The 144,179-nt window shown below is 39.9% G+C and overlaps 2 protein-coding genes across 2 annotated transcripts; both read right to left on the bottom strand.

Moving 5' to 3' along the window:
- Positions 1-85,099: 85,099 nt before the first annotated feature.
- RAB11FIP2 (RAB11 family interacting protein 2) lies at positions 85,100-122,779 on the bottom strand. Its single transcript, XM_065894502.1, has 5 exons — positions 122,130-122,779; positions 116,341-116,783; positions 115,161-115,629; positions 91,871-91,916; positions 85,100-86,097 (listed from the first exon to the last, which is right to left on the bottom strand). The coding sequence occupies exons 1-5, from the start codon at positions 122,480-122,482 to the stop codon at positions 85,867-85,869; spliced, it is 1,542 nt and encodes a 513-aa protein (XP_065750574.1). The 5' UTR covers positions 122,483-122,779; the 3' UTR covers positions 85,100-85,866.
- On the bottom strand, positions 122,597-123,922 carry LOC136135967 (WAS/WASL-interacting protein family member 1-like). Its single transcript, XM_065893879.1, has 3 exons — positions 123,873-123,922; positions 123,340-123,451; positions 122,597-123,229 (listed from the first exon to the last, which is right to left on the bottom strand). The coding sequence occupies exons 1-3, from the start codon at positions 123,920-123,922 to the stop codon at positions 122,597-122,599; spliced, it is 795 nt and encodes a 264-aa protein (XP_065749951.1).
- Between the last annotated feature and the right edge of the window lie 20,257 nt (positions 123,923-144,179).

Raw genomic sequence — 144,179 nt, 5'->3', positions numbered from 1 at the left:
TAAAAAAAAAAAAAAGTTCTGATGAACCCAAGGGCAGGACAGGAATAAAGATGCAGACGTAGAGAATGGACTTGAGGACATGGGGAGGGGGAAGGGTAAGCTGGGACGAAGTGAGAGAGTGGCATTGACATATATACACTACCAAATGTAAAATAGATAGCTAGTGGGAAGCAGCCACATAGCACAGGGAGATCAGCTCGGTGCTTTGTGACCACCTAGAGGGGTGGGATAGGGAGGGTGGGAGGGAGATGCAAGAGGGAGGGGATATGGGGATATATCTATACATATAGCTAATTCACAACCAACACAACAAGGTAAAGCAATTATACTCCAATAAAGATGTTAAAAAAGAAAAAAAGAATCTGCCTGCCAAGGCAGGGGATATGGGTTCTATCCTTGGTACGGGAAGATCCCACATGCCATGGAGCGACTAAGCCCGTGTGCCACAACTACTGACCCTGCACTCTAGAGCTCGCAAACCACAACTACTGAGCCCGAGTGCCCCAGCTACTGAAGCCCGTGAGCCTAGAGCCCGTGCCCCGCAACAAGAGAAGCCACTGCAATGAGAAGCTGGCACACTGCAAAGAAGAGTAATCCCCACTCGCCGCAGCTAGAGAAAGCCCACGTGCAGCAGCAAAGACCCAACACAGCCAGAGATAAATAAATTTATTTTAAAAAGAAAAAGAAAAATACTGATGTCCAGATAGGACCTGAAATCAATTAGACCAGACTCTCCAGAGATGAGAGTCTCTAAAAAAAAATTAGTGAAAATAACTTTTTGTTTTATTATTTGTAGTCTTAGAAAATAACTAATTCTGTTCCTATAAATGTTTTATATTTATAAGTAAAGTTGAAGAAAGAATTATGCCCCAGCTTTCTCTCTAACAGCTAATCCCAAATTCATGACCAAATTCCCAGACAAAACCTCTCACCTTTATATTATTTGGTCCTTTGTATAGGTATCTATCGCTATGTAACAAATTGCTACAACCATTGTGACTTAAAACAACATGCATTTATTATTTCACAGTTTCTATGGCTCAGCCATCTGGGTCCTGTGCTCAGGATCTCAAAATAATGTGATCAAAATGTTGGCTAAGGTGTTTTCCTTTGTGGGCCTCAGAGACTTCCTCGAAGCTCATGAGTTGTTGGCAGAATCAGGTTCCATGCTACTGTAAGACTGATGTCCTCATTTCTTGCTAGCTCTCAGCTTCTAGAAACCACTGCAGTGTCTTGCCATATGGCCCCCTCACAAGACTGCCTACAGTATGGCAGCCAACCTCTTCATGGCCAGGAGGAGAATGTCTTCTAAGCCTTTCACCTGATTAAGTCAGGCCCACACAAGACAATCTTGCTTCTCATTAAGTTAAAATCAGCCATTTTGGAACTTTCATTACATCTGGTAATTCCCTTCACCTTTGCCATATTCTATGGACTAGAAGCAAATTACAGGTCCAACCAAACTCAGTGGGAAAGGATTTTAGAGGGGCTGGCTCACCAGGGGTCATTTTAGCCACATCATTTTTTAAAACCATTATAATTTTTGCATAGTTTCTTAATATTATGATGGCTCAAACTAGACAGTATCATCATCATCATCATCTTCATCCTCATCCAAATCATTCTCTGAGCAGCGGAGAAAGTACTGTAAAGATAGATGAGCCCCTCTTCCCCTGCCCCTGGTCTAGTTCCTAGCCCATTGTCGTGGGTTTATGGTCAACAGCTGTACATTTCTGGCTCATTTTCAGCCTGTTCCCAATTATGACCACCACCTCCCCCCAGTCTTCTGAAAGTTTATATTTAAGATCCATGCACAAGAATCAAAATTGTTTCCTCCAACTAAGAAGAACTTGCTTGCCTGATGATACCCTAACAGATGCCCACATCCAATCGATGTTAGAAATCAGTCTAAGTTAAATAACACAGATCCTAAAATGATATTATCTCCTAAAATAACAAAAAGCTGATGGTGACTACTAGGCAAAGAAGATATTAGTAATTTGATGTGGGAAGGCCCTGGATAAAGATTAGGAAAGATCTCAATGGACAGATTTTAGACACTAGGTAGTAAGAAGGATATTCTTCCTGGTTTCTTTTCGGCCCAAATTTCTGTTTTCCCACAAAATACAAAACAAAGGGGGGAAATATGAGATACTGATTATTTCATACTTTAGTAGCAGTCATGAAATAGATTGCAACCCCTTCTCTGTCCAGTAAATGAGCAGGCAGAGTGAAAACAAAAACAGAGCCGTGTGGTAGAGATATTAGATAGAATGCTAAAAAAATTAACACCCAGGGGAATTTTTTTTATAAGTTTCTACTTTTCTGAGATTCAACATTGATATGTTTTTCTCATTTAGGTTCACTAAGTTATGTTTATTATTAATTCAAATTCACAATATTGAAGGGGAGATATTTCCCATATGGTTGACATGTTGCTCTGGAGGTTCATAAATTTGGAGGAGTTTTGATTAACACTGACAGAAAATCCTTTGAAAACATATGGCTGTATATACATCATGTCATTTCTAATAAGATGACACATCCTTCTTCACTTTTCCCTAATAAGATGAGTTCAGTTGTATTTAAGAAACATGATAATACTTTGTTGACTTTTCTTTACGGGGAGAAAAATTGAGTAAAAATAAACTATTTTGTTGTTGCAGCAGACGCTGAAAGCATAGCAGATAGTTTGTGGGAATTAAAAAAAAAGAGTGCTATCTCTAAATACTTTTTATAGATGCAATTAATATGTTGTAAACTGGAGTGATTTTTGACACTCCCCTGCCAATTTCCTTCTTGGTGACTCTGGTCGTGCATTCCACCTAGCTGACTGGGGATTCACCTCCTTCTCACCAGGTTTTAGAACTGCTCTCTGCTGTCCTCACTGATCACAGCTTTCACACCATTTTGGCTCCAAAAACATTCTCGTCCTTGGTAGCTTACATTTTCAGATGAACAATTATCTTTGTTTCTTGAACTGATTTGTTTCCACTTCTTCTGAAACCCATTGCAACAGATTCATTTTTGAGAGTTCGGACATTAGCTGTTGGAAGTATATTTTAAAATACAACAAATATGGAAAGCAAATTGGCAAATTGTATCAAGAATCTTAAAAAAAAGTCTAAGCTGTTTGACCAAGTAATTCCCCTTTTGGAAACCCACCATAAGGAAGTAATTTAATATGTGAAGAAAAATTTATTATCAAGGATGTTTATAATAGTATTATTTATTATAATAAAAAATTCAAGAAAAACTTACATGACCAAAAAGTGGAAGATGGTTCAGTAAATATGGATTATCCACTACAAATCATTTACAGGCTGCAGGATAATAGTAGAAAATTAAAACTAACTTACTAAAGCATATGCAACCCAGTACCTAGTGAAATGTACACAATTAGTTTTTATAAAAGGATAAAAATTCAGCAGCAGCAATTAAACAAGAAAACAATTCATGTCATAAACTACTAAAGTGGTGGCTAAAGAAGGAAATAAATGATTTTGCTGTGCCAGTACTAACCACACCCCCACACAGTTCTGAAGAAAGTAAGCGAGTTAGTGAAATGCTGAGATGTCTCATTAATACTTTTCAATTTGGAGAGAAGACTGAGGAAGTGAGTAGGTGACCTGGAGAAGACCCTAGGAAAACTCATTTCTTATTGCATCCCCTACATATCACATGGATGTCAGCAGAGGCAGGACAGGGTGCCAAGGCCTACCATTTCCACAGTGTCAATTTGGGAAACAAGCTAGTGTATAAGATCCTTAGCAGGACCTCAGAAGAAAGAGCAGAGCTAAGTTCCCTCTAATGAGCTTCCTGCATCTCCTTTTTCCACTCTATACTGTTAAGGTGAGGGAAAAAAAGAAACAGATAAGAATACCCTCAAACTCAGAGAACACAGAGAGGCCCCAGAAAAGCTAGGAACATTATAAAGGAGAAATTACCACACCATACTGTGGCATAAAGAAGGTCTGGGCAACCATGCAAATGTCCTTTAGGAAGGAGAGGGTACAAATTTTCTGCTATAAGATGAATAAAGTCTGAGGATCTAATGTAAAACATGGTGACTATAGTTGATAACACTGTATTATATGATTGAAATGTACTAAGAGAGTAGAAATTAAATGTTATCACCAAAAAAGGGATAAGTATGTGAAGTGATGGATGTATTAATTTGCTCAATGGTGGGAATCTTTTTACACTGAAAGAGAAAGAAAGAAAGAAAGAAAGAAAGAAAGAAAGAAAGAAGGAAAGAAAGAAAGAAAGAAAGAAAGAAAGAAAGAAAGAAAGAAAGAAAGAAAGAAAAAGGAAGGAAGGAAGGAAGAAAGAAAGAAAAAAAAAGAAAGAAGGGAGGGAGGGAGGGAAAGAGGGAGGAAGGAAGGAAGGAAGGAAGGAAGGAAGCAAGGGAGGGAGGAAGGGGAGAAGAGAGAGAAGGAATGAAACAACAAAACATAGATGAGAAATCCAGTCTGGATGAAAACAGTTTAAAAAACAGAAGAAATCATTCCAAGAGATTGTTTCATGCTATAGAAAAACTTACAAAGTCAATAAAACAAAACAGCAAGATGAGAATAATAAAATAACAGAGTGAGAAGAAAAAGATTAGTGCAATAATTAAAACATTGAGAACTAAAACAATAACACTACAATAAATTAAAATTAGCAAGGAAAAGAATAGATGTAAATAAAAATTAAATTGCTAGAATGGAGAAACTCTTGAGATCACCATAGTGAACACAGAAGTAAAAGCAGAGAGTAAAGCAATTTAAAAGAAGATGGAAGATGAGGGTAATCCAACATAAGGATAATTGGTTTCCCTGAAGTGACACTCCAGAAGAACAGGAAAAGTTCTTTTGAGATATAATAGTGAAAACCAAAAATTCTTGAAAGGAAGAACCATATCTACACACTATGTTTCAGAAGAAAATTGACAGAGGAGTCCATGTGGAGATGTGTCTTGGTTCAAATAGTAAACTCAAGAGGAAAGATTTTTTTAAATATATTTTTTATTGAGATATAGTTGACTTGGAAGATTATATTAGTTTCAGGTGTACAACATAGTGATTTGATATTTTTATAAATTACAAAATGATCATCATGATAAGTCTAGTTACCATCTGTCACCATACACAGTTATTATAATATTATAGATTATATTCCCTAAGGAATAAAGAATTCTTCAGGCTATAAGGGAGTAAACACAAGCCACCAGCAAAGGGAAATTATGAGGTTGGTCTTGGACATGCTATAGATTTTCAATGTCAGAAGGTGATGGGGAATTTTTACAAGATTCTAAGGAAAACAGAATGATTTTCTAAAACATGAAGCCAAGACAATTTATTGTTTAAATATAAAGGTCACAGGCAGATATTCTCAAACATGAAAAAATATGGTGAAATATAGCATCCATAACCCATTTTTAAAACAATTTCTAACAGAGGGAATCAGCCAACCAAGAGATGAATCAAATACAGAATTTAAGCATAGAAAAGTTGTGGTTTAAAAGGTTGGTGACAAATCATGAATCCAACTAAATATGGTCTAAGATCTAAAGTGAGAATTTAATTGCAGAACAGGATGTATACATTATTAACCTGGAAAAAGTCTGCAAAGCCATATAACCAATGAAATTGGGGGGTGGGTTTTGGGGAGAGAGATGGTAAGAAATATAAAAGAAATAATTTTATCTTTTTAGCAGATGAATAAAATGTGTAATTAAAAACTTAATGACTCCAACATCTTAATTTTTTTTATAATATTTATTTTAAAATGTAGAGTAGGGGCTTCCCTGGTGGCACAGTGGTTTAGAATCCGCCTGCCAATGCAGGAGACACAGGTTCAAGCCCTGGTCCAGGAAGATCTCACATGCCACAGAGCAACTAAGCCCGTGCGCCACAACCACTGAGCCCACGTGCCACAACTACTGAAGCCCGCGTGCCTAGAGCCCATGCTCTGCAACAAGAGAAACCATGGCAATGAGAAGCCCGTGCACCAGTACGAAGAGTAGCCCCCGCTCGCCGCAACTAGAGAAAAGCCCGTGCACAGCAATGAAGACCCAATGCAGCCAAAAAAAATTTAGAGTGATCATTTAGGAGACAAATCTTTATGGTAGAGAAACATTAATCTGTGGTTTAAGATTTCTTTATGCTTATTCAGTTTCTTTTTTTCTGTTAAAAATAAATAACACTTATCTATAGTGTGCTAAATCCAGCATGGTACCCTGCATTGGATTGTGAAATGTAAAAAAGGACAGTAGTGGAAAGCCTGGTAAAATCCAAATAAAATTTGGAGTTTAGATAATAGTAATGTACTGATGTCTATTTCTTAGATGTGACAAACCTACCATGGTAATATAAAGTGTTAATAGTAGGAGAGTTTGGGTGAGGGTGTGCTACCTTTGCAACTTTTCAGTAAATTTAAAATAATTGTTGGGCTTCCCTGGTGGCACAGTGGTTGAGAGTCCGCCTGCCGACGCAGGGGACGCGGGTTCGTGTCCCGGTCCGGGACCGGAGCCTGTGCTCCGCAACGAGAGAGGCCACAACAGTGAGAGGCCCGCGTACCACAAAAAATAAAAATAAAAATAAAATAAAAGAATTGCAATATAAAATGTTTCTTTAAAAATATTATGCATCATATCCATATACCCTTTTATCTACATCTTTATGAAAACTGAAGTCTAGGATAAGGTTTATAAAAATTCAACACTGGCTATTTCTAGGTCGGTGGCTTCACGGTGATTTCTTGCTTTTGTTTTGTATACTTTCTGTATTGTTTGAAATTAACACAGATGAATATCATTTTTATTACAAATGCTATTAATATTCCAAAGTTTTTAAAAGAAACAAACAAAATAGTGTTATAGATGAATATTAACATAGGGAATGTTTATGATAAAATAGGTCATGAAAAAGGCAGAAGACAAAAAATAAATATAATAGTAATAATTTTATTTCAAAAAATATATTTATGAAAAAAACGACCAGAAAGAACTACATTAAATTATTGCTACTGATTGATTTCGGATTAGTAAATTTTAATTTTTTCTTTATACATTTTCAACTTTTACAGTGGTTTAAACAATGAGTATACACTCATAATAACTGAAAAAATAAACGTTACAGTTTTACTGTTGTCCAGGGAAGTTGGAACTGGCAGCTGGCAAGTCAACTGGAAAAGTTAATTAAAGCAGTGAATCATAAAATGTGATACATACATACCTTAAAGATTTAATTTTAACCTAAAACATATGGGTGCTCATTCAGTTGCCACTCTTTTGATGTTCTGCCAACGCCCTTTCTTTGTGTTGGGGTCTGCTGATCAGAGTTCCAAGGCGTCTTTCTTTCAAAACCACCCATAATGCATCACCCAGAAGCTCCAGTTTTGGTTTCCTTAAGGCAGAATGAGACCTTTAAGACACTCACAAAGCAATTTTTCTACATTTTTGCTCTTCCCCCAGTCTTTTCTGTGTGTTTTGCATACACCTTATTGGATAGCAATTTATTATAGCAACTCGCCATCATCAAATCTTTCATCGCTTTACACAATAGTTGTGTAAATAATAAGCATATAATATTTGCATATTACAGTTGCCAGCACAACTAGCATAAATAGGTTTGGGGACACACATGGCTGACCTTTGGTCATCACAACTGGTGGGAAGTATGGGGGCTTAATAGAGAGTAGTCTAAGCTGCAAGAACTCAATGTGCAGCGGGCGTTTTTGGGGAGGTTTTACTGAGGAAAGCAGGACCCATACCTTGTCTGACAAATTGATGAAGCTGAGGAAGGTTATGAGAGTTCCTATAGATAAACATAAAAATGGCAGACTCTAATACAAGTCTTGCTACCTTAAGTGTAGCAGGAAGAGGCTGGCATCAGATGTTTTCTTGATCTGCTATTCTCTCCACTTCTTACACTGGATAGCTAGGATACCCTCTTATGGTCCCTTCAACACGAGGTCCTGATGAAGGACAAATAGGTCATTTGGGCCTTTTCTAGTTGGCCCACTCTGTAAGCTGGTAATGGTATTCCATGGTACAGATGAGGAAACTGAGGCACTTAAAAGTGCCCAAGACTATGGTTACTCATTGACAGATCCAGGATTCACACCTAGATCTGTGTTCTGACTCTAAAGGTACTGCTGTTAACACTCTACCACAGTGACCTTCTTCAGTGGTACAGACAGTCCCCGACTTAACAATAGTTCAACACAATTTTTTGACTTTATCATGGTGCTAAAGCTATACACAGTCAGTAGGAACCAGACTTCAAATGTTGAATCTCTTCTAGTGATGTGCAGAGTGGTACCCTGTTGTGTTGCTCGGCAACAGCAGCGAGCCACAGCTCCCAGTCAGCCGGGCCATCACGAGGGTAAACAACTGATACGCTTACTACCATTCTGCAACCGTACAACCATTTCTGCTTTTCCCTTTCAGTATAGTGCTCCATAAATTACATGAAATGTTCAATACTTTATTAGAAAATACGTTAGATGATTTTGCCCAAGTGTAGGCTAATGTAAATGCCGTGAGCACATTTAAGGTAGGCTGGGCTAGTGTGTGATGTTTCGTAGGTTAGGTGTATCAAATGCACTTTTGACTTACAATATTTTCAATTTAAGATGGGTTCATCGGGAAGTAACCCCACCGTAAGTCAAGGAAGATCCATATAGGGTTAATGATTAAATAAAGACATGAAATCACACAAAGAAGGACATTTTAAAATTGTCACTTACATTGTCAGTGTAGAAAAGCTTTGTTCTTATAGTAGCTGATAACATCTTAATTTTCTGAGTCTTAAAATCATCAGTGATATAGAAATAATGTGAGTGCTATGCCATATACCTCTGTCCTATATATTTAGAATAATTCATCTCCATCTTTCTATTTGGGGCCCATCCTACAGGAATCCTATTCTCTTTAGGACCGTCCATATCCCAGATATCCTTAATTTCACAACCACTGTCTGGAGTTCCAACTTACCTTCTCAGCCTGAAGATGTGCATGGGAGTACCTGATCCCTTCATTAAGCACTTCATCAACTATCCACGGTTTTCCTAGATTGGCGGGTCTGATCTCTTCTGCATCACAAGTTACATCTCTTTACCCTCTTACCAGCTTATGTCAATTTTCATAGACTTCTTTCTCAGTATCATTTCTCCATATTATTCCTCCTTTTTACAGCTAAGCTGCTCCAAGGAGTGACCGAAATTTGATCTCCATTCCCACACTTTGTCTTCTGTCATTTCCAGCATTAAAGATCACCAATGACCACCATTTTTCCAAATCCAACACTTTTCTGTTCTCATATTTCTTGACCTCTCAGGAGCAGGCAGTCGACATGTTTGTCCACTCCTTCCTTCTTCAAAGACTTTCTTCTCCAGAACTCCAAGACACCATATTTTCCAGGCTCTCCTTCCACCTCACTAAACTCCTTTGTCTCCTCTCCTGGACTCTCTTCTGTTCAACCTCTAGATGTTTCTACATCCTAAACTGATCTCATCTAGCCACTGGCTTCAAATACTGTCTCTATAATGATTACTCCTACATTGATTTTTTCTGCCCCGTCCTTTCCACTGAGCTCTAGATGGATACGTCCATCATCCTAGTGGGTATCTCCACTCGAGTGTATAACAGCATCTCAAATGGAACATATACCAAATGAACTCTTGATTACTCCCAATTAGAATCTACTCACTATCCCACATCTTGCCCAGTGGGTAAGTGACTTCACAATTCACCAATTGGTCACGTTAAAAATTTAGATGACATCCTTGATTTCTCTCTTTTCCTCACCCCCAGTCACATTAGTTCATCAGCAAAGTCTATCAGCTCCACCTCTAAAATGTCAAACGAATTCCTGCCTCTCCCCATAGCCAGAGCTCTCTCTCTTGTTCAGGTCAATATCATTCTCTCCTGGCCTGGTGTGGTGCAGAACCTAAAGGTAAGACCCTATATTATGAACCGCCTTGACATATGGTGAAACCAGAGAGCCTCACATGGCATAACCACAGGTTTTCCCTCCCAGCTCTGCTCCTGCAGATAAGTTCTATCCAGACAGCTCTCCTTATCCAGGGGACAAGGTTCCTGCTTTTCCCCAGGTAGCGGGTTTCAGTCCCCTGCCAATCCTCGGAATTATTCAAACAAGCCAGTTACATCCTCCTGCAGAAACCCAGGATCACCTCACCCTCCTAGTACTACAGGGCCTGCCTTCCACAGCCCCTGGCTGTTTACTCTGCTCCCCAGTACAAGTCCTGCATGATGTGGCCTGCATGATGTCCTCCTATCCCAGGCTGTAAGTATATGTAACTAATAAACTTCCATCTCATGTGTCCAGCGTTCAGTGTCATCCTTATACTCTAGGATGGGAATTTCTTCCTCACCACTGGTGTAGGAAAAAAGGTGATTAAAACATTCAACTGTCACTGAAATCTCATTTCAGATGATTTCTTCTCGGAGGGGTCTCTCTTGACCACCCTCATTCCCAGCATTCTCTCTCATTTCCTACATGGCACTGGTCACTGTGTGAATTATTTATTTACTTAGCACATGTTTCATCTCTGGCACATTCCACTAGACTGTGAGCGCCACTTCCAACATCAGAAATCTATCAATCAGATCCGCTTTAAGTGTATACTGTGGGAAGAGACTTCTGCCACCAATCCAGCCTTCATCTGAGCACAAGCCATCACCACCTCTCACCTGGATTATTGCATTCACATCCTCATCACTCTCTCTGCTTCCACTCTTGCCCCGTTTCCCTCATAGTATCCAGAGGGACCCTTTAAAGATGTGAGTTAGCTCATGTCACTTCCCTGCTCTACAGCTCTGCCCCACTGCCTCTGGGCTGCCACCTCACTCAGAGTCAGTACCTGAGTCCTTATCATCACATACAAGTTCTGCTCAGTTCAGCCCCGGTGCCCACTTTGCCCTTCTCTCCTGATATCTCCCCTTCATCACTGTGCTCCCAGCACCACGGTCTTTTTGGTATTTAGAGTTTTGTACTTCGCTTGTCTGGTTCTCCCACCTAGAAAGCCCTTCCCCCAGATACTTATATAGTGGCTCCCCACTTCTGCTCAAATGTTACCACATCAGAGAAGCCTATGGTTCCTACACTCTTCACTCCCCATCCTGTTACCCTACTTTAACCTTCTTACTTTTATCACTCATATTTTTGCTGATTTGTTTATACTTTGTCTACTCAGCTAGACTGCAGGGAGGAATAGAGGCTCTCTTTGACTCAATACTGTGTCCCCAGAGTCTAGGACTTCAATTAGGGGCTTAAAATATATTTGTTTCATTAATAAGTTTGTGTCTTGCTTACCATTGTATCCCTAGAGCCTTAAACAACATGTGGCATACAGTAATAATAATAACACTGAAATAATTTTTAAATAATAAGGAGAGCTAAAACTTATCTAGCATTGGCTATGTGACAGACACTGTTCTCAGCTCTCAATATATGCTATTACTTAGTCCTCACAACTATAGGGCAGGTACTACTATTATCCCTGTTCACAGATTAGGAAAATTAAGCTTAGAGAGTAGAAGTAAGTTGCTCCAAGTTACATATACAGTAAGTAGAGAAGTCAGGATGCAAAACTAGGTGGTATAATTTCAGAGCATGTGATATTAACCACTTAAATAAATAAATGACTTATAAAACGGTCATCAGTAACCTCTCCTTGTGACATCATCCTCAGGCCGATCAGTGCATGAGGATAAGATACTTGTAGACTGCTCTATTTACTAGTAGACAGCAGTGGATAACAGTAGGAGAAAGCATTAACCAATATTATATTCTATTAAAGTACTACCTAAAACATCAATAAATATTATACTAGGACTTGGGAAATCTTTTAAAATAAAGATTATATATTTTAATTACTTTCTTAACTCTCAGAAGGGTTAAAAGCCACTGATTTTCAAAAAGGAAACTTCTATATCCTAATTTATGCGTATCTATCAACTGTCAGTAAGAATGTAAAAGGTCACCTCAGCCTGCACCAAAAGGTGTTTCATAAGTTAAATGGTGATAAAGAATTAGATCAGCCCAAAAGCCAACCTAGAATGGAAATGGATATGCACTTTCAACAAGCCATTCCTCACAGGATATAAATTATAACCACTTCAAGATATAGTAGGTGTTCACTCAAGTTTCTCTCTGGGTTTTCATAGCCCTTAGACCATTACGTTTGAAGTAAAAGTTAATAAAAGTCCAGAAACAAATTTGAAAAGTATTGGTACCAAGAGATTAATTCAAGGGTTTTTAAAGAAAGTACCCTCCACCTTGAATAGCTTTGCAATGAAAGAGGAGCGTCTTTCCACATATGGTCTCAGGAATGCCCTAATGCAGAGTCAGTCACAGCACTTGTGGCCTTACCACCTCCTCCCACAGGAGAGAAAGAAACCCTGCGCTCTGTTATCGGCTCTTGGCAGCAGGTAAAATCAGCTTAAAAGTCCCTTATGCCACCAAGAAGGCTCCGTGACCTGCAGTCCATCTGGAAAATCTATCTTTCAAACACAATCAGGCCCACAAAGGTAAGAGTCAGGAGGCAATGCTTTTGACCTTAAAGACCTGAAGGATATATCAGTGGGTTTTGTCCACAGAGACCTAATATAGTGACGAGTTAAGACGATTGCCAAGATCACTCCAGCCAAAAGCAGCCCTCCTCCTTGAATTCTGACCAACAACACTCTTGCCCCCAAAAACAAAACCCAAAACTTATGAAGAAAAAAAATACTGACCAGCATGATTGACGTGATGTATATTGGTTGACTTCACTAGAAACTCTAGGGGAAAACAGCCTCAGGGATTCCTGGGCCAGGGACCTAAAGATTACTAGAATGGCAGTGCTGAGTATTTAGGATGAAGCCCAGTGGAGGTGGCTGAGGCCTCACAGGGACGGTCACCGCCAGTAAGGTTGACATTAAAATTGGACCAGTCTGGAAGAGTCACATTATAGCTTAGAGCCAAGCAGGTAACCCCAATAACAAATGAATCTTCCGTGAGAGGCAAAACCCAGCAATTTTCACTTCATTCTTTTCCGATATATAACAAATATTCCAGCCTGATGTGACATTTAAACCTCGCAACACAATATTATGGAAACATGAATGAAGCACAGCAAGGAATTTTCGAAGGGGCTGCCGGGACGTTGACTTTGGAGTTTTCGAGTCAAGTTGGTTTACAGTTAGCTAATTACAGAAAGAAACCCCAATCGCTATTCCTTGAACCCAAAACTTGGCTCTACTCAAGTTTGAGGGAATTCATTGGCGCTCTCAAGGTGCACAGTGGGCAATCAGTAAAGGTCTATGGAATTTTGCCCACATTTAAGAACTTAGTTTGGGGGGGTGACTCTAAATTTAAAATCTGGGTGACATTCTGAAATTATCACATACGAGCTCAGAATTTCGATTCTGCTCTAATGAGCACTGTGAATGCCAGTGAGAGGGGGCCTAGCTCACCTGCCCTTTCCACTGATCCCAAGACCTCCAGTTCCCACCAGGTCTCAGTGCGACGGGGGCCTCGCACTGCCACGTGGACCCTAAGATGGGAGCCACCACCGAGGAAAGCCCAGCCGAGTGGACGTTTCTGCTGTACCATGCCGCATCTCCTTGGCCCACTGTTTCTATTGCAGCTGAGTGGACCCTCATACCCTGTTGCAGGGTCCCATGTCAGGTGTGCCCTAGGAGGCCACCCAGACACAAGCAGGCACAATCCAGAAGTAGGGGCGCTCCTGATGTCCCTGGGAGCAACCCTCAACCAGTGGGAGACCGGGATCTGTGGATGTGTCCTAGCCGCCCCTGTCCTCCACTGTGGAAAATTCTGTAGAAATTCTGAATTCTATATGGTTCTTCAGAGGGACCCCAGCAAGACTGAGGCCTGGTTGCCCCCAGCAGGACATAGTCAGCTCTTTACTGCAGTACCTGCGGGCTCTCCTCCTTTCTCCGTCTCTTTCCCTCTTCCTCACTTCCACTTCTGGGGTCCACTTCCAGATAAATTAGTTGAACCTCGGTCCTTGTCTCAGACTCGCCTTTCAAGGGAACCCAAATAGGATGTCAGCCAAAAGAGATGAAGCAGGAAAACACACCTACACACACACGAACACACACACACACACACGCATGCACACACACACAATCCCCTGCACCCAGCAGTACTTATCCCTCAACATTTCTGTCCTTTGAGCCAGTGAGTCCCCTTCTCTTTTTCTGTTTTACACAAGGCAGTTGGCATTAGGTTCTTCATCACTTGAAACTACCCAAGTCCTGAATAGGACAAGCACTTGGACTTCGAAAACAGGTGATTACACTTTCCTACTGGCGCTTCATCGGCAACATCTTTGTGTGTCTACCACTTAGTGAGATGCCTGGCGCCCAGTAAGGCTCAAAGATCATGCATTAGATTAATGAATCTCTCGTATATGCTTTTACTTCCATTGTTAAGAAGAGGTAAAAAGAGAGCTTGGCATTTTTATGTGTCATATAGTGAGAGATCACGTTTAGCTGGCACACACTGGTATGGCCATGCTGTAACCAGCCACCCCCCCTCGCCGAGTCCCCAAATAGCCCCCAGCACCTCCAGTCACCCTAGCACCCCCCAGAAATCCCTGGACCTCCCCATGATCCAGCAAGCGAAATGTTAACACCTGGCACAGCGTCTGCTCTGATTGGTCAGTTCCGGCCTTGCCAATTGTATAATATTTGGAATATTACCCTTGCGTAAGGCCTGATTTTTTCACTCCCTGTGCTCTTTTAAAATTAATCCTCATAAAGCTTGAAAGTAATGCAGCACAAACTCCTTAACACAAAAGAAATGATTTTCCTCCAGACCTACCATACTGCTAAAAATACAGAGGAAACAGCTTTCTTGATAGTCTCCACATGAATATTAATACTAGTACAATATGCCTGCAGATGTAGTCGTTGGCTTTTCATCTGACCACGTGATTCACTGAGAAATCAACTGTTCTGCAAAACTTCCTTCCTTCCTTAATACAGCTCCTCCCGTGAACGGCAATGGTGATTCTGTCGGATTTTCTTTGCCCCACAGCTGGTGCCATTCAAGGGATTTTTTTGGCACAAGAGGAAGTCCCATCTGTGTCCCAAGTCCAAAGTGATCAAGAAGTTTTAGAGTTCATTTTCTTCATGCCTTTTCCTTCCTTCATCTTCTTGAATTTTCAGAGGTGAGGTAGTTCTTCAACTCTAAAAGCCAAGTCTAATTATGGCCTCTTTGGAGGCAACACAGTATATTTTCTCTGTACAGTAGAAAGAAATGTCTCCGATGGGTTCAAAGTGGAGTGATCATACTAATTGGACCCCGGGTGGGATTCTACAGTAGGTGAGCCCAGGGATGGAAGGGAGCATGTGGAGGACCCTTCCCAGTGTGCCGCTAGGAAGCCTCCAGAAAATCTAGAGGAAGACCAAAAGACCATCTTGAATCTACCCTTCCATGGACAAGATACAGGAAAACGCAGAACAGGAATGGCTGTGTTTTAGACATTTCAGCTAAGGACAGAGCTGGGTCCAACCGTCAAGTGCAGATGAAGCTATTGAGAAAAAAATTCTGCAAGAGATTTTGCAGAACGTAGGGAAATGGGAGAGGAAGAAAACAGGAAGTCAGGGGCTTACCTGGTGGCACAGTGGTTGAGAGTCTGCCTGCTGATGCAGGGGACACAGGTTCGTGCCCCGGTCTGGGAAGATCCCACGTGCCGCAGAGCGGCTGGGCCCATGAGCCATGGCCGCTGAGCCTGCACGTCCGGAGCCTGTGCTCCACAACGGCAGAAGCCACAGCAGTGAGAGGCCCGCGTACTGCAAAAAAAAAAAAAAGAAAACAGGAAGTCAGGGTGGTGTTGAAATGGATCTCAATTTCAGATGAGATTACCCATCACACACTCACCGGCTCTGTTTCTTCTCTATGTACCAAAGGATATTCCTCTTTGAAAGACTCTTTTCTTCCTAGGACCGTCTATGTGTTTCCTGGGGCTGCTGTAACAAACAACCATAAACTTGGTGGTTTAAAACAGCAGAAATTTATTCTTCCCTGGTTCTGGAGGCCAGAAGTCCAAAATTGGTATCAATGGGCCAAAATCGAGATGTCGGTATGGTTACATTGCTACCCACCTGGGTCCTTGGACTGTTTCATCAATAGAAGTTGATGAGAGGTCAGATGAGAAATTCTGGCAAGCCTTTACTGGGGCTCTTGCTGCAGCACAAGGGAGAGAGAACAAGTGACAGGTGCCCTTGCCAGCTCCTGGGGGGCGGGGGTGGGGAGCTGGTCCCTTAAGTGGGGCGAGGGTAGGCACCGACCAGTGAGTCGGGCCAGAGGGGCAGCTTAGGTGGAGTGCCCACCCCCTTGGTGGTGCCGTGCGCAGGGATCATGCACAGCACCCTGCTTTTGCTCCCGATACCTCAGAAGTGGCAGCTGGTTTGGGGCCTTTTTGTAATTTTTGTAGCCCAACTGCACGTGTGTGCCGTTATTTTTAGCCCCTTTATAGTGTTTTTTGTATTTTGTTGCTGGAGATGTTTGCCCAGGTGCAAGCTCGGCAGAAAAAGGTCCCAGGTCCCAGGTCCCAGCCTGTCTCAACACTTCCTTCAGAAGCTCAGGGAAAGGAAGAGTCCAGCCTTTGCCTCGTCCAGCTCCTGGCTGCCAGCACTCCTTTGCTTGTGACCACATCCCTCCAAGCTCTGCCTCTAAGGTCACATTGCCTTTTCCTCTTCCGTCTAAAGTCTCCCTCTGCCTCCCTTATAAGGATACTTGGAGTTGCATTTAGGTCTCACTCAGATAATCCAGGATAATATCCTCATTTCAAGAGCCTTAATTTAATCACATCTGCAATGTTTTTGCCCTATGAGGTAATGGTCACAGATTCCAGGGATTAAGACATAGACAATTTTGGGAGGGTTCAGCCGATCACAGATGGGATGGTAGAAGGCCTGTGTTTCCCACCTGTGACCTCAGCCCTAACCATTCTAGTCCGTGCCAGTGGCATTTGACTGCAAGTACGAAGACTTTTCCCCTTGGGTGTTTTCTCCGGCCAGAGGACCAGGAGGTTAATGTTTCAGAGAGTAGCCTTCAGGCAAATCCAGATGCGGAGTTAGAGGATAAATACCAGACTTCCTCTCTCCTCGGGTGGGGCAACTCAGAGATAGTCTACACTGTCTGTCACTGTTGCGGGTGAGATGGAGAGCTAGCTGCCCCCGGGCAGCCTGCTTATTGGTCGTGCACCTTCACTAGCTTCTTCTCTCCCTGTGCCACTTCCCTTCCCCTGGCCATGCTTCCTAGGATGGCCTCTCTCATAAACCCCGTGCACTCACATCCTTGTCTCAGGATCTGCTTCTGGAGGGAACCACCCTAAGATAGATCTCCTGTCCTTACCTGGTGATTCAACACCATTTCCAGGCACCTGGGCTGTGCGCTCACGAAAGGCAGGACTTCGACTTCAACAACCTTTCCCTTCTCTTGCCCAGGCCTGCTGAAATGAATGGCAGAAAGAATAAAAACCATCTTCACAAGTCCCAAGTCTGAGAACCGTGGGGTCCAGGGCTTGGGAGTCATGTGACTGGGTCCCTGAGAGGCAGACCAACCTAGAACCAGGTGAGAATCAAACTCTTTTCTAGTAATATCCTGAAAGGGGAATTGTCATATTAAGAATTCAGGGCGTTCTCCCCCGGTTCCTTTCACGCTGGAGGATTTCACTGTTCCCTCTGAATGTAGACCATGGTAGTGTTAATCTCATATAAATAGAAAACAGCCCCGAAATGTATAATAATTGCGCACAGCACTCCTTTTGTCAACTTTTTGATTTAGTGCCACTGCTGCAGAGCCGGGTTTTATTGTATTATGATACGACGGTAATCTTTCCGAGGCTTCCACTTTATTTTGTTACATTTATCTAGCGTGCCAGATTCACACTCCCACAGTAACCATATGGGGAAAAGCCACAAAAGCTGTTAAGTACATTTAATTACTGTTTTGATGAGCTCATATTTTAATTATGTTTATTGATTCTGTGTATATTGAAATAGTTTGAGCATTTCCAGAAGAAAAAAACGGAATCAATACGCAGCAATTACTGAACATTTCATGATTGTGCGTGTAATTAAAACTTTCATAAACTATTTTTGAAGACCATTTCCCCTCTAATCCTATAGTGGTGATTAACTAGGTTTCTGACTGTGTTTAGGTAAGCTTTGGTTTTTCTTCTATGTAGAAGGAAAATAGGGTTCAGTGAGAAATATGTTTACAGTCAAATATTTCTGACTTAAAACGTCTCCCTTCCAAAACAGCAGAACGCACATATTGTACCTTCCACGATTTGCTAAAACACCGCTAACAATGATAAAACACAAATTTAAACTTCCTAACAATTCAATGTTGCCAGATCAAAGATTACTCCGACTGTCAGCCATACATATGCTGTTGCTAAGTGACAGATTAAAACAAAGAAAAACCCCCGCAATCCTTCCATGCCTGCCTCTATCCTTTTCTCATGCTCGTAGACATTTTTACAGATCTTAAGAAATTTGTACTTGAAAAACTAAAACTGCACAAACCCCACATTTTCTTCGGAGAATGAAATTAGTGTCATTTTCATTTTATACATTTTATTACTCTCAGTCTGTCCGTGAGAAAATGACGCAAAATAGGGAGTTGTCTCTTTAAAAGGTGATGACAGATTGTCTATCCAGGAACAAATATTTCTAGCTCCGTTTCTAATTCACCTGGGACCACAGCACCATGCCTCCAGCCACCTGCATCAGCATCGCCTGGAGCCTTCGGAATGTCACAGATTCCTTGGCCTCACTGAAGGCTACCGAATCAGTCTCTAAAGTAAGCCTCAGGAATCTGAATTTTAAATACCCTTTCCAGCTAAGGTTTATGAGTCTTTGACCAAAGAGGCTTCTACTGACCTTAACTTTCTCATTCTAAAGTGGACCCTTAACAATGTCCTCCAAAAACAACCCTGGTATTGAGCTACCTGATGACAGATCATTCACTAAGACAGCGGAGTAGGGCAACTTCATCCCCCAAAGGGGCTCAGCCTACTTTGGCCCCCTCTCTCCCAGCGCGGGGCTGCCTGCCAGCAAACACATAGAACGTCTGTCCCCTAGGAACTCACCTCAGAAAAGAATTGTCTAGGATCCAACCTCACCAAAAGCCTGAGCGAGGTAAGTCTATTTCTTTCCTGGGCTGCCGTAAAAAATTCCATTCTTCTCACACAGGTTTGGAGGCTAGAACTCTGAAATCAAGGTGTCAGCAGCGCTGATTCCTTCTGGAGGTGCTGAGGGAGAGTCTGTTCCACGCAGCCCTCCTAGTTACTGGGGGCTGTTGGCCGTCATTGGCTTATAAGATGCCTTACTCTCATCTCTACTTCCAGCAACACGTGGTGCTCTCCTTGTGTGTCTCTGCGTCCAAACTGACCTCTTCTTATAAGGACACCAGCCATTGGTAGGGCCCACCCTACTCCTGACCGTATCCTCATGTGATTACATCTGCAAAGACCCTGTTTCCAAATAACATCACGTTCACAAGTACCAAGGTCAGGATAGGAACATATGTTTTGGAGGGGCTACTACTCACCCCACGGCAAAGAGTGATGCTTACCAAGGGTTGTTTGAAGACTGTGCCTTCTGTTCAATCCTCTCAAGTCTCCCTTGTACCCCATTTTGTCTTTAGATCCAGCCAGCCCATCAAAAAGCCTCAAGCCCAGATCCTATTGCTTTGGGGCCATGCAGAAAGGCTTTCCTGAAATGTATTTTGGTCAGCTCCTACTGGCCCTTGCTGAGGGTGCTGGAGTAGAGGAGTGCTACTTCTAGTGTGGCTTGTAGATGGAGCCAGTCCCCGTACTGCAGGGTCACTGGTGCCCAGAGATGGGGTTGGGGTCTGGTCTCTCTGGCAGCTGGTCGAGAAATACTGTCTGCATTACTCTGGTTCCCAGCGATGCTCCTTGGAAGAATTTTCTTTTACTGTTTAGTTCTGGTTAAGTCCTTCCCAGTTGAGGAACTGGGATGTTTATTCCTCTTCAACAGCTGACCACGTGTCCCTTTCCTACCTGACTTTAGGAATCGTAATTAGTGTAATAAGGCAAGCCAGGCAGGGAATTAAGTGGACAGTCTGAGCCTGTGGCAACAGCGTTGAGGGGTAAGAAGGGTGGCGGGTGGAGACTGTATCGAACTAAAAAGCACATAATTCACCTCCAGACAGTCATAGTCTAAATTTTCTAAATATTCGCGATGGAAATTTTCAAACATAGACAAAAACAGAGAGGTATAAAAAACCCTCATATACCCATCATTCAGATTCAAAAATTATCAACATTTTGCTAGTCTTGTTTACCTACCCCATTTAGGTTTTTTTGTGTGTGTTTTTGTTTTTATTTGCGGTACACGGGCCTCTCACTGTTGTGGCCTCTCCCGTTGTGGAGCACAGGCTCCGGACACGCAGGCTCAGCGGCCATGGCTCACGGGCCCAGCCGCTCCGCGGCATGTGGGATCTTCCCGGACCGGGGCACGAACCCGTGTCCCCTGCATCGGCAGGCGGACTCTCAACCTCTGCGCCACCAGGGAAGCCCCCATTTAGTTTTTTATTTTTGCTTGTGTATTTTAAAGTAAATCTCAGATATCTTGTGGTTTTACTGGTATGTATACCATTACCATACCTAACCAAAAGAACAAAAATGCCTTAATATCCTCTAATACTTAATGCATATTCAAAATTTCCAAATCCAAAACCAAAGCTGGTTTTACCGTTGGACTACACAAAGTCCACACATTGCATTTGGTAGTTCCAGCTCTTAAATCCCTTTTGTTCTGTGTTAGTGTCTCCTCCGACTGCTTTCTGAAACAGGCTAAAATGTAACTTCAGTTGGATTTGTCTCAGGGGCTGCCGTTTTGCAATCTCCAATGCAGTCTCTTTGGGGCCAGATATTCGCCTTCCATTTTTCTCCTGGGTTTGACTTCCTGTTTTAAGTTCTACTTTCCCTGGTTCTGATTTTTAAATCTGACTCTTAGGTTACCAGTTCATGATACGTGCTTTTGCCATAAGCCCTCAAATGCTTGACAGGATGATTTGGGATATAAAGAAGCTGAATTACATTCATAAATAAGATAAACTCAACATTTTCTTTCCAAGTGTGTTTGAGATAACAAAGTTCCCAGTAAGTTGAATCTCACTGCTTAAAATTTAGAGATAGTAAGCAGATTCTGGAATTTGGCACCTGCCCAAGAATTCAGCAGTGTGTCTGATATAAAATTCTACTGAAAGCAACAGAGTTAGGATAAAGAGCTAAGATCTCACTGGCTTTTTAATGGCACTTTTCGAAGATCTTCATATAGTACTAGACAGAAAAAAGAAAAGAATGAAATCAAAACAAAACAAAAGCAAAGTAAGACTTGTCAGCAAAACATCTGTGGTATTTCTTATTTTGAGAACTGGGAAACTTCCAGGCCTACTTAGAATACCTTTGCTAAAAGGTTTCCTTATAAAAAGATTTATTACCTTCTCTCTCTCAGGATTCATACGTAACATGTATATGTAGGGCAACGGCTTATGATTCGCTCATAAGGGAAGAACAATTAACACGTGCATTATTTTGACAGCATGTGTTCGTTGGGCTCCTGCTGTGTGTTCAGCATTATCCCGGTCTTGGGGGCTTTGAAAAAGTATGAGGCAGTTTCTGAAATGCTTTCTCCAAGGATGCTATGCTTTTCCCTTTCTGAATGGAGGACCAACCACTGTGATATAAAAAACAAAAAAAGCTCTGGATCCAAACAGTCCTGAGTTTGAATCTCCATCATTTATGGGCTGTGTGACTTTAGGTAATTCATTTCGATTCTCTAAGCCTCAGTTTACCTATCTATAGAAAGAGGATAAAAATGATACCCACTCTCAGAGTTGATAAGATAGGACATTTGTGATGTGTCTATGGTGTGGCCACCTGTAGCCCTCAACTCGGGAGCCAATTTGATACTTCTGGACTAATTCGATCAACCTCACCCTCTCACCAATCTGGGTGAAAATTCAGGAGCATAGCTTGAAAAAGAATGAGGGGGGGTGGGGTCCCAGCCCTAAGGAGTCCAAGCAGATGACCAAGTCAGGGACTCTGGGAGCAAAATGGAAGCTGAGGCAGCGGACAGGGTCCAGGGTCAGAACCAGGACGAGATGCATGATTAGCGCCCCAGCCCTGGGTGCTGGCCTCTACTTTCCTGGCCTCCTGGCTCTTCCCCTCCCCCAATCTCAGATGGGGCCATCGGAGACTAACCAGAGCTGCCTCACCCAGTAAACAATGCTCACTCAGGACTGAGGCTGTTGACAGCCACTGACTTTGCCACTTGACTCCAGCTCTTTAAAAGTCCGATTTCATAAGAGAGTGTTGTGATCCCGGTGGCATCTGGGAGGTGCGGCTGCCTGTGTGTAACCAGGCCCAGACCAGCTCAGTGTGCGTGGCAGCAATTCTGGTCCAAATGTTTTGAAAGTTTGCCCGATGCCATCAGTCTAAAGAGTAAAAGGCAACAACACTGAAAGGCTTGAGGGTCCAGACAGAGGGAGGCGATGACAGGGAGCTCAACCAAGAAATTGAATATGGGCTGAATAACTGTTCTGCGCTCAGAGACTCGACATTTCCCCCCTCCCCCCACATACACCTTAAGTTGCTGCAGATCACTGTGTATCCTGACACGGCAAATGCAGTATAGACAACGAACCATACTGGGCAGCTCTCCTTCTGTGACCTGGCTCCGAGAATCCTCTTTCTGGTAATGGCTAACACACTTATGTTCAGACACATAGAGCCTCCTTCAGAAATGATGAAAGCCATGAGAAACAGAATTCAGGGCAGCGCTGGCCCATGACTCTGGGTGGACGAGGGTGCCTGAATTTGGACCTGTAACAGAATTAATATTTGAGACAGAAGAGAACCAGGGACCTCTGTATGGCTCAGCCATCCTACGCCCTTTCTGAAGTCATTTTCATCCCACAGGTGGTCCAACTGGCGCCAAATTTGGTCAAAGAGCTGGCCCAATTTCTCCCCAATACACAAATGGCCAACATCCTTCGTATAACTGTGTTCTGCTCTACAGGGTTCAAGGACCGTGTTCCTCTCATTACCAAGTGTTTTTCTATAATAAACACAGCAGCAGTCATTTACTGAGCATATAATATATGTCAAGCCCAGTACTAAGAGCCTTATATCATTGCATTTAAGTTTAATGACAGGATTATATTAATTATACTATATTATATCCAAGCAAAAATTGTTATTATCAACGTATTACAGATGAGAAAACCAAGTTTATGGAGGCTAAGTAAAGGGCACACAGATAGGAAGAGGAGGAGTTTGGATTTCGAAGGACACTGTCAGTTTCCTTGAAGCCCAAGCACATTCATTCTCTTGCTACCCACGTGACGCTTGGCTTCACCACCTTGGAATTTCCCAAAGTGGGCATGTGTACGTCCACTAACATGACATACTAGGAAGACCGCAACTTCACTAGGCCATGGAAGAACTCGGTCCCCAGTTAAGTTCCACAAGTTAGATGTGTTCTCAGAATAAGACCCCTCGAGTTTACCTGCCTGGCCTCCTGATCCAGCACCTTGCCACTACTGCTATTGGACATTGTCACTGCTGACTGGGTGTCACCTGCCTGTGCCAATGACTACCCCTAACACCGGCATGATGGCCTTGGGGAGAGTGCCCTGCCCTCCCCTCTCCCTTCTACCCCAAGTATGAACCAGGCTGTATTAATTTCTAAGGGCTGCTGATAATAAAGTACCAAAGACTGGGTAGTTCAGGCAACAGAATTTTATATTTTTACAACCCCAGAGCTTAGAAGTCTGAAATCAAGGTATCGCAGGGTTGTTTTCTCCTGAGGCCTCTCTCCTTGGCTTGCGGATGTCTTGTTTTCTTGTGTCTTCACTCCGTATCACCTTCCACGGTCTTCCTCTGTGCATGTCTGTCTCCCAATCTCCTCTTCTTATAAGGACACCAGTCATAGTGGATTAGGGTTCACCCTAATGACCTCATTTTAACTTACCTCTTTAAAAACGCTATTTTCAAATAAGGTCATATTCTGAGATGCGTGTGCGGGGGGGGGGGCGGTGGTTAGGACCTCATTGTAACAATTTTGGCTGAATTTTGCAATTCAGCCCCTAACACAGGCCCTCCCTTTAATTTCTGCAATAGAACTGCTACCGTTTCACAACTTTTAATATGACTTCACTGATAGTTTGGAGAAAACAATAGCAAGCACAGCTATAACCTCTCCTGCACAGGGGCGTCCTCAAATCTCACAAGCCTATACCAAATCCCCTGGCTACTTGAAGGACACTAGCTTACTTAACTCCTGCCCTGTTACTTGGCAACAGCTTCTCTCTTAAGCCATTGAGAAGGAAATCACATCTGCATCTTCATCCAGACCCAACCAGGACAGCCCAGAGGGAGAAAGATGTTTCTCCATCTCTTTGGTCTGAGGCCACTTCTCCCGCCCTCCCTTCCTCTCCCAGGAGCAGCCTCTTTCAGGGTGACTGAGAGTGTGAATATTCATTACCTGATGGAAAAAACACACACTTCTTTTCTTGCTGCTCCAAGTTGGACAGTTTTATCAGAACATTGTCCGTACATTGCCCAGTCTAGACTACTGACTCTTAAAAACACAGTGTGTTGGACACTATGGCAGAGGCTGCTGGCTGTTCCCCAAAGATTTCCCTTTCTCCTTCCTTAGTGCAGAGACATGTACCATTTCCCTTCCACCTAGGTAAGACAACAGGGCTGATCGTCACCTGTGGAATGTGAGTGGAAGTAACAAATCCCTTTGGGGCCACAGCGGTTAAGGAGTAGGCGTGTCTTCTCCATCATTTTTCCCCCATTGACGGGCCGGATGCGAGGTACTCCAGGGCCCTAGAAAAGGGCAGAGTCACAAGATGGAAGGAGTCTGGTTCCCTGAATCATCATGTAGAATGTCAACTGCCAAACTGGCAGCTGGTAAATTGCATGATTGCTATATAAGTAAGAAACTGACCTATGTTGACTTAGGCTACTGGAATTCAGGGTTGTGTTAGCTAGCAGATATTCTTTACTTTAATGCACATAACTACCCAGAGGACAACCCAGATGGAACTTCATCAGGTCGGGTTCAGTTTCTTTTCTTGATCCTCCTATCATCATGATGACCAGCCCACATACCCTCCATGTAGTCTTGCATGACTGCAGCCATGATAGCCTGTGAGCTTGCCCAGGATACACATATGTCTCCAAGAACAAGCAGTAAGTTAAAGGTACACCCATTCTGTGAAAAGAAACATGTCTCAGAGAGATTTTGATGTATCAGTTGTAGTCAATATTTAATGTCTACCTCCAAGGAAAATTAACCTGCTTATACATTTAAATAACTACTCTGTTTTACTCTCATTTTTGCCCATCAATCCTTCAAAAATCTTGCTGGACTGAATGTTTGTGTCCTCCTTCCAAATTCCTATACTGAAGTCCTAACTCCCAATGTGATGGTATTTGGAGACGGGTCTTTGGAAGGTAATTAGGTTTAGATGAGGTCATGAGGGTGGGGCCCCATGATGAAATTTGTGTCCTTCTGAGAAGAAGAAGAGGTCAGAACTCTCTCTCTCCACCATGTGAAGACACAGGAAAAGGTGGCCACCTGCAAGCCAGGAAGGGGGCTCTCAACAGGAACTGAATCAGCTGGCACCTTGAACGTGGACGTCCCAGCCTCCAGACAGTCTGGATTATGAGAAATAAATGTCTGTTATGACTATGAGAAATAACTATCTGTTGTTTAAGTCATCCAGTCTATGGCATTTTGTTATAGCAAACTGAGCTAAGACAAATCATAAGATGAAATCTCGGCAGAACTCTGATTCATTCTGTTCTTGGTGATGTTCTCATCATGGCAGGCTTCTCTCTTCACCAGCTTTGTGAGTGTATTAGTTTTCTATGGCTTCTGTAAGCAATTATCACAGACTTGGTGGCTTAAACAACAAAAATTTATTTTCTTACAGTTCTGGTGGTCAGAGTCTTACAAGAATCTCACTGGGATAAAAGGTGTTGGCAGGCCTCTGTTCCTCCTGGAGGCTCTGGGGAGAATCTGCTTCCTTGCCTTTTCCACTTTCTGGAGGCCTCCTGCATTCCTTGGCTTGCATCTTCCTCCTCCATATTCAAAGCCAGCAATGTTGGGTCAAGTCTTTCTCAAACTGCCTCTCTAGTTCTCTGGAGCATGGAAAATTCTCTGCTTTAAGGTTAATGAGAAAACTATCAAGACAATTAAAAACAAATATTTGGGGGGAAAAAAAGGACTCACAGGGTTAGATTAGGCCCAACTGGATAATCCAAAATTATCTCCTCATCTCAAGGTCCTTGACTTCAATCCTATCTGCAAAGTCCCTTTTGCCATATGATGTATCATATTCAGGGGTTTTGACGATGAGGATGGGAACTCTTTTGGGGTGTAACTGTCATTTTGCCCATCATGGGAGGTTCTACATGCTCGCACACCTTCCTAAATCAGTTTGTAAAACATAACGAAACAAAGCAGAAAACTCCTGCATCTGTTTTTCCTGCATCCGTACTTCTTCCCTTGAGTCAGTATTTGTGCCTCAATATTTCACAGAACCTCTAGTCTCATTTCCGTGTTTGTGGCAAATGGAGACAGAATCCATGTACATCTAATACTCCAGCTGTTCCCCTGTGTAGGTGCAGAAAGAATCGGGCTGGGGTTTCAGGAAGCACGGCCTGGTGAACAGAAAGGAGACCCCGGAAGTGAGCTTTGGGTTGGTAAGGATTGATCGTTGTGTCTCCTCATTTGTAAGACAGGGAGGAGAAAGGGTTCATTCAACGCTTCCAAGGCCTCCTTCACTTTTCCCTTTTTCCAGAGTCTGTGGCTGTGTGTTTCTGCTCTGTTCTCTCCTACCCCTCCTTCGAGTTGCCTGCTGCTATGGAAACGCGCCCTCAGGGTCCTGCCTCTATCATCCTATTCTCATCTCTCATTTTTCAATTCTTTCTTAAACTCACCTCCTGCCATCTATTTCAATATTGTCCTCTGGATTCATTCCTTGCATTTTTGTTCTCAGAATCACCCCTAGGATTTAGACATTCACTCATTTCAGGTGCCTGGCTCATTTGAGACATGATCCCCCTATAATTGTAACATGGCTGGGCTTGCGCTTTCTGTATGATTAATCAAGTTATGACCTCGGCAACACAGGCCTGTTTCAAACTTTTATAAGATGCCTGGGAGTTCCAATGCTATTTAAGGGAAGATGTAAGTAGGAATTGTTCATTTAAAAGTCCTCCCAGGTGTTGAAAAGCAGTCACCTGGTAACACCAAGGTACAGTAGTAATATTTTTTCTAGAAAGACCCTATTTCTACTTGCAGATTTACAGATTTCATACTTTGCAAGGCTGGATGGAAGTCTTCCTAGGCCCCTCAATCAACACTTATCTTTCAAACAGCCTTCTGGACCTGGGTCAGGGGAAAATTAATTTCATAATAGAACCACAGCTTTCTTCTTAGGAATTTGAGATGTTTGTTCATTGCCAAGAGCACAGGGCTATAAAAGATAGTCCCTCGTGTAACAGATATTACTTCATAAATGTGAGATCAGGGTAATCCTTTAGAATTGGGGGAGACTTTTCCAAAGTGGTGGAGCTAAAGGCCACAGTGGTATCTGTGTCTTTGGGTGGTTGCCCCGGGCAGTGTCATAGCTTTGATTGAGAGCCAATCATGTGCTCAAGCTGGTCAAAGTCTTGAGCACCTGGCCGAGAAGTCCTGTGGCCTTTCCCCTGAAATGTCCCCATGTCTTCACCTCTACCATCCCACCTGATCTCCTTGACTTGCGGCTTCAATTGCTCCGGCAAATTAAATCAACATACCACCTGCTACCAGAGTGATCTCCTCCAAACACTCATGCGATAAAATTGGTTTAAAGTCTGTCGTTTGTCCATATCCTGCTAGACAATATCAAAACTCCTGAACACGGCCCCTCACTTCTACCCATCTGGTCTCCCCTGCTCGCAACACCCATCTTAAGCCCCAGCTATAACTCTAGGCTTAAGCAGTAAGAGAAACTTACCTGAGATACTCTTCCCTCTTTTCTACCTTCCATACTCTGGTTGTCCTTCAAGACTAAGTTCAGTTTTTTCCTCCCCAACACGTTGATTTTTGGAGGATCAAGGAAGATGTAGAAGGTTGCACATCAATGTTTGCTTTAACATCCCAGGAGCAGGATGGGCAGGAGGCTGGGAAAAGAGAGAGAAGTAAACCAAAAAAAGGTTACTGTTTATATATTTTTAAAAATATAATATATATTTCCGGGCATGTTTCTCTTCAATAAGAGATGAGTGGAAGTATGGCCACCAAAATAGGAATATCTCAGGGTGGCGGGAGTGCAGGCGATTCTCGCTGTCCACCCTCCTCTTTTTCTGAACTGTTCCCCTTGATTTCAATGAGTGTGCATTGGTGGTGCTCAGAGTCACAATGTTGACCAAAGCATAGAGGCATTTCCTCTGTGTTCTAGATGCTTTACATCTAGTACCCCATTGGAGCCTCACAAATGATACAGGATGACATCAGTACTACTGTTGCCCTCAGTTTGCAATGGGGGGCAGAGCCCCAGCAAAGATCATTAACTTGCCTGAGTCACATGGCTCGTATGTGGCAACACCAGTCTTGATCCAGGTTTAACCATGAGGCAAAACTGCTTTGCTAATTTAAAAAAGACATTAATGCCATCTTCACGCTGGGAAAGTGAAGGTCCTCCTTTCTGGGTGTTCTTTTCATGATCTGCCCTGCAATCCACCTGCCAGTCACCTCTGTGTTGCCAGAGGGCATCTTCATCGCACCTTCGTCCTCCCATCCCGGTCCTGGGCACAGAACCGGCTCCTAGGGAAAGTTTACTTGAGGAAGATTGCTAACCCTTACTCTCTCTTTCCAACAAAATGATGAAGCCAGAGAAAGAGTTTGAAACACAGTATCTCTTGGTTTATAAATGCTCGTGTGGATATAGAGAAGAAAAAAGAAACACCCTGATCTCTAATATGTACCTTATTTAAGTTATTACTGGGTTTTAAATTGCATGTGAAGACTGAATTCAAAGACTAGAAGAAGCTATTAAGCCTTTAATATAGAGCGGAAGTTGTTGTTTTTAAAAATGCACCTTCTGTGTAATATACACCCTAAATTAGACCTGCCAGAGAAATGGACTATTTTACAGCTATCATTCATGCAGACTTCAAGGGAAAGCTGACTGACTGAAGTTCCTGCTTGCTCAAGGGTCATATTTCACACTGCAAACTTTTAAACATGCTTTTGCAAGTCATAATTAATGTTAAAACGAGCCTTAAATAATCACAATTTTTATGGTGGTGAATTAGGGAAACCCATGAGTAGCTTCACCACAAGCATTAGGTAGAACCATATTTTGTGTTAGTCACTGAATAATGTGCCCATTAGAAAGATGCTTGGGACAAACTGCACTTTATTTGCACCCTCATCATTTCATGAGCTGCAGCAAACTGCAAGAGTCAGGTCAACTTGCAGGTCGAGCTGCTTGGGAAGGTCTTTTAACACCGTGCTGGGACCTTTAACGATGGGTGTTTTTAAAGGGCTTGTGTGATCAGGTGATGTTCTCTCAAGATAATCTCCTTTTTTAATTAATTCAAAGTTAACTGATAAGGGACCATAACTGTACCTCAAAATCCCTTCAATTTTGTGTGTGTGTTATTTATTTTTATTAATTTAATTTAATTCATTTATTTTATACAGCATGTTCTTATTAGTTATCTATTTTATACATATTACTGTATATATGTCAGTCCCAATCTCCCAATTCATCCCACCACCCCACCACCCCCCACTTTCCCACCTTGGTGTCCATACATTTATTCTCTACATCTGTGTCTCTATTTCTGCCTTGCAAACTGGTTCATCTGTACCATTTTTCTAGATTCCACATATATGCGTTAATATACAATATTTGTTTTTCTCTTTCTGACTTACTTCACTCTGTATGACAGTCTCCAAGTCCATCCACATCTCTACAAATGACCCAGTTTCATTCCTTTTTATGGCTAATATTCCATTGTATATATGTACCACATCTTCTTTATCCACTCATCTGTTGATGGGCATTTAGGTTGCTTCCATGGCCTACCAGGCTATTGCAAATAGTGCTGCAATGAACACTGGGGTGCATGTGTCTTTTTGAATTATGGTTTTCTCTGGGTATATGCCCAGTAGTGGGATTGCTGGGTCATATGGTAATTCTATTTTTAGTTTTTAAAGAACCTCCATACTGTTCTCCATAGTGGCTGTATCAATTTACATTCCCACCAACAGAGCAAGAGGGTTCCCTTTTCTCCACACCCTCTCCAGCATTTCTTGTTTGTAGATTTTCTGGTGATGCCAATTCCAACTGGTGTGAGGTGATGCCTCATTGTGGTTTTGATTTTCATTTCTCTAACAATTAGTGATGTTGAGCAGCTTTTCATGTGCCTCTTGGTCATCTGTATGTCTTCTTTGGAGAAATGTCTATTTAGGTCTTCTGCCCACTTTTTGATTGGGTTGTTTGTTTTTATAATATTGAGCTGCATGAGCTATTTATATATTTTGGAGATTAATTTTTTGTCCATTGATTCGTTTGCAAATATTTTCTGCCATTCTGAGGGTTGTCTTTTCGTCTTGTTTATAATTTCCTTTGCCATGCAAGATCTTTTAAGTTTCATTAGGTCCCACTTGTTTATTTTTGTTTTTATTTCCATTACTCTTGGAGGTGGCTCAAAAAAGATCTTGCTGTGATTTATGTCAAAGAGTGTTCTTCCTATGTTTTCCTCTAAGAGTTTTATAGTGTCCAGTCTTACATTTAGGTCTTTAATCCATTCTGAGTTTATTTTTGTGTATAGTGTTAGGGAGTGTTCTAATTTCATTCTTTTACATGTAGCTGTCCAGTTTTCCGAGCACCACTTATTGAAGAGACTGTCTTTTCTCCATTGTACATCCTTGCCTCCTTTATCATAGATTAGTTGACCACAAGTGCGTGGGTTTATCTCTGGGCTTTCTATCCTGTTCCATTGATCTATCTTTCTGTTTTTGTGCCAGTACCATACTGTCTTGACAGCTTCGTAGTATAGTGTGAAGTCAGGGAGTCTGATTCCTCCAGCTCCGTTTTTTCCCTCAAGATGGTTTTGGCTATTCGGGGTCTTTTGTGTCTCCATACAAATTTTAAGACTTTTTGTTCTAGTTCTATGAAAAATGTCATTGGTAATTTGATAGGGATTGCATTGAATGTGTAGATTGCTTTGGGTAGTATAGTCATTTTCATAATATTGATTCTTCCAATCCAAGAACATGGTATATCTCTCCATCTGTTTGTGTCATCTTTGATTTCTTTCTTAATTTCTCTTTCTGATCTTTCATTGTTAGTGTATAAGAATGCAAGAGATTTTCTGTGCATTAATTTTGTATCCTGAAACTTTACCAGATTCATTGATTAGCTCTAGTAGTTTTCTGGTGGCATCTTTAGGATTCTTTATGCATAGTATCATGTCATCTGCAAACAGTGAGAGTTTTACTTCTTCTTTTCCAGTTTGTATTCCTTTTATTTCTTTTTCTTCTCTGACTGCTGTGGCTAGGACCTCCAAATCCATGTTGAATAATAGTGGCGAGAGTGGACATCCTTGTCTTTTTCCTGATCTTAGAGGAAATGCTTTCAGTTTTTCACCATTGAGAATGATGTTTGCTGTAGGTTTGTCATATATGGCCTTTATTATGTTGAGGTAGGTTCCCTCTATATATATAATTTTGACAAAATTCAACACCCGTTTATGATTAAAAACTCTCCAGAAAGTGGGTGTTGAATTTTGTCAAAAGCTTTTTCTGCCTCTATTGAGATGATCATGGTGGGGGGGTTTCTTCAGTTTGTTAATATGGTGTATCACACTGATTGATTTGCATATATTGAAGAATCCTTGTATCCCTGGGATAAATCCCACTTGATCATGGTGTATGATCCTTTTAATGTGTTGTTGGATTCTGTTTGCTAGTGTTTTGTTGAGGATTTTTGCACCTATCTTCATGAGTGATATTGGTCTGCAATTTTCTTTTTTTGTAGTATCTTTGTCTGGTTTTCGTATCAGGGTGATGGTGACCTCGTAGAACGAGTTTGGTAGTGTTCTTTCCTCTGCAATTTTTTGGAAGAGCTTGAGAAGGATGGGTGTTAGCTTTTCTCTAAATGTTTGTTAGAATTCACCTGTGAAGCCATCTGGTCCTGGACTTCTGTTTGTTGGAAGATTTTTAATCACAGTTTCAATTTCATTATTTGTGATTGGTCTGTTCATATTTTCTATTTCCTCCTGGTTCAGTCTTGGAAGGTTATACCTTTCTAAGAATTTGTCCATTTCTTCCAGGTTGTCCATTTTATTGGCATAGAGCTGCTTGTAGTAGTCTCTTATGATGCTTTGTATTTCTGCAGTGTCTGTGGTAACTTCTCCATTTTCATTTCTAATTTTATTGATTTGAGTCCTCTCCCTCTTTTACTTGATGAGTCTGGCTAAAGGTTTATCAATTTTCTTTATCTTCTCAGAGAACCAGATTTTAGTTTTATTGATCTTTGCTATTGTTTTCTTTGTTTCTATTTCATTTATTTCTTTACGATTTCTTTCCTTCTACTAACTTTGGGTTTTGTTTGTTCTTTCTCTAGTTCCTTTAGTTGTGAGATTAGATTGTTTATTTGAGATTTTTCTTGTTTCTTGAGGTAGGATTGTATTGCTGTAAACTTCCCTTTTAAAACTGTTTTTGCTGCATCTCATAGATTTTGGATTGTCGTGTTTTCATTGTCTCTAGGTACTTTTTGATTTCCTCTTTGATTTCTTCAGTGATCTCTTGGTTATTTAGTAACGCATTGTTTAGCCTCCATGTGTTTGTGCTTTTTATGTTTTTTTCCCTGTAATTGATTTGTAATTTCATAGCGGTTTGGTCAGAAAGATGCCTGATATGATTTCGATTTTTAAATTTACCGAGGCTTGATTTGTGACCCAAAATGTGATTGATTCTGGAGAATGTTCTGTGTGCATTTGAGAAGAAAGTGTAATCTGCTGTTTTTGGATGGAATGTCCTATGAATATCAATTAAATTAAATTAAATATCAGTTAAATTAAATATCAATTAAATCTATCTGGTCTATTGTATTATTTAAAGCTTTCGTTTCCATATTAATTTTCTGTTTGGATGATCTGTCCATTGGTGTAAGCGAGATGTTAAAGTCTCCCACTATTATTGTGTTACTGTCAATGTCCTCTTTTATAGCTGTTAGCAGTTGCCTTATGTATTGAGGTGCATATATATTTATAATTGTTATATCTTCTTCTTGGATTGATCCCTTGATCATTATGTAGTGTCCTTCCTTGTCTCTTGTAACATTCTTTATTTTAAAGTCTATTCTGTCTGAGTATTGCTACTCCAGCTTTCTTTTGATTTCCATTTGCATGGAATATCTTTTTCCATCCCCTCACTTTCAGTCTCTATATATCCCTAGGTCTGAAGTGAGTCTCTTGTAGACAGCATGTATATGGGTCTTGTTTTTGTATGCATTCAGCGAGCCTGGGTCTTTTGGTTGGAGCATTTAATCCATTCATATTTAAAGTAATTATTGCTATGTATGTTCCTATTGCCATTTTCTTAATTGTTTTGGATTTGTTTTTGTAAGTCCTTTCTTTTCTTGTGTTTCCCACTTAGAGAAGTTCCTTTAGCATTTGTTGTAGAGCTGGTTTGGTAGTGCTGAATTCTCTTAGCTTTTGTTTTTCTGTAAAGCTTTTGATTTCTCCATCAAATCTGAATGAGATCCTTGCTGGGCAGAGTAATCTTGGTTGTAGGTTCTTCCCTTTCATGACTTTAAATATATCGTGTCACTCCCTTCTGGCTTGTAGAGTTTCTGCTGAGAAATCAGCTGTTAACCTTATGAAAGTCCCTTCACTTTTGCCATATAATGTGCACTCATCACAGGAGTGAAATCCCATCATATCACAAGTCCCGCCCACATTCAAGGGGAGGGGATTATGCAGGACATGTATACACGGGAGGCAAGAGTCTTAGGGGACATGTTGAAATTCTGCCTCCCAGTCACCCAGTAGGAAGTGGCATTTCTGTGACATGAAGGCCCATACACTTGACATCAAGGCCTGGGTTCAGAAACACTCTGGAATATCTAAAAGATGAAAGAATGGTTATGAAAGCACACTGCAGGCTGCAAAAGGCTAGGAGAATGGAAGTTAGTATTACTGTTTCTCATCCATCAGGGTCCCCTCTTTTTCCTCCATCTATGCTATAAAGACCTTACTGATCTCTGGAGCTTAGCTCACCTGATCCCTGCCTTCTCTGAACGTTGTTTCCCTTCCTTAGTTACCTTCATGCGAACAAGTTTACTTTTTCCTTTGTTGATTTTTTCTCATTTGTCCATTTAGTAGGCTAGATAATGCCTCCAGAGATATGAGGTCCTAAACCCTGGAATCTGTAAATGTTACAGATTTGGAAAGGGGGTGTTTGCAGATATGAGTAATTTAAGGATTTTGAGAAGGGGAGATTATCCTGGATTATCCAGGTGGGCCCTAAATGTAATCACAAGTGTCCCGTAAGTGAGAGGCAAAAGATTTGACACCCAGAAAAGGAGAAAACTATGTAAAAACACAACAGAGAGAGATGTAAAGATGCTGGCCCTGAAGACTGGAGTGATGTGACCATAAGCCAAGATATGCTGGCAGCCACTGGAAGCTGGAAGAGGAAAGGAACTCATTCTCCCTTTGAGTCTCCAGAGGAAACATAGCACGGCTGACACTCTGGTTTCAGCCACTGATATTGATTTTGGATGTCTGGCCTCCAGAACTGTAAGAGAATACATTTCTGCTGTTCCAAGCTGCCAAGTTTGTAGTAATTTGTTATAGCAGCTACAGGAAACACAGTCTGTAGGAGCCTTGAGAGATTTCCTGGAATGTTGTGTAGTCATTAAAAATATTCAATGAGACTTTGTAACCACATGAAAAACATTCATGCTGCAATGTTCTCAAAAAGCAGGGTTAAAAATAAAAGTTGCTGGTGTAGTAAGCACAGCTATGTAAAAATGCAGAGAAAAGAGACTGGAAAGAACAGGGAGTAGTACTAGAGCTGATGATGTTTCCTCTTTCTACGTTTTGTTTTCAAAATCTAGTGAGCCCTATTGCTTTTGTGCTGGGAAACTTTGTAATTTTTTAAGACAGGGTGCCTCTGGTAGCTTCTGAAGTGCTGTCTACTGCTTGGTTACCATGCTGGGCAATAACAAAGATGCCAAGGTCGAGACTCTCCACTGTGGACTGAGTTAGAGTGAGACAGGGACTGTGTCTGCCTCGTTCACTGCTGTACCCTCTGTACAGGGATGGTGCACGTTTGTTGACTGACAATGAACAGTTGGACAAGTGTCCAGGGCCCTGTGCACAGCACTAACTTCCTTTAAACAACAGAGGTGAGCAGAAGGATGCCTTGAACAGAGCTGGCTTGCATACAGAAGGCACTCAGCATTGGATGCATTAAACCACAAGGCAGGAAGTTATCCTGGGCAGGGCATGAATGCACTGCAAACATGCAATGGGACATGACTGGGATACTGGCCACATCCTCCAGATTAGGAAGGTTAGTGTCTTAGTCCATTCAGGCTGCTGTAACATAAGACCATAGAGTGGGTAGCTTATAAAAACAGAAGTTTATTTCTCACAGTTCTGGGGGCTGGAAGTCCAAGTCAAGGCATGGCCAGATTTGGTGTCTGGTGAGAGCCCACTTCCTGGTTCATAGAGGGTCTTCTAACTGTGTCCTCGTGTGGCAGAAGGGGTGAAGGAGCTCTCTGGGGTCCCTTTTATAAGGACACTAATCCCACTCATGAGGGGTCCACCCTTATGACCTAATAATCATCCCCAAAGCTCCACCACCAAATACCATCACACTGGGGGTTAGGATTCAACACATACATTTTGGGGGGACAAAAACATTTAGCTCATCACAGTCAGAAAAGAAAAAAATTTGGTGGGGGGCAGAGAGGATCCTTTCCTGATGCTTAAAATTCACCCCAGCCCTGGAGGGTACGTGTGTGTGAAAACATAAAGGTACTTCCTCCTTCCTTCAGCTCTCTCTGAAAATCAAAGATTAGGTGCTCCCACAGTGACTGGGGAGTAAACTGAAGGACTGGAATTAATGAAAGAATAAATGGCCAAAATTCTGAGTTTTACAGAACACGTGAGCGTAATGAACATGTCTGTTCTCCTACTATATCCCTAGCATTTATCATAAGGCTCAGTACTTGGAAGACACTTGGCAAATATTTGTTGAATGAATGAAAGAAAACCCAGGAAGTCCCCTGAGCAGTGATGGGAAAGAGGATTCTCCTCCATCCCCTTCCCCACTCACCAGGGGACAGGCGCCAGCACACCTGGGAGAGCCCAGAAGCACAAGAAGTCAGACAGGGGAGAGCCAGAGCCTAGCAGCAGAGGGCTGAGCCCTACACTCCCCCTCAGCCTCTCCTCCTCGGGAAGGAAAGTGCCCAGGGATCCTGGGAAACCCTTGAAACTTTGGCTCCTGGATTTCCTCACTGAAGGAGTGAAATGGGGAAATTAATAGTGACCTCCATTCCCCAAGATTATGGGGATTAACTCAACAAGACTTGCAAAGTGCTTTTAAAATTCAATTTTCAGGGGCTTCCCTGGTGGCGCAGTGGTTGAGAGTCCGCCTGCCGATGCAGGGGACACGGGTTCGTGCCCCGGTCTGGGAAGATCCCACATGCCGCGGAGCAGCTGTGCCCGTGAGCCATGGCCGCTGAGCCTGCGCGTCCGGAGCCTGTCCTCCGCAACGGGAGAGGCCACGACAGTGAGAGGCCCGCGTAACGCATAAAAAAAAAAAAAAAAAATTCAATTTTCAGGGTTGAGGAGGCAGGCTGCTGCGATAGAGGAGATGGGCTTTCCTGCTCGTGGGGTCGCATCTGGGGCCTTTGTCAGGAAGGAAAGTAATTTCAAGATAGTGATCAGCAAAGGTCAGACCAAGGACATCAGAGATCGAGGCAAGGGAAGGAAGGGGGCAGTCAAGGGACAGCGAGAGGAAGGCAAGGACCTTGTTTTGAGCAGTCCCCAAACAATCTCTACAATGGTGAGAGGGAGGCAGGGTACCCAGGTCCTAATCCAGTCAGCGACCTTGAACCTCAGCTTCCCACCTGGGGGAAATGAAAGTGGTTGGATTCAACATGGCTAAGGGCCCTTTCCGATTTGTCAATTGATGACATTTCTAGCTTCTGGGGTGCACATTTTCCAAGAATAAAGGGGAACAGAGTTTTGAGCCACACCACACCCTACATTGATAACCTCATCTTTGATTGGATAATTTGAGTTTTCCAGAACTAGAATTTGGAAACATGAACAATTTTGGAAGCAAATGGTCGTTGAAAACACAGACCTAGAACTTACGATGTTAAGCCCCTTCAAATTCATTATCCTTTTCTTTTTGTTTAAACAAAACCAAGAAAACCCCAACAGAAGGGGAACCAATAACTTTAACTCCCTCTTTTTGAATCACAAGCTTGAAAACTACCTGGCTGATGAAGCTCTGTTGAAGTTTCCAACATTCTCCCTTGGATAGCGTCACGTGGTGGAAGGACGTGGCTTTGGAGCTCCCTCCGTGGCCATGAATGAACTGCGTTGCATGAGCAGGTCACCAAACCTTCCTGACTCACTGTTGTCACCTCTGACGTGTTGGAGTATGAGGTGGATTAGAACTAAGTTAGGCAAAAGTGTCTCACTCTGTATTGGCCCAGGGTAACTCCTCAATCCATTAATATTATTATTTTGGAATTGTAATTAACAATTAAACATTTGAAGTATGTGATGCTCTAAGTATTACAAATGTAAAAGAGAGAAATTCCTTTGTAGATACTTCCAACTCTTCTAACTACTAAGACAACAAAGGCATTAAAACAAAACAAAACCCCTGAATGTCCACACAGTGTTCTCATCACCCAAAGAGCACAAGTTGCAAAAGAACACTTTTTTCCCCAACATCAGTAGAGTTTAACTCAAAGCATGGTAGCATCTTCAGAAAGCCCACAGCATGGGAGAAAAGTGCCATCAGCCTGCAAGTGCCTAGATGTCACCCCCAGAGTGCCAAAATCTGTGATACGATACCATGATGTGTTGGTGCAAAAGGGCAAAATGCTTTTCGTTGTTTTTGCAATGTGCTGTGTGTGTGTTTCTTTTGCCCCCAGTTCACATACCATCGGCAGAGCTGAATAACTATTCATATCACCTGGAGGTCACTTTTCCTCCCAAGAAACTCAGAGCAGGTTACTGAAGGGAAAGGGAAATAAGGGTGCTCCCGACGATGGGAGAAATCAGAGAGGATACACAGTTTCACTCGGCATGGCCCTCGGAGGGGTCTCGGCTCGGAGGGCAACCTGATAGCGAAGCTAGAATCTCCGTCTATCGATGTACTAAATTGATGGCAATGAAAAGAATCCTCCCCAGACACAAAAGTACACTTGTTTTCAGATTAACGTATCCTGAATGTAAGCTTTTCAGCCCCTTCTCTGAAGGAGTTAATGCGTGCTTGCTTCAGGCACAGGCAGAGGCTTGGTAGTGTATTTTTTAAAGTATTTGCTTGCAGGAGTGACCTGACCACTTGCTCGTTAATACACAGAAGGACTGTTCTTTCCTAACATCTCAGGATACAAATTCATGAGGACACTAAGTAGTTTGTTTAAACTGGTGGCGACAGAGAGACAAGCCATGGTGCACGCTGGATAGAGGTGACATGCTTCCCCCTGGCAAAGTCTAAAGTTGTCTCTACTTGGCCCCCATTTCCTCCTTCCACTTGCTACAGAGGATCTCAGTTACCTGCTGTTAAGTATCTTGGCCTTATCTTTGTGTAACCAATGCCCATTTCTCTTTTCAAAAATGACTAACAGGAATCCAGGGTATTGTGTTGAATTTTAATGGGTTATTTTGTTCCTGGTGTGTTGGTTTCCAAAAATTCTGAGAGTGGTTTCCTCTCTCCTGGTCCTTTAAAAATAAGACTAGGAATCCTCATCTCTGATGATGTTGAGAGTCGACGTCTTTCTAACAGCTGGGAAAGCTCAGTGGTATAAGGTTTTGGAGAAAAAAAATCATATGGGGACCTATATTTTAGGATCTTTGAAATTACAATACAGAATTTGCTTGAAGTCTAAAGTGAGAGAGGCCAGGGAGTATAGACATCGCGCCCTGGATGTGTGCAGTTGTGGGACCCTCTCTCTCAAAAAATGATTAGATCGACTTCTCACAAGTAACAAGATGAATAATCCCATACTCTTTATTAAAGCCATCTCTCAGCGTTTGAACATGGGAGGAGTACAGGTGTACTTTATGGAAATGTGTAAGACTGAGGGGTTTTCTTTTCTTTTTTCTCCCTCCCTTTTTTCTTTCCTTCCTCCCTTCCTTCCTCCCTCCTTCCCTCTCTCCCTTCCTTCCTTCTTTCCTTCCCTCTCTTCCTTTCCTCCTTCCGTCATTTCCTTTTTATTTTTATTTTTTTGAGAAGATAAATCCAGAATTTTGTCTTTAGAGTTCAGTAATTCCCTAGATGTCATGTCATGGAAAAGATTCTGTACCCGATGACGTTGGCTTAGGTTGAACTTGTAAGTCATGCTGCAGTTTCCATGGATACCTCTCACCTTTGCCAAGATCACTAGGAGGGATTGTGCTTTTTACAGCGCACGTGTGGTACACTTTCCCCTAAACGGAATTTGGTCTCAACCTGAGTATAAACTCCTTCAATTTTTTTTTAACATCTTTATTGGAGTATAATTGCTTTACAATGGTGTGTTAGTTTCTGCTGTATAACAGAGTGAATCAGCTAGACGTATACATATATCCCCATATCCCCTCCCTCTTGCATCTCCCTCCCTCCCTCCTTATCCCACCCCTCTAGGTGGTCACAAAGCACCGAGCTCGTCTCCCTGTGCTATGCGGCTGCTTCCCACTAGCTATCTGTTTTATGTTTGGTAGTGTATATATGTCCATGCCACTCTCTCACTTCGTCCCAGCTTCCCCTTCCCCCTCCCCGTGTCCTCAAGTCCATTCTCTACGTCTGCGTCTTTATTCCTGTCCTGCCCCTAGGTTCTTCAGAACCATTGGTCTTTTTTTTTAGATTCCATATATATGTGTTAGCATACGGTATTTGTTTCTCTCTTTCTGACTTACTTCACTCTGTATGGCAGACTCTGGGTCCATCCGCCTCACTACAAATAACTCAATTTCGTTTCTTTTTATGGCTGAGTAATATTTCATTGTATATATGTGCCACATCTTCTTTATCCATTCATGTGTCGATTTGACATTTAGGTTGCTTCCGTGTCCGGGCTATTGTAAATAGAGCTGCAATGAACATTGTGGTACATGACTCTTTTTGAATTATGGTTTTCTCAGGGTATATGCCTGGTAGTGGGATTTCCGGGTCGTATGGTAGTTCTATCTTTAGTTTTTTATAAACTCCTTCAATTTTTAGAGAAGCTATAATGTCCTGGTTTTGAAAGCTGGGAGCAGTAGAATTAGCTCTTCTACATACAACAATTGGAGGCTTTTTGCACAGTTGGGATATACCATATACCTAATGGTCTTCTATAACGTCATTTTAACACATGTATAATTTTTCTTGTTGCTCAAAATCTTGTTTGGATAGCTAATAATTTGGACAAATGCAAGCCTGTTTCAAGAAACACATCTTTCATTCATTAACAGATAATTCATAGTAGTATTCAACTCCCAGGTCCTATTTATCATTCTTCCTCTTTCTCATGAAGCTATAATGAGTTAGCACCCATCACACACAAGTAACGAAGAAAAGGCTGCTTACCTGGGTTGTCATAGCAACCAGTGTTCTCTCCCTGCCCCAGTCCAAGAACCATGTCACGCCCCATGCCAGCTATATATTCCCAAGTCGAAAGTATATCTAGTCTATCTTCTGGCCAAAAGTTCTCATTTTGGTTCCATCTATTCCTAGAATATTAAGTAGAAAGACTTCTGCTTGCCTTTCAAAGCCTTCGTACATGCTCACAAACCACCTTCCCATCATCTTCCCCTCCTCTTCCACTCTGAAACTGGATGCTTTGTGTTGTCTTGAACACTGTGTACTTTCTATCTGCGAATTCTGTTGACATTGTCCTTTCCATCAGAAGCCCCCTCCCCCCTCCCAGCTCCCGCCTGCTGAAATCTTCCTATTCGTTACCAAATCCCACTGGTCCACGGAGACTTCCTAATTCCCCTCACAGATGTGACCTTTGCCTACTTAGCCAATAGAGACCTTCCTTGATCACCCTTATTACAGCCATTTATTCACTGGAGATCCCACTCCTACTTGACTGTACATTTGCAAAGGCAAAGTCAATGTCATCTCTGCAGCCAACAACACTTTGCATTTAGGAGGCCCTCACTCTCTGTTTGTTGTAATGAACTAAAGGACTCGGTGCTTCCTTTGAACCCATCGTAGATATTTGCATACGAAAGGACCCTAAGCTGGCCCAACTCTTGATGCTCCAACTGGATAGAATCACCTGGGGCTTTTGTGACCGAGGATTGGGCAAAGTTTTCTTAGACACGGATATCTCAGCCATGATATCAAATGCATGATCCATAAAAGAAACAAGAGATAAACTGGACTTAACAAAAATTAAGAATTTTGCTCTTCAAAACACCCTTGTAAGAAAATAAAATGATATGCCTCAGACTGGAATAAAATATGTGCACATCACATATTTGACAAAGGACTCGTATCCAAAATATATAAAAACTATTCTAAATTCAACAGTAAGAAAACCAACCACCCAATTAGAAAATGGGTAAGACTTGTACAGATGTTTCACCAAACAGGACATATAAATGGCAAATGAGCACATGGAACGGTGTTCAACATCATTAGCCATTAAGGTTACATACATAAAAGTAGAGGCATAATGAGACACCACTCCACACCTATTAGAATTGCTAAAATAAAACAAACAAACAAACACTGTTGATACCAAGTGCTGATGAGGATGTAAAGCAACTAGACCACATCTCATACGCTGCTGGTGGGGATGTAACATGGTACAGGCTTGCTAGAAAACAGCTTGGCATACACCCTTTCAGTCACACTCCTGGGCATTTATTCAAGAGAAATGAAAATGTATGTTCACGCAAAAACCTCTACACGAATGTTCATGTAAGTTTATAGTAATAACCCTAACCTGGAAACAACCCAAATATCCTTGAACAGATGAATGGATAAACAAACTGTGGTACATCCATACCAAGGAATATTACTCAGTAGTAAAAGGGATCAAATGATTGATCGATGCAAACAACCTGGATGGATTATGCTGAGTGTGAAAAGCCATTCTTAAAGAGTTACACACTGTATGATTCCATTTACATAACATTCCCAATGTTGTAAAACTGCAGTAATAGAGAACAGGTCATTGGTTGCCAGGGGTTAGAGCTGGAGAAAGGGTGCAGCGATCAAGGGAGTTTTTTTGTGGTGAAGGAACAGCTCTGTACCCTGATTGTAGTGAGAGTTTCTAGAATCTAAAATTTCATAAATCAACACACAATATTCATGTAAATACTGTTGAAATCCAAGTTAAGATTTTTACCTGAATTAATAATATCGCACCATGTCGGGTCCCGGCTTTGACAATATACTGCATTTATATCCCATATTATCACTTATGTTATCAGCAGAGAATCTGGGTGAAGAACACGCAAGAATTCTCACTACAACTTTTCCAAAATCTTGTGAGTTTTTACTTCAAAATAGAAAGTTATATTAGAAATAGCGCATAAATACGTATAAAATTACAATTATGTTGAGGGCTGCAAAGGAAAGGTACATGATGTGATGGAAACGTGCGCTAGCGGGATTGACCTTGTTGTGAAGGTCAAGAAAGGCTTGAAAATGAGCTTAGATCTATAGGAAGGGTAGAGGTTCATGAGGTGAAAAGAGCTAGGAGGTTGTATCCAACTGCCTTGACTTCGGAAAAACTCAATAAGGTAGGAAGATAGTTCTTTTCGTGAACCTCCAAGGCTGAAACACATAAACATACAGAAAAGCAGTGATGGCTCATCTAAGGTGGGTTGGGAAAGAAGGCTTCTGGGGCTTAGAAAACCCCTAAGCTTCTGGGAAAATTAGAAGGGCAGCGGGAGGGGTAGAGGGGGTGGGCGCATACCCCAAGAGTTCAAGTTAGGAGCCCTCAGAGCGAGACCCCAAATCACTGCAGGGATGCTGAGGTAGGTGCCAGCCCCAGCCATTACCGGCGAAGGGCTTGCCCATTTACAGGTGTCTGTGGCAGGTGTACCGAGGGGAACTGTACGAGTGTGTGCCTGTGAGCTTCTTCTACAAAATGTTGTAGGGTATTCGAGAAGAAAGAGTAAAAGACTTCTTCATATGCCTCCCCTTTCAGCCTGGACCATCCAGTAAGGCACTTGACCTCTTTGGATTACAGCCTTCTCATCCATAAAGTGAACTAGACCAAATGACCTCTCCGTTGACTTAGCCTCTGCATTTGGTGATTCTAGTTTCTGATTTTTGACCTCTGTATTCAAATGATACTTTCATTTTTGCCTGACAGCTCACCCTTATGAATACTTAGCTAAATACGGAGGGAAATTGTCATGTCTATATTGTGGAAAGACACTTCCTTTTAAAGTCATCCTTTTGCTTGAGAGAGTTCGGTGGTGATCTGGAAGTTCAGCTACAAGGCACAGACTGCATCTCTGGATCTCTGGAAATGATCTTGTTGGGTCAAATACAAAGAACCGTTCACTCACTAAGTTCCAATGAAAACGAGAAACGGGATGTGTTACGACATAGCCTTCCAACCAAGGGAGGATTTACATTTTCTCTTAATAGTAATTTGACTGAGCTAATATTTATACATTTAATAAAATTTTCAACATTTTAGTTAAAATGCTATTTTTATGTAGTCCTCCAAATCAGGAAGATTTAAATGATATTCATTAGTGATATCATGTTCAGTGGCTGAAGCCATAACATTAGAGAGAGCCCAACTGATGGGCAGAAATATATTTGCTTAACAAAAACAAGAGAGAATAAGACAAAGGCAGATGTGACTAGGAAGAGATTTCTTTTGGAAGGCTGACATTTTTCTACTAATCCTCCTTCAAAGAAAATTATTACTTACCTTTCCACCTAGTCTGATAAAATAATCACAAATATTTTGAATGACTGCATTGAAAGGTGGAGTTAGAACATTTAGTGCTCACAATGGTCAGGTCTAGGGATGCAGAATGGTTATGTATGGTTTCATTTTAACTCTCAACCAACCAAAACATAGGTGTTTATCTTTAAGCCTGTGGAGCAGAAGCATCTAATTGATCCCACTTGGGAGACAGACAGTGAATAATGGGCCATTATATTTTGACAGACACACAATTGCCTTGAACTTGTCAGGATTTCAGGTGTGGGGATCCAGCTACCTGGGGCAGTGGCTGGAATGTGATGGTTTCTGAGCTCCTGATCACGCATCTGCCCGCTGCAGCCCTTGTAGGGCCCAGCTCCATTTCACAGGAATAACTCACCTATTCATGAACAATGAGGTTCAAATTGTACTTTCCTTTAACACAACATTAACTCTCAAAGAGCTGGAAATTCGGCACTCGGATCCATGAGCTTAGATTGCAAATCAGTCACTGAGAACATTATATGAGCAGTAATCCCATTAAATATATCATCTTGCAAATATCTAAATCCAGTTAATTAACTTGTATTGCAAAAGAGCTCGGAGATATAGTTTTCAGAGAGCAACCATACATTTTAGGGCCCTAATTATACTTAAAGCAAATTCCAGGCTCTACTTTTTATACAAAATAGGTGGAAAAATGGCTTCTAAGGAAAAAATGGATTGATGGAGGGCTCCATTTATGAGATTTGAACAGAAATGATATCCAAACATCTAAAAAATTAACTGCTCTCTTGCATAAAGTTTTTATTTGCATTGTAGGGAGATTTTTTAATAAAAGGATTAAACAAAGTCTGCCATTTTAATTAAAATGCATAGCAATACAATGTCATCTTTACAATGGTCATAGAGAATAACTAGATCCTGGATTTAGCGATCCTTCAGAGTTCAGAATAATATGACTTTAGTGTGATACCAAAACCCTCAAGATGTATAAACTTTAAAATAATCATAGCAAGGACTTAAAAATAAATAATAATAATTTCACCTAATGAAAATCCCTTTACTGAGTTAGAAATGTATGACAAAAATGCTGAATATATTTTTAGTGGTCAATAATTATCTGGAATGTGTTTATATGTAGTTATACCACTGTCCGAGATGTATATATAAACGTATATTTGCATATGTGTATTTTGTGTAAATTTTGCATAAAGAGAGAGAAAGTGTATGTGTGTGTCCTCTGATGACACCCACTCCCCTTCATGCTTGCTTTGTACCAGCCCCAAACCACTCACCACAGTAGATTTTGAGTAGTATTTGTCAGTACAATAAATCCTCCCAATATATGCTTTTCATTATGTGTCATGAAAAATCCACACCTTCAAAGTGTGAAATTCAGGACTGACTTATTTTGAAATAGTTTAAATTGTGGTTTCTCTAGACTATTGTTCAATACAAACATATATATGTTTGCTATCCTAAGAAGAATAGCGATGAAGTATAAGGATACTTTTAATATAAATAGTGCTTTTCTTCCCAATATCTTAAATTCTCATCCTACGCATTAAATCCATTTATATGTATGAAGAATATATGAAATAAAATGTTTTTTAGAATCTCAGCTTCATCTGAAGGCTGGGGGTAGACACAGTTTTTAAAAGATGTCAACAGGATCGGATTTATTTTTTTAATTTATTTTTTTATTTATTTTTGGCTGTGTTGGGTCTTCGTTGCTGCATGCAGGCTTTCTCTAAGTTGCAGCGAGCGGGGGCTACTCTTCGTTGCGGTGCGCAGGCTTCTCATTGTGGTGGCTTCTCTTGTTGCGGAGCATGGGCTCTAGGCGCGCAGGCTTCAGTAGTTGTGGCACGCAGGCTCAGTAGTTGTGGCACACGGGCTCTAGAGCGCAGGCTCAGTTGTAGCCCACGGGCTGAGTTGCTCCGCGGCATGTGGGATCTGCCTGGACCAGGGTTCGAACCCCTGTCCCCTGCATTGGCAGGCGGATTCTTAACCACTGCGCCACCAGGGAAGCCCAGGACCGGATTTATTCATGCTAAAATCCATGACCCCATTTGGGGTTCAGTATCCTGAATAAAGTCCCCTAGGTAGTCAAAGATTCTTCCTAACAATATCATTCTCGCTATCCAAACGTCACCAACATAAAGCATGCTATCTTATTGGGAAAATGTGTCTTACCGGGTGCTTATTCCAAAACAGTTTTGAGGAGCTTGTGGTATTCAAAACAGACTTAGAAAATAAAGACTTTAGTTCACCAACCAGCCTTCTTTAGGCATTTTGCAACTGGAATCTACAGAAAGTCACTTAGCCCTTAACCTCAGAATAGGTTTCTTCATCAAAAGGCTATCAGGTACTTCTGATAGATTGATAATTTCTGGGGAAAGTAGACTCACTTTAAGAAAACTTTTCTAAACTACCACTTCACAACCATCCTCTTAAGTGTTTGCTACACATTTTCCAAGTACTGTTTAGCAGGGTATGTGAATTATCATGTATTCCAAATAGCTCTGTGAAGTAGGTACTATAATGAATCCCCGTTTTACAGCTGAGGCAATCTACTCTTAGAAATTTGTAATCTATTCAAGGCCAAAGATCTAGCAAGTTAACAGGCTGAGATTCAAATCCAGATCCATCAAACACCAAAGCCTATGCGTTCCGCCTCTGAGCTGCGTCCTTCTGAGGACAGACACACTGCCCTAACCCTTAACTCTGCAGTACCCAGTTTTGCTTTTGTAAACACACATGAGAATTAAGAATACTAAAGCACTGTTGCTTAGTCATTTGTTACCCAGTGGTGCAGAGGTGGTTAGATCAATACGTTCCACAGTAAACAAGGTGTCCGTTGGCTGAGCTTGGGTGGAACTTTGGGACATGAGAGTGGAAATGCCACGTATGATATGGGTGATGGCTGTTTGAACATCCCCTCACTGATAACGTTTTCTTACAGCAACACATGTATCACTTGTCTGAACACATTTTACACGTCAGGTGGGAAGGACACTCTTGGGTTCCATGATTTGAGGATGTAAGCTGTGTGCATCTAGTGAAAGGGTTAAGTGCCTTCCAGGCCTCCCCGCTTTCCCCGTCTCCTGGATCATGTTGTCTAAAGGCAAGGCTCCCAGCCCCACAGCAAACCGAAGACATATCCTAATGACAGTATAATTAGAAGTATCATTGTGGTAATGATTCTTTTCATCTGGAGCACAGGCTGCACAGAAAAGGCCTCCCATTCAGCTCATTCCCCCGTCCATCCCTTTGCCTTTCCCTAGGTCAGTAGCACAGGGTTAATACCAGGTGTTTGACAAGTCCTCAGACTTGGGGCTCATCAAATTAATTAAAGAGAAACACATCCAAATTCTAGTGAATTATTTTACTTTAAAAAAATGCCTCCCATTCATCTGGCTTGGTGGGTTTGATTAATGAAGATGACAAAGAAACTCTTGTTTCTGCAATCCACAGCCACTTGGTTCGGGTTCAGTGGGCCCAGGGAGAGGCATCCAGGCCTAAATCTGGTCTTTCTTTCCTACTTAAAAATCCAAAGAGTTGAGAAGTTTCTGATTTTATCAGACCCGCCAAGGCAGGAAAGGAAAGACAAAAACATCTTGATTCACTAACTTGACGTAGCTAGAATTTATTTGCTTAACTTAAATACCCCTTAGAAGACTTTTCTTTGTTTTTGTCACACATAGAATAATCCAAAACATTAGGAAAGCATTAGATTAATCAGTATATTTTAATATCCCTAAAACTAACAAACCCTAGAAGGATGCCCTTCAGAGAAACCCTCGCAGTACCTAGCCCCAGGCCTCCATCTCAGGGCTTTCCCACTGTGTCCCCATCCCCCTGGGAAAATCCCCACTGGTGGTAAATATAATGAACAAGGATATGTCAGGGTGTGAATTTAGGAGAGAAAAATAGAGGGTTTGATTCTTAATGGGAGTGATTTGTTTTAATCAAATAAATTTTAATTCTTATGGATAATTAGGCATCCAAAGTACATCTTGGATAGAGTTGTTTGCTACATTAGCAAGATATGTCTGCATAATTAACTAAGTAAAGCATTTGAAGATAAATTTGAGCATTTAGATTAAATTTAGATTAAAATGCATATGTTCCTGCCAGGTTAAAAATAAAATCCAACAGACAGCTGTACTAATAAACTTAATATATTAACTAAAGAATAGATATTTAAGATGTGGCTTTTAATAACATTAACCAAATTCATCATGAGATTTCGGTTTTAAAGCCCATAAGCTGTAAATACCTTCTTCAATTCTCCAAAACCCTAAAATGCCAGATTTTCCAATCCAGTATCTACCCATTTGGTATTGAGACATTAAATGACGTTTTATGATTATCTTTAAAATAATTATTTAGGCATTTGAATATCATTTTTAATTTCATCATTTATTTGAACCTAAAATTTAAAAGACATTTTCTTTCACCAAGTTACTCTTAAAATTTTGAATTTATTTCTGGGAACTTAAATGTAGTGCTGATTAAAGCTGTTTAATGAAAGACATCTTTTCCCTTCTATTTTTAGGCTGAATGCAAATCCAGTCTTGTCAATGCCATCTTAACCAGCTTTGACTAACAATGAAAATTCTTTTGTATCTGAGAAATGAATTCACACCTGTGATGTTCAAAAGTTTCCAAATTTAAAGTTTTCATATTTAGTCAGTCAATCCACATTCAGGTGATTCTCTTGTTTATCTGAAAAGAACAGAAACTCAACAAATAGATTAAATGGAGTCACTTAGGACAATGTGTCCTATGGGGTTTTAAGAAATACTAACTCTGTAGGATGTTAACAGGTATTATGGGGAAAAATATAAAATAGTTTTGCTTTAACCCATTATTATAAACATTTTAAAAATACAGAAAAGTTAGAATAGACGGCTTACAAAACTTCCTCCAGGTGAGCAAAGCTTAGCGGCTTCCTTCACTACAGGCCTTCTCAGGGCCTTTAATATTCCAATATACACAAGCAGTTTTCAAGAGGAGAACAAAAATATACATCATAGTCCAAATTTATTTGCAGCATCTTGCACATTTGATGTCCCACTTAGTACCCGTGAGAAATGCTGGTTTATGGCAAGTGTAGAGGTTTTAGGATTTCCATTTAGAACTCTACCTGAAAAAGCAGAGAACTTGGTGCCAAACAAGGTTATAAAAAGAAAGATGCTCTGGAGAAATCATGGTTTGAAAAAGTGATCAACATTTGAAAGGTTCACAGTGTAATGTTTACAAAAGAGTTGGGAAGCAGATTATCTTGCAGTTGATTTAAATAAGCTACCATGTTCTAATTTGCTAAACTCTCCTTTCTCAAATGGACTCAGGTTGTTCTAAAAACCAGGCAAGGATTTGAAACTGGCAAGAAAATAATCCAAATGAATAAAGGTCTTGTTTCTCCTTAATCCTACCACTACCTCATAAAGTCCCTAAAAAGAGTGAAATGTGGCAAAGTTAGATTTTTTTTCAATTTAATGTGGACACTGAAAGTAGGATTGTTGATGGTTTAGCTTTAGCAAAGGTTATTCTGAAATCTTCCTATGATTCTGGCTTTACAGTATGGGATCAAATCAATGCAAAATGTCAAGTCCTGTGTTGCGTTTCCCTACTTCCTTTAAATGTTAAGTTGGATTTTGGAATGCATGAGTATTCACATGTTAATGGTGAAATCAATTCATTTGTGAGCATGTTGAAGACACAATAAGAAAACTGTTATCTGAAGACAGTTGTAAACCTTTAAAAATTTATTATTACTTTATTTCACTTCTTGTTGTAATCCTAACAAGCGCAAACTCAACCCCCTTAACCAGCCTCATAGAAAAATTATTAATATCAAAAAAACCAAATCTTATCTATCACTCTTATTTCCATACCAAAATAGTTTTTTTTTGTTTTGTTTTGTTTTTTTCCCAGCGTCTTCTTTTACCACCTAGGGAACAAAATCCCAACTATGGATTCAAAATGACAGATTTTGTGGGTTTTACTTTTCAGAGATGATGTCATTTGTGGGGAATTGTTGGGTAAACCATACACCCTTTTCAGAAACCTGCAATTACCTCTCTGAATAAAGAGATCAATGTCATGTTTGTAGAAATAATGGCTAATGATATGTCTCCCAAAAGGAAGTGGCGTTATTAATTACCTCACTGTGAACACACAGTTTATAGACAGCTCTGAGGGCCACTCGCCCAATTAAGTATAATGACTAAAGCTTCAGTTAGTCCATCTGTACAGCCTTCTAGGTTAACAAGCCTGCAGCTTAACCAGGCTTGTAAGACTGATATGCAGTGAGGAGAGCTCAGAGGCTGTACCTGGGCTGCCTGGGAGATTTGGTATTAACTCACAGCAGGAGGGGGAAACTTGCCCTTCTTATTTTTAATCACCCATCTTTGTTTTCATGTGAGCTGTGTTGATACTGATCACCCCTCCCCACTTTATATGCCAAGGTGCACTAATTCATAGTATACACTTATATGTATTTAAATATGTATAATTTTTTTTAATTTTAATATTCTATTTACATACTTATAAATAAATTATGTACATGTAAATATAGAAATTTAAAATATTATATTCATATATTTATATGTAGACTATAAAATTATATATAATATAGAGTAATTTATATATAATTATATCTTAAATTTATATATAAATTATAAAGGTAATTGTATAACAACATACTTACATTTTATAAAAATATATATAAAAACATAGAACATAAAATATATAAAACTATTATATATTTTATATAAGTACAATACATATAAGATAGTATATATAAACATTAAAACATAGTACATAAAAATATATTAATACCCATTCACACATGAAGGTGGCAAGAACAACACATTATAACCAAGGCAGCCAAGGATAGAAGCTAGAATTTACCTTGGTCAAGAATAAAGGCATGAAATTTTTAAAATAGTGTATTACAAAATATGTATATATACACACATACATATTTGTAAACACATATTTATTACTATTAAATGCCCTTATTCTTCCAAGCAGTAAAGTAGGCTGATTATGGAGCCCTTACCATAAATCCATGTTTTAAAATTAGTTAATTCTTTTAAAGGAATAACTGTTCCTTTCCGTGACAGCCTCAATATAATTTATTGCAACGGCCCTACATTGTTCACTCTCTTGTTTTTTTCTAATTGGCTACGGGAGCTGCGTGTTGAGATCTTAGGAATGATAGGCAACCCTTAGGGATGGGTTTTCAGGTACCAAAGGGTGGGGACACCTGGGCCCGGCACCTCGGCCTCATTCCCAGGCTTCCAGTGACCTCAGGCGAGTCCCAGAATCACACTGTGACAAGGGCTGCAGCTGGACCCTAGGCCCACGTTTGGACTCTCAAGTACAGAGGATTGCTGGGCTGCCCTGGGCGCCCCAGCCCCCGGACTTACAACTTCCACAATGAATCAGTCCCTCCCCACCTGGAGAGAATAACGCCTCCTCACCAAGGGCTTGGGTGGATTGGAGATTCCTCTTTATAAGTCTCTTTGAAACCCTGCAGTGAAAAGCAGGGGGCCGGCCTAACATCTGGGGGCTTCCTGAGCAAACACAGATTGGCCCATGCCATGTCCTTACAGATGGAGGGCAACGTCAGCTCTGACACCTGCTACTTCATTTTAGGTCATTCTGAAGGTCAGAAAACGTGATGATTCACCCAAGACAGGTGGCCATGCGGTGCCCTGGTCATTGCCTGCAGCAAAGACATCCTGGCAGTTTCCAACCTGCTCTTTAGCTCTGTTGCAAGGATCAGGTCCGGGTGCAGGGGGGTAATCACAGCTCTCAGATAATTAAAGCTAGATTCTTGAGCCTATCAGAGTCTGGGTTTTGTTTTGTTCTGTTTTTAAGCACAGTCAACTGTTCTGTGTCATTTTCCTCCCTTCATTCATTAGCAAATATTTTCCAAGCACCAACCACGTGCCAGGCACTATCAGCGATGAAGAGAAATGATGAGGCAAGATCAGAACGCCACCTTCACCATCTACTGACAGTGACCTTGAACAAATTTCTCAACCTCTATGACCCTCAATTTGCCCACCTGCAAAATGGGGACTCTACTCTGTATGCCGAAGTGTAGCCATAGAGATTACATGAGATAACAAAGTACTATCTGATGTGACTCACCCGATGGTTTGTTTAATACAGTTGAGGAACTTGGTAAATGGGTGTTCCTTCAGCGTTGCCCCCAAAGGTTGGTGAAAGCATTGTGCCTGTCTGTCACTAAGGAGACATCACACTCCCCAGCTCGGGAAAATGCTGGGCTCTCCATGGCTCCCACCTGGGCCAGAAGTGACTCTTTCCTTATGGGTGGGTGGGCAGCTGGTGTGCAGAAGAGTTAGAAATATTGTATGTCTGTGTGTCAGATGTGCTGTCCACCCAACTTGGATGTCAGGGAACCCCTGGAACATTCCTTTGGCAGCTTTAAAAATGCCTGTGCTTTCATTTTATAAAACACGCGGATTTAAATTATGTTCTATTATGTTTGAACATGTATAGCATGAACTTGACCCAAATTTCACCCCTAGAGAAACACTTGCATGTGTACACCAGGAGACCTGGACAAAATGCCTATGGCAGCATTGTTATGGAGCAAAAATTAGAAACAACTGAAATGCCAATAACAGTAAAATTGATAAACAGTGATATAGTTACTCGACGGAATACTATACAGCGATAAAAAGTAATGACATATACCCATGTGCATAAATCCTAGAAACATTGAGTAAAAGTATGTCACACAAGCATATGTAGGGTATGGTTCCATTTATCCAGGTAAAAACATACAAAAATTAAAATATGCATATGTGTATATTTTAGGGAATGCATACATGTGTGGTTAAACTATAAGTCAAGGGATGCCAATCACAAAATTCATAATAGTGATTCTCTCTGGAGGGAGAGACCAGAACAAGTTCAGTAGTAGTCAGGGAACAGGTATAGTCAGGGGGAAGGGAGAGCTTCATATCTGTTGGTGACATCCTAGTTTCTGAGTTGGGTAGTGGGTTCACAGGTGTTAATTCCATAATTATTTTTTAATCCGTAAATATGTATTGTATATACACATGTTGTGTCATATTTCATAATAAAATATTTAAATGTTTCCCATTGCATTTGATTCTTGGAAACCAAGAATTTCCTAGGAGAACAAATGTGTATGCATACAACGATATTCCTTATAGCATAATTTATAGAAGTAAAAGTGGAAGCAACTAGAATATTCCAATATGGAAATAGACAAATTACGGCATGTTCATTTTTTAAAGAGAGTTTTGGGCTATTGGCTTGTAAGAATGGAAAGCTAGAAAGTGAATAAAACTGCCACCTTCCAAAATACTACTCAGGACTAGAAATTAGAAGGTGGGATTCCTCCAGTGTTTGGTCTATTTACTGACCAGAGATGTTCATTTAAATGTTATTTCTGCCTTTATCTCAAGCCACAAGAGCACAATGATAAGTAACACTAAGTTCACACTTTTTAAAAAAAATAATTATGAGTAACTCGCTGGCAGAGACTTTTTAAAGGCTTTCTCAAAAACAAAATTACATAAGCAAGGGAATTAGACTTTGAATCAAGAGTCTTAAAGAAATATGATGGCTGCACCTCCTCCTGCAACCTCCTGGAGGCTGATGGGCATGCAGGAAGCCCTAAACCAGAGATCAAATCAGTAAGGACTGCTGTGCTAGAGTTTTCCTTCCCTTTCTCCCACCCACAGCACCCTCTCTGGGCACTAGAGAGTCAAGCAGTGATTCTCCAGGGCCCCGCCCTGCACGTAGCCCTTGATTTCTTCACAGCTACGTTGTCTTCCAGTGTCCACTGGTGCTAAGATGTGAACCTAAGCTATTCAGGCATTTCCTGTTTTGATACACATTGGTTCAAGCATCTTTACGTCATTTAGTAAATGGTGACCAAATCTTTCTTCCAATCGCCGAGCTCACCCTAGCATTCCCCCTTCCCCCACCCCAGACTGGCAGGGGACCCGAGGATTACTTGGGCCAGTAGCTGCCTGCTGGTCAGCAGGTCTAAGATGGATGGTCCTCAGTCTACGTCATTTCCCTTCTGAGGTCTCAGGATGGGAGCCCTCCTGGGTGATTTGGACCGTCTCAGACTCAGAGAACATCAAGTCCAGTCTCAAGCCACAGTGGCCATGGGCAGTAGGCTGCAAGCTTTGCGATGGAGTGTGGCAAGGCCAGACACTCGGAGAGAGGGTCTATTTAGAAAATGTGAGTGGTTCACCTCCCATCCAAGAGTCCACTTACTCATTCACTCACTCATTCACTCAGCAAATATTTGCTGAGACCCTACTCTGTGCCAAGCACTGCCCTGGTTGCTGGTATGCAATGGTGAGCAAGACGAACATAGTCCCTAATCTCAGGCAGTTTACAGTCTAGCAGGAAAGACAGAGAAAAAACAAATAAGCAAAAGCCAGTAAGTAAAAATTACACCTTCTCTGGCCAAGAGCTAGGAAAGAAACAAAGAAGAAGTTGAAATAGAGAATAATCAAATTGGGAAATAACACACTTCAAATAGGGGGTAGATAAAGCCCCCTCTATGATGGTTCTTTAAGTTAAGAAGGATGAAAAGAAATAGGACTTGGAGAAGAGAAAGGGGGAAAGGATCTTCCTAGAATAGGAAAGGGAAGACACAAATCTATGAAATGGACAAGTATCTGGCATGTTGGATACAACGAGTGAAGCCCAGTGTGGGGGAGGGCAGTGAGTGAGGGGCCAGAGTGGGCAAGTGGACGTGGGCCAGATCACGTGGTCCCCCTTCCATGTTGCATAAGGTCTGCTTACCCAGCACATGGGTCTAAGAGACAAGTCAGCTCCTTCCTCCTGTTCTTGCCAGGTGACTTGGGCCACCATCAGAGGATCAATGCCCTGTTTAGACTTAGAGGGGCTCACTGGCCAGTCCTTTCCAGGCTGTGCTTCAGGAACCTCATGCCCGGGACACGCTGACTTCTAGGCTGATGGAGACAGCCTCCTGAGTGGTCCTGTCAGCCCATTCCCAGACCAAGGGCACCCCGTAGCCTTCTAGAAATGTAATCTGGGAGCCGCTGTTTAGGAAAGGTGGGTAGGTAGGCTAAGCCCCATAGTCAGCAGCCCCCCCAGCTCCCAACTGCTCTTCATCAATTCCTCCTTATGGGAACTGAGTCACCCTTAAAGCATTCAATCATCTCAGGCCATTCAAATAGCCTTGCTCGTCACAAAACCCAAAGGAGGCCCAGCCCAACTGCCGATCCATCTGGCCAGCTGAGGATTAGATAATTCTGAGAATGCAGAGCTGTGAACAGAGGGAAATCAAAGGGTCTGTCTGGCTCACAGGGCAGATGGAGAAAGCAATGCTTTTCCAGCCACACACGGCCCCTCCTGTTCTCTGGGCCTGTGGCTAAAATCCAACAGTCAGACGATGGTGGATGAAAGGCACAAAAGCTAAAAGTTCTTGACGAGAACTCTATAAATGCTTAATGGCAGCTTTGACTTTTCTACTATGTTTTTTTATTATATAAAATATATATATATATATATATATATATATATATATATATCATGTCATGAAATAAAGTGTAGAAGTTTCTAAACCACCTGTAATTTCACTACTTCAACATAAATATTTTCTTCTTTATATAGTTACTTCTAGTCTTTGCCCTTAAACTTTTTTACAGAGTTGTAGTCGTATATGTACATACTTGTGTTTTTAAATTTTATATTGTACCATAAACACTTTTCCATATTCCTTCCACCCTTTGTAGCTTACATTTTAATAACTACGTTATTATATTACCAAGTAAATGGACTATAATTTATCTAAGCAACACCTTTCTTTTGGAGATTTATGTGATTTTAGTATTTTGTAGTCGTGGATAACCACGCAGTTGATATTTTCGTGCGTATAACATTTTTATTTCAAATTTTGTTGGAAATATATTATTAATTTTAAAAATACATTTGTTCATGTATATATTACCATATCTTCTTTTCAACTGTCCGGTATTTTTCCTAAAGGCTCCCAAATGAAAGCAATTTAGTGTGAAGCTGCCTTTTGGTGAAAAATTGTCTCTCATAATGACTTGTGATAGTAAAGATTCAGATGTTGCTTTGGTCAACTTCCCATTCAGACTCATCCAGGATGTCCTGTGCTTTTTCTCTGTGGAAGAGAATTTGGGGCAGAGGTCTTCTCTAGTCTCAGTTCTTGCAACAACGTTTCCCCTCTTAGATCTACATATACAGCTTCACGGAATGAAGACGTTCCCCTCCCTTGGGAGAGGGGAGAGGACAAAGGGGCCTGTCCTTAGATAACAATGGCCCGTCACCAGGAAAGGAGCTCTAAGCCAGAGAAGAGTGCTGTTTCCACGCAAGTCAGGAGTCCCTCCAGCAAGGATGGTGTAGCCTTCCCTGAGAACATATTACACCCATTCTTTCTTAATCTGCTGAGTTAGAGGCGTTCTCCTTTTAGTGTGATTCTGACACTGCCGAGCAAACTTTCCAACTTTTAAATCTGTGTTTAACTAATCCTTAGCACTTGCAAACAAGGACACCAAAAATAGAAGTATTCTCTTAACGGGGTTGCTTAGGGAAGAATTTTCTCTGAAGATTTTTTTTTTTCTTGTGAAGGAAAGTGTTAAAAAAGGAGGTGGGAAGGAGGTTAATGCGCAGAAAGTTTCCCTTTGACAATTCTGTTAAGATTACCTAATCCTATTTTTAGCTCTCCTAAACAGATGGTGCAAAAAGTTACAGCTGTGGCAACTTTGACATATCTAAAGAGGGACATTTCTGAGACTGACTTTTATCGATCTATCCATAATTATCAATGGAAAATTCATGTTACTATAAAATAAAAAATGCCAAAGAATTCACTTCTTTACTGTCAAATTGAGATTTGATGGAAGAAACAGCCAGGCAATTAATTATATTTAGGAACCATGCATCTTGGCTTTGAAGTTAAATGTATTTCCCTGTGGCTTTATATCGAGAACAGCTTTTATTAAATTCAATTACTTTTCCCTCTGGTCCGCTCCATAAAGGTGCACTCGTAGAGCAGGATGGCTCTTAACGGAATTATTTCCACTGGAAAAGATGATGATGAGTGGGGCTGGTCACTAAAAAGAGTTGGCCCTTTATAAGCAAAATAACAGATGATAGGCGGTGTTCCTAGTGGTCTTCAAGTTCAACTGCTTTCTCATTAGCCAACAAAACAGAGAAAGAAAAGAAGAAACGGGAGGGTCTCCTTAGTTTCCATTTTGCTTCTTTCTTGCCTATATCACCACCTAACGCCTTACCCTTTCGCAGAAGAGATCAACTCAACTCATCTATGAACCCGTGGACCATAAGATTCCTCTCAAGACGCTCCCAGCATTAGAACATTGTTGGATTTGGAATGAGCCAAGAACACACAGCCTGGAAAGATCAGTGGAATGCAAGTCATCAATTCTAGACCCACCTCTGTCTCTAGCCACATAAGACTTAATCATTTCCATGATTAATTAATGTTCCATGAACATTATTTTCTTCATCTGACCAGTAGGCACGGTGACTCTTGCCCTCCCCATCCCACATGGTCATTATGAGGATCGAGAGAGATGGGTGAGATAACAAGTGATAGTTGCAAAGCTTTAGCACCATTGTTAATAATAATTTATGAACTAGCAAATTTTTGTTTCGATGCCATTTAAAATAAACTGTGGCTTTGTTGAGTAATTTTCTTGTCCAAGTGTGTTCAGTTGTATCTAAAGAATGATTTTTCTCTCCCTAAGCCACACAAGCAAAAATGTTTTAAAAACCTGATATATTATCTGCTTAGAAAGTGACTGCAAAAGTTGATTGCATCATTGACCAGTCAAGTGGCAGCTCCCAAGGAGGGCATTTTCTAACCAAAAGAGTAATGCATTTCTGTAATAAAATGACCAATTTTACAAGTCCCAGGCATTGCTTTAAAAATGGTTATATTAGGATCAAAAGCTTCAGGGCCACCTGGGACCAACAAGTGGTCTGTTTCCTTCAGAAACATCATCTACTTTAGCCCCAATCTTATGGTTCTGGCTCAGTGAAATTAAGAAGCATGAAAAACACAAGGTAAGCCCAAAGAGCTCGTAGAAGAATTATGTAGGTAAAATTCCATATTATGGGTAGGAAATTTTCCTCCAAGTTTGTCACAGAAAGGAGCCCAGGTTATAGCTACAATCAGCGTGCCTTCTACAAGCAACACACTTCCAAAGCTGGATTCAAACACTCAGCAGCCAAATCTACAAGTGGCTAAATGCCCCTGAACTTGGTGATTCAGTCATGCTGTCCTCCCTCATTTTTCATTGCTGGTACTGTTGGGGACATGAGTTCCAAACGGTGTCCATTTCATCAGGTGTATCATTACCGCCACTTATGGAAAACCTCCTTAATGACAAAAGATAATTAAACTGCCACATCAGGACATCAGGTGGATGGAACATATGTCCTGGCACTTTCTTTGGGTACACTGGGCTCGGCTGTTCTGTTGGCTTTAAAAGAAATGAAAAACGTAGACGTCCAACGTGTTGACAGCACAGCACAGTGATTAAATCTCTGAGAAGTTTTATGCGCGGTTTAGTCAATGGGATCAAGGTGGGGCACTGGGGATGGCTGTGAGCTTAATGTGCTTGGAACACAGTATGATCACCATGGAAGGGTAAGCAGTAACACGGGTGGTGTATCCTCATTATCAAACTATTATGTTGACTGTCTACCATATGCAGTGAGTTTATCTAGGGTCCTGGGGAAAGACACAAGAAAGCTGCTGGCTTGCAAGCTGCATTAGGCAAAGACCATGTCAGTCTCGTTAACTTATTTATCCATAGCGAGAAACGTAGGGCCCAAAATGTACTGTTTTCAATGAATGCTTTATAAACTGAAGAATGAACTAACGACTAATGTTTAAGATATTAGGGGTAGGCCTCCAATAAGATGATGGAGTAAGTACAGACGTCTAACCACACTCTCCCAAATCCAATCATCAAAAAATGCGAAAAGAAGTAAACTTACTTCTGGAAGCTAAGAAGGGTGCCATCTCCTTACCAAACATTTCGAGGTCCCTTTCACATAGATAATTTTGTCTTTGCAAGAAGACTCTGTAAATGTGCTCATTCGGTATGTAACCCTTCGCGACTGGCTTTTTTCACTCAGTATAATTATCTGGAGATTTCTTCAGGTTGTTGTGTGTATCAGTAATCCATTCCTTTTACTGCTGGGCAGTGGTCCATTGTACGGATACACCGGCATTTTTTAACCATTCACCTGTTAAAGGACATCACGGTTGTTTCCAGTTTGGGAAATTACAAATAAAGCTGCTATAAACATCCATGTACAGGTTTTTATGCAAACACACACTTTTATTTCTCTTATCTTTTATCCTAGAACCAAAGACTTGAGATTACCTTATGGAACCAGCTTAGGCACATGCCTTCTTTAGAACCAGTCACTGTGGGGAGAGTAGAAGGAGGAGAAAATAAGTGCTGATTCGCTTCACCTGCATCAGGAGCTCCACCTTGGCGCAGGAGGCTGGGGTCAGCTTCCCTAGAATCACAGGAAACTCCAAATAGCATATGGATGGTCAGGAAGAGGGCAACATGCAGAACTGACCACGGTAACATCACTCAGTGTGGATTCTATGCTGTGAGCAGCTCACTCTACTGGTGTGAAGGTCTAACCTCAACTTCAGCCTTTGCTCCAAATTTCTGCACATGAAATTTGAGAACACGTGGAGACCAGTCCCCTCTTGTTCTCCTTCTTCTCCTTCCCACGGCTACCTTCCTCATCACACACTAAACTGTCCTTGATCCTTGGTTCCTGTCCCATAACCTGTGCTCAATGGTCCATCAGGGTGAACCTGCTCCCACCCCATCTCCTTCTGCTTCCCACCCCAGACACTATCCTTTCACCTCTGCATGACTGCATACTCCATCGTCTGCAGGGGCAGACTGTTCCAGAGGGTTGCCAGCCTCTGCCTTGTGGATCTCAAGGTAAATTTCCTTAGGGAAGGAAGGAGCAAGAAGGAATGGGAAAAACCAGACCATGACCAACAGAAACTCTAAGAGCCCTGCCCCAGGCTTCTTGGGGACAACAGCCCATCCTTACCTTTTACTCTGACTCGGCCTCCATTCCTCCTGACTCCCATCAGCAGGGTCCCTTCCATACCAGCAGCTGACGTTTACCAAGACTACATCTCATGCCCTTTTCTAAGTGTATCACGTATATTTCATTCTCACAACGACCAATTGCTCCACTTTAAAGATGAGGAAACTGAAGCTCTGAGAACCTCAGTGACTGCTCAAGGCCACACAGCTAGGAAGCATCAGAGTCAGGATTCAAATCCAGGCCATCCAGCTCCAGTGCACACGTTCTTAACCACTATGCTGGCTTCTCCATCATTCGGAGTTACCATGGCTCATCACTTTCACTCAGATTTTTGGGAGCTGGGCTTCCCTGGTGGCACAGTGGTTGAGAGTCTGCCTGCCGGTGCAGGGGACACAGGTTCATGCCCCGGTCTGGGAAGATCCCACATGCCGCGGAGCGTTTGGGCCCGTGAGCCATGGCCGCTGAGCCTGCGCGTCTGGAGCCTGTGCTCCACAACGGGAGAGGCCACAACAGTGAGAGGCCCGCATACCGCAAAAAAAAAAAAAAAAGAAAAAAATTTTGGGGGAGCTAACCAACTCAATAACTTCCCTCAGTAATGCAATTAATGATGAAAGAAGATAACAAAAGCCAGCAGTCATGGAGCACATACTCTGTGCTATAAGCTCTACACTAAGCACGTTGACTCTAAAGCTGCTCGTGTCACACAGAAATACTGTGGGGAAATGAGGCTTAGAGAATGTAAGTAACAAGTTCAAGGTCATTCAACTAGTTAGTAGGGGAGCCTAGGCTTGAACCCAGGTCTTCTGATGATGCCAGACCCCATAACCTTGGCTGCACTTCGGTCCCTTGGTCAGGCTTAGGTCCAGGGGGATCACAGTTTCTCTCTCAGGAGGATTTTCATTACCCACAACCCCAGGAGTTCATGACACCAAAGCAGGGCCCTGGTTGCCCAACACTTCCCCAAACAGACACACCAAGTGGCCGACTTATTTGAAGTCCAGTGTTTTAGACGGCACCACCAAACAGACTGGATTAGTTCTGAGCCAAGCTCCTTAAGAGCAGGGTTCATGTTTATTTTATTCATTAGTTTATGCTCAATTACTAGCACAGTGCCTAGCATATAATAGCAGCTCAATAAATACTCAACAGTATTATTTTAGCCAAGGGGTTAGCATCCTCTTTTTTTAAGAAAAACAAACTTCTTCCCAGGTTATGCGGCAGGTTTGCACCTTGCTGAAAATACATGTCACAGACCGAAGCAGCAGAGTATGGAATCATAATCCATTTAGCTCAGTGATTAGGCCTTAATGGGACTAAATTCAGCTGATGGAGACTTGGTGTTTAGTAACGCTAACGCTACCTTGATGCTTTTCCAAATGATGAAACCACTGAGAAAAATAAAATAGGAGGAAAGCCAAGGAGAAAGAGATGCATACAGGAGAAGCCATAAGAGCAGAAAATTCAGGTCAGAAGTTCAGGAGGAAAGAAAAGTAAAGACTAATACCAATAAAATAGAAAACACAGAGTAATCCCAGGCAAGGGGGTATCTGGAAGGAGCTCACAATGCTGGGGCCAAAGCAAAGATTACAGAGAAACTTTGGAAAAGCAAAAGGTCAGAAGAAAAGCAAAAGTCAAATAAATAATGAAACCTGCATGAATGAAACCTGCACTGGGGCCCTGATAAATGTAACTTGTCACATACAAAGGAAAGGTAGCAAACGAGGGTGCTAAGGAGACAGCAGAGATAAACTGGGGAAGAGTTTTGCTTTTAGGATTTGATTTGCTTACTCATCTTTAAAAGGAAGGTGAGCGCAGATGTTCAATGACATCAATTTCCCAGGAGTGGCTGGCTCCTGTTTGCATACCCACAAATAAAAATAAAGAAAACTCGCTACATTCCTGGCCTATTTTACTGTGGTTTTAAAGACAGAGCAAAAGATGGGCTCTCACTGAGTATTGATGGCTTAGAAGGTCCCATCAAACACTTTGATATTTGCCTTTGAAATATTCTTACCTGTTCTCTGATGGATGTGGGGTTGTCAGGGTTGTCTCTGTGGTCCAGAAATGGGTTCCGTGGAACCCATACAGGGGCCTCGCTAACGTGCATTGATAACAACTTATCTCTAAGAAGGAATTTGCCCAAGGTCACGTGGAGGGTTCACTGCAAGATGTGGCCCATCTTGCCCTCCACCAAGCAGGCTGGCACAACCAAACCTCATGTCTTCACCGTCTTTGATGGGCCTTTGGGGTTACTTTGCTTCCTTGATAAACAACCAACAACACTGTATTGTAGCGCCAGCTGAAAAAAGCGTCTGTTGTTTTAAGGGGTATTTTTCAAAGGAGGGTATTCCCTAGGAAGGTGTGGGGTTAAGTCAAACCCCACTGTCCACTCAAACCACACCTTTCCCCTCTTCCCACTGGGATTACCCTGATAAGATCCGGCCATAAGAAGACCAAGAATGACTTTGAGTGACAAATGCAGTTACCAAGGGCAACCTGGGGAGAAAGGTGTGGGTGTGAGCTCCTTCTCTGGCTGTCTTTATGAGTCTCCACCAATCACATTCACCCCAGCCAAAGCACTGAATGAAAAGATTCAAACTCTTTTTCTGCCCTGAGCCTTCACACGTGCTGTTCCGTCTGCCCTTCCCCCATCACTGGGCTCAGTCTTCCGTCTTAGGACCCACAAAGAGGTCACCGCCCCAGGGAAGCCCTTTCAGATTCCTGGTCTTAAGTAGATTCCCTGACTTTACAGACTCACAGAGGTCCATTCTTTCCTTCCCAGACATACTACTACTTGTAATCACGAGCTGGGTTATCTGACTGTGTGTTCAGTGCCAGACCCGGCGTCCCCCGGACTGGAAGCCCCATGAGAACAAGGACTTTGCGCTCATCTCTACCACTGGATCCTCAGGGTCCAGCAGCATGCCTGGAGCATGCAGCGGGCCTGTCGCACATAGTGGGTCTCCAGACACTTGCTCCACAAATGCTTGCACGGTCCTAGAAATGACACTACTCACAGATGTATCCGTGACTCTGTGAAGCATTCACAAAGCTGACAAAGCAAAGCAGCTTTCAATTAAGAAAATTGTAAGGTTAAAATATAGAAAACTACACACTCACTCCAAAGAACAAATTCATCAAGGATCTATAACAACATCTTACGCAACCATTTTGTACTTGTTTATAAAGTACTTGTAATAATGCCCAGCTCACACAGCCACCGAGGGGCAGAACTGGTTTTGAACCCAGTAGTGTGTCTCCAAGACCCACTAATCGAAGATTCATAGAATAATCCTAATTAAAACATTCCATCTGGATTTAACCTAGAATTGTGGTACACCTGTATTTTGAGGATGGGAGGGAGGGTGGGAGGAGAATGGAAGTAAGTATAAGATAAAATTGACCTCATCCTGCACAAGAGAAAAGTAATCAAAAATGCCTAGAAATCATGATCTGATGGAGTGCACTATACATTTAATAGAGAGAAATGGAGATACATGTCAGAAGAAAGAAATAGAAGGGCCTCTAGCTAAGGTAGGATTCGACAGTGGGCAAGGAGGGCATGGAACTATTATTTTTAACTTTTTCCCTTTTAGCAATTTTTGACATTTTAAAATTATTTGCATTTATTACTTTGACAAAAATGCATTTGAGGGAAGAAAAAAAAAAAAACTTGCACCAGCAATAAAAGACATGTTGAGTGACCTGGTTCTTAGTTTGCTGAGAATAAAACAAAGAATAATTTTGTTATTATGTGCTGTGTTTGTTTGTGTACTTATTTGTTTGTTTATTTATTTAAAGGAATTGGCTCAAGAGATTGTAGAGGCAGACAAGTCCTCCAGTCTGCTGTTGGCAAGCTGGAGACCCAGGAGTGCTGGAGGTGTAGCCCAAGTCCAAGTCTGAAGGCCTGGGAACAAGGGGAGCTGATGGTGTAAATTCTAATCTGTGGGCAGGACCAATGTCCCGGCTCAGATAGTCAGGCAGGTGAAGTTCCCTCTTACTCAGCACTTTTGCTCTATTCAGGCCTTCAATGAAGTGGCTGATGTCCACCCACATTAGGGAAGGGGCAATCTGCTTTACTAAGTCTACCCCTTCAAATGTTCATCTCATCCAGAAACGCCCTCACCAACAGACCCAGAATAATGTTTGAACAAATATCTGGGTCTCCCATGGCCCAGTGAAACTGTCACATAAAATTAACCATCACACATGCCATTAAGAGTTTACATCTACTTTGTACACGGATTGCTGTGGCTGAACTACTATACAGATTCCCAATATTCCCAATTTCACCTGCACTTTCACTAAGACTGCTCAGTATCATATTTATTTTTAAAAACCTTTTAAAAAATCATAAAAATAAAAGAACATTAGAGATGGTTACCGTTCCGTTGCTCCCCTCCCCTGCCCCACTCTCCCTGGTCCCTCTCAAAAGGTTGTGGCCTCATAGATTCTTGAAAAAATACGTTGCATTGTTTTGCAGATTCTTTTCAATAATCATGAATATTCTTTTCAATCGTCCTAAACAGTACCATACTACACAGGCCAGTCTGCAGCATGCATTTTGCACTTAACGTGATTTTGAGCTCTATCCAATTGACTATTGCTCTAGGAAAAATATAAAAGTATAAATATAAAAATATAAAAATATGAAAGTATGCTGCCAGGGAATTCTCCTAAATTTTCATATTTCATTCACATTCCCCCTCTCAACAGAGATTATTTCATACCTCCCTTTTTCTTTCTTTTTTTTTTTTTTTTTTTTAAATCTCCCTCCCCTTCTCTATTTCTGCACTTTCCTTGGGTCATCTCATCCAGTCCCGGAACTTTAAATACCACATTTCTGTTGCTGGTGTCCATTGGTTATCCTCCAACTTTGACCTCTCACCTCTCCCTAGAACTCCCCATTCACACAGCCACTGTTTATTTAACTGAGCCATCTGGATTTCCTAAGGGCATCTGAAACATCTCCTGATGAAAAGGGGGGGTACTCTTGAATTTCCCCTCAAGCCTGATCCTACCTGTGTCTCCTTCATTTCAGGGAAAGGCCCACACCCGCCCAACATGCTTTAACCAATTTTAGGAGTTATCCCTGTTCCTCCCTTTCCTTCACTTGGTCTGGTTGAACCAAACCTCTTAGAGGGTTTGGCAGGGAAAAGGACGTGGAAGGCAGCTGACATCTATGTCAGGCAGCACCGGCTCAAGGCCCAGGTAGGAAACAGAACGGGAGAAGCGTCTGGTTTAGCACATAATGCAAAGGTGATTGGGAGCTGACCCTCATCCTCTGTCAGGGGTGGGGTGGGGTGAGAGCTGTGATGGCCGGGGGAATACAAGCTTACTTTAGATGGTGCAGTTGCCGGGCACAGCTGGGGATTGAGACCCTCAGCCCAAGCTGGCTGGATCTTTTACGAGTAGTTGAAACGCTGGATTTTAAGTCTTAGTAACTAATTCAAACCATTTTTATGTATTGCATAGGCCCTGATTGGGCCCATACGTCACCACCGGGCAATCGTGTGTGTGTGTGTGTGTGTGTGTGTGTGTGTGTGTGTGTGTGTGTGAGAGAGAGAGAGAGAGAGAGAGTTGGCGGAGGGGCGGTACTTGAAATGCGCAGGTGTGAGCTCAGCATCCTCAGTTCATAGTACACCACTACACTATACGCTAGTTATTGTTCCATGCATGACCCCCTTTTGCACATTTTTTAATCACACTGTTTGTTTAATCTTTATTCCCTACTCCTACTGCCCACCCCTACCATATGGAATCACTCCAATTGACTCGAAACTTTTGTTTGTATGTGTTCTTGTAAAATGAATACTGTTTTGCATGTATTTTTAATTTACTTAAGTAGTGCTGTTATATAGATCTTACTCTGTTTCTTGATTTTGTCAGGACTATGTTTCCAAGTTGACCCACGTTGCATTGTAGATATCTATTCTGTTACTTCCAATTGCTGCGTGGCATCTGTGGTATGCCTCTCCTCCTCTCCACCCCCCACCTCCCACCATGCCCACTCTTCCCAGCTGCTTCCAAGTCCCACTATGAGAAACAATGCTGCAACGGACGTCCTCGTACCAGTCCTGTAGAAACCTGTATGAGCATCTGCTTGGGACATACCTTGAAAGGCAGAATTGCTGAGTTATAAGGCACTCATGCTTACCGTGCACAGCACTGCCTTCTGTTCTCACAGGTGGGGTAGGAAGATGCAGAGATTCCTACATCCTCACCCACACTTGGCATCGTCCAACTTTCTTCTTCCCAGCCTAATGGAAAGTGATACTTCCTTGCTCTGAGTCCAATGAGTAGTTCCAGAATTAACACAATCATTTTTCTTGGGGACCTCAACAGACTTTAAAATCTCTTTGTGTTCATCCTCAGACCTGAAAGGTAGATGATTCTCCCCATTTGATAGCTGACTCACTACACACCACAAGGTAAAGCCAAAATCTTATTATACCTCTTAAATTGTGAATTCCACCTACTGGCAAGGTGGGATGGGTGAGAACTGCCTTTCTAGCCATTGTATTCCTCCATCTATTCAGCTCAGTATTCCAATCACTAGAATGTACTTTCTACTATGATGTTTTGTCAAATTCAAAGAAAAATGAGTTACGTAAGTATTGAGTTGGCCAAAAAGTGCCTCCGGTTTTTAAGTAAAAATAAAAAGAGACATTTTTCATTTTCAGCAAGAATTTTATTTAACAACGTATTCACACTTTCATTCCACTACCTTCTGCCATTTTCAGGCAACTTCATAATTCCATCTTCCCAAAACTTTTTATCTTTTTGAGCAAAGAACTGTTCCAGGTGCCTTTTACAATCTTCCAGGGAATTGAATTTTTTTCCATTAAGAAAATCTTGTAAAGACCGAAATAAATGGAAATCCGAAGGTGCAATGTCTGGTGAATACGGCAGATGAATCAGAACTTCCCAGCCAAGCTGTAACAGCTTTTGCCTGGTCATCAAAGAAACATGCAATTTTGCGTTATCCTGATGGAAGATTATGTGTTTTCTGTTGACTAATTCTGGAGGCTTTTCGTTGCGTGCCACTTTCGGTTGGTCTCATTGGGAGCAGCACTTGTTGGACTTAATCATTTGGTTTTCCGGAAGGAGCTCATAATCGATGACTCCCTTCCAATCCCACCATATACACAACATCACCTTCTTTGGATGAAGACTGCCCTTTGGTGTGGTTGGTGGTGGTTCATTTCGCTTGCCCCATGATCTCTTCCATTCCACATTATTGTACAGTATCCACTTTTCATTGCCTGTCACAATTTGTTTTAAAAACGGAATGTTTTCATTACGTTTCAGTAGAGAATCACACGTGGAAATACGGTCAAGAAGGTTTTTTTCACTTAACTTCTGTGGAACCCAAACACCAAAGCGATTCACATAACCAAGCTGGTGCAGATGATTTTCAGCACTCGATTTGGATATTTTAAGTATGTTGGCTATCTCATGCGTGGTATAACGTTGATTGTTCTCAATTATTGTTTTGATTTGATCGCTATCGACTTCAACTGCTCTACCCGACCGTGGAGCATCGTCCAGCGAGAAATCTCCAGCACGAAACTTCCCAAACCACTTTTGACACGTTCGATCAGTCACAGCACCTTCTCCATACACTGCACAAATCATTTTTTGCGTTTCAGTTGCAACTTTTTCAGTTCCATTTTTACCTTTCTTGAAATAATAAAGCTTAATGTGCCAAAATGTTGATTTTTTTCTTCCATCTTCAATTTTAAAAAATGGCTACACAAAACGTCACCAATTTTGATAAGTCTTTTTTTAAATGCATGCTGATATGACACCTGTCACATACAATCTAACAAAATTGTTTCGAATGAAGTTAAAGACAACTAAGTGCTACTAGAGCCATCTTACGGAAAAAACCCAACAAACCTTTTGGCCCACCCAATAGAAATCCACAGCATAGTCTGTAAAGTGAACTTTTTCAAGTGACTAAAAAAAAAAGTCACAGTCCCAATTTGAGGTGAAATACACCCTGGACACAGAGAGGTTACTCTAATAAGAGCATATTATGATGATCTGGTCCAGAGTCTTTACTGATGTTGCCTTGTCATTACAGAAGTTGTTTTTTTCCTTTTCAGTGTGGCATAATATAATCCCCCAATACTTAGAACTTAAAAAGTGTTTTCCCTAAAGCGGCAGGTGTGATTATCATGAGTGATCTGTAAACTTGTCAGCATCAACACACCAAAGTAACTTGCATCATCTACATGAGACTTGTCAGAAGGCTGGAAGGGCTTTGCTGACACATAGGCTGTCAGCTCTGAAGCAGGGCTGCTTGGGTGTGTGCTGTGTTTTGTTTTCCATTCTGCCATTGCAAGAATATTATGGGTAATTTAATATTTTCTAAAATATTGAAAATCCTTTTAATTGAATAAATTTACTGAACAGCTTCATAGATTTAAATGGTCTTATGAGTCATTTACTAGGAAAGATTGATTTCTTTAAGAGGATCCAGCTGTAACTCGCCTGGAGCATTGTACAAATTCTTTAGGGGAACGGATGACTTTTTTCTTGTCAGTCTAGCTGAAAAGGATGCTCAATAGTTCTATTTATCAGTGGGGAAGACTTGTTTAAACACATTCAGAATGCTGCTCCTGTTTTTACTGAATCTAATCCTTCTGTTTCCCTTATTAAGAACATTTAAATATAAACACAATCAAATTTGTTCTCTGTGAGCTGTTAAAACCCAAGTGTAATACAAAGAGGACCAAAATAGCTCTGCCGTAATTCACATTAGAAACGCAATGCCGTTTACTTATTTATAGGACACAATGATAACACCCAGAGATTAAAAAAAAAAAAAAGAGTGAGGAAGAACCCCATCCACAATATACCTAATGAAATTGAATTTCATAATCCTAGACTGCAGATTTCTCAGGACAAAGACCAAGTGCTAGCCTTCTTTATAGACAGTTCCTGGAAATGAACCTGGCTCCCCGTAGGTACCTACTGAAATTGCAGCGACCACAATAAATAACACCCCCTTCTTCCCCGCCTGAGATACACAGAGGAGTCAGACAACTGGAGACAAAAAAATCAGCTTTATTCAAGATAAAGAGAAATTAGAGGGCATGGAGGCATTGTGAACACAGAGTGGGCTTCTGAATCCTTCAACCTGAATTAGATGGAGCTGGCCCCCAGTCATAGGCAGCTCTGGCCAACTGGAAGTCCCCCTACAGATGTGAATCTGTGAGCTCACTGCGTGACCGAACACCCCAGAAGGCAGGCAGCCTGTGGCCAAGCTGCCTCGGAGCCAAGGACGCGCACCTCCCTTCCCAAACCAGGTAAGCCACGCCCCCTCTTGGGGGGGGACGGGGTCGAGAGAAGCTGGAAGCTTCCAAAGGCTTTTTCCTTCTGGAAGCAGAGTGGGAATTGTTGCCTTTCTATAGAGACATACACCCGTGGAGGTGAATGCTTAGTAAAATAGAGGGAATGTGGTGTTAAAATGATACCGGCTTCACTAGGGCTAGAATTCTCAGCTCTATTCTTATTGAGGTAACTAGAATATGTGTTAGCAAATACCCCTCCAAATTTAAAATTCACCTCATTCTTTAGATCCATGTTTTAAATCTGCCTTCTATTTAAATTATGTAATTGTCAAAGGAATTACTTGGTCATACTTTTCTTTCTACCTTTTCATTTTACTTCTGCTCTGTTTCATGACTCAGTATACTCTTTCTGTAACCTGTTGCTGGGGAAACTCAGTAATTCTAAGCATAGGCAGCTATTTGAATCAGAACAGGGCTCCTTAATGACCTTAACAGACTAGAAAGAAAAATCCTTGTTATAGTGCTTTCTGTTTTGGGTTTTACAATTTCCGGATGTGTGACAATTTTAAACAAACGATCACTCTGATTTGGGATTTCGGGCTCAGATCAAAGTCACCATCGTCAAACACTTAGGGAGAGGTGATGAAACCAGGCAGGGCTCTGTGGTTGTAGAATGCAGACACGCAGGCACGGGCGTCCAAGGGTGTTTGCAGAGTCGTTCCCCTGAGCGTCCCATCAATAAGGAAGACACCTGGGTGTCGATGCTCTGCAGGTGTCTCCCACACACTGCGGTCTTTGATTTTCACAGGGTTCCTTTTGTATCATCTTAGCCCTGGGTTCAGATCAGGGTTGACTGCTCAAAACTGAGCTTCTCAAATTACAAAAAACAGTAAGACCTCCTCTCGATGTTTAAAAGGCACTTTGTAAAAAATAGAGGGAAAGAATGTAAAACTCCAGGCGTGGACTTTTTTTTTTTTTTGCGGTACGCGGGCCTCTTACTGTTGTGGCCTCTCCCGCTGCGGAGCACAGGCTCCGGACGCGCAGGCTCAGCGGCCATGGCTCACAGGCCCAGCCGCTCCGCGGCATGTGGGATCTTCCCGGACCAGGGCACGAACCCGTGTACCCTGCATCGGCAGGCGGACTCTCAACCACTGCGCCACCAGGGAAGCCCCAGACGTGGACTTTTAAGGCTGGGGGAGACTTTGGAGATCATCAAATCTACCAGCCCTCCAACCCACTTCCTCTTTTTATGAAATGGGGAAACAGAAGGTTAGGAACTTAGAGCTCATCAGTGGCCAGGTCAGGGCTAGAACTCAGTTCTTCGGATCCTCCATCCATCTTTATTCATCTCTGCTTCTCAACTGTTGGAAACTTTAAGGAAGAATATCCAAGAGTAAAGAGAAGAAGGCAGTGTGACTGCTCCCCCCTTACCTGTAGCTGTGTTTACTGCTCATTTGCTGAAGTATTTCACCAAGGTCAGCAATAAGTTGTAGATTGCACGTTCTGGCCCAAAGCATGACTGTCTCTTGGTCCCCATAATTTTCCAGCCTTCATTTCTCTTCACAATACACTTTATACTATAGTCACCATACTAAGGGTCCAACCCCACGGGCCAGATCACAGCTCAAATCTGGGAAATCCAGGTAAGAACTGATCCATGAGTTGGCCTCCTCGCTTGAATGGACCCAGGACGTAAATCATTAAATTAGCCTTGACTGTTTAAGAGTTATTTGTTTTGGGTGTTGTTTTGGGGGTCCTGGGGATCCCAGTGGAATGACAGGAAAGCTTTTGGCATTAAATTTCAAAGTGTGAAAGTGAAAAGGTCAACACCAGGGTGAGAAGGGGCAGGAGGGCCCCCAGGGAGGAAGAGGCAAAGGCACCCCTTCCAGCCACATAGGCTGACACACACACACACACACACGCACACACAGACACGCACACACACCACACAGCCCCACACACACCACACACACACGCACACACACACGCACACACACACACACCACACACAGACACGTGCGCGTGCGCACACACACGTGCCCCAGCTCGAGCAGTCAACCTAACGGGCACCCACGTTTGGAATCTGTGTCTGCAAAGGTGTGCAGACTGTCCCAATCGGGTCTTCCTGGTTTCTGAAAAGGCCATCAGCAATTTCCATCACAGCTAAGAACCAGACACCTGGGGCAGTCACAGGGCCAGCCTGGGGAGAAAGGAGGGCAGGAAAGGCCCAAGATGCTGACAAGAAATTCATGACAGCCCCAGAGGGGGAAAAAGGGAAAACCCACCCAAAGAGGCCCAGGAAGGAAGAACTTGGCCAGGTGGCACCACTTCAGTTTAATTAGACAAAGGCAGGAGGAGGGGGAGAGGCCTGAAAGACGAGACACCTGGGGAGCCAAGGGGGTTGGGGGCAAAGGTTGAGAAAAACAAGCCACCTGGGACCCTGATAGAAACACTCTCCACTGGGATGAGGTGTAAAGGAGGCAGGTCAAGGAGCCTGGCAGAAACCAGAGTGCAGAAATGGAGGCCGCAGAGAGGCGGGGGCTGCCCATTAGGCAGAACAGGCCAAAGGAATTAGGAGTGGCAGGGACGTTACCAAGAGAATGTCCTCACCTGATAATAATAAGGGATAAATGTCAAATCAGGAGGATGGCACAAAGAAGCCTAACCTAAAAAGTCATTTTTCTTCTTTTTTTTTTTTTGCTATAACTGTTTACAAACAGTATGATTTTTTTAAAAATTGAAGTATAGTTGATATACAGTGTTGTGTTAATTTCTACTGTACAGCAAAATGACTTAGTTTTATATATGTATATATATACACATTCTTTTTTATACTTATTTCCATTCTGGTTTATCACAGGGTATACTGAATACAGTTCCCTGTGCTCTACAGTAGGACTTGCTGTTTACCCATTCTATATATATATATACTAGTTTGCATCTGCCAACCCCAAGCTCCCACTCCACCCCTCCCCTACCTGTCCTCCCCCTTGGCAACCACTAGTCTGTTCTCTGTGAGTCTGTTTCTCCAACAGTATGATTTTATGAGTCAAATTAGATCTTTTCTCTCCATTTTTTTCATTTAAAAATTTCAAACTTTCTTAGAAGAGTTGAAAGAAAAATACTGTTTACACCCATATATCCTTCATCTAGGTTTACAAATTGTCAACATTTTGTTAACATTTGCTTTAGCTTTCTAGCTGTAACCCTTCCCCTGAGCCATTTGAAAATAAGTTGCAAACTCCAAAATGCTTCATTTCTAAATATTTTAACATGCATTTCCTAATAATAAGGCCATAACTATCACATACCTGGGAAAATTAATATTAATTTTATTTAATAATATATAGTTCATATTTAATTTTCTCAATTGTCCCCCAAATATCTTTTTTTGGCCTCTTGTTCCTAATCCAGAATCTAATATTCGGGCAATAATATTGTCCAATGCGTTCAGTTATATCTCAGGAGACGATTTTAATTTGTAGCAACCTTTCTTTTTTGCTGTCTATTGTTTTTCATGACATTGAGGTTTTATAAGATAACTGACTAGAATAAACTAGGTTCTGGATTTGTCTGATTGCTTTCTCATGATTAGATTCAAACTAATTTATCTTTGGCAAGAATACTATGCAGGAGATACTGTCTTTCCTAGAAGGAAAACATACCTTAAAGGTTTCATCTCACCTACAGGACAGGAGAGGTTCTAGTCAGAGTAGCATTAAACCTGTTCTTTTCTTTACAATTTACACTGATGTCATGGTTTCTCCAAAAAAAGATTTTCAATAAATACCTTGGTCATAAGCAGATCATTAAAACAGTCATCAAAAAGCCAGTTATGAATTGAACACTGATTTTTTTTTTTTTTTTTTTTTGTGGTACGCGGGCCTCTCACTGTTGTGGCCTCTTCTGTCGTGGAGCACAGGCTCCGGACGCGCAGGCTCAGCGGCCATGGCTCACGGGCCCAGCCGCTCTGCGGCATGTGGATCTCCCCGGACCGGGGCACGAACCCGCGTCCCCTGCATCGGCAGGCGGACTCTCAACCACTGTGCCACCAGGGAAGCCCCCTGAACACTGATTTTGATGCTAAGATTCTAGGCAAAGAAAGCAATGTGGTAAAGAAAGTCAATTCTAGAACTTCACTGTCCAACTCCTATAGAAAATTAAAAAAGAAATTCCTGGGCTGAATTCTACCAGAAATGTATCATAAGAAACATGATGGGCAGCACCTTCCACTGTGGTTCTCCAGCAGAAGCAGCATCAATCTTCATGGAGAGCCTGGGTCAGGGGGATTCTGTTCTCTAACGGGAAGGGCCCCACGTGTTCTGGATGCCAGATGTGCGAGCGGGAAAGCTGGCGGTTTTGCAAATGGAGGAGCCTGGCTCGTCTTCTTGACCAGATGGGGAACCACTCACCTCAGCAGGGCAGTGGTTTACTTGAGGCTCTGATACAGACCCCCAAATCATATAAGGGTGGCTGAAGTCTAAAATCAGGCTAAAAGTCAAATATTCCTAAATTAATCAAAAGATGTATCTTATTTAATTCTGAAAATGGCACAAGAATATGATGAAAGACTAAAACAAACCAAAAGGGATTTATGAGAAACTAATTTGTCTCCTGTGCAAACGCAGTGTATTCTTCAGAAATAACCACCATCTCAATATTCTTCCAGCAATGTTCCTACAAATGCATACATACCCATACGTATTTTAAAATGCAAATTACTAGAGCACTCTATCTGTATTTTTCTGTTGCCTTTTTCTACCCCCTTAACATAATTGGGTATTTTGGCATACCAGCTTATGCATGGATCTTGTGATTTTTACTTGCTGCATACTATTCCATTAGACAACATAAAGTGTTTGATTAGCGGCCAATTTCTAGTATTTTGTTACTAACAACAGTGTTGCAGTCAACATCCTGACAAATACATGTTTGTATACATTTTCCAGAATATTTGTAAGATAAATTCCTGGAATAAAATTGCTGGATCAAAAGGGATGCACATTTAAGATATTCATAGAGATTATAAAATTGCCCTCCAAAGAGCTTGCTTCAAGTTACACCCCAAATGACCTAGTATCCGTGTCCCCTTTTCCTGGCAAGCCTGTGCTTTAACACAGCTGAGCAACCTGATAGGTAAAACATGGCACCTTCTTCGTCTATTCTAATTTGCAGATGTTCACAAGGCTATTTGGATTTTTCTTCTGTCTGCCTTCTGAGTATTTTCCTCGTGGTCTTTTTCTTACGGGTATATGAGGGCTTTTTATATTATAGAGAAATCAGACTTTGTCTGTCATTTGTGCTGCTATCTATTCCCCTTTTTGCCATTTGCCTTTTGATTTTGTTTACTGGATTTTTTGGTGGCGTTCAAATGTTTTAAAAGTTGTCTGTGGTCAAATATATCTATCTTTTCCTTTATAGCTTTAGGTTTTGTGACTTGAATAGAGAGGTCTTCTCTGCTGTAAACCAAACAAAACAGAACAAAACTCCCACATTGTTTTGATACATCTCATATTTTACGTTTAAAATTTTAATCCACATAGAATTAATTTCGGTATAAAGAATGAGGTGTGGATTTGAACTTGTATATTTTTCCAAATGGAATTCAGCTGCCTTAAGTCTCTTTATTGACTGACCCACCTCTTTCCCATTGCTTTGATGTTTGTTTTTCATCTTTTGAAGGTAATTACTCTCAACTAAAAAGCTAAATCAGATTCATTAGATCCTGGGTATGAAAAATTTTCAGTTAGTTTATTTGATTTAGAAGCTACTGGCAAAAAACATCCTTTTAAATACAATTCTAAATCCATTCAGCAGTTGGTACTTATTTTTCTCCAAACCAAAAACTCCCGTGTCATAAATGCTGATGAAGGTTTCTTAAATACAATTTACTTTCATTTCTCAATGATACGGCTGCAACCCAAGTGGTGAATGAAAATGAGTTCTCTGCAACTCAGAAAAGGATAACATAGACCATCTGCATCATTACCTTTAATTATCCAAGAAGTGTCCCTATACTGGAGATAATCCCGTGGTTTTTTTGTTTGTTCCAATCTTGCTTGGAACACCTCTCAGGTTTCAACTACATTTAAAAAAAAATTAAACGCATGGGTTAACAAAGAGAGTCATGGAAAAACTGCATATGAGCTCATCATTAGTTCTTCATGCTACCAGATGCACCTACCATTACCTCATTGTCTAGGATCAGTATTTGTCAGATGACATGAAGTTCTATCCTCCCAAGAAAGCAACACTCAAGTGCAGTCAGTTGGTGCTGCTATGATTAACTTGAGAGTACTTAACTGGTTACTTCAACTTGAATAGGCCTTAAAAAATTCAAAAACGCTCCTTAAAAAATGGGGGCGGGGCATGGACTTCATGAGCCCTTGGTAGACATCACTAATGGATCTGGGCCCTATTTCCGTTTGTCCATCTTGCTCAACTCTATCATTAGCATTTAGAACAGTGCTTTGCACATAGCAGGTATTCAGTTTGTTGAGTTGAAGGATGGAATGAAGGACGGATCAATGGGTGGCTGGGAGAGCCCAGATGAGGCTTCACCAACTTCCTTGACACAGCAGCTGTTGATTGAGCAATTAAACACTCAAGATGAAATCTATTTACCGCACTGCACTGAGGTTTTATTCTGGACTCATCTTCCCTAACTGTTCAACGAAAGACATGTATATTAAAGGAAGCACTTCAGTTAGAAAAGCCTATCTTGCCCGGTGTTCTTATTGAAATGATTTATTTATTTTTGTATCATGATATAATTAAGAAAACTGTTTTTATATCTAAAGTTTCCATGAGACTCCTAAACAAAAGTGGATCAATGTACTCCCTGTTTTCAATTAGGGACCACTCAAGGTTTCTTTCTCATTAATTACAAGTATAAGCCAAATTAGAATGAGAACTCCTCCCTTCATCAAGGACAATGGAAAGTGTTTTTATACTAGCCATGGTTGCAGTATTTTAAAGTACAGATAATTAAAATCTCAGCATGCTGCCAACCGAATCACATACAACGAAAAAGTACAAACTTCTTACACCATATTTCAAAGCACCAGCCACTGAAGTCCTCCTTCCCCTCCCTCCTCTAACAGGCGTTTACTGAGGACCTGGAATGTGACACGTGAACTCTAAATGGGAGGGCAGCAAAGGTGACCAGCTATCTGGTTCTGTTGGGCTTGCATACAAATGAGCAGGGCGTGTAGACAAGTGAACAAACATGAAGAGTTGCAGGTGACCAGCCCCCACTAAAGTAAAGGAAGGAGTGAAGTTGACTAAGCATGCTTCTTAAACTCTGGTAGACGGCCTAAAATTTAAGACGAACATTTACTTCTGCCTGTTCCCAGTTTATACTGGCAAGGTTTTGGTGGCAATCATGTCTCCTCTAGATCCAACTTCCACTGCCTGTTAAAAACCTTTATTTTTATTCATTTCAAAGGGGCTGGCTCCCTTAGAAGAAAACATCACTGTTGATAACAGATGTTCGTAACAGTAATATGGATTTTAATAAAAAATAATCTGATCACTCATTCAACAAATGTGACTGAGTACCAACTAAATACGTGGCGGGAACTAAATCTTGTCCCACATATATACCATTCCGGCCCATTCTTAGAGGCACGCGGCATCATGACAGGTGTCTAGGCTACAAGCTCATCGGGTGGTGTGACCCTTAGGTGACAACAAGCCTCCTGGGAGTGAGCGAGGCTCCTTGGAATCACTCCCAACTAACAGGTGGGTGGACTAAGAATCCAGATGTCTACATGCGGCTGAGTGACTTAGGAAACCTTTCCGTCTTTCACAAGGTCCCTTGCTCTGGGGAGACCCCCAGGGCGCCAACCTGCCCCCATCCTCCACCAGTTCAAAGGAAAGAAAGAAATAGCTTCAACCTCCAACAGCATTGAAGTACCATCCAAGGCCTAGGATTTCACTGCACCCAGCTCAGTGTTTCCAAGACTACCAAATTCAACCCGATGCTCCCCCCAAATCCGTCCTCCAGGGGTGACCCCAAGACACCCAGGTTGTCCTAATCCCAGCCTCCCTCTTGGGCCTGCTTCACAAAACAGCCTGCTCCTCCTGGTTCCCATGCAGCTGCCGCCATTACTCTGCAGGAACTTCTCACACTTAACGAGGGATGCTCAGAGGACAATTCTAAGTAGTACTGATGCCAATATTTTTATTTAAGATCTATTCACTTAAAGGCAAAGTGGCATCTTAAGGCCACTCAGCAGAGCAATTTTCCCAGAATAAGAGCTTCAGTTTTGGAAAGACTTCCTGCTAGATTTCAGACATTTTTTTTTTTTTAATTAAAATGCAAGGATTGTCTTCACAAACTCTTCCTATTATTATTTCATGTGTTTTCTGCTTTATTTGATGTACATATCTTCACAGTGTGCATATTATTCAAGTATCCCTAACAGATGGTCTCAAGTGTTACACATCATATAGCATTAAGTGAATAGCTTGGTAAAAAAATAAGTCAAGGATTAAAATATTTTATAGCTTATAAATCATGAAAGATGTTCAGTCAGTAACAGTATATTAATAAAATATCTTTAAATGTAAACATAAAAACACTAAATACTGCTATTGGATCAGTCAACTGTTTATGACAAATGACTTATTTCTTAAAAGTGCTTGTCCTATATGGTTTCAGATTATAACCTAAATTAATCTGAGGTTGGCAACTAGTTTTCCTGTGAGCCTGGCCCACTGCCGCCTTCCCTACCCAATTCCCCAGGCTTCTCCTGCCATTTCCACCTCATTAATGCCTCCTTCATAACTAGGAAAGGAAATGAAATTCATAAGCCAATGTTGTTACTCTTTGTCTAACTTTAGCAAAATTTTGTTGAAAGAGGCTGAAAGCACAAGTTCAAGTTGAGGATTCAGAATCAGCTGTGATTTTAATGACCTGTGCTCTCTAGATCCCTTTCTGCCAGAGGCTAATCTAATGTTTGGCACTGAAGTTTCCACTGAGGGTTTGAGAGTGATGATTGAAACAAACAAGACAAAAAAACCCAACAACTTTTGCCAGTGTTCAGACGTCTCTGAATCCATGTTACACTGTTCATGTTCTAGCCATTTTTCCACCGAGGAATAAAAACCAATAAAATACTCTGCTATTGGATGTTCCTCTCTCATACCACCCTATTAAATTACGTTATTTTTAACCTAATGCATGGTCTTTTCCTAATCATCCAGTGTTTCTAGTATCTGATGCAAGACCTAACAAGACTCTTACACTTCATTCTAGATTTCCCTAGACACGAGAACTCGACTCAGTTTTGATTGTGAAAATAATGTAAGCTTTTTATGAACTATTTGACAAAATGATTGTAACTAGCAAAGTTACAAAGTGCCTGTTAGACAGAACCTCTCACTTCAAGTCCAAGTTGGCTTCACTTGTTATATTAAGGTTCATTGCCCAATTTCACACATACATTCAAAAATTTTATTCTACCGCATTCCATATGTGGCTCCATTTTCTGTTTCCTTTCTACACTACTATCTTTTACCTCAGTTTTCAAGGCCTCTGTGAGGCTGAGAAAGATGCCCTCCTTAATCAAGCTTGGCCGCCACATCAGAACAAAGGAAGACATTATGGCAGTTCCGCATTAAGGCCCATGTGCATTTTTGCCTTCCCCATCACAACAGCAAATCTTACTGCACAAACATCAAAGAATCAACGGTATTAACTATGTATCTACTCTGCATAACGCATTATGCATTATCTTACAAGCATTCTATCTGTATTAAGTTTCATCAGACTTAAGTTTCTTTAAAACACAAAATATTCATTTTATCAAAAAACTAAAAGAACAGGTTCATAAATAAATTCAGGACTGGCAAGGAAAATTACATTAAGTTAAAAAAAAATCTCTGAAGTATATTAAACTAAGAAAAAAGGGGTGGGGGTGGGGGTGGGTCTCTATCTCAATGGTAGTCAGATTTGAATGTGCATTTGAAACACCTGCAGGGTTGGTCAATAGAGCTTTCTGGGTCCAACCCCCAGAGTTTCTAATGCAAGTAGGTCTGGAGTCGGGCCTGAGAGTTTGCATTCATTCTCCCAAGGCAGGTGATACTGCCAATGCTGCTCTGGGGACAACACTTTGACAACCAGTGATCTAACCATCCAGCTTTCCTGATCTGGCTGGCGTCCAAAAGTACAGTGGAATTTTAAATAGTGGATGTACAAAATCAAAGAAACTACAGAATCAATGACCATTATATTTCAATTGAAATATGTATTTTATACCCTAAAAAACACACACACACACAACAACACATTGACTTTATAGATGACTGGAAGTTGTCACATACCATACGTGATGTGACCTTAACACAGGACAGTGCTAAACTGATCTCTGGGACACTAATAGTTTTTATACAGTTTTTTACCAAAAGGCAAGACCGTCATAAATAAGATACTGAAAAATCATAATTACCACAAAAAGGTATGTATCAGATACTAGATAACGTTCTAAAAGGCTCTAAACACCAGAGCGGTGGCCCTTGTACTGTAACTCAGATTCACTGTGCTGTTCTCCCTCTGCAAAGCATCTGCGCTGCCAGGCTCAGGGGCAGGCGTACCTGAGAAAGGCTTTTTCTTTACTGCCGTAAGAACATTTCGAATGAGCTCTACCCCCGTAACAGATTTTTACATGCACAATACAGTGTCATTAACTGTAGGCACCATGTCGCACAGCAGACGTCCAGAACTTATGCATCCTACAAACTGAAACTCTAGAGTCACTGAAGAGTTACTCCCTATCCTCTCCCCGCTCCCTCCCAGGAGTCCTGAGCTGTAATTCCGTCTTACACATCACACACGCCCCGCACGCCCCTTGGCCAAGTCAGGTTTTGATTAAACACAAGATCATCTGGGGGGGAAGTAAACAACTACACTCTGCACTGTCCTGATGATGATGATGACAACGAAGACGGTACATCAGAAACACGGACTAAGGAAAAGACTGTGCACTAGTGGCCTGCGGTTTTGTGGGTTGTTTGTTTGTTTGTTTGTTTGAAGAATCAGTTGCTAACACGTGGACATCACATTTCACATAAAATCTATATTTTCAGTCTCTGAGGTGATCAGGTTTAGCAACCCTGGCCTCGCTTTCATTTCCATCTGGCCTTTCTGAGAGAGGCACAGCATTAGAACAAACCTATGTGGAAAACAGCCACTTTAACAGAATAATAACTCTCTACCCTCAAATTACCTCAAATATCTTTGTCTCAGCAGACTAAGAAAAAATAAACGTGTGTGCTGCAGATAGGCAGAAAGGGGAACAATCCAGAGAAATACCAGGGGAAGTAAAAAGATACAATAAATGGGTCTCTAAAATTGAGGGCAATTAAGGACCAGGAAGGTATTCCGGCCTGCAGAGAACTCCCTTGTTCCAAGAGTGGATTACTTCCCTTCAGGACCACTATGTGTGGATCACGTCTCATAATCTATAGAATACAACTGCTCAACACTCTGCCACACCCACACCCACACCATCGTCCCAGGCCCTTAGGTTCCTGCTTCCCTCAGACAGCATCTGGGATGGACAGGCATATACCTGGACTGCAGGCTGAGAGGGCTGGAAGTGGGCATGAATTAGTGGTCTCTGCCATGAGCTGGACGCTAAAAACTAGTGAGAAATGCCGTGGCTTTGCCAACTCTACTCTACTCGAGTTCCACAAATAGCTGTTTTGTTAGCTGTCTTCAATTTCCTCTGAAAGCTTGTACAGTCCTTACCGTAGAGGGCTGTTGTGAAGAATAAAGGAAATAACGCATAAAAAGAAAGCACTCAGCATAGGTCTTAGCCTCCGTATAAATACGCAGATGTAATTTGCTACCAAACAGTAAGTTCTGTCCCTGTGAGGGGATATCTTATACACAAAGGGCTGCTAAACAGTGTCCACGCTAAACCTTACTTTTCAAAACTGTTTTCATAGTGAAGTGAGTCTGTAGGTCTTACAGAATACCTGCTGCCATACATCAAATAATAAGAGGCATCCTACTGTACTTTTAAAAGACAAGGAGGGCTCATGTACAAATGAATACTCATGCTGTTTTATCTGCGGTAAGAAATTATGACAACCAAAATAAGATTAAACATTTTAATCAACTATAATAAACCAATCATCATATATAAAAACTCTGATTCATGCATCAGATTACATAAATTATACAACTGTCATGTTACATAATGCTTACATACATTGGAGTTTGTACCTGCAAAAATGTATACAAGTTACTAGAGCATTTTACTAAGTGTAATACTCTTCAGTTATAAATAATGCTTGTATCTTTCAAATACCTGCTAAATATATACATTTCTAGATCTGCAGCATTTTTTTTTTTGTACCTCAAAATCAAACCACCCCTAAGATCGAAGATTGACAGGTCCAAATGTATCGTTTGTTACAGACTTCAATTCCACTGTAAGAGTGTATTTTTTGACATGGAAAGTAAATGAAATAAAATGTCAACTCCAATTTAATGCTTGAAGAGCTTCTACACTTCTTATTAAGTACACCAGAAAACCCTTCTTATGCAGATTAATTAGTTAAGATGCTACCTATTGCATATTAAATACCTGCAATGATTGCATCTGGATTATTAAACTTATAAATCTGTGAACGCGGGGGCTTTCAGTGTGTGCTGACAGACCCTTCCATGTACAATCATGAATCAGCAGCACTGCGATCCTTTCCCTTTTACTTCAAAGAGATCGAGGGAATAAGCATGCTTCGTATTTCATTTACACACACACGTGACACCAACCATACCTATAAGACATCAGAAAGCTTCACCTTGTTTTACAAATCCAAGGTAGGCTGCTTTTTCTAAAAACCTAAGAGGAAAAAAAGTTCTAGCGTAACAATTTCTAGATATATTAAAGACAGCAATTCTTTTTTTTTTTTTTTTTTTTTTTGAGATTCTCCTTGCTAAAGAATAAGCACCCTTATGGGGGTGGTAGGCAGTGGGGTGTGAGGGCGGAGGAGTTGGTGAAGGATGTGAGGAAAGCAAGTCTGTCACTAGCGAGCTGAGTTTTACTTAGGTTTCCATTCATGAAACCCTTTTAAACACAGGCAACATTTTCACAGCTGGAAAATTACAACGAAATCTTCACTTACTGCTAAAAGCAATAGATGTAGTTATGTATAATCTATGGATAACACTACATTCATGGGAGGATGGCAAAACTAGGCTCAATGCAGAATACAGCAGCAAAAAGCAATACTTAAATATTTTTCATGAATGGGTGACACATCATTTTATATACAATTCTAAGATTTATTCCCTGGTATTTAATAAATGAACTTGAAGCCTAAGTGGTAGGACAGTTATGTTCAATACTTTGAAGCTGAATTTTAGAACTGGGAGGGGAGCCGGTTGTAAAACTATACTGTTTAAAAAATATTAGCAGAAATATTTTTAATTATGTAACAGAAGTATGTTAAGCTTAAAACAGGTTTGAGACTATTATAAACTCTGCAATTTAAAAAAATCCTCTTATTGGTGGAAATATTTTTGAACACGCCTTTTTTAAGCATAAAAGCAAAAGTAAACTCTGTCTATAAGTCTATTGTGCTGCGCGTTATTTAATGAGTACGTATGCTTTATTTCCTTGTCTAAGTTACTAACAAAATATACCATTAGAATACTTAAAAGTTATAGTTTGCAAAAATAAACTAATGTGATCTTTTGGCCTTTTTTTCTACAACGCTAAAAATTAAAACTACTCTATTTGCACTTCTGCCCACAAACACAGGAAACACTGTTACGTTTACTTAGGAACTCATTTTTACTTTTTGTTTTTAGTTCCTTATATTGACCGATTATGAATATATATATATATATAGTCAGTTTGATTCCAGGTCACGAGTGAAAGAAAGTTCATAAACGTCGGAACAGAACATTTCGGGCAGTGATAAATGCAGATTCAGTTTTCAATACAATTCTTGTCTCAGAATTAAAGATAAAAATATTGGCGCACTTATAACCAAATCATTAACGTATGGACAAGTCTAATCCTTAACAGTTTTTATACAGGCAAAGAATCCTCCTTAAAAATGAATTTCCTCATAAAAAGAATGGCAGTCCCTTAACCATACTTTTTCATGAGCTCTATTTACATAAAACATATCCCCAGTACAACACTAGCATCATGGTTCATTCTATAAAGAGTAAATTTGGCCAAAGCATATTAAAATATCTGCAGATAATGTCATAATACTGCAAACACATGGATTTTAGTACTTTTAAAAGTGTAAGAAGAGCCTCAGTTATACTAACAGAAAAAATACTAAGAATTGTGCAACATTTAATAAATGTTAACTAAAAATGGCACCAAGTTAAAAAGAACTACCAAGACCTCAAATGGGAAAATAAAATTCTATACCAGATTGTGAGGTTTATTACAGAAATTTAGAAGTGGAGGAAAAAGTCAGTGAAAGCTATTTCTCCTTGTCTCCTATTAAAAATTATTTGTACTTCAGAAAATTTTTCAGAATTTCAAAATTTATGCTCTCATAGAAAAACTGAAGAAACTCAGAAAAATACAAATAATAAGGGATTTTAACTTGTGAATATAAGCTTGGCCAAGTATTATCTGATTCAAAATATTAAACTGAGCACAACTGTTATATGCGCTTTGTATTTAACTCTCAATGAAGTCTTAGCAGAGATAAATATTAGACAGAAATGCATTTGGTAAAAGACTGGGGAATATATGTCTCCATATACAGGTGAATTTTTCATCTTAAATTTCCTTTAGAAGACACAGATTCAGTATTTCATAGTATGTATTTCAGACTTTTAAAGTTAAAAAATCAGCAGATGATTAGTAATATTTTTATATCATTTTCACTTTAAAGACTAATTCTGTACAAATATATAAAGACAATTCATGATAGTAGTCAACATTTTTGGTGAGCAGACTTAAAAACAAAGCTGACACAATTTTGTAATACTGATTTATTCTTACAGGGTGGCTGTAGAATAGTGTAAAATGTCGTGCTAGTAAAGATCTATTCTAAAAACTCAGCCCTCCTTAGTAACTCTTATTTTGGTTCAGAAACCAAATGCAACCATCTGTTCCATTATTTATGTAACTTGAAACCGAGCCTAATTCCTCATTCCTAGAATTTGTTCATTGCTTTGGGTTATCAGGCATCAGAATGATCACCTACTTCCCCCCCACCCTCCAAATTATCTTCAGATATAACTTCCTAATATTTTCTTTGCTAGTATTGAATATTTTAAAGACAATCAGAATCTCAACAAATCACACTTGCTTATCTTCTGCTTATAGCTCAAACAAAACTCAAATATTAAGATAAAAAATTAATTCAAGAAATTCATGCTGTTGCAAGGTTAATGAAGTTTCCTAAAATACATCGTTCTTTAAAAAGGGGCTTTAGATCATTACTTTTGGAAAAAGAGAAAAGATTTGATGCTGGAATAATATATAGTAGCAGCTTATTTTGAAACCAAGGTTCACATAGTCAAGAGTGATTTGAAGCAGCTTCTGTGTAACAAACCATTATAGTAGCAATGACGATTTGTTTTGCATTGACAGAGTACACATATATTTTGAAATTAAGAAATCCTAATTGGTATCCTAATTTTAGAGGCAACCAGTTGTCTTTATATGTTCTAAAAACACATGTATATATGAGGTATATGCATGTATTTTATATACAAAGATACATGAACAGATTATTCATGTATATATATGTATATAAAATATGAACTTTTTTCTTAGTAGTGTTTATAATGAGCAGTATTCCTGCAGCTAAATCTGTACAAATTGATTTCTGAGAAACCAACCACAGTATCAATTCTGCTTGATGAGAAATCTGTTCCTGAGGAATAAGTCACGTACTTCCGAAGATACTCCTAGGCCTATGGCAGATTAGTGGGCCGGCACCAGCACCTAAGTGAATCCTAAGGAACTGCTTGTTCATGAGAATCTGGCCCATCTTCACTTTAAAGGTTTAAATTATTTAGCTCACTTCAAAGGTCACTCTTGATAGTCCCTCCTAATATTTACAGGTGAAACAGTTCTTCACAATGAAGGAGAGTATGGAATGAAACCTGATAGTGTGGTCTCTCTCAGTAACGAGCTTTTCTGCTATTTTTTTCTCTCTCTTTCTTCCTTTCTTTTCTCCCCAATTATAAATGCAGTACCATTGGCTTATGAACTAGTGGAGAACTTGCCAGCTTTCCTGGATGGTTCGTACGGCACTCTGAGAATACTGGGCGTCTCCTCCATCACCCTTACAAGGAGGTTGTCGATGTAGTCCTCCAGCTCCCGGATGTGGGAGTCTTTCCTCCTAAGGAGCTCTTTGTGTTTTACCAGCTCCTGCAGTACCTCCTCGTAGGTGAGACTACGATAGCCTGCAGTGGCATCAAAAGGGTTGCTGTCCTAGAGTAGGATAAAGACGGTCACTTTAATAGACAGCACATCAGGGGCAAATTATGAGTTATTCTGAAGTTCAACTGTTTCAAACCCTCATCAAACTCTTCTCTATCCTTGGCTAGAACCAGTGTGACAGTTCACAGAATGGCTAGCCAGTTCTGAGGAAAGGACTAAAGCAGATACACCAAAGCCTTGATTACAACCCTAAATTCTTAAATATAAGAAACTGACCACGTAATTTAAGATTAAGTTAAGAGATTAAATGCTCAATAATAAACATAATTAAAATAGACAAAATCAAAAGATCTGTAAGAATTAACTTTAGGAAATATAAGAAGCTATTGAAAACTACATATTTGGATATTAGTTTAGTCCTCGTGGAACTGCTTCCACTGAACTGTAGTTTAATGTTATGCCTTTGCCTTTTTATTGAAGATGGTTACAAGAAACAGCAATATCAACTCTGCTTCTCCAGTTTGCTATGAAATGTTGATGGCATTCAGAACTAAATCCATGAGCATCCTTTATAAGAAACTCCATGGGAGTAACTACTGTTTTAACTTACAGGCAAATAGAACCTTTTCTCCTCTGAGTAACTAGTCTATTTTCTCCTCCTAGTACTAATACCTATACAATTTATTTTATTTCCCTTTTCGCCTTGGTTGTCAGGAAACTCAAGAGTTCAACTACAGTCATGCTAACGCTTAAGATTAGTATATCTGCATTCTCTCCCATTTCACTTACTTTATTTTGTTTAACCTCATTCTATTGGTGAAAATTCTCTTAACACAAAGGTACAAACATAAACCCAAAAAAAGGCATTGATTCAATTCATTTTTATTACAAATATCCTAATATTAAAAGAAAAATATTTCTCAGAAATTTAATCAAAAAGGCACTGTAACATCATCTATTTAAAGTGCATAATATTTAGATGTTTCATTATGTAAAATATAATGCCAAAATATAAAGTAGCAATCTTTATGCCTTCTTATACATAGTTCTATCACTACATTCAACAACTTAAAATGGTTTTCATCACTTTCTTTCCAAACATTTCCATTTGGCTTTAAAGAAAATAAACTAAAATACTGAGGAAATTGGCCTTGCTCTTAAGGACTAATAGTATCTAATCTATTCAGTGGAGGATGGAGAACGAGGACTGGTGAACGTAGAAAGGTCTTTTTTTTTCCTTTTTTGTCATAAGAATTAAATTTGTCTGTATTCAATTTCAGGATCTATTTTAATTTGCTCTGCATCCAGGAGTTTTCATCAGTAAAGCCAAAGTGTAACTTTTTATCTCCTCCTCACCAGGCCCCATGACTGCTGCACCAGAGAAACAAGCTAGAGCACAGATACCAATTTGAGGCTTGTGTTACCCAAGCACACTCCCTTCTCTAGGATAAAGGCAAAATAATATTCCTGGCTGAAAACTTCTCCAATCCATAGAATCTCTCAGGTTTTGCAGAGAAAATATAGCTTGCACTAGGCCTTCAAAGATTTTGCCAGGCAGAAATGCGTAATGGGCATCTCAAGCAGTGGCTCTGCTTGTTCAAAGGAGGAAGCAAGGTTCAAGGCACAGAGGCTAATAAAGGTGATCAGCGGAGCACGGCTGGGAAATAAGGTTCAGGACAGGGCACAGAGAGAGAGGCTGAAACAGTGGGTTCCAAACAGACCATCAAGGATGTCTGATGCTATCACACTTAGTGTTATGGGAAATAGAAAGCCCATTGAAGGTTTCTAAACAGAGGAAAGATGTTAAAGCTAAGTTTTAGGAAAATGGCAGCAGTGGGTAAGATCATTTAGAGGGACCGCGATTAGTTACAAAGCTATTTAAATAGTAAAGACAAAAGTTAGGAGGAGCCTCTACTAGATTAACAGAATAGAGAGGATGCTAAAAGGAAGTTTAAAAATTACTCATTTTACCATTAGAAACTGGGTATAGATACAACTTTATGAATTAGATTACCTTTGTCCCCCAAAACATTCCAGAATATTGTTTTACGACAACTAAAGGACAATTCTGGAGATACGTGTTGGTTTACTTTTTATTCTCTTCTCTTTCAGATCAATTAACTTTTTGTTAGAATAAGTATACACACATATTTACTAGTTTAATTGGTCATAAGTCGTCTAGAGATACAAAACTTAGATTTTCCTAAACACATTCCTATTGACATTTATTATACGCAGCAGGTTTCTGTAGAAAAGATAAGACATACCATAGAGCTAAGTATAAACATTAATTAAAAATAAGCTAAAGTTTCTTACTTTAACCTAAGTAATTCTGCACAAATTTGAGACTGAAACCCACCTAAGTCTCACTTTCCTTCTCTGATAAATGAGATGTTCTCTAAGGTCCCTTTCAACTCTAACATTTCCTGGTCTGCAAAGAGGTCTTTCAGAACTGCATTCTAAAAAAGTGATTATGTCCAACTAATGTGATTTAATTTTTCTAATACAATATTTACTGAAAAATAGCAGTTCTTGTGAGAACTGCAGGGATTAATGAAATTAAACTAAATGGGATTCATTACCAATTGATTGTTTTACCTTTTTTCTTAATTTAACATAATAATAGCATCAGACAGGGCCTCTCTTAATCAAATTATACATATATGAACTGATTTCTCCACACTAATTAAGAGATAATATGCAGTTAGAAAATCATTTATACTGTTACATTTAACACTATACCAGTGCTACCAGAGAATGTAGTTAAAATAATTTTTTAACATTTCTCTACAGACAATGAGGATGAAAGACATGTCAAAAAATTCTTATTTTGACATAAGGAGTTTAAATTAATGCCATGATACAAATCAATCTAAAATTTAATCTCTCAAAATAATCAAATATTATCCCACAATATTGTTCAGCACTTAAGATATAAGCCATAATCTAGAATATACAAATCCATTATTTGGCTTATTTTTCCCCCTTACAACCATCTAATACTTATGGATAAACAGATTTCTTGGAAATACAGTTCTGACCTTTTCAATAAATTTTCCATTTATCCTTTTATGTGAAAAATTTACCCCAAATTTCTGCATCAAGTTTTTATGCAAGAAAACATCTTAGAAACACATGTACTATAAACTGTATTCTGGAAAAGAATATAAAATAATTAAAAACAGTTTTATGCTTAGTTCCACATTTTATCCCATATTTGAAAATCATGTAAACCTTCTAATTTTAGGCATAAGATTCTTAAATTGACTAATATACTCAATAAATACATCTATCCTTCTGTTTGTTGATATAATTCCAAATAAAATAAAGATTAATATTAACTAAATACAGTAGGAAATTAAAATATTTTCTGGTTACAAAGATTATTTTGCTTAAAGAGGAAAACTCTCAGGCAAATGTAAAAATGAATTATTTTTTCAAAAGATACTTTTAATACTATTCTTAGAAAAACTGAAATTGAGAAATCTCCAAACTGGTAAAGACTCAAATAACCTAACATGGGACTCCTAAGTACTCAACAGTTTTTCCTCTAGCACTCCATATAGATGGCACATATGTTTTTAAGATGTCTTCTTATATTGAAATTTAATGTAAATTTTTCTTCTCTCTTCCCGTTTCATAACCAATCCTTTTTCATTCCTACCCAAACTCTGTTAAAAATTTCCATATGCAGATATAAGAAAATAAGAGTTGGGTGAGTGAACAGAATTATTACATTAAGTTGTCTAACTGGAATTTTAAATAACAGTTGTGCAAAATACTTTGAGAATTACTAGTGATCTATTTTTACTTTACTCACAGTCTAGCCTTTTAAACTAGGAAATGTATATTTTTTACAATATTTAAATTTCAACAAAAGCAAATTATCAAGACTCAAAATAACTGAAGATTTAAAGAAAGGTTGTCCTGGTAACCAAATATTGGTGGGGTACTAACTGACATCCAAGGCAACTAGAGGAGAGAGAGAGAGATAAGATGAAGGCTTGGCATTCTCTGATCATCTCATTATTGTTCTAATGAGGAACTTTGCTCTGGGAATATCATCTCAGCTACTTTCACATCTTTTGTGCTACTCCCTTCATCTCCCTTTCAGTTCTTAATTAGGCCTTAAAGAGCTCACACTGCCCTTTCAACTGGCTACTGCTCCTGTTTAAACACTGCTTTCACAGACAGGTGTTGGCACTAGCATATAAGACATACAAACTTAATTACAAAATACTATGTCCAGAAGGGGAAAAAAATATAACTTGGTGGACAGCTATTATTAAAGAACTTAAGGTAAATTACTTCAAACATCTCATAATCTTCAACATAAAACTTGTTCAAATACTTTTTTTCAATAACGATCAGTATGAGGATGAGCTTTCTCCTCTTAATTGTATCTTGCAGTAAATTAACAACACCTAGTAATCCTTTAACTGTCATTTAGAATAGTTAGTATTCCAGAGAAAAATAATCACACATCAAGGATTCTTTTATCACCTTTAAATCCCTGAACTAAAACAATTTTCACATTTTATTTCTTTAAAGAATTCTAAGGATGCTTTTACAGCAATAAATTACAAGATTTGGAAAAGTACATTTACAAGCACATAGAAATTGTAATTAAGGTTACTTAATAAACAATAGCTGCACATTAAATCGATTTTTTGATGTCGCATTTTGTTTGAGATTAAGTAACCGCCTGATAGAATTCATTTTACTATCTGATCAAAGGCTGACTTCATATATTCTGACGTTTCTCGCCAGTCTGCCATAATATAAAGACTTGAGTATTTATGAAACATCAAAACGTACACATCATGTACATTAAAACAGCAAAAACACAGTACAAAGTCCTCTGCCTCTATAGTGTTTTCTACCATTTTAAAGACAAATGACTGCATTTAGAATGGTTTACACAACACCATGGTTTCTTCTCAGCCTATCACACCATAGAAGATTGTGATATGCTATTGCTTCGAAAAATTCTTATTACACATCTGGATCACACACATTAAGGACAGATGGTTCAAACAGCAACCACCAGCCTCTTGGAATAAAGGCTTTATTTCTGTTATTCAGTGAGAATTTAGTTTCCTACCAAGACATGTGCCCATATTTTTGTAAAGCAACTTATTCTCTCTAGGCTTAGTATAGTATTTAGAATAGACTGAAGATGTACTGGACCTCGGAACAGAGGTCGAAAACTGGACTTCAAATAACAATGAAATGAAGTTAAGATATCTGAATAATCCTTGCAAAATATGTGAGCTAACCTGGCTGGTCGCTACGAAGCCTGTTAATATATTTGGTTTTGTTCTGACTTGGAAGGTAAGTGTCCTAAAGGATCTTTCACACACACTCCTGGTTAAATGGGTCTCTGGCCAGGAAGCTCTTCGTGCTGTTCAGTGTTCACAAGCAGGTTTACTCTCCCCTCAACCTGATTTACAACAACAGTAACAAAATGGCAGCTTTCTCCACATGCTCTTATTTCACAGCTATAATGCTGACCTGACATACAGCTTTCATATCGATTTTTAAACAGTCTGCAAACAAAACCTGTATATTCTAAATTGGCTTCAATTATAACTATGTTTGCATACACTTCCATAGATCATACAGAAGTCACACCCTATGGTATATTAAAGATAAAGTTTGAATTTTGCTGTTTTTCTTTCTCCCTAAATCATCATACTAAGCTATAATCTGTGGATAACTGAGGGATTCAAGGAGACGGAGGCCTTTTTAGAAATATGCCCCAGACAGAAAGACAGCTTGTGGCTTGGTTTTTGGTAATTCTCTAACCCCCTCTGCAACTTACCGGGATTTTCCTGAGGTCTTCATTACTTGTCGGATTCATATGAAAACTGAGCAATAAAAGACAAACATAAATGTTAAAAGCGTATCATAGTACACGTGGGAGGAAACATAAAAACAGGACATTTTAACCAACACTGCAATAACAATTTCTAAACTCCTATATTACCTGAGTGAGTGAAATTTAATCCAGGATGTAAAAGAAAAACAATATTTACTAAACATTCTAAAGCAGCTACAATTTTAAACTTTGAAGGAAAACCCTTCAGTATTATTAGAACTGAAGAACTGTACCTCTAACGTGTACTTTCTAAACATCTTTAAATATAAGCGATTTTACCTAGTGAGATGCTTTATAAAATTAAATTCTATAATGTTATTATTCATTTTATATACACACACTCACTTACCTTAGGCCTTCTGATATAAAACTACAGAGACTTAAATAAATTTAGGTTGGGAAGGCTGTAGACTAAAAGAGTTGAAGCAATCTTTTAAAACAATTATTTCTATAGGTATTAGAAAAATTAACCTTTAAATGTTATCCTATCAAGGAGAATGAATTCGGAGCTGTGTGAACCATTTCTGTCATTAATGAATTTCTAAGTAGCTGGTCTTCAAAATTTAAATACCCAAATGGACCAAAACAAAACGGATTTCTTGCATGCACAGAGGACGAAAACATCACAGCTGAATGCTATAATCGTTTTCTTCTTTGAAACATGTCCATTAGGAAGGGGACTGGAACCAAAAAGAAGCTAAACTTCAAAGCCATCTGGTGAGTAAATATTTCATCGTTGCTATTCAAGTTTAATTTTTACCCGGCACTTAAGAGTATTAGCCATTAGAACCTCTACAAAGCATTACTGTCCTAGGAACCTTTTTATTCCAAAAAAAAAAAAAAAAAAAAAAGACTTAACCGTAAAATATATTTTTTCGTTATCTGTGCTTTATCAGCCAAATAACTGGAATCCTTTGAAGAAATTCACTTTTAAAACTTTTGACTGTATGCACAAAAAGTCTGGACACTGAAAAGTATCTATTATTACAAGTACATATCCCCAGCTGTAAATCTACAGGGCATGGAGGCATGTACAACCACCTCAAGAGAATTTCTCACATATCCAACGTTTCATTTGTTATGACTAAGATTTGTAGTACTAGCTTCCAGAACCGGTTGCTGACCTTTTCTACCCAGAACTCCTGTGGATAAATCTGGTATTTCAGTAGAGCTGGGTGACATGGTAGGGAAGATTGAAACAGGTTTTAAATACCTATGATGCACCATTTACAGGCCGACTCGGCTGACACATTTTCTCATTCCCTGTACCTCACCGTCTTTATGGTGTTCTGTATGGTCCCAGACTAGAGTCACTGTACCAGCAAAGTCTCAAAAGCCTGACAGAAAAGTGGCTTAAAAGAAAACAAATACAAACCCAGAATACATTATCACGTGGTACCCCTAGGCCTAGAATGCCAAGGGAGCAGCTGATAACATGCACAGTTCTCAGCCTCCCTGATTTTCAGTCCAAGGAGGTCAACATCAGGGACCAGTGGGACTAATCTCTCCTTGCCCCGTGATCTCACAGCATGTTGCTCTCTAATAGGTCAAGAAACGCATTCTGCTGCATCTCTCTCCATCCGACTGTGACATTCTCGAAGACAAACTGATTTACGTTCAGTGTAACGGCACACTGTACTGGTTACAGGCAGAGAAGTGCTTGAGGGCCCTGGAACCACGTGGTGTGCACTCAAATCCTGGTTCTGCCCTCTACTTACTTGCCTTTGAGTGTGTCTGGGTTCCGTCCTCTGTAAAATGGGGATGGTAACAGGATCTACCATGTAAGACTACTGGGAAGATTAAATGAGTTGACCACATGTAAAACACTTAGCACAGTGGTTAACAGACGGAACGTGCTCAGTAAATTATTCTAATAAACATTTGCACAGCACTTAGGAAGTGCCAGATGCCGTGCTAGGCACTTTACCAAGATGAACTCATTTAATCTTCATAACCCTTAAGGTGGGTATGGTCTTCACTTTCAAAAGAAGGGAATGAACCACGGAGAGCTCAGGTGGCTTGTGTGAGGTGGTCCAGTGGATGAGTGTTGGAGGTGACACGGTCCTAGCCCTGTTTTCTGCTCATAGATCTACCTAGCGAGCACAGACCGCACTGCTGAAGTCCTGAACACACACGCCGCGTGGACTAATCAGATGTTTTGAGTAAGCACACAGGAGAGATGCCCTTGTAGGGGGAGAGCACCCCTGAGAGTTAAATTCTTAGACCACCCAGAAAAAGGAAACGTTCTATCGCAGCATTAGTCAAGGAAGGTCTACTAAGTCAAGGAAAAAGTAGAACTTAAAATTACATGACGGTTAGGTTCGGCAGGCCAGAGAAAGAGGACTCTGAAGACACATGCTGTCTGGGGCTGCCCGACAGCGGTGCCACTGCAGGACACGGAGCAGACTGACTGGCACACAGGCAGCAGGATGGGAAGGAGCCCCTGAAGGGTTGTCATGCAGACGATGAGGCTCTTAGAGCTGATCCATAGAGCAACAGGCCATTTTTGACAAATTTAATCTTTCATAAATGTTATTTAGATGTTTCATATCTATCCTATCACATCTTTGAAGAATAAACAGTATTATGACTGTACAAATTTCATTATATGTCTCAGGAAGAAATTATTGAACTGAGAAATAGAAATGCTGGTATTATATTAATTGTAATAAGAGTTTTGAAGGAACAGACATTTAGGACAAAAATTTTATCAAAATCACGAACCTAACCATATGTACTATCCAACGTCTTCAGCCTATGGGGCTAAAGTGAAACTCAGTGACAACCTGCAAAGTGTCTGAGAATTCTCAAGAATGGTCACAACTGTAAGGGAAAGAGGTATGGAGCACAGTGAGCCCCAGCTCTTTGCCATTGTACCTGAGTGTAACCTAAGCTCGCCCACACTCTCCAGCAGCCCAGTGCAGCGCTCTGAGGCCAGGGCTCTGGTACTGGCCATTGTCTGGAATCTAAAGGCAGGACCCCGCCCCTGTGTTCGGCTTTATATTCACAAACTGACGTGTCAAATACATGACCAACTCAGTCATTCACAGCTGCTTTTTTTGATCTGTCCTTAAGTGGGAAAAAAAGTTAACTGAACTGGATGAATTAGCTTGGGGAAAAATGTCTCTATCGAAGTGTGGCACCAATCTGTGCTGTCCTTCTTTTCGGACTGCTTCCTCATGTCAGACAAGATCCTGAATAATGTAGTCTGCTCAACTGAGTTGTTGACAGGTTAAGGAAAATGGTGTTTTTAATCATGTATAAAAATAAACTTAGACATGCTCACACTGAAAAAGTCTACACAAATTTAAACTTCAGAATTCAAAAAAATTAATCTTTGAAAAATCAGAACTGAAAGCGTTTGGTGGCAGCAGGGGGTTCTGAAGTAACTTTGAGACTGATAAAAATATTTTTAAATTCATATTTTAAAAAATAATTTAATAAAATGCTTTACCTTAACATTCTGAAGTCTTTAGGTTTAATAAAAGTTTATTTTTTACCTTGTGATATTTCCAAATTTTAAAGAATTTTTCCTGGTAAACTCGAAATTTTAAAATTAACAGTACTCAAATGTATTTCAAGGTATCATTAGTATCTCTTCAATAACGTCACATTAATTTACTTTGAAGTTAGGATAAATACTGAGTAAGTAAATTGGTGAAACTTGAAACTGTCCTTCAATTTCTGCTATGGACTAGTCTTCCACAGATAAGCCAGAAAAGCAAAGCAACATTTATAAAGTGATAAAACTGACCACTACAGAAATCACTAAAGCATTTGTCAGTGATCAGAGTTTTCTTCTATGTCCTTCCTTTTCTCTTTTTAAAGCTCTTTTTGCTCTCTTTTGGAGCAAGAATACCTAAGAAAGGGAAGAGACTATTAACAGTGAAAAAGTCTGTCATGACCAAAAAAAAAGCCCACAGAAGAACAAAGATCTATTAAAACTGATTAACTAGCTGCCTTGTCAGTATAAGACAAGGCAAACTGTGTAAATTCCTGGCTCTAGGGTTTTAAATCTTTCAAGGAGAAGTCACGTAACAACACCTGAAGTTCTTTCCAAGGCATTTAAAAACAACTATTATTACATCTTCCATGATACCTCTTTCCAAGCCCTGTTACTGCTGGAATTATAAAGCTAAGTCCACTTTGGCCTACAACTTGACTCATGTTGTATTTAATAAGTCAATTCAAGTTATTTGCAAAACTCAGGAGGTGTCCTGCTTGTCTGGGAGGTGGGGCAAAGAGAGGAAAGCAGAGTGGAGGAGTAACGTTCTTAAACACCATTCAATTTCTTATGGTGTATAGGAAATAAGTATAACTTTATCACAGAAGAACTTCGGACATGAATTCTTTTCAAAGGAGAGTATCCTACTGATCTTCTTGTTTAGCTGGCAGAGTGAGCTCTGGAGACCTGGAGCTTCACTTTGGTGACAAATGTAGTTGAGGGGGAGGGGCGTAAACTGAGAACTATAACATAATACAAAACCTTTAATGAGTCTGAAAAGAAGAAAAGAAAAATACACCATTTACAGTGAAGCAAGGGCAGAGAGTAATGACACCGGCCTAGCAACGACTGGTATTACTGGACTTTAACCATGAGCTCAGAGACAGCTGGTTTCAAGCAGGCCAACACAATTTCCTGAGGATTCTTCCAGTCAGAATGACTACGAAAAGTGCAAGACTTAGACAATCTTAAAGAGACAGAACGAAGGCTGAAAAGCAACAGGTATTGAATTGTTTCCTGTTTGCCTCTCCTGCTCCATTCTGCCCCTCCCTGCACCCCAGAAGGCTGATCTCTGGAAAGGGTATCGCCTGGGTCCCCTTGCCCATTGGCTTCCAGTTGTGCTCTGCCACTGGGAGGCACCTACGAGAGACTGGAGGACAGAAAGAAGGGGAGACAGGGTATTTATTCCAGCCCCATCCTACCAACCTCTTCAGTCCCCCTGCTGCACTGCAGCTTTACCAGTAGCTTCTGTACAGACAGCCACAGCTGTTCGTTCACACCTAAGCATGGCAGTCCCTTCCAGATACTGCTGGTCCCTAGTGCTCTACTATCCCTTCCTTGGTGTCCTAACCCTAGCCACCCCTCTATAAATGATATCTTCACTAAACTTTCTTCAATTACTCGTTTTGAGTGTGTCATTTGTTTCCTGCTAGGACTTTAACTGATACAAGAATATATAATAAATGCCAAAAACTATTCACTTAATAATTTAAAATAGGAGAGAAAGAAAGGAAGCCAAAGAAAAACTGCACTTCTGAAATGGTATAACTGAAGTGACTGGGATGTGAATAGTCCCACTGCACATTTATACACTGCCTTACAATTTATAACACATTTTCACAAACGGAGTTTCTCTCAATCAATAAGGTGGGATGCGATCACTCACAGAAGGATCTCATCCCACTGAAATTCCATCTGATCCATCTCACCTTCCGATTCTCCCACTCCGTCACCCCTTCAGACCTGCTCTGTGGACCCCCACTGTCATCCCAATTGTTTCCTAACCTGTTTGTATTTCCTCACCCGTCTCACCAGAGCATACTTATAGTCCATTACCCCTCAGATGTTCCACCACTTTTATTTTGCCAATCTCTAATCCCTCCCAGGTCCCTCACAAGTAACTCCTGCTGTCTCCATTACTTCACTGCCTCACCTTTTATAACCTGAAACACATCCCCCCACAACCTATACTCACGGCCAACAAACGATTTTTACTTAAGGTAACAGCCTCATTCTCTTTAACCTCTCAGCTCCCTCTGATGACTGTTCTTTCTGAGACTCTTCCCCTCTGTGATAAGTGGTGGTCTAAATTTTCTCCTATGTTTCTGATTACCTATCTTCTTCCCCGTTTCACCCTAGGTGGGAAACACTAGCTATTTCTTTTAATCTTTTTTTTTGCGGTATGCGGGCCTCTCACTCTTGTGGCCTCTCCCATTGCGGAGCACAGGCTCCGGACGCGCAGGCTCAGCGGCCATGGCTCACGGGCCTAGCCGCTCCACGGCATGTGGGATCTTCCCGGACCGGGGCACGAACCCGTGTCCCCTGCATCGGTAGGCGGACTCTCAACCACTGCTCCACCAGGGAAGCCCCAACACTAGCTATTTCTTAACGTTCTGTTTTCAAACCTCTTTTTCCACTCTACCTTGGAAATCACTACTTCAACTGCCACCATTATATGGACGGATGATTGCTAAATCTTTGATCTTCAACCACAATCACTTTATCCTTTGCAATACCGCCTTTACAAATGTCTGTTTAAAGTCTCAGAATGGATATCTTACCTGCACTTAACTTGTCTCAAAGTTCTCCCAAACCAATCATCATCTTGACTTTTCTATCAGTTCTGTCTGTTTCTTCCTTCTGGTACAACCAGTCTCCTGATCACCAAAGGTGAAGCCTCAGAGGCACCCCTGACTCCAGCCTCCAGCCTCCAGCTTGTATGCCTCATCAATAAGCTGCCAAATTCTCCCCATTCAGCTTCTGGACATGGATCTCTCATTGTTTCCTCACTACTCACTTTCACAGCTACCTTTCTGCTCACAAGACCACATGACCACCTAGACTATAACAGCCCAGACTGCTGTAATAGCCTCCTCTCAGTCTCTGTCACTCCTCCTTTGTCCCATCCAGCCTATGCAACATGGCTGGGTAGGACATTCTAAAGCTAAAGTCTAACCTCATTATTCTTCTGTCAAAAAACTTCTGGGGCTTCCCTGGTGGCGCAGTGGTTGAGAGTCCGCCTGCCGATGCAGGGGACACGAGTTCGTGCCCCGGTCCGGGAAGATCCCACATGCCGTGGAGCGGCTAGGCCCGTGAGCCATGGCCGCTGAGCCTGCGCATCCGGAGCCTGTGCTCCGCAACAGGAGAGGCCACAACAGTGAGAGGCCCGCGTAACGCAAAAATAAAAAACTTCTGGCCTCCACCTTCCTCTGGAACAATAACAAAATTTCTTGGCCTGGCTTTCAAAGCCTATTGGGCTTGACTATACTTATCTTTCCAAACCTATTGCCCACCACCCAGTACCCAGGTACAACCTATTAAAGTGCTCTAAATTTCATATTTTATTTTTAATCAAGAAATAGACATTTCACCACCTATTTCAAAGAATTAGGATTAAAAGAGAGTTAAAATGAATGTTTTGTATGACGAAGTGCTATTCCAATTTCAGATATATGAACCTAAATACAGACCTTACATAAAAATCAACTCAAAATTGATCACAGACCCAAATGTAAAGCACAAAACTATAAAACTCCTAGAAGATAACACAGAGAAAATGTAGATGATCTTGGGTATGGTAATAATTTTTTAGATACAACACCAAAGGCAGGATCCACGAAACAAAGAATTTATAAGCTGGACTTCATTAAAATTAAAAATTTCTGCTGTGCGAAAAACACTGTTAAATAGAATGAAAAGACTGGGAGAAGATATATGAAAAAGACATATCTGATAAAGGACTGTTACCCAAATATACAAAGAACTCTTAAAAGTAAACAGTAAGAAAAAAAAATCCAATTTAAAAATGGGCCAAAGATCCCAACAGATACAAAGATACACAGATGGCAATAGGCATAAAAAGGTGTTCCATATCATATGATATCCAGGAAAAGCAAATTAAAACGAGATACCACCACACACCTACTGCCATGGCCAAAATCCGCAACACTGACACCACCTAATGCTGACAAAGATATGGAGCAACAGGAACTTGTACCATAAGATCCAGCCATTGCACTTCATGGTATTTACCCAGCCATTGCACTCCATGGTATTTACCCAAAGGAGTTGAAATGTGTGTCCACACAAAAACCTACACACAAATGTTTATAGAAGCTTTATTCATAACTGCCCAAACTTGCAAGCACCCAAGATGTCCTTCAGCAGGTAAATGGATAAACTAGTACATCCAGACAATGGAATATTATCCAGTGCTTAAAAAAAGAATGAACTCTCAAACCATGAAAAGACATGGAGGAACCTTTAATGCATATTACTTAGTGAAAGAAGCCAATCTGAAAAGGCTACAGACTGTATGATTCCAACTATATGACATTCTGGAAAAGGCAAAAACTATGGAGACAGTAAAAACATCAGCAGTTTCCAAGGGTTTGCGGGGAGGGACCAGTCAATAGGCAGAGCACAAAAGATTTTTAGGGCAGTAGAAATACTCTGTATGATACTATAAAGATGAACGCACACCATTATATTAATACATTTGTCAAAAGCCACAGAATATACCACACCAAGAGTGAACCCTAATGTAAACTATGGACTACGTATAATTATGACGTGTCAACGTAGGTCCATCAGTTTTAGCAAATGTACCACTCTCGTGGGGAAGGTTGCTAATGGGAGAGGCTATGTGTGTGCAGGTAAGATGTATATGGGAAATCTCATACCTTCCGCTCAATTCTGCTGTGATTTCAAACTGCTCTAAAAATGATTTTTTTTTTAAGTTTGCATTTTGGGTATCTATCCTAATCCCTGGCCTCCCCACCTCTTTCTACTACAAACTGCTTAAAGGAAGGAACGATATCTCAATCTTTTCAGCCCTAGCATCTGACATAGTACCTAGGGGATGGCGGATGCTTAACAAATGTATGCTGAATAAATTAACAGCCAGTGCTTAATAAAAATTGGGCTAATAGTTGACTGACTAAATCAATAGTAGGTCAATACAGGTTTCGACAACAAGGTATCAAGTCCCCAAAGACCAGAGGATATCATTTTTCTGAATAACAAAGATCACTTTTATCTAGCCCTGACAGCACATTAATGGAATATTTTTCCATCCTTTTTAAGACAGAAAGAATTGCTGATACTTAAAACTGCCAATATGAATTGAAATAAGTTTCAAATTGGTGACTTCTAATATAATCCATTCAACTAGCCAGTTTATCCAGTTTACCAACCAAGTCTACCAGTTTAGGTATTTGACCACAATACAGATTCAACTGACAATTTTCTGGTAAATCCGGAAAACATTTATTCCATAGAGGTTCAATGTTAAAGGAGTTTAAAGAAATGTTCTTAATGATTCCTTTTATAAAAGCCCTAAAAAATGAAGTGTCCAAAGAGAGTTTCCACTAGTAAACTCAACCTTTAGCACATTTCAATTATGTCTATTACACATGCAAATAGGGCTTAAGAGCCACAGTGCAACTCAATACTGCTTTTCTTCCTTTCTGTTTTTTTTTTGCGGGGCGGGGGAGTGAGTACCAAATCAAATTAATGCTATTAGAGATTAAAATACTCCATTATCTCTCTTGGGACTGGGCACGCACACTAATACTGCGATGGCAAAACAGAACCTAATTTATAAATGTCTATGGGGATTAACAGTAATTTACTTATTATTACTCTCACAGGATATCTTTTATGAGATCTGGTAGGCAAGACAATTAGGAAATTGTGGTCAGTGACACCAAAGATCATGGACAGCAAATTCAGACCTAACTGGTTTTCCATCATGAAACGGTAATGACGATACTGTTGAAGAAGTCCTAAAACTTGAAGACTGAAAGATATCCATGAAATTAAGGCATGTTCCATCAAGAATATCACGTTCAATCAAGTTTAGCTTACTATTTTCTCCTGGTGAAGAAAAGAAATGATTATTTAAAATACAGTCAATCAAACAATTCACAAATTTCCAAACATAATCTGTATGAATTCCAAAAATTCTCCATTTCTTTACAACTAAGCTTCTCAAACTTTGTTCTCTTTAGTACCCCTGATCCATGAGAATAAATCTGACAAGCATAAAATTGCCTCGACATCTCAAAATTTAACTTAAAAATTCAGGTAGATTTTTACGTTTTACTCCCTATCATAACTGTGCTTCTCTTAATAGAAAAAGAATCTTTTCTCCTTAAATCTTTAGGAACCTTGTCACTCTGGGAAATTGTGTTGTGATTATCCTGTTGCTCTGAGTAGACCCTGGTCCACTGTCTGCCATATATCCACTAGAGTCTATCTGAGGGTACAGGGGAGTGGAAAGCAAGTTGTTCTGTTTACTTTGGAAGCCAAACAGTGAAACTGGACAGAAGCGATGAGAACAAGGCACCAGGGCCCTTGACAGGGCCTGACAGAGCACAGGCTCTGTCTGCGATCAAGGCCAACCCAGCATCCCTGATCAGCCTTTTCCTATGAGGAGAGGTTGAGGACAACCTGGGCAGAGGTAACTCTTCCAGGAAGGTGGAGGGCGAAGCAAGTTGGCTCACAACACCCTTGGCCAAAAGTACCACAAGCTGGCTCTGTACTCAGGACAAAGCCAAGTTCTGGAAAAGAAGCCTTGGTGCCCTCTGGTCACCAGGAAGGCCTCCAATGTTCAAGAACACCCTGCAATGAGGCCCCTGGCCAGAAAGCAACTGCTTCCTTAACCTGTCATCTCTGCAGACCCTTCAAGGAGAGGTACTCAAGGCAGCCAGACTTCCTGGGGACCCTCCATTTGGTGACACAAACCCCAAACTCCTGTGTATCCTCCTTGGAAGCAGAGCTGCTGGGGTGACTGGGGGATTTCTGGCCATGCTACACCCTAGGCTGAAAAGCCCAGCCTTAAAACATTCTTGGCAAGTAAGAGCTGGTTTCACAGGGCTACGAAATTAATAAAATTTTGCTAGAAAAGAATTTACTGTTTTGTGTTAAGATACACTCTCCAGCCCCCTCCCCAAAAAATATAAGTATAATGATTTTACTGGAAATTATACATTATACTATCTCTCAGAACGCTGAGCTCGGAGACTGCTCGAGTAGAATCTTATACTTTTGGTTAAAGAACAAAGACAAGGGCTTCCCTGGTGGCGCAGTGGTTGAGAGTCCGCCTGCCGATGCAGGGGACACGGGTTCATGCCCCGGTCCGGGAAGATCCCACATGCCGCCGAGCGGCTGGGCCCGTGAGCCATGGCCGCTGAGCCTGCGCGTCCGGAGCCTGTGCTCCGCAACGGGAGAGGCCACAGCAGTGAGAGGCCCGCGTACCGCAAAAACAAATACAAAAAAAAAACAAAGACAAAAGAGTGTACTTTCGCTGACAAAGAAATGAAAGAGCCAACTTCTAAACCTTGGTTAGAAGGGATATACTACCACCTGTGTGAATTTCCTAAGGCAGGGACCCTCTTCCCAAAGGGATCTCTGAGGAGTTTTGGTAAGCGGCATTTATCTTTCTTACTATGATAGCTTTGAACAATTTAATTTGAACTCAGTCTTGTGAGTTTATGAAAACCTCATCATCCTTTAAGGTAAAGCCACAGCTTAGATATTTACCCTGCACTGTCCTTATTAGTGCTATGCGATAATTTCTGGACACAGGATTTTATAGCAATACTGATTAGAATACCTTTGCCTTGAAAGTCATAAAATAAAATTTCTACTTAATACAGGGAATACTTTTACTTAATTTCAATGTGGTTTAGTTTATTTCATCAAAGATTATTACTGAACATACATCTTGAAAAAAACTTTTATCCAGTTTATTGTTTTCTACCAAATGTATGTCCTTTATCAGTCAGTGAAAAACATGAGCTCCTAACTTCTTTTATTTACGGTTTTTAAAGTTGAGAATCTATTGTTACTTGTAAATAATTTCATTTAACTTATTTAAACCAATTGTTACAGATTCTGTAGATGCTTTGTAATAAGATCATAGCAAGAGCTACCATTTCCAGGTTTACCATGTGGCAAACCTACCTTCAGCACTTTATGTGCCTTACATCATTTAATCTCTTCCACAACACAGCAAGGTTGTTATTCCATTTTACAATGAGGCTTAGAAAGGCTAAGTAAGTTCATATAGCTATTCCAAAGACTCAAATCCAGACCTGAGTCCTAAACCTGAATTCTTAAACCTATCCTGTACTCGCTTTAGGATATTCTACTATTACTGTATTTAGATATGCTATTACTATATTTATACTTTCATGTAACACTGAAAAGTCCTCCGGTAGAAGTAGTTAATCAAATATACCTTCTGAATCAAATATTAAATTATGTTTGGTATGATTTCCATTTTAAATTTATTTGGGGCATTTAATTTCTTTTAAAGTGAAAAAATCTACATGAAACAATATATGGTACACCTCAAGTAAACAAAATATGTGATTAACCTGAATACCCCCATTCCCACACCAGGCTCCATAACAAAGAGGTTGTTATACTTAATGCAGAGCTGCTGCAGGGCACTCACTAATTGGCTCCTGGTAGCCTAAAGTAACAAACATACTTCCTCAGGAACCTACCAGGCAGGGAAGGACAGACAAAGACTATAGTTCCAACTAGAAAAGCAATGGTAAAATTAAGTAGTTAGCAGACAACTAATGATATAATAGTACACAGTCACAATTTATAAAACATTCCTTCCAAACACATCTCATAATTTTTAAAATAAGCTTTCTTGCTATTTACTAAAACAATTGTCTATCTGCTCATTCCCCAACGTAAAAAATCATGTTCAATGGTCAGGAACAAAAGTTCAAAGGCCTCTTCCTTGAAGAAGCATTTCCTGATTTCTAGCAAGCTGTTCCTCTCCCTTCCCGCAGCAAATGCTGTGTTCAACACAGTTCACTCTGCCTGGATTACAGGTCACTGCTTACACATCCCTCTCCCTAGTTTATGAGGCTACTAGTAACCTATGAATCTTATCTTCAACCCATCCAACCCCTAGCCCCAGTAGAGTTCTACAGACATGTTTGTGAAAATAATTTTTAAAATTGGCAATTTGAATTAAGTTTTATCCTGGACAAGGTGATCCATGTAATTGCTATTGAAGTAGTAGTAGCACTTTTGTCAAAAAGATATGTAAGCTTAAAATAAATATATAAAATACATAAAACATTTTTACTTGATGTATAAATATATTCAAAATAGTTACATAATACTGTAGTTTAATATTTATGTTCTTACACATTTACATTATAATTATTATCTGTCATATAATAATACTGAATTATATTGAACACATCAAATAATCAGGTAACACTGCCACCATATATTAAATATATAGAAACAGCACCCGTATTTTAAAAATTAAAGCTTTACTGCTATGAAAAAAGGTAACCACAGGTGATATGGTCACAGTAGTCAAAAAGGAAATGTTCTAAATATAGAAGCAGGAGGCCTGGAAAAGTGGTATACAGAAGTAAGGGAAAAGTATAAAAGAAAGAAGTTATTCTCTGAGTGAAAAGCTAACAAAAGGGGGCAAGGTTTGGTAAAGCCAAAAGCCACTGGAGAGAAATACATGGAGTAATTACAGTGTTAAGGTGAACACATTTTAAATGCATTAAGTCCACAAGCAGTTACAGAACACATTCTTGTGTTCAAAGAAGCCAAAATATTTTCCAGCTTCCAAAAACAAATTCTCAAGAACTGTTATTATGTTGATACTAACTTGCTTGTCTCGAATAACTCAAAACACATAATTCCTATTCTCTAAAAACAAAATTCTAAAATAAACAAGACAGCACCTCATTAAAAACACAAAAAAACGTAGCCCTCTCCATCAAGACTGAAATGCCAAGTTTGATTCAAGACTACAGACCTGACATTGCTGTAATACAGTTTTTACAGTACTGTGATTCATCAAATTGAAGACACCGATTGAAGACACATCATTGGAATAGTCCTCCTTGTTTTTTCTCCTTTACTAGTCCCCCACCATCCCTCCCCTCCACACACACACACACACACACACACACACACACACACACACACACACACAAGCAGAATGGTTAAATCCCATCTATATTAGCCCAGAAATGTATCTCAGAGAGGCTCCCTTCTTCTCCATCCTTACTGTCAAGTGACCTCCATCAACTCTCACCTCAACAATCACGGCAACTTCCCAACTTGTTCTCTTGCCCCAAAGCCTCCTCCCTGTTCCCACTCCTGGCCCCAGCAGACCCCCCCACCATGCTACAGAGTTATCTAAGATATTACTCTGATCATATCACAACCCAACTGAAAAGTCTTTCAAAGTACCCCAACGCCTATACAATATCCAGTCCTGAGCATGGAATTCAGACCTAATATTTACATGACTGCTTTTATGAGCTCTAAGAGCAGGATTTATATCTTAATAACCTCTGCTGTCCTTGTCTATAGCAAGTATTGCTCTATCTTATTAAAGTACTGCTGTTCATCCAAAAATAATAAAAATGAAAATATCATTTGATTATCAGATCTGAAATTCGGAAAAAGTCATACTGATGGCCTGGAGCAGCCACACGTCGGAAGCAATGGAATGAATCAGACCTGCAGGGCTTTCTTCATATTCTTAATCTTCAGAGTATAACATGTTTATAATAAAGGTTTGCTGACTGGGAGTTTTCTGAACCAGAACTCGATTCATACTCCAACAATTTCAAATTTACACTGGAAATGATTAGACCAAGTATCTGAAATTGGGACTCTCGAGTCTCAGACTTAAAGGTACCATAAGATCATGACTTGAGGGGCCTTTGCATATTATGTAAAAAACAAACTGAGGAAGGACAGTCTTCTCTCTGCCCTAGATCCTGACAGTCTTAAACTGGACAAGGAAAGTAGACTGCCAATTTGGAATAGACAATTTTAGCCAAGAGGCCACAGGTAAAAAGTAAAAAAGTCTAAATTTAGAATCACGTAATTTATGTCTCACCAATGTATTGCTCTTAAAATATACATGTTCATTAATGGAAATTAACGAAGATTATTAATCTACATGTAACAAGCTTCTCTGCTTGTTGATTTTGCAAATAATCCTCTCAAATTCTATCTTAAAGCAAAAAATTTATATATGATTTACAAAAATTAGTGCACTAAGGTCATTGGAATATAATCTTAATACTCTCCTATCAGAAACTTCAAGAAGACTTACATACTACAACTTGTATTTGATCATAACAACCTGTTCTCTTTAACTATTGGACTGGCTATGTGTTATCCTGTGTCCAGTGCCTAAGAGCTCGTTAATTACCTAAACTATATCTCCATAGGTCTTGTTAATTACCCGTCTCCTGTCTCAGAGGACCTTGTTAATAACTTGTACAGTCTCTCTAAAGAGGTCCTAACAACACATTAAAATTAAAGATGCTTTTCTTTTAGCACCTGTCAAGTGCTGTAAATTGAGAAATTTTCACATCAGTTTATTAGCCTACAGTAGTTTTTGTGGATTTTTTTGGCTTGTTTTCTTCTCTCAGATTCTCTGTGTATCTCAATCTCTCAGCTCAAAATAATAATAATGATAATAACTTAGCAAAGTCTGTCTTTTTGTTAGAGCTTTTATTGTTTTCAATTTTGAAGTCTATAAATATCAATTTGCATTAGTAAGTTAGCAAAAGGATGGCATGGTTGGTGTCTGCAAATTAACCCATGGGGAGATGTACCAATTAATGAAAGCTATTATAATGAGTATTAGGATGACAAAGGGTAAAAAAGTTTCAAGTAGTATCTGGGGAGTTAAGCATAAAAGTTCTAGTTAGTGTTAAGGGAACGAATCACATCGCATATTTCATGCTCCTAGTCATTGTTTCATTAGACACATTCTGTAAATCCCTGGGCACTAATGGATTAATGGCTCCAAAATTCATGTCAAGTTTTTGTTTTCTGTCTCATAAATGAAGCTACAAATTTTCAGCTGTGTAAAAGATTTATAGGCTGCTATGAATAACAGGGAGATTATCTTTAATATTAGACAAATAAGGATAAAAAATAAATATTGCTATTAAAGTAAACCTTATGCAGGATAAGGTTTATTAAGCCAAAGACTGAGCTTTAAACTTATACAGGAAAAAAAAATGTCCATAAGGAGCATTATAAAAATGAAGGTTTTAAAACTATGACTATAGGTCTCTTCTTTAGGATCATCTGTTTACTATAACTTTTTAAAATAAAAATATAAGTCTACAGTAAAGTCTTTTTTATGGACATATTATACAACTTCATAATAATGGTTACATGCTTAAAAGCCTATGGTGATTTTTGATTTGAGAAAATTAGAGACACATTTAAATATACATTCTAGATAACTAACTTTTTTGCAGCTTTTAAGAAAGGTATGGTACAATCATCACCGGAATTGATTAAAGAAAGCAGGGACGGAGGAAGGGAAAAGAGAAGTAGGTTAACCTGATCCGGAAAGGAAAAGGCATACTATCATGCAAAATTATAAAATATTAGTGATAAATATGAGATCGTCATCTCAGACACTATTTATGTACTACCCTAAAAAATACCTCTTTGGCCTAAGTTCAGAGCAAAGAAGTAGACAGGTTCTTCCACAGCAAATACTGCAAAAGGAAATATATGCATACATGCTCTAATAAAATCAGTGATACTAGGCATGTTATTATACAACATACCATTAAGTTCTCCTAGCACAACTAAGAGTTTGCTACATGGTATATTCACAACTACAACAAGGCAGAAAATAATGAAGGGAAAGTGTGTTCTTTGTGCAGGTCATAAATAGAAGGATGTTCCCAAAACAAAATTCTCTGGTAAAAATATCTCCCGTAAGGTCTTGCTCTCTGATGAGCTACCTCTAACATCAAACAACATTAACTCATCCTACAGAGTATGCTTATATTACTGACTATATTTTTTTTAATTTCAGAATAAGACATACACCACAAATTTTCTCCTTATATTAATGGACTCTCTTAATTAACCAGGAGGTATTCTTCAGTCCTAAACTGGAACCTCAGAAGACTATACCTCACAAATGTAGTCTCTTCAATTTATTACAGGTAGCATACAAACACAAGCATATTTTTTAAATGTTGTTCATCACTACTGATGCCTTGGTGTTACCTGAATCCTGAAAAACAACCCATCCACAGATGCCATAAATATTTAACAGTCAGACATTTCTGCCTGGTCTTCAACGCGTAAGTAAATTTAGATGTTTCTTAGCCATTCAACCAAATTCATACTCTTCTCCACACCCCCGTTTTAGTCAAGCCGATCTCCTCACTGATCCCTTTACTTAGTTGGGGCCCTGTAGACAAAGCTAATATGACTAAACTGTCCATTCAACTATGACTTTACCAGCACGACTCCTGATTCCTATTCATAAATAAGTACTTACTGAACTTTTATGAAACAGATGATATAACTTAGATCAACAATTTTTAAGCCTGAGAATCAGCAGGAAGTTTTTTTTCTTTAAATGCTGACTTTTATTTCAGGGCCTACTCACTGAAGATTCTAGCACTGATGACATGCAGTGATCTAGGTGCTGCAGGCACCCACAAAAGAAGATTCGGCACAACTGTTCAGCAGTTGATGCAGGTTAGTTGGGACAACTAAAACTGAGACACAATGGACATCGCACAGCAATTATGTTCTATATCAGCAGAATTCCACAGAAGGGAACACTATGTTATCAATCAAAATAGGATTAAAGAGTTTTCAACATCAAGGATAGCTAGGCTTAGGATACTCAGAGATGAGTGAAGACTGCATTCCACAGCTGAGCCCAGGAACAGAGCTGGCCAAGCTCACAGGGACCGCAGGGTAGAGAGGTGCAGTAAGGAAATGAACTCACCTGGCACAGAAAGGTGAGGAATTGTAAAAGAAAAGTTGGGTAGTTAAGAAAAGCCTAAAATACAATAATCCCTGAAAATTAGGAACAAGAGTTTGGATTTGGTGTTGCACACCAGTGGTTCTGAAAGGGTTCTGAATTAAGCTTTCTTAAAAAGAACAAGAGGCACTATGGCCTCTGTGCCGTAAATGATAAATAATAATGATGCTACGTGCTATAATAAATAAATGCAAAAATCACAGTAACAACATTCTGAAAATTTATCATTCAAGACAAGGTTCAACAATTATTCTTGTTTATCAGGTGGCCTTCCAAATGCATTCAGGGACCCAGGTTGTCCCTATCTTATGGCTCTGCCCTTCTTAAAGACCCCCACCCAGCTAGTACAGGGTTCAGCAAACTATCTCTATAAAAGGTCAAATAATAAATATTTTTGGCTTTGCAGGTCATACAGTCTCTGTCATAACTACTCAACTCTACCATTATAGCACAAAAGCAGCCATAAACAAATGGGCGAACTGCACTCCTAGAAAACCTTACTTGCGAAAACAGGCAGCAAGCCAGATTTGGCAACCTTCAGCCTAGGGTATGGAGGAAGACAGGCAATATGGAGGACTGTATAGGAGGTTTTCATGGGACTAGACCTGAAACTGGTATACAGTCATCCCTTGGTATCTGTGGGGTATTGGTTCTAGGACGCCAGGAGATTACTCAACTCTCTGGATGCTCAAGTCTCTTACATAAAATGCCATAGTATTTGCATGTAACCTACACACATCCTTCCCATATACTTTAAGTCACCTCTAGATTACTAACAACACCCAATACAATGTAAGTGCTATGTGAATACTGTAAATACAATGTAAATGCTATGTAAGTAGCTGCCAGCATGCAGCAAATTCAAGTTTTACTTTTTGGAACTTTCTAGAATTTTTTCCCCCAAATATTTTCGACCCGAGATTGATTCCACGAATGCAGAACCTGGGGATATGGAGGGCCCACCATACATCTCTTCCACTAAGTCTTCAATAAGCCAGAACTTGGTCACATGTCCCCACCTAAGTGAACGGTCTAGCTCCATCTCTGTAAAAAAAAGGGAAATCTGGCTTGGTGAACATACCCACCTATTTCCACTTTCCAGAGGGAAAATAACCCAGTATTAAAGAAGAACTGGTTGTGAACAAATTATTGAAAATGGTATAACAAACATTCAGGAATATTTGTTTTTGGAAAGTTAATTACTGCTGATGCAAAAAATCATTATTTTACAAATTGTAGGGTTAACCACATAACAAATTAGTTGATACTGATTCTGCTAAACTACCTGTGATTTGTAATTAAAAAGCAAGAGGAAGAGCAATTTTAAAATACAAACAACTCAATACCAATAGTAAATTAAGAAAACATTTTCCTGAAAACTATAATCCCAGCTACCCTTTCACATACATGTGTAGTAGGACTTTTACAGCATGCCAAGTGTTAGACAGTGTCCACACTTCTTAGAACTGGCATCCAGGACACACACAATACGGGACACTCACCACACCCAATTCAGTGTTCTCTGGGTCCACAGCTAAACCATGTTCCTTAACTGGCTGCACTCAGGTCGGGACATGACTGAGCGCTGCCCAATGGGACACATGTGGAAGTAATGGGTACCACTGCCAGGCCTGGCACATAAAGACGTCCCACATGTGATCCTCCACTCCCTCTCCCTGCTGCACGGCCTTGGAGGATGGGTGTTAAAGGGTGGCATCACAAGAAGGAAGGAGCCTGGTTCCTGAGCAACTGTGTTGGGCTGAACAATAGCATGGAACAAAGCAGCCACTTCTTCCAGCCCCGTCCCAGAGAATTCAATTGTGACAACAAGGAAAAATAAACTTTTACTGGAACAAACCAATGAGATCTGAGGTTGTTTATTGCAGCTGATAACCTAACCTAATTAATACAGAGTTCTTAACAAACTCCAGAAATATGTAAATTAGGATATGAATATTAAATTTTGGTAGTCCCTTAAAACTCACTTAGATTTCTAATCATGTTTAGTTGTATATAAAAATGCACACACCTGCCTTTATGGATCTGTTGTTGGTGTTAGCAGGTGTCCCAGTGTTATTAGCCCACACTGAGCTGGAAGCAGGAGACTAAGGGAATGAGAGAATGAAAGTAGCATTTTAGGAAATCCATCTGCTATACCGTGTTCATTTAATCAAAAAATGCTTTCCAATACCAGCTACTTCCCATCATGCTGGAGATGAAGGGTTGAAAGATGAATGAAATGCAGGCCCTGCCCTCATGCTGTTCATGGAGGTGAGAGGGAAAAAAAGTGGCTGGTCATATTAGTGAACAACGAGATGCCCACAGAAAGGAAGATTAGGTAAGAACGTGCTGCAGCACAAGGAACAGCTACCTCTTCCTACAAGAGTAAGAGAGGCTTCAAAGAAGTGGGGGTAGGTGAGAGGAAAGAGACTGAGAATTAGTAACTGCAGGGAAAGGTGTTTCAAAGAGCCCTGCTCTTTGTAGAAGTAACCCAACAAAAAGCCTAACTCATTTCCTCTCTCAGTTTTATGTAAGACTATGGGATCTATTCCAAGAACAGAACCAAAATGCAGTAATTTTTGTGATTACGAGGTGATTTCTTCAGGTGGACTTTACTTACAAAGAAATAAAAACTAACTTTCAAGAAAGCGTTCCTTAGTATTTAAAATTTTTTTGGCATAAAGAAAATTCTACGGTTGTAATCATACACATTATTCACCCAGAGGGTAATAATATGGTTCCTGTGTACCTGCAATCATAGCGGAGACAGCTCACTAAAGAACAAAATCCAGTTCCACAGCTACATATTTTACCCTTCACTTTGTTCAGCATTCTCAAAAACATCAGTCGGGCTTCCCTGGTGGCACAGTGGTTGAGAGTCCACCTGCCGATGCAGGGGACATGGGTTCGTGCCCCGGTCCAGGAAGATCCCACATGCCCCGGAGCGGCTAGACCCGTAAGCCATGGCTGCTGAGCCTGCACGTCCGAAGCCTGTGCTCCGCAACGGAAGAGGCCACAACAGTGAGAGGCCCGAGTACCGCAAAAAAAAAAAAAAAAGAAAAAAGAAAACATCAGTCACAAGTGTCCAAGAGAGGACTTCCCTGGTAGCGCAAGTGGTTAAGAATCCACCTGCCAATGCAGGGGACACGAGTTCAAGCCCTGGTCCGAGAAGATCCCACATTCTGTGGAGCAACTAAGCCCGTGCACCACAACTACGGAGCCTGCACTCTAGAGCCCGTGAGCCACAACTACTGAGCCCACGTGTCACAACTACTGAAGCTCGCGGGCCTCCACGACAAGAGAAGCTACTGCAATGAGAAGCCCACGCACTGCAACAAAGAACAGCCCCCTCTCGCCGCAACTAGAGAAAGCCCACGTGCAACAACGAAGACCCAACACAGCCAAAAAAATAAATTAATGAAAATAAATTTAAAAAAAAAAAAAGAGTCCAGGAGACTCTGTAAATGGATCTATTTAGCACTACAGAAGAAAATAATTCACAGCATGTGTCCTAGTGATGTGAGTCTATAGCTTCAAAAGTGCATTTGGTTTAGATGTTAAGGTGAGAAATCTAAAATGTCCCATATAACTGAGGAATGATACTGGGAGGATAAATATGAATAGACCAAACTACCTTAGACTATATCCTTCCCAATTCCACTCGAGACAAAGTTGCTTTCCAAGAATTTGAACTGCACTCTCTTCCTAGATCTATTTATATTCAATCCTTCTTTTTTTATACTATTAATTAGACCTACCCGTTTATTGCAAATGTTTTACATTTATCACAAAGATGGTTTGTGACACAAAAAGGAAGAGTAACTTCTCAGGAATCTACAAATGTTTCTGTTCTTATAGCTGGCATCTCATGAATATGAAGAAGAGAAATTCTTAAAGTTAAAAAACCTATTGTTTTTCACATATTTGCAATCATTTTATACAAATATCATGAAACAGCTCTAATTTTGATACAGTATTAATATCGAAGTAACCCAAAACAAAGCCTGAATTTCACAAAATGCCACACTCACTTTTAAAACATTAATTTTTAAGTCCACGTAAATAAGCCCAAGTATAAGGCAATTAAAAATTTGAGGATACCTATTTTTCCATATGCTGCCATAATTTAAAAATTATTTTCCTATTGTTTCCCATTTTTCTTGCTTTTCTTTGACTAACATTATGTAAATTATCCAATCTCTAAGTTATCTCAGTTCTTTACAGTAATCCTCTTCAAAAAAAGTTCAGTTAAAGAGGGGATAAAAGCAAATACATTTCTATTTACCTCTGTAGTTTAAGACTTAACCGCAATATGTGAAGTACACTATGTAAAATATCAAAATGAAATGCTTGAGAATAGCATAAAAAAACCATGGACTCTTCAATAAAATATTAATACCATATGATAAAAACGTATTTCTTTGGAGTACAGTCTATAAAGAAAACTGAACAATACTTTCTAAAGCCACAGCAAATACCCATTTATTGATAAAAGAAACACAGACTTTCCCTGGAAAACTCTAAATGCACGTTTTAGAAGATCAGAAGACAGGCAGGAGATCACAAGCCTAAAAGGGCAATTGTTAGTACTATTTTCTGTTTATAGTAGGACAACACAAAGCACTGTTCTTGAACAAAGTATGACATGGCAATGTAAACAGCAACCACCGTTTATGGGTTCCCTATTTGGGGCCTGGCTTTGTACCACGTACTTTATCATTTATCGTCTCCCAATCCTGTCAAGTAGATATCATTTTCCTTATTTCAAAGATGGAGATGCTGAGGTTGAGAGAGGTCACAGAGCTACTGAGCCAGGTTTCCCACTGGGGTCTGAACACCATACGTCCTTGCCTTGGGAAAGAATGTCTATGTTACATGGCAAACAGTCTACCATGCTCTTCCATGATGACTGCTTAAGATTCCAATAAATTCATCTTACTCTTTGCTTGAGGTTTCCTTAATGAGCTATTCCACCATTCACTTCTGTAAAATCTATCATTTTATTTAAACCATACGGTTCCAACCTGTACTAAGGAATTAGAAAAGTACTATTACATAACTGAGAACAGATTTTGAAAATCTAAACCTTATCATGATAGATTATTTCTATAAGTCATCATTACAGATACTCTTTGATGTATTTAGAGTACCCACAAGGTTCACTGAATTCCAATAAACATTCACAAATAAAAACTACTCTAAATAGCCATTTAATAAGGATAGTTAACACCTATTATGAAAACCATTAATACTTAAGCCAGCATTTCTTAAAGAATAGTCCATAGGCTGCTATTGGTCCATAACTAATCTCCGGAAAATAACATCTAGAAACACAACTTATCACCTAAATTTCTGGCTTGAATTAACTCCCACTGGTGATTCACTCCCACTACATCTCATCAAAAGCTATGCTGTTTTCTCTGTAAGTTTCGGTGAGCTTCTGGCTAACATAAGTAGAAATAAACTACAGTGGGGATTAAGAATCTTTTATCCTTCTAAGACAAAAAGTTCAATTCCAAAGATGTATGCAACACTGCCCGGCTCCAAAATTAATTATAAAAATAAGATAAGAATTATTTTTCAAGTAAAATAAAAGGAATTTAAAAAGGATATTTGATACTTTCAAGTACAATATTTTCCAAAATAGCACAATTTCCCCCCGTTAAGCTTACCTTGAAGATGGCATTATATTTGAAGCCCTGAATTTTGTTGTAAACGGATTAGTTGACTCATAATCAAAATAGTCCTGACGATTTTCACTAAATGCATTAGGTGATTTCAAGTCACAAGGGCTATCAGATCCCCCATTGTTAAGTCTATCAGATCTTCTGCTGTCTTTTTTTCCAGTCACTCTTTCAAACAGGCTAACTTTCTCCCTTTTTTCTCTTTTATTTTCTTTTCTTACTTCAGTTGATTTTGAAAATAAATTCATGCTGCTGTCCCACGATTCGTTGCTTTCTTCAAATGGATTTTTCTTCCTTGGCAGTGTTGCAAATTTTTGGGGTAATGAAGCAGTCACATTTGTAAATGGGTCATTTTGTCTTCCGAAAGACGATTCACCTTCACCCACACTGCTGTCAGGTTGGTTCATTTTAGAAGTATCAAAGCTTAATGTTCTTCTGTGTGGAGATCTGAGACTTCCTGCAAACAATTTTGTAGTTAGTACATAATCAGTGACACATTACATCACACTATTTGACATGTTCTGTGTGCATACTGCTGTTTTTAGAATGAGAGCAATTAGCTATTTAAAGATATTAACCTTTTAAAATAATCAAGGAAAACAACCTTAAAATGCTAAGGTACAGCGTTATGTAGGCTAGTAACAATTAGTATCTTGCTAGACAATTAGTAATTTACTCAGCTCAGAAAGAAACAATCACATAAACAAATTATAATGTCAAAACTAAAGGTTCTGCTTGGCATCACAGTGCTATAAATTCTCAGACTTTTTTTCATCATTAGCATTAAATTTACTTTCTTACTTCTGAACATTAAAGGTTTCTTTTCTAGGAACTTTCTGATACAACGGAATATTCACTTATGCTTCAGGCTTTTGAGACAGGAGAAACAGCAGTTAAGAAAAAGAAGCCAGGCCATGAAAAGAAACCAAGACTCATTTTTATTCTCTAATAATATAAATACAGTACTGAATGCAGACAAGCTCTGCCTTTAATAAACTTACCAATTTTGAGTACAGTAGGTACTCAATAAATATTCGATGACTAAATTTAGAAAATACTAGCAAGAAACTCCAATTTTTATTCTCTAACTTTGAAGTCAAACTTTAAAAATTAAGAGGGTAGTTCAAACCACGGAGGATCAACAAGAAAGAATGCATGAGTCACCTACCACTTTCCGGAACTGCTCCAAAGGAACCTATCTGGTGTCCGAGAAGATGCGTTTGAGCAACGGTGCCGGACTTCAGCTTCTCCGAGGATACATGGGCCCCAGTTAAATCAGACATTGAATGCGCTGAAGAGAGTCGCTGAGGACCCAAAAGGAAAGGCTTTTTTGGTTTAGATTTCATCTGTATTTCACTACTTGAAAATTCAGCATTGGCATCAGGCATGTGAGAACTTGGAATGATTGCAGAAGATGTATCAGAAAATGTCCCATCATTTTTTCTACCTTTCATCTTATCTTTTAATTTTGCAAAAGGAGATCTTGTTTTGTCCTTCATTGATAAGTCAAACATACTTGCTGTCATATTGTTCCTCATAAATTGAATATTGACCTTTATCTCACCCCTGTTTTTGGCTCTTTTTCCTTGTTTGGATTCTAAACTAAACCACCTTGAAGAGAAGGAAAAACTGGGTTGTAACATGTAATGAAGAGAGGATTACTGAGCTCTGTTGTATACAAACAGCTTTTTAGGTAAAGTTACTCTACATCAAGGCAATCTAAGCACTAAACGAGAAATTGTCAGCCAGAGTGCTTCTGGTTTTATTCAATGCTTCATTTAAAAAACAGATAAGTCTCTGTCATGTGGCATATACTGAAGGCATCAGTCTTTTTTGAAAAGCTATTTAGACAACTTTTTCTTTCATGATTTGAAAATCACTCATCATCAAAAATTCTTACCAACCATACATAGCCTATTATGTTTCCATCTGGGGTAAGTGTTGCTAATGGCTGAAGAACATTTTTTAGCAGTAAAAGACACTAAGACAGAGACCCTGAAATAATTCATCAATACAAACTATTTTTGAGCACCATAAAATGATAATGACTAATTTTTAATAAAATAATATTTAGCCTCTATCTCAAAATAGTTCCTCTGCAAAAGCTATTAAAAGAATTTTGTTAATATGGGAGACTACTCCATATAGTTTGCTCATCATGAAAATCGCATATAATTTGCCATATAAAATGGGTCAAAGCCTCTTCCTGAATAAAATATGCAAATTAATAAAATGCAAGAAGTGACAAATAGTAATAAATCTTGTAAAGCGTTTTTTATGAAAAAAGAAAGCTTACGTGCTTCCTCTTAGAATCTATTTGTTTCATTAACTATTGGTACTGTGACAATACCAAATAAAACTTATTTTAACTGGAGCCATATCCTATGCTTTTAGTCACTTCAGTGAATTACACTGCCCATTTTTAAATGATGTGTAAGAAGCAAAGTTTATTTTGGTTTTGTTTACAGTATTTTTATCCATGAGAACCTCTCCAGCTGTTGGTGTCACAAATGGTCAGTCTACAGGGCAAACAGCCAAAAAAACTACAAACTCCAGCCTAGAAGAGTTTCCACAATGTTTTCACATTACTTAACAATGAAGTATATTATCCATCCCGTATATATCCGATATATCCCGTATATATCCGTATATTATCGGAGACAGGTCATCATTTAAATACAGCTCTGCAAGTGTTAAATTTTCTTAGCTACAAAAGGAACTCTGATCTAATTTTACAGGATACACCAGAAGAAGCTACATTTACTATCAATTGGAAGACTGGTTCAAAGGCCTTTCCAGGCAGAAGAAAACTGGCACATAATACATATACCAGCTACATCTTAGCAAGTAACATGCAAGAGAAATATTTTCTATTTAATTTGAAGCAATTCAATCAATTAAGATATAGTTGCATCAAAACAAGCGACTTTTTAAAAAGAGAATATCTTATAATAGAAAGCATTAACATGAGACCCTAAATAGAGAAAATCCCTTATCTGAGGCAAATGGTGAAATCTGAAAACTCAGAGACTAGAAATAAAAAATTACGGCAATAAATTCTGTGGAATAGAGAACCTTCAACAAAACAAAGTTGAGCACTCGAATAGCCTGGAAATGAAGCAAGGTTATATATCCAATTATTAACTCACAGTTTGGGGAAACAGAGCATTTTCCATGGGGGAGAAATCCTTCCGATGGATGGCCCATGAGAAATGCTCTATTAACAACTCAGGTTATATAGAAAATAGGTGAATCCACTTTGCAAGACATGCACCCCCCAACCCCACAAATCCCCAAACAAAACGAACCAAACAAAAACTCCAAGCATATAGGGTTTGCATGTGTATAACAAATCAAAGCAAATCTGAGGAAAAAATGAAGCAATAACCCAATAAACGTAAGGGAGTAAGGGTAATCGAAATTCATAGAATTTTAGAAATGAGACCAAATAAATCATCTAGTCTAACATCCTTATTTCACATATGAGGAAACTGAGGCACAGAGAATAAGTAACTTCTCAATGTCAGATCGGAGTCAACAAGGAAAATAGCCAAAATTGATGAATAACAGCTGCATGAAAATAGTAGTTCTTTTGTATCTGATGAATCACATATGTTAATAAGGTTAAACGCATACCAGGTTGTACCTTACAGGACACTGTATTTAATCAGGAGACATGAGAGCCAACAAAGAAGGCAATGTAGGTTTTGTCCTGCTAGAGTGTAAGCTCCTTGAAGGCAGTTTGCCTTGCACTAAATAAATGTTTACTGAATTTTCATTTCTAGAACTATATTCTTAAAACAGCCATGCTACAACCCTGTGTGTGTATGTGTGTATGTGTTGCACTGTTTTGTTCTTTGGTAAGGAAAGATAAAGACTTAGGTAAGCTTTAATGGATAAAGCAAGTCAGTGTTTGAATATAAACTGTAAAAACAGTATTTTCCTTCCTCCTCGTCAAAAAAAACCCTCCAAAAACCCAACTGCGAAGAACTTTAATATACCAACTGAAAATATAAGCATGACAAATAACTCTAGCTGCTTTGTTTTGAAAGTGATATAATAGGGAAGTCTTAATGAGACCTTCAAGAATCATTCCAGAGATAGCACTTGTTTTCCCAGGCTTCAAAAAGATAAAATGAAGACATAGCATTTGAGGCTTAGTGGATTAATGCTGATTTTTTTTTCACCTCTGGAGTGCTGGATTTAAACTGTATATGGCCTCTGTTCAATTTTTAGTGGGCACAGGTCCATGTTCAAAAACCACCACACATGTGGGAACTATTCCCAAGCAATTGGTACTGTGTGGTCAGAAATGGGACAAGATTGGCAGTAAGGGTGCCAGAGGCCAGGACGCAGGTGCACTGCAGAGCTGCACACAAAAGTCCTAAAATCTGCATGTGCTTGAGTCATACCTAACTCTAGGGGCTCTGATAGTTACTACATTTCATGAGCATTAAAAAAAAAAAAAACATCACCCACTTCTGCCGTTAAAAAAAAAAATCAATCGGTATTACATAACAGCATGAACTATTTTACCATTCTATTATTAAATACTGTATTGTTTCCTTAAATCTCGTGCCAGAACCGACCCAGACACCCATTAAAGTGGGAGATACAGAAGTTCTCTTTCCATGCCCCACTCAAAGTGTTCTGGCTCAGGCCCCTCTTCCCCTCTCCTTGAAAGAAAAAAAAAGGCAAGGTATAAAAATAAGTAAAATGATAGTTTTAGCCACCACACTTCTTGGCTTGTCATAACACAACTGGAAGACAAGCTGTAAATACTTGTCTTCAGTGTCAAGAGTAGAAACTGTCACACCCAGCAGTTCCATGGGACTTCTAAATCAGCTGGTAGCCTTCATCACTCATACGGGTTTTCTAAAAAGCACTTGGGAATATGCTGACAAGGCTCAACAATGTGCAGAATATTAAATATCTTTCTTGCAACACACCGGTGACTCAAGTCTGTCTCTTACTGGGCCATATGTACAGCTGTGCTGGAAAAGGAAGCTATTAACTATATTAAAAAACTAGAAATATTACCAATAAAGAGATCTCATCAAATACGTGGTCCCCATTTACCCACAAAGAAAGAAAATGTTAGAGATTTAATAACATATGAAAATCACTTTGAATGCAGTAACATCACAAGCGCTCTTGATAACATTTAAAAGCATTTTCCTTCCCAAAAGTTCCAATCCATTTCATATAGTAGCCAATAGAGAATTTCTGTAAGGAGACCAAGATATTGGAGTATCGCTTACAGCCAACTTTATTGTAATTGTGATGCTGCCAAAGAGAAGCAGTAAACCAAGAAGAAACTTTAAAAGCTTATTTCATCCTCAGAATCTCTGGGTTCACACAGTTGGGCCTACTTTCACTCGGAAAACATATTTCAGAGAAGGCCTGTAGTATATCATCCATTAACACTAAAAGTACAGTAAATGCAGTATGAAATTTGAAGATGCAATATACTTAAAAGTTTACATTCAAAACACTTCTAAATAAGGTCATCTAAAATTGGCAATTTGAAATAAATTATTTGGTGATTATCCATTTTTCAGTTTAAATTTGATGAAGAACTCCTCAGAAGTAACTGAATGCTACTTTGTAGGTATCAAACAGTGTTATTAAAATCACTGATATATATTCAACTTTACACTTTTCTTTAAACCCTTTTCTCTTTTAAAATATTTTCATCTCTTCAGTTAAATATTTACCATTTTCCTCCAGCATTCCTAGTATTACTTATCTCTCTACCCTTTTACCCTACATATATTAAACCAAAGACCTGATTAAAAAAATTTTTTTCAATAAAAACTCCAATCAAGAGAATCCTGCAGGAAGATATGTACAGAAAGAACATGAGATGGCTGTTTTAAAATATAAGAAAATAACATGAACTTCAAGAAAGTTATTATAAAAGTTCTTCTTAAAAGCATAAATAAATTTCAGTTATAACTGAAACAGCAAAGCTATTTTTGAAATCTGAAGTCCTCATAAATTCAACCTATATTTTTCTCTCACTAATTACATCAACTTTAATGTTTTCTCAGACTAGAGAAATTATAAGTTTAAGCAAGGGGTGAGTATCTCTATCTCAGAAAACATACTATTTTCAATTTTAAGACATATATCCTAGTTTTAACTTACATTATGGTTTTTTAAATTAGAATACATCTAACCTAAGTTTGTAAGTCATATTAAAAAGCCCATGTTTTTATTGAAGATGTCATTAAATCATTTCATCACAAGAATTTAATCACTGCCTCCAATCTGACTAGCATTTAATATGGTCTAAACACACTGGCTTTACAGAACTAACTTTGAAGTAATTGCATTCAAGGTTGAGGATATCTGTACATACTTTTAAAACTTTTCTTTTAATAGCTTTAGACTCCATCAAGATGTACTGACCCTTAAATCTGAGCTAAAATAAAAGTCAACTGTGTTTATAATGATGAAATAAAATACTGAGTTCTAAATTTGGTAATTTACCACTTAACAGCTTCAGACTTCAATTAAAATATATATATATATATAAAAGACGTCATATTGGCAGACTTAATTTTCTGATGTTCCATTTTCTGAAAAACTGTTAATGTTTAAAGATTGTAACAATTTACATATATGTTGTTTTAATTGGTCAACACTATGGTCCAGTCCTCTTATTAAGTAAACAATGTTTACTTAAAATCCTGCGCAAAATATTCAATTATTGAAGATGTTTACCTCAAACAAATGAGAGAGTAATGGATCATTAAAGACTCCACTTAAAAAATGTTTCTTCACAAGGGCTATTTTTACTTCAGATTCATGCAAATATGGTGTTTAAAACTGGGTCATATTTCAGTCCAAAAACCAATGCCCCAGATAGACAAATAATTTCCAAGAACAGGAAATCCATAAATGAGATAATAGTTAAACTCCCCCCAATTCAAAATAAATTACATAACTTACTCTGTTTTCCTTCTTTGTTTGTCCTCAAAGATGTCATTGAGATTGATGGCCACCTGCCCTAAAAACTTATCCAGACCCACCAGGGACCTGTGCATAACTATGAGGAAAAGGATGTATTTCTCTGGATTCCCCTGCATTAGCAAACCAGGCAGCTCAAAAGAGGCCTCTTCCTTCCAGACTGGCTCAAGGGTTTTCTCAGCTACAGACGTGGAGTACTTTTCCTTGCCCAGCTGAATTATAGTGTATGTGTCATTGGTGCCACTTTTGCCTTTTGGCTTAAGATCTTTGGCTTGGAGCACTGTGACCTGCACGTGGGTCGGAAACCACTTTTGGGCTTGCTCGGAAAGCATCATTCTGTCCTTTTTCTCTGCACCGAGTTCACCAGCGCAGGCAGGGCCCCTCCCGCAGGGAGAGCCTGATTCCTTAAATCACTGCATCCTAAGGACACTTAACGGAGACAGGCAAACTCACAGCTGCCCGACTTCCCTACGGCTGATGTCCAAACGGCTTGCTGGGGCAGCCTGGGGGCACAGCTGCTCTGGGGGTCCCCTTTCCTCTGGAGAAGCACAGGGGCCCACCATCACCTGGCCGCGCAGTCCAGGCCTCCGCGCGGAGGCCCGCGCCTCGCGTCCGCACCTCCACGCTCCGCCGGCCCCGGGGACTGGCCCTCGGCGGCGACTGGTGGCTCCCAGGCCTCCGGGCAGGTGAGGCCAGGCCGCCAAGGCCCGAACGGAGGGCGGCAGAGGTGGGAGGGCGCCCCCGCCCCAATTCGCAGCCCCGGGCTTTCCGCCCGCCTCCTCCGCGCCTCCCGCCCGCCCGGCGCTGGTCCGCGGGCCCGGCGGGACTCCTCCTCCCGACCCCGGTAATACGAACCGCCGGCGGCTCGTGCGGCCTCGCTCCCTCTCGCAAACCTCTCCCGCCTCCTCCCCCTCGCCTCGGCTCCTCCTCTCGGGCGGGCCTGGGGGCGGGGGCGGGTCGCTGTGGGGTGGAGTGGGACCGGGGGCGGGGGACGCTGCAGCTCCGGCGCGGAAGGACCGCGGGGTGGGCCGCTGGCGGAAGGACGGCGGGCGCGGGTCTCGGCCTAGCCGAGCCGGCGGCTCCTAGCACCAGGCGGGCGGCGGCACTTCCGGGTTGTCCTTCTCCATCTTGATCTCGGGAATGCGACGGGGCGGGGCAGGGCCGGGCGGGGCCCGGGGTCAAGGGTCAGCACCTCCCCGGTTGCCGTGGTGACCGGGGGCGTGTCGCGCGGGCGGTGAGGCCACGAGCTAGGCGCCCAGTGCTGGAGGTTCCTCGAGCAGCGGGGCTCTGGGGACAGCGGGAAACTGCTCCGAGAGGAGGCAGTCAAGGCCCAGGGCACGCCCGGTCTTGGGAGAGACCCAGTTTCAATCTTTGGAAGCTGTCTTTGCTGTACCGTGGATGCCCAGTGCCTGGCACCGAGCGGGCGGTGGATGAGTGGTGGTGAAATAAATCAGTCCCTTTAACTGGCTGAAAACATACTTTTCCCCAACCCCTTATCCACTCTTCCCTTTTTGAAACGAGAGAAGGCTGCTAATTGACTGGAATGACATCCCCCACTCAGACGACAGGAAAAAGGGAAGCGGATAAAAGATTCCAAAGCTAACACAGGGGTTAATAAATTAGATCCTGGGAGGCACTGGGCTGGAGTCAGAAGACCTGGTTCTGATCCCACATCTGCCACCATCGAATGTATGACCTTGGTCAAGTCATTTCCCCTCCCTGAACCTCGTTTTCTTCACAGGTAAAACAGGTCTCCGTAAAGTCTGAGACGCCATCGCCACTCTGCGGGCTTACGCGTCCAAAGGACCCCCTTGGGCGCTCACAGTCTGTTAGTCTATCTAACTTCAGACGCCAAACGCAGAGGTGATTCTGGTCGTATTCAGCTAAGTCAACTAAGAAAAGCAAACAGCCTCCCTCACCAAGGGCAACCGACAAGTTCCTTACCTGCCCTGAGGGCAAATCCTGAGGGACGCCAGCGCTGTTGGAATGGAAGGGACGGTGTTAAGAGAAGAAAATGTGGATGTGTTAATACTGCATTTTTTCTGAAACCAGCCTGATCTAATGGGAAAAGTTTGGGTAATGGCTGATGAGTCAGGAGCCTTGCTTGATGTCCTGACTGCCAGAAATTCAGTACAAAGCTTGTGATGGGCACTTAGCTTCCTGAGACAAGGAAGTTAGATTCTGGGAGCCTGGATTTCCTAGTCCATAAATTGTTGATAAAATTGCTACTATAGAGTTGGGAGGGGTATTAAGAGATTATACATATTCATTTCCTGGCATAGTATGGAACATAATTCTAAGTCTCCCTTCCTCCCTCTGTTTATTACAAGATACATTCTATCTTTATTGTATTTATTTCTGTTCATGTCTTATCTTCCCAAGGAAAGTCTAACCTCTTTGGATTGCCTTGTGTATCATGGATCATCACTTCACAGTGTTTAGCAGGCAGTAGACACTCAATTATTGAATGCCCTTCTCCCTTTACAAGACTAACTGAGAGTAAAACAATATGATAGATGTGCATACACTTTTCCAACTTAAAGTGACTATAAAAGTGTAAGGTATTGTGTTTATTATTTTCAGGCAATGTTTAAAACTTTTCAATTTGGGGAGAACATTGTGTTCTCCATGTTTTCTCGCTGTCCTCATGGATACTAGCTGCAGCACTTAAAACTCTTAAGAAACAAGGGTCTTTTCATTACTTTTTAAATGGAGGTATGGGAGGGCCCAATGCATTTGTGTCAGAAGAGCAACCGTACAGTTGGAAAACCTTAGGGGGAGAGGGGATAACGTTATATATTATTTTAATCTTATGGAAAGAAGATACTCTCCTGACTCTAAAGGACAGCACCACAAACCTCAAAACTACTCAGATTCTAGCACATTCTTTCAGGGACCCACTGACACTTGCTCGCATCTATAGATTTCATTTATTGGAAACCACAGTTTTTTAGTGTTGCTTACACACAGTGGCTGGTGTATGTTCTGCATGAAGTAGGCACTCTAAAAAGAGATATTAGATTAATTTATCACCAAGATATTCAGGGAACCAAACTACAGATGAATCTTGAATAATCTTGAGCCATCTAGAATGAAAAGATCTGGTTTTAGGTCATTCTGATGAAAGTTTACTATAAAATGTAAAAAAGAGGCAGAATTTTCCATCTCTGAGAGACAGTGTATGAAAAAGCCATGTGTAGAAAACAGAACAAAATCATCATACTGTTAATATTGCACCTGGATCCCAGAGTGGGCTGTTGTCAACCTGAAAGAAAAATATTCTCAGGGATTTTTAAAGGGTGCATTGGAATAGTCAACAGTGAAATTTCAACCAGTATGTCCAGGGAGAAATAAATTGACACCTGAAACTTACAAAAACAAGATAAACCTCATGAAAAAAACTTAAGTGTAGAATTGTTATAAATTGCATTTTAAAAGTCGTCATACCTCTATTAAAAGTTGTAATTAAATAAGAAATAGGCAACTATAATAGTGAATGTGTGTTTCTAAAGAGCTTAAAATTGTTTGATAAGCTTTATTAATGATTATAAACTTGTTTACAAGTATCATTTCACCCATCTGAAATATAGCCATCTCTAGGGTGGAAGTTGGCAGCAATGATTCACAGCAACGCAGTAACAGACTTCAACAAAATTCAGGGAATACTCTAAAAGCAAGAGCTGAACAAATGGAATTACTAACATCTCTCCCTGTTGCACCTAAATTTCTTTTGAGTTTTCCCAAAGCTTGGCTAGAGCCAAAATTGTTTAGTTTTACTATCTGGCAAGACCAGAAGTCATGACTTAATGTTCTAAGCCAAAATAAAAAAATAGTATATTTTTGCCCCGGAGAAAGCAAATAAACAAACAAATCAAAATGAACTAAATAGAACTTGAATTGCATTATAAAAGTGTTTTTCTATAAGAAAGTGTTTTTTTTTCTTTTTTGATTATGTGTATGAAGAGTAAAAACATGTCAGTCGAGTCGAACATATGGTTGGCTCACTGTGAAATATAATGGTAATTATGTAAGATCTGAGATCAAAGTGGTTCTACAAAAATGTTTATTGTCTTACAGTCTAAAGATTCTTTTTACTAATTTAAAAATATACAAGGACCATAATTTAAACAGGGGAAAAGGATTGCATTCATAAGGACAACATACCAGAATTAAAGGAGTCACTTTTTAAAAATTACCCTATGACTAATGATATGTCCAGAAATGTTTGGTGTAATTCCAAAAATCAAGGGCTTGGAAAAATAACATATCTTAAAGGAGGAAAATGCTGAAATTTCTAACTGTTAACAATACTGCTGCAATGAATAAAAATGATTTGGCCAGAAAGTAAAACTAATCAATATTTATTCTTCAATAGTGGAGGATTCCACAGACGAAAATATTTACTAAATGCTGCACCTTTAATAAAATCCCATAAGGAGACTTATTCTAAGCATCATCATGAATCTTTCAACTTTTTTCCCCCTTTGGGCATCGGCATCTTCAAAATTAAGACTTGCAAATCTATTGTAGGACAATTATAGTGCTCTTAGTTTTTAAATAGCCCACATATACATTGCATAACATATACATTATGTACCAGATATTGTTTTCCAGATGGAGGTTCAGAAACATAGGGCAACAAGAAGCTTTCCCAACGTACCATTACAATCTTCAGACTTCATATACACACACACACACACACACACACACACACATGCTGCAAATATACATACAACTCAATGTATATAAAATATATATACATATACAATATGGCAAAACTCAGGGTTATGTTGGAGATACATACATAGATAAACTCCACATAATCAGTAAAAAAGTAAACTTGGCAAGCCAATTAGAAATTATAATAGCTATTAACTAGTATTGGGGTTTTTTGGTGATTGTTTTGTTTCTATCATTGATTAATTTGTCTCTGGGATTGGGCAGTGTATGGACGCAGTTTGTGATGCAGGAGAAGCAGTGTGGTGTGTAGTTTAAAGTGCTCTAGTCAACAGCCTGTATCTTAATCCCAGGGCTACAGATTCCTAGCTACATATCTTTAGGGGAGTAATTTTCCTCCTTTGGACCTCTGTTTATTCATTTGTAAAGTAAGAGTCTATAATAGGAAACACTTAAAGCATTTTCTGTCATTTAATAATTTGAAGTAGTACATCCATAACACAAAGAAGCAAATCGCATTATCATTATCTAATTGAATTTGGTCAATATACTAAAGCAGATCCCTTTTTCTGTAATTTATTAATGAAGGATTTTCTAATTCAGGAGAAAAAGATCTTCAAAATGAGAGCTCTCTCTCCTAGATGAAAATGACCATCACAGAAAGGAAGTAAATATAACTTTTATTTATAGACCCTGCATGAGGAAATTGACACTGACAACTCAAGATTTGGAAGAAATTACATAAAGGGGTTTTGAAAAGTATTAAACTTTTCATTAGTAGTAATAAACCTAACTTCTATTCATATTACTTGTAGCTTTTTCAATCTGTGAAGACATGCTGAGAAGGGTAAGAATTTGTGGACCAGAATTCATATTTGTACATAAAAATGTTTAGTATGGATGCTTTTTAATTTCCCCTTCATGGTATCTTACTATTATGTTGTGCAATTTTTGTTTCCTCAACAAAGTCAATACATGTTAACGCACAGAACAAGAACTGATTTACTTTAATACTTTATAGTATTGGGTCAACTGAATAAGCCCAATTTGATCTTTTCTCCTTCCAAAGGATATTTAAATTGATTCTAATTTTTCAGTATCATAGACAATGCTGCAGAGATATCCATATATGTCTCCTATGCACATGTGCAGGGAATTTTTTTTTTGGTAATCATGCCTCTTTTTGACAACTGACAATGAAATTATTAGGAGTTTGTGAATGATAGTGTGAGAAACCCATGGGCCTGAGCATCAGAAGACATGAGTTCTAATTCTGGCTCTGCAACTAAGGAGTTGTAGACGTGACAAGTCATAATCTTTCTGTGCCTCTGAGGCCCCTTCCACCTCCAGAATTCTCAAAGTTATATATAAAAATAAATAGATAAAATACTGTACATAATATATTATATATTACATACAACATAATATATTATAAATTTTACATGTTGTTTATAGTATATAATATCTAATAACATATCATATATGCATATATAATATGTATAATTTATAATATATTATAATTTAATAAATAGATATATTATAATATATAATAATGTTATATGTTAATATATATGATTTGTTTCTATGTATACATATATTGTATATATTGATAAAGTAAACTGAGTTTATATATGTATGCAATTACTGAAAAGCAGAGATTATTGCTATTGGAAAAAGATTTTGCAAATACACAGGTATCTGTCTTCAAGTTGTGATTGTCTCACCATCATGAGTCTTACTGAAATCTTCCAGAACATTGCTACTTGTATGGATTTATGTGGAAGTTAACAAGGACGGGATAACTTTATTATTGAAAGAAATGTTTATCAGAGTTACATAAACTTATCATCCTTGTACTCTGTAAACATCTGTTAATAGTTTTTCATGACCAGTTAAAATTCAAGATGGCGGATTTTTAGAAACAAATAATAAGGGATTAGAATTACAATATTTCTGGAACTAATATATATGTTCTTTTGGAGAGCATTAAGCTGGTGAGCAGCTTGCAAAACCATTTGATGGGATGTTTTTCTCCCCCTACATAAGAGCTACTGCTCTCTCTCCCTTTCTACTTATTTAATCTATCCAAAACAAAGTAGAGGACTTTAAAAGTATTTGTTATATTTTGTGTGTTTGATATAAAGCCTGGGGGAAAGCATTTCATTTTGAGGGCTAGACCCAACTCTTCTTGCTCCAAGGTCAGATTTCTGCTAAGAAGTTTTCAATCAGCCTGAACAATGTTTTAGTCCATCTGAACGTCTGATAATAAAAACAGTTTTGGCTTAGAACTGGGTGCTTATCTTTTACGTGGTCTGGATTAGGTCACCTTCCGAGCACTTACAGGTTATGATACAGGGAACGATGATCTCGAAACCATATTATAATCATTTTCTAGTTATTGAAATGATCACTGATGATCTACATAGCCAAAATTAAGCATCGGACTTAGTTTGGCAAGGTAGACCTAAAAGCAATACTTGCTTCCAAAAAGTGAAGGAATAATGGAAGGAACATTGGACTGAGAGAGGCCATCTGGGTCAACCAACCAACAGTATTTATGACCTTGAGCAACTTAAATTCTTCTTTAGTAAAATAGCAACTTGTACATTTCTTCTACTTCCAAACTTGGATCTCAGGTTATCCAGAACTACTTCCCAATGGACTCACATCAACAAGCAACTGTGTTTTACCGTGGTTGTTTATCAGGCTTACCCAGGAGGATAAGGCATTTAGATTGTGTAATTTGTGCCTGTAACTGTGCTCTTGTAACCTGAGGTCTTAAGAAAAATTAAGGAAGTTTTTTTAAAAAAACTCCTGTCCAAACTACAAAGTGCATTGTATGAATTTCTAAGCTCAAGTTTTGACTAAATCATCTTTGTAATTTCAAGGGGTTTTGTTTGCCTTTTCTACATACACTTGGACATTGGAAAGGAATGGAGCAAACTTGCTTTGTAAAAATGAAGTGCGGTGCATTAGGCACCTCAGGAATCAAGGGCTTGCAACATTTTCTAAAACAAGACTTTCTCCAAAGCTCCTGGGATACAGGCACTCACTCAGATAGAAACATTCACTCAACTTTCATTGAGTGTCCATCCCAGGAAAGGTTTTGTCCCTTGGGCACTAACTACCAGTGTGACCTCTGGAAAATGATGTAAACTCTCTAAATTTAGGTTTGCTCATCTGCCAAATGGGTTGTTGGGAGGATGAAATGAGGGGTCATGTAAAGTTCAGAGAGGTCCTGGCACATAGGAAGTTCTCAAAAGATGTTCGTTGCTATTGGGTTGGTGGTACAATTCCAATTCTCTTTGCAACGGCTTTCCTCATATCTGAAGGCAATGGCTAGCAGCACGGTTGTTCTGGGCTATTCTTCACCAAGGGGTTAAGGGTCTGGAGCTGCAGCAGGTGCTTCTCTAGCTCAGCAGGTGAGAGCCAGCCAGTGGAGGCCCTGCGTTACTTTAGTTTCAAGCCAAACCCAATGTTGTTAGACATTTTTTTCCAAATAAAAATAAAATAACTCCTTAATATTTCAGACCTTCATTTAACATTTAATACTGACTTTTTAAAGTATCATTTTAACAACTTTATTAGACAGATTTTGAGTTGCAGAAAAATAACGAAGACTCCCTAAATTATGTACCTTCTATCTCTACAAGTAGCTGAATTAGAAACTTAAGTAATAGATCATATACCAGATAATATTTTAATATACTAGATTTCTACTTAGAATTGTGACAAATTTAAAAACAAAAGTATGACATCCTTCGGTACACCTAGTAACATAAACATTCAGCGACTAACCAGTGTTTTCGAACTCCCGTGTACCACTCTCATTTTAAGCATGTTATCTCTGTACTAATAATAATAGCTAATATTTACTGATTGCTCACCTTACGCTAAATTCTTTAACATTGCATTCTCATTTAATTTGAAAGAGATAAAGCTATAGCCAACACAAACATCACCATTGCCTTTTCCTATCCCATCACAAAGAAGGAGGAAGGTTGTACAGTAGACTGTCCTCTTAGGCATTGCTCACACCAGGATGAGGCAGGAAACTTGGAAACCAAATCCTTCATATCCTTTGAACAACTCTTGTACCTCAATTGGCTTTAAGCATTATCGTAGCATCCTTGACACAATCCCAGAGCCTAACACTGCTTTAGTGAAAGCGTAGAGCCAAACAAAAGACAATTGATCTATTTTGCAGCTCATGGCATACTCCCTGGAGCAGCAGCCTGTTCTGTGGTGTTTGGCATCCACAAACTACAGAGGGATTGTAATGTATTAGTGAACCCTATCCATTGAAAAACAAGTCACTTTTGATATCACTTCATTCTTCTGCTTTCATAGCTCAATGTTGGGAAATTGTTGGGTTTTCATTCAGGAGACCAAGGCTCACATAGCACCTCAGCCTACTAATTATATTTATTAGACATTTGCTGGAGAGTAAAACACAATAATGTATGCAAAAACATGCTGTAAACTATAAAGAATTTTACAAATATGAAATTTTATCATAGGTTTTAGTCCTGTATCTCTCACATGCATACCTACTAGCATTCACACTTTTTCTTGTAGCATCAATAGTTGCTTAGAATGGTAGGTGTTGGACAGATTTAAAAGAAAGAAAATTCTAGCTTACCATCATTCAAGCTAAGTTCAACTCAATCAAATGTATAGGGTAATGAATAAATAATAACTTGAAAGCTACATAGATAAATATATGTGATAGGTCAAATACACTGTACTTAGACAGACTAAATTTAAATTTATTATAGAATGAGAATCCCAGTACCCTCTTGGAAAAACACACCTTAGCAAGCTCATGTGGTTGTTAAGGTTGATAATACGTTGATAACACCTTACGTGCTTCTAATTCTTAGTTATACCTGGTCCCCTTGGACTTTCGTCCTAGTTTCAGGCAGCAGCTAGGAAAACCAGACTTACTGCACCAGGGTCCAGTATCAGCTTTGCCATGTCAAAGTAACCAGTAAGGGAAGAGGTAACAAAAGCCAAAGTTTATGCAGTAAACAAAGAACTTTGGAAGAATGCAATTGATGGAAGAATTACACTGGACAAAGATTTTACTGGTCAGGGAGAAGGGAAAAAATAAGGATACTGGCACAGAAGGTCAAGCTTGTTTGATATTTTTTAATGTGTGCATGACATTTCTCTTCCTGCTTTTGTTGAGCATAAGAATTGGGCATATTGTTGATAGAGCCTCCAGACCAAAAGCAGTTATCGCTTGTATCTTGTCTCCTGGGAGGGTCCTTGAAAGTGAGCAAGGTACTAGAGCTCCCCACTCCTTTGCACCACGCTGCCTTGGAGCAGCAACTGTAGCAGTAGAACATCAGGGCAGGGGAACCCTAGGTAGAGAAGATCCAAGGTAACCCCCTGAGCCTCCTGTCATCAGAGAGGCACCAGAAAACTTCTGAGAATTTCATCTTCCCCAGAGAGGTGTGAAAATGACTAAGAAACCACTGGAAGACTTAAATGATCGTCCAAATCTGGACTGGAAAGGTTTGGAGTACACGGATCCAAGACCAGGAACCGACCATGATGGCACCTACACGTATTGCTATACATAAGGAGATGCTATTGGGAACAGATTCCAACAGCCATGGACGCACCCTGGCTGGTCCCCTGGGCCTCAAATTCAGTTCAGCCCTTAGAACTTCAGTTCTGTCCCAGGGAGAAGGGTAGGGGGGCAGAAATTATTACCTGAGTTTAAAACCTGAAATTATTAAATTTATCCAGTTATGTTTTCTGGATGAATTTTGACAGGGATAGAAATGGGAGAATCAAAACAGAGATTAAGTTGAATAATAGGGAAAATAGTTACATTTCTTACATATCACCCCAGGCTGTGGCCTAAAATACTATACTCACTACAAGGGGTAATACATTATAAGCAAAGTGAAGTGATTGCCAGAGCCCATGGATTTGAGGGGTCCCTCCATGATGTTATAAGATGGTGTTGGATCCCCTTTTCTATCAGCTTATGGTGGTACATCAGGACTAAATGTTAAAATGTATTAGTATATATAACAAACACTACAAATGTATTAACCTGAAGTGATGTCTCTAGTGAACTTGGTCCTAAAAATCACCTGCGGTGGATCGGACACCTGACCTCTCAACAGCAAACAGGGAAAAGATGTAGAGCCTTGGTTGATTCCAACGGCAGTTGAAATTGATATCGTGGTGTGGCTTCTTGCAAAGTTAATGCAAATTTTGCATGCGTTGATGGAAATACAGTTCATGAAGGGGCTCCAGTATTCTCCTTCACTCTGCTCTCCTCTTGCCGCGGATCACTGATCTGTGCCCCGACCTGAGGACATTTCCCCTGCACAGGTAATGCGTCTCATCCCTTGTCATCTCAAGGTTTTGCGTCTTCCATCCTCCCTTCTCCCTCCTGCATCTCAGCTGTTTTCTTCTCTACTGGATCAAATCTCATCAATATACATACTCTCCAATACTTCTCATATTAAAACAATAATCGCTCGTTTGACCTTACATCCCCTCCAGCTACCACCCCACTTTTCTATTTCTTTTTGGAGGAAAACTTCCTGAAAGTCTTGTCAAGATTTGCTCTCTCTTTCTCCCATTTTCTACTGAAAGTGCTCCAATCAGATTTTGTCTTCCCTCCTCTACACCTACGTGTTGCCGGGGTCGATGGTCAGTCCTCATCTTATTGGACAGATTAGCAACGTTTCATACAGTTAATCATTCTTTCATTCGTGAGGTAAAACTGATGTTAGAATTTAGGGAGCAAAGACGTCTTAGAACAACACCAAGGTTCAAAGTGATGGCCTACTCTGTTGCAGTATTGGGTGTGTTATAGTTTAATGTCATTGTGATATACGATGATTAGTAATGAAAATATAAACCAAGAGCTAGTTTCCTGTACTCATTTAGTATATTCTTTTCAATTATATTTAAAATATGTTTTATATCCACCCACTGCTTCCACCATAAAAGTTATCAAACAGCCTATACTAGGTGCTTCTCTAAAAAGCATGATCACTAAAGACAACTTTTATTTAGTAGCTCTAACAAAGGACTTGGAGCTTGGACTTCAGGTGTAAATCTCTGCATCCTGGGACCTTTCTCTGGTTCGGTGATGTTAAGAGTCTCACAGACCCAGTTCAGCTTTTCTTGAGGCAGGGCATATCAGAGTAGCTCTGACTCTATCCCCATGGCTGTGGCTGGATGGAGGGAGAAAGCTGGGACCCCACAGTCTGCAGAGGATTTCACCTTTATCAGGGATGTGGACAGAGCCAATTCTCTTGGACTAGGCTGTTGGTAGGCAACTATGATGAATGACATATAAAACGTTAAAACACAGACATTGAAGACTTTTGGTGTGGGTCAAGTTTCAGGGTCAAGCTTCATATAGGGACAAAAATGCATTCTACTTCTCAGCTTAAATGAAGTAAAGTGTTCACAATCACTAAATGTAAGCTCTTGTAATGTCGATGTTGTATGATCGAAGCCCATATTACGCCAAGTATTTATTTCTATATTCTATTAGTGTTTGTAGATTTTTTTCTTTCAATTGTTGGACTAATAATGACTGCAAATTATAATTGCTAATATTCTCTAGAGTAGAAAGCTTTCAAATCACTCCCAGCGTTAATACCTATTTAAAAAAATACTGAGCTGCGTTTGGAATTTCCTGGATTCTTCTGTTGGTCATGCAAATATTCAGCTCTGCTCTTTTTATGATAATATGAAATAAAGTAGTTTCTCATAGTAACATTGTAAATCATTTGCTTTCTATTACATACAGCTGGTTTTATTACTGTAATGATTTTCTGTGAGTGCCTATTGCAGAACGCATAAGATGCAATGTGATATTCCTTTATTCAGAATTTATATGTAATTATTGTTTGCCCAGAAATAATGAGACAATTTGGAAATAGAGTAATTTATTGTAATACATTTCTTTTTAATATGTATCTACAATGAGGGGGAAAAATCTAAATTTCTAAAAATGACATGCCATCTCTTTTTGTAGTATAGACTAGAGTTTTCATCTCACTGAAAATTCAGAATCAAAATCAAAAACAGCTGAGGTAGTTACTCGGGTGCCTTCCTTCAGCTTATTCAAAAGAATATAGGATGAACGGTAAGAATTAAGTAAACCACAAATTATTTTGGAGTGTCTGGTTTGCATTATAAATAAATTTTTCACTGCTGGTTGTTTTTTCAAAAATATTGCCTGTATTTTTGATATTCATTCCTGTGATCTAATGTAAACTATGTCCTACCAGTTTAACGTATTGTTTGTTCATGATTACATTTTTTTATTACAGTCATATGCTGTAAGTATTTCTCACTCTGCTCTTTTGGCTCTCCCCCAAATAGCAATACTCTTTAAGACATGTCATGGAAAGTGTTATTGAGAAAACTATGCCCCTTTCATGTTGGCATATACTAATTTCACACCTTGAATAGAGTCTAACCACATCAACAACGACGTATCCATTTTTAAGACATGGAATTAAAGTTTATCCATTAAGAGGCAACAACAACAAAAAGTCAAAATAGAGCATCACTCTGGCACCAAAATTTTTTTCCTTATTGGTCTGGACAAGAATTTTTAAATACTTGATGGTAAATTTACATTAGTTTGTAGTTTGGTTTGTGAACCTTTTCTTATACTTGAAAATGGTAAATTTAGATAATATTCTCATATTTCATTCTTAATTACAAAGGTAGTATCACCATCACAATGTATCCTGTATAACAGGGAAGAAAGAAGATTTCTAGTTATTGTCTGTAGGCCATATATTTTAGAAGTGTGTTTAATTCTCACTACAATGTTCTATTTTATTCTCATTTTCTTGGTGGCTCCATATGAAGGAGCAGAAAGTTTATAAGAGGGGGCAGAGCAGGGCAACACTGTACCAAGAAAGGTTTTGTGAGGCAGGTGTGATGGATAGGATTCTCTTCTTTGAAAAGGACATTAGTGATGGAGGGGGCAGCGTGATGCTGACTGTGCCCAGAGAAAGCCATGGGCACCATCTACACAGGGGCCATCATATTGGTGGACATAGGGACCCAGGGAACCAGCTAGAGCAGCAATATGAGAAAAACCTCTCCACACAACCAGCTAGTGACCAGTAACCTTCCTCTTCCCAGGAGTGTGAGTTCTTCAGAGGGGGAAGGGTCATCTCAAGCCATGTCCCCTCCCCCTCTTGCCTCACCCCCACTTTAAAGGAAGGCCAACCCACCTTGCCCTCCCAGGTCCCTTGAGCCACACATCTGGGGTAAAGTAAGGTTGGGTGAGTGCTTTGAAGAGGATGTAAATTGAACTTTATAAGCCAGACCAGATAGGTTTGTGTTTTAATTCCAGAGCGGCCAGAATATTATGAGAGCTGCTGAAGATATTCTGGAGGGATGTGTTGATCATTAACTTCTTAAAAAGCCACCAGAAAACCAATTGATCAAGCCAGGAGAAGTTTATTAGAAGTACTGCAATAAGAGAGAACACCACCTTGACAAAGTCTCGGGGGTGCCTCAGAGTGGGGAGTTGGGAAAGGGCCTAAGGGTCTGGGCTGGTGATGCTGGGGCGGGTTTTGCGAGGCAGGAGTAGGGGTCACTGGGTGAGACCGGGCAGTCTGTGACGTAACAGCTTTGGTTAAGTGCAAATCAAGACTCCAGTCTTGGAATGAACCTTGTTGAGCAAGTAGCTAGTCTTGATCAGTAAGCTATTTAGTTGACTCTTGTCTTCCAGAATGGGTTTATGATGTTCTCTTCCAAAACAAGTGTTTTCCGGACCAAACTGCCTAGTGATTTTGCTTGATCTAAGTAACGTTTAACACGGGGACCGGACATTTTTCCTGGCGTCAGTACGGCTTATCCCACGGATAAGAAATTACAAGCCTTCCAATGAGAAAGATAGGGTTTCCCAAAACAATGTTCAAAGCAGTGATTGGATAAACGTAAAGCCATTTCATGTTTATACCCCACTTCATTGAGACTTTGAAATAAATCAATTGTACTATATCATTATCCTCAATTGCAATTGGAAACTAACCTTGTCCAAGATCACAAAACGAATCAGAGGAAGAGTCCGGATTCAAACCCAGGTCTGCATAAGAACCCTCTGGCTTAGATATTTGTCACCCCACTGACCTGGGTTGCTACGCTCTGACCTTAAAAATCTGTTTTTGTTTTTTTTTCCCCCCACTGTACCATACTACCTCCAATGAAAGTAGAGCTAAGCCATTTTTCTTAGCAGAGCTTCAGTACAATTTATGTTTTCCTTTAGTGCTTAAAACCAGAATATGTCCTTGGCAGGACACATGTTGGTACTTCGTTTCATGCTCTCTTGCACCGTCTGTTATTTCTGTCTTTTCTCTTCAATAACATTGCAAAAAGCTGGAGCTGCTTCTTACACTTCTTTGCAATCTTCCAGCACTTAGAGGCTGCTAAGCATAGACTAGGAAAGCAATACTACATAGAACTGAATTGAAATGTTTACCACTCCTTGGGTAATCATATATCCACTATAGAGTTTTAGCTACTATTTAAAACACTGATGCTCTGCCAAATATTTGTCGTAAAGAATAAGCAAATATTTCCCAAAATGTTCAGGCAAGCACATTACCACTGCAAACACATATTTCACTCGGAAGTTTTTCTCTTACATCTTAAAAAAAAAAAAAAAGTCACGGTGCCTCATCTGCATCAGAAGTAAAGATAAAACTACAGACACATTTGTAAAACAAAGACCAACTGGCATTTCAGCTCCAAACCAGAGGGTGGATTTTCTCCATATGTTAATCAAAGATGGTCGTTTCAGCCCCTGCCCGGTGGGACTATGACAGCAACTCATGAGATGGTGGCGGTTGGTCCCCACATATGCTAAATAAAACAAAACAAACAAACAAACAAGACCTCTTATAGGGAGTGGAGCGAGGACGGAAAAATGTGTGTGTGTGTTGGGGCGGACGGGGTACTTGTTTTCCTGAGAACATTCTTCAGAAGCTGTAGCCTTTCAAGGCTCCTTAGCTGCCCCTCCCCTCCTCACCTCCACGGACCACCTGCAGACCTTCTGGCTGACCTTTTGCCCTTTAGGGTTGCCACAAAGACTCACATCATTTGATTTTTTTTTACCTGGATTAAAATGCTGGCAATTGGGGACCTTATGCGATGTTATTTCTGGAGGGACCCACATTCATCTAGGGACAGCCAGAGCTCCAACCATTTTCATGAAAAGTACTTGTTTTCCATAAAATTTTGAACTGTTAAAAGATGAAGGAAACAAGCACAAGGTGGCCAGTGGTCACAGTGCGTTTAGTAGTTTATTTTGAAATTTAGTGAAACAGACATTTTACTGTCAGCGTTTTGATGATGATCACTCACTGCTTCTTCTTGGAGGCGGCGCCAGGTAGTTCGAAGTGGCTCTTAACCACGGGTAATGGATAGGGCATCTGCCCAGTTAAAAACTTCAAAACAAATGGAGCGCATGCATCGCAGACCCTAAGAAACCGTTTGTTCTTTTTCCAATGAAGATCAACTAGCAGAGCAGAATGGAAAACCAGGTAATTCTTTTAGATCCCAAAGCTTTGATTTCAAATTACCTAGAAAATGTATGGGTTGCATTTTTGTGGCGGTGTCAAAACTGAAGCAATTTTTGGAGTTATTTAGCAAACAGCTTTAATTATCCATTTTATTAAGTGATCAGACTCAACGACACACATGCAGGGAATTCAGAAAAAAATCCAGTCTTCCGTGAGGATAATTTGCAGCAGAAATGGGCTCTTTTTATCTGACAGGTGAAACATGCTCCCCTGCTTTGGAGAGAAAACACATTAACCCTCCCTCTCCCTACCTCTCATTTCTTCTCTCTTCTTTGGATTTTACTTTTCTCCACTTTCCCTCTACTTGCAGTGCAAACTCATTGTTTTATTGTTCCTAGTTCAGAATGCTTGGAGTTGTATAGACAAAACATTTCATTGTTTGATAAAGAAATTGCCATTTTTATACAAGGTCACGTTCAAGTTACTGCCTACAGTGTCATTACAGTTTCTTATATATATTTACCTCCTTTGGAGCTTCTCTTTTCAAACTATACCCTTTTAACCAAAAAACAAACTAAAATGACTTGTTCTGGGTGGCCTTTGAGTAAGGGCCTTTTATCATGAGACCCTCCATAAGGCCACATGAATGTCACAAAGGCCCTTCAGGTAAGGGGGCTGTGATTGTCTAGATACAGAAGCTCTGCAGAGAAATATTTCTCCCAGCATTTGATGGCTAGGAGGGAACGAACACTTTGATTCTGAAGAATGTCACCTATTCCTCAGCTTTTATCTCTGTTTGGTTTTCGGGGAGTTGGCCTCCCGTTTGATAACAGGTCTCGACCTTGTCTTGTGACCAAACCTTCTGGTACCTGGTCCCTGTGTTCTGCTTCCTCAGTACCCACTCTCTCCTTTTGTCTCCTTGTTTTGACCTTGGTTTATTAACCTCATTAACTCAGGCTACATAAACCTCTAGCGAGGCCAACTGTACCCTCAGGCACACGGCTGCCCCCTCCCGATGCGCCCGCTGCTGCGAGCCCAGGCCCAGCTAACCGAGAACAGACACTTCCACTTGGTTAGGATCTTCCCTCAGGGAGCCAGAGTTGAGTTCAAGTAGGTTAAAGCATTACATTTGTAAATTTGTAAAGGATCAAGTTGTGAGAAGAAGGGCAATCTTGTTCTTTGAGACTTTATTAGCCAGTAAATGCAATATGATACATTTATAGGAGCGAAGACCCAGATTTTCTGAACTTCACTGAGCCAGAAAGATGTGTTTTATTTCATAGAGTTTATGGAATAACTGCAGCATAGGTATGTTTTTACAAGGCACGACATTGACTTGAGGTAATCATAAAGTAAAAACGGGCAGGGACTACCTTCAGGTCTAAGTATAATTTATATACATATTTACCCAATCAAATGCAAAGACCCCAAACCAGATGTTTTTAATTTTTGCTTTAATTTTTAAGCTCTTTAGTTGCTTTTTCGATGTAAAAGAAGTTGGATTAACCTTTATTAAAAATGTTGCTTGCAGGCTGGTATAGAATGCATAATAGAATGCACTGACTACGGCAACAAACATTCATATCAGCAAAAAGTGACATGAGGTCATATTAAAAAGTTCCTCACTGTGGCAAAATAAATCAGAACGCTTTACAGCTTGCTATCATTTTGCTAAGAAAACAGAGCTACTGAAACCTTTAGATGGAAAACCTGAACATAGGCAAGAAAGGTTTTACAGATGATGCCAAAATTCTAGAGCTGTATGTTGACACAGGTCTACTTTAATATTGTTATTTTTGTTATGCATTCTTGTTATTTTTCCATTCTATTCTTGTCATTTCTTGGCTCCTGAAAACTAAATGTTATGTGGGGAAACAGCTATAAATTTTAGGACCAGCATGAAGGGCAGTACAAACTATTTAGGGAAGGCAGAGAGTATAAATAACAGGGATAGAAAAGTGTTAAATAAGTAGGTAGATAGGTAGATGTTAGATGACAGATAGATAGCTAGATAGATAGATGATAAATAGATGGTGACCCTTAATTTCGAATCTCTTGTTTGTATTTATCATATGCTGGAAAATTAGTTGACTTAGCAAGAAGTTTTCAAGGAATTACATAAATAAATTTAGATAGTTGGCTTAAAAATATTTATTATTTTTAATTATTGAAGTGTTTTTTTCCATTTAGAATGGTAAAAATGTGATAGCACTTCATTAATTTCTACTCTTGTGCATTCTTAGTGCACATGAGACAAACAAATCAAGTGACACAAAACAAAGCGTGAGAGTCTCTGATCACCCTCCTACTCTTGTGTCCCACTCAAAGGTGGGCGTGGTCAGAGTTGGATGTACATTCTTTCAGTCCTCTTCTATGTGTTTCACACATATATGTACCTATCTATACGTATCTTGTTTATATACATAAGATCAACACATATATATATATGTATATAAATTCTTCAGTTTCTTAAGCTCCATATGTCATGGAGCTCTTTTTAGGTGAGTAGACATAAGTCAACTTCTTTCTTTTTATTGGCCTCACAGAATTTCATAGCATGAATCTATCATTATTCAGTTCTCTATTATAGTACACTGTAGTAATTTCCAGTGTTTTACTGTTTTAAAATTCTACGGTGAATATCCCTTTGAATTGCTTTTTAAAAAGTGGGAGTATTGGGACTTCCCTGGTGGCGCAGTGGTTAAGAATCCACCTGACAATTCAGGGGACACGGGTTCAAGCCCTGGTCTGGGAAGATCCCACATGCCGCAGAGCAACTAAGCCCGTGCGCCACAACTACTGAGCTTGCGCTCTAGAGCCCAAGAGCCACAAGTACTGAGCCTGCATGCTGCAACTACTGAAGCCTGTGCTCCTAGAGCCCGTGCTCCGCAACCGCAATGAGAAGCCCGCACACCGCAATGAAGAGTAGCCCCCGCTCGCCACAACTAGAGAAAGCCTGCGTGCAGCAATGAAGACCCAGCGCAGCCAAAAAAAAATACGGGTAAAACTGTAAAAAAAAAAAAAAAGTGGGAGTATTTCTTTAGGATAGTTTCCCAGAAATGAAATTGCTGGGTCAAATAGTAAGCCTTTTTAAAATTTTATAGGTTTTGCTAAACTGCCTTCCAAAAAGCTTATCTTTTCACTAAATATGAGTGCCTGTTTTCTCACCTCCTTAAAAGCCCTTGAGATTACACATCTTTTTTTTGTTTGTTTTATCTTTTCAATTGTGTGAGTGAACATTTATATTTTATTATTTTTTTGTGTGTGTGTTTTTTTTGTGGTACACGGGCCTCTCACTGTTGTGGCCTCACCCATTGCGGAGCACAAGCTCCGGACACGCAGCCTCAGCGGCCATGGATCACAGGCATAGCCGCTCCGCGACATGTGGGATCTTCCCGGACCAGGGCACGAACCCATGTCCCCTGCATCGGCAAGCGGACTCTCAACCACTGCGCCACCAGGGAAGCCCCTTATTATTGTTTTGATAAATTATTTACTTAATTATAAGTAAACTTAATTGAGCATTTATTTCTTTATTTAATATACAGTTTCTTTGTGAATTGCCTATTCATACTTTGTCCATTTTTCTTTTTTTTTATTTATCTTCAGTAATTTGTTGAAGCTTTTATGTATTTTGGATTTAATCTTCTCTCTGTTAAGTTAATTGCAAGTATTTTCTACTAGCCTTTTTTTTCTTTTTTTTTTTCTTTGTTTATTTTTGAATACTGTTGGAGCATGTAAAACTATTGCTAGCGCTTAAACATTTCAAGAAATCAGTTAGCTGACATATATATATATATATATATATATATATATATATGTATATTCAGTTCCACATTAGTTAAATAATTTTTAAAACCTAAACTTGAATTTTATTTATTATACTCTGAGTTTGTTAAAAGTACCTTTTAAATTCTCTAGACCTTAACTCTTTCCCTATTAAAAACACTGTTCCATATTATCACTTTCACCTTTTAAATTTTGTCTGTGTAAAAGGATATCAAAATATGAAAGGTTTATTTTAACACCTGTGGCAGACAGACCCTAAGGTGACCCCCAATGAACCCTGCCTTCTGATGTTCACATCCTTATATAATCTCCTCCCTTTGAGTGTGGGCTGGACCTGTGACTTGCTTTTAACTCTTAGAATGTGGCAAGGATGATGGGATGTGACTCCCATTACATCACATTATATGACTTTCTTTCTAGATCTCAGTCTCATGCTGCTCTTGAAGAATTAAGCTGCCATGTTGTGAACTGCCTATGGAGAAGTTCATGTGGCAAGTAGCATGGACAGCCTCTAGGAACTAAGGATGTCAGTCATACAGCACCAAGAAATGAATTCTATCAACCACCAGAATGAGTATGGAAACAGATTCTTCCCCAGTCGAGTCTTCACATGAGATCACAACCTAGCTAGTACTTTGACTGTAGCCTTGTTAGACTCTTAGCAGAGCAGCTATGCTATGCCAGACTCCTGAACCACAGAAACTTTAAAATAATAAACATGTATTGCTTTAAGCTGCTATGTTCATAGTAGTTTGTTACACAGAAATAGGTAGCTAAAATAGCACCCACATTTGAAATACACCCAGATATCTTTAGGGAAAAAAAAGTGGTAAGGACTAGAGAATTGAATTATCAGTTCTTTGGCACTATACATAATCATATTAGAAAGCTGTGCCATAAAGTATAATGCTTTATGAAATAGGAAATTGTTATGTTTTTCTAGCCCTTATAATGTAGTTTCAAGATTGTATTATACTGTTAATGTACTAGAGGAAGCCTAGAAACTAAGGGAAACTGATAGACTAAGTTTTAAAATTCCTGGAAGCATGTTGGATAAAATGCCTAGCATAATTAATGATGGCTCTAACTAGTGGTATTTCACCTATGTAGACGTTAAAACAAATACAGCCACCACTCTGGAGCTTTGAGACTAACAGCTATTTATATGTTTCATGAACAAAGCTGTAACTGACAATAAGAAGTGAGAAAACAAAATCTTCTTTTCAACAGAGGAATTTCTAACTCTCTTCCATCACCAGCCTTCCTCTGCTCTCCCTTCCCCAACTCCCTATTTCTCTCAGTGATAACTTTCCTGATTTGTCTTTCATTTCACATTTTCCTTTTCTTTCTTGCTTTTTCCCTCCCTTTTGCTCATCATGTATATAAATCCAAATATTGAGATACTGGTTTTTAAAAAATTTACTAGCTTTAAGGATTCAGCTTTAAAAAATCTAATATCAAATAATTCTGTGGTCAAACAATATTTTTTCAGATTCAGCATGTTAAAAAAAAAAAGTTTCATTGTTAAACTGCTTAAGGTACAGAGATAAATGACTTCATTCCCTTTGTGCTATGAGGATTTCCCTGAGACATGTGTTCTGGTTCATGTCTGAGCCCCTTTAAACTTGCTCTAGTGTAGTGCATGTTATTTCAAGTTTAACAGTCTTTGCCTTTCTCCAGCCTTCACTCTTGTCAATCTTGATATGAGACTCCCTTTCTGCCCAAAAGGTCTAGACAATGAATTTCATGCCACTTGACATCTCAGTTCTTACCTTTTCCAACTTTGCCTGTATTTATAAGTGTCAGAATAAATTTCCAGCTTATTTTCCAAAATTGCACAGCACTTTTCACTTTCTGCCTTGCATTATTATTATTATTTCTGCACCTGTCTTTAGTTTTTGGAGAGCTGAATCCCATAATTCCTGGAACTACACTTTGCAGATAATAAGCAAAATAAATGACTAAGTATATGAGTATCTATTAAATGTTAAAGATGATTTAAAGACATTTAATCCAGTGGTTCTTGGATGTC

Source organism: Phocoena phocoena, chromosome 16, assembly GCF_963924675.1.
Source record: "Phocoena phocoena chromosome 16, mPhoPho1.1, whole genome shotgun sequence".
NCBI lineage: Eukaryota > Metazoa > Chordata > Mammalia > Artiodactyla > Phocoenidae > Phocoena > Phocoena phocoena.
Note: the sequence above shows the minus strand (reverse complement) of the source record. Positions and strands in the feature narration are given on the sequence as shown.

What these genes read in the sequence shown, in the direction of transcription:
- RAB11FIP2 (XM_065894502.1), bottom strand. Translation starts at nt 122,482, where the DNA reads ATGATGCTTTCCGAGCAAGCCCAAAAGTGGTTTCCGACCCACGTGCAG. An exon ending in AATATAATGCCATCTTCAAG is followed by an intron (nt 91,917 to 115,160) that starts GTAAGCTTAACG and finishes TTTATTGCTCAG; the next exon opens with TTTTCATATGAATCCGACAA. An exon ending in AAGACCTCAGGAAAATCCCG is followed by an intron (nt 86,098 to 91,870) that starts GTAAGTTGCAGA and finishes ATCCTACTCTAG; the next exon opens with GACAGCAACCCTTTTGATGC.
- LOC136135967 (XM_065893879.1), bottom strand. Translation starts at nt 123,922, where the DNA reads ATGGCGTCTCAGACTTTACGGAGACCTGTTTTACCTGTGAAGAAAACG. An exon ending in TTACCTGTGAAGAAAACGAG is followed by an intron (nt 123,452 to 123,872) that starts GTTCAGGGAGGG and finishes CTCTCGGAGCAG; the next exon opens with TTTCCCGCTGTCCCCAGAGC. An exon ending in TCACCACGGCAACCGGGGAG is followed by an intron (nt 123,230 to 123,339) that starts GTGCTGACCCTT and finishes GCCTGGTGCTAG; the next exon opens with GAGCCGCCGGCTCGGCTAGG.